A 141,574-nucleotide genomic window follows, 5' to 3' on the forward strand; every position below is an offset into this window, starting at 1 on the left:
ACTAAATAACGGTGCATATTATTATATTTATGTTGATTGCTTGATTTAAACAAACTGTGCATAGCATGTTGAATCTCTGATTGAAAGCATTTGTTGCCGCATTGCATTAATTGTGATATTAGTGTAATTGAATTGTATAACTGTTATGATTCTCATGTTGGTACGGTTTATCGATTGTTGATCTGTCGTTTTGAATAAGTGAGTGGAACCACAGTATGACTTGGATTGATTGTGTGAAGTGAACAGTGTATCATAGTGGAAAGTCTAGCTCGCTACTAGACTTTCATCCAGGACCCTTATGCGCATCTGGAGAATGGCCCTAGTGAACCCAGTACCGGTTGGGTAAGGGAAGTGCAGTGTAATTTTAGGTAGAACTGTGGTTCAGTGGTTCAGTGATTCAGTGAAAGTGTCAGTGATTTCTTTTTGAGAAAAGTAATATTCTGTTGCATATTCGCGGAACATGCCCGTGAAATTTTAAGTGATGAATTGATGAGATTGTATGACTTGAAACCAGAACAATAGAACTGTTAAGCCGGAGGTGATCGATAGTTGATATCTGTACCTCATAACCAGACCTATATATATTATATCTGTGAAACCAAATCTTTCTGGAAATTCGTTGATTGATGTTGATGAGATGTGAATTGAAATCCGTTTGAATCTATTCCCGGTACATGTGCATTTATTATTAATGGTGAATAAATAAATAAATACCCTTTTGCTAGTGTATTTAGTTCTGGTGATGGATTTCTCACAAATCCAGTAGCCCTTTAAATTCCGCACTGAGAAAACGGATGACAGGTTTTCTCACCCCCTCCCCTCGGGGAATTTTTCCCTTTGAACTGATATGTGCAGGTAAACGCGAGTGAAGTGGGACTCGGGCTCGACTCGTGAGTATAGGCCGAGCTAATAGGTTATGCCAAACCCTTTTTATGCCATTTTGAATGTGTAGTTGAACCCGTAGTCGGTTATTTTGATGTATAGGTTATTATCGAACCGTATTATGTTATAAAATCCTAACGGTATGTTTTAAATGGTTGTTATGATTTAAATGTTGAAATTGCATGTTAAACGTCATTAAAATTTCTAGTGAATGGGGAATAATTGTTTAGTTATACGGGGATTTGATCGGGTTTGAAAACGGGGTGAAATTTCACGAAAATGGGCAAAGGGATGAAAAACAGTACCCTTATTGCGGGCCGCAATAACCCTATTGCGGGCCGCAATGAGAGTAGACAGAGAAAAATTTGCAGCTTAAAAAGCCAACCAGGTCATTGCGGGCCGCAATGAATGGAGGCAGAGGCTCCCTTCAGAGGCTGGGAAATTTGGAAATTGTTGCGGGCCGCAATAAATTCATTGCGGGCCGCAATGAATGGAGTCAGAGGCAGTTTGCAGAGGCTGGAAATTTTGGGAAGGGTTGCGGGCCGCAACAGCCCTATTGCGGGCCGCAATGGGTTCCCAAAAATACTATTTTGGATATAACTTAGCCAAATTAAATCGGTTTTGAACCAAACTTATTTTAAATCAAATCATATGATAATTTGACTAATCTGGGCCGTCGGTTAAATGATTTTTATGCCATTTGACTTCTTTGAAATCAAATTTTCCGGGCTCTATTGAGCGGTGCTTCGTAACCTCAGACAACGCTCGCAGGGGGCTGCCGCCCCCCTGCCACCCCCCGCATACTAATAGAATCAGGCCCACCCACATAAACATATATCAAGATATATATATATATCTGCATGAACAAAACCGCATTTTAAAACGAAACTGCGCGACCCCCTGTCCCGGGGTGTGACACCACCCGATTAAATGAGAGGCCATGGACGGTGACAAATTAAGGTCTTCGAAAGAATTAAAAATGTAATTGATATATATATATATATATATATATATATATATATATATATAATACATATATTAACGGTAGTATTTTGGTCAACGTAAATGACAAATTTTGATGGAGATGTCTCGAATAAACAAAAGTTTTTTTGCATCTGCCATTCAATTTAATTACAATTTAACCTTTATTCTTTAAGTGGTCATTGCCAATCATTTAATAAAGAAAGAATATGTGAGGGCAATATCAAGCATATATAATTAATATTTTTTTTTGGCGATATTCAGGTCAACATAATTCCCAAATTTTCACATAAGTGCTTTATTTTATTTTATTTTATTTTATTCAGAAATTTAGCTATATTCTTGTGAGTTGTGGCTTAAAGCTAACGAAGACTTAAATTGATTAATTATTTATAATAAGATACTAATTATATAATATTAATATATTAATAATAACTGTAATATATTATATATTATTATAAAATTTATTTAATATATTAATAATATAAAATATTAATTATATATTAATAATAAAATACTAATTATATAATTATAAATTAATAGTAATTATTAATAAAAAGATAGTAATTATATAATCTTATTAAAATAATTATTTAATATATTAACAATATAAATATTAATTACAAAATTATAGATTAATAATAATTATTAATAATAAGATACTGATTATATAATATTAATATATTAATAACAACTATAATATATTATAATATTATTATCATAATGATTTACTATATTAACAATATTAACTATTAATTATATAATTATAAATTAATAATAATTATTAATAATAAGATACTAATTATATAATATTAATATATTAATAAAAACTAGAATATATTATAATAATTATTTAATATATTAACAATATACCATAATAATCATGAATAAGAAAATACTAATTATAAAATATTAATATATTATAATATTATTATAATAATTATTTAATATATTAACAATATAGGATATTAATTATATAATTATATATTAATAATAATTAATAATAAGATAATAATTATGTACTATTAATATCTTAATAATAACTATATAATATTATGATATTATTTTAATAATTATTTAATATATTAACAATATAACATATTAATTATATAGTTATATATCGTTAATAAGATACTAATTACATAATATTAATATATTAATAATAACTATAATATATTACAATATTATATAATAATTATTTAATAAATTAACAGTTTAACATAATAATTATATAATTATTTATTAATAATAATTTTATTATAATAATTATTTATTATATTAACAATATAAGATGTTAATTATATAATTATATACTAATAATAATTGTTAATAATAATATACTAGTTATATACAAATAAAATATTATTATAATCATTCAAGTTAGATCACGATGTGGAATAAAATTAAATCACCGTGTGAGGTGGTTTAATTTAGGCCGGTCTAAAGATCGACTTATGTCATCTTAATCCAACTCAATTAATACTCGTTTGATAGAATAATGAGGTCTAAACTCCTTATTTCACTCTTTAAGTCACAACCAAACATAATGAAAAAGAATGCATCATGCCTCTATTATGGGCTTTATATATATGATCTCTAAGATTGAAAGCAAATGATCCAGACGGCCCAAAATTAAAAAGCTCCAAGGTCGTCAAAGGTAGGTTTATTCTGAGTCTTTATGTAAATTTTTTTTTTTTTTTTTTTTTTTTTAACTCAAGCCTGCTGTCATGGTTTCATTAATTTTGGTTTAGAAACCATAGAAGAGGAAAAGGATGTGGATTAGTGGATGGAAATACAGATGTGGTAAGAAGATAGATTCTTTTTATATAGAAATACAGAGATCTAGACTTTTAAATTTTGGTTAATGTTAGACTCTCCATTTGACTGTTTAATTAACTTTCGAAATAACGACTTTCCACTCAAAAAGTATTGTTCTTAATTTACCATTAGATTAAATATTGGTTCCACTATTTATGTAATATTTTATTTTGTTATACTCTTAGTTTTGGTCATTTAAGACCAATCCGCAAAGATTTTTCATTTAGATTTTGAACCTGAGGCAAATATATTATTTGATATCCGGAGATTATTAATTAGTGGTTATAGAGTCTTTCATAGTTTTCTCTCCTGAGACGTGCTGCTATTGCCTTTTTTTTTTAAATAATAATAATAATAATAATAATAATAAAAAGATAAAATAGGGATTCTTCTAGATCGATAGATCAACGCCAAGTCTTAATTAGATTCTTTTTTTTGTTTCACGGAATTAAATGATTGCTAACAAAGTTTGACTGAGCATCTCTGCCAACCTAGCTAAAAAGTTCGCTTTTCATTGCTTCACAAAAAGATTCCTCTTATGACATTGACAAGGGGCACTAATACTGCATATTGAAGCTAGGTTTTATATAATTAATAAATTAAGCTGGTTTTATTAATAGATACACATGTGACTAATTAAAAAGGTATTCATGACGTGATTGATTGTTCAATGCATGCTTGCTAAATGCCTATGAGCTACCTTCACAAGTCACAACCCAGCTAGCTAGCTAGCTACCGGTAGAATAATTTGACTTGCACAAAGAATGGAATTAATGACACACTTTCAAGATAGTTAGGCCATGCCCTGTGGCCTGTGTAAGTGTAATCATATGAGAGAATGAGAGATGGTACATGCTAAAAAGCTACTTAATTACAATATGGTCTCTGTAAGCAACGAATATTTTCCTTTTAAACATTTTTCATTTGGCTTTGTATTGAGATCTTGAAAGAATTAAAACTTTTGAAAGGAGATTCTTTAACATGTGCACCTCAAAAGAGCTTTAGAAATTGAAGCCTAAACCAAAAAAGTGAAATCGCCTTTAACATATATGCATGCTGCATGCTTGGGGAAAGTCTTCGTTTCAGACCTTATAAATTATTAAGACCCACAATCAATTAATTTGTCTATTGATCTCTTCTAGAATTTTGTGCATATATTAATTAGTTAGTAATATTCTTGCAGAAGAAGTTAGATGTTCACCACCTTTAATCTTTAATCTTTATGCATGCATGCTCTAGCTAGCTAGCTAGCTAGCTAGGCTGTTCAAACTTCAAACTCGGCCAGTTCAACAGTTCAAATGCATCGATCCACAACTTGCACTTAATTTATTATATATCTTGAGTCAAGCTATTCCTTAAAATGCGCAATTAGATAGTTAAAATGCACTTATTCTTCTATGGGTATGTTTGATTTGTTATTGACAGTGCATGTATCAATAATATTATGCCAACCTGACATTAAGCTCGTTAGAATAACACAAATTAAATAAGCAAATTAAGTTTCACAAAATGAATTAGTAATTAATTTCATACTGATTTAAAAGATGTACATTATGAATTTGTTTGAAGATCCAAATGCATCCTAAATTTTTTTTTCTTAATTTCGTTTGTCGGGTTGTTGGTGTATTCATTAGTTTGTTCTTTTCATGAGATTTGAATTTGACACGTGCCTAAACCCTATTAAGTAATGAGCAATCAAAAGATCCGTAGCTAGCTAGCTACTCTATTTGAGTATGCAAGAATAATTGTACGTCAAAAAGTGAAAAGAAAGAGTGTATATATTTTTATTTTAATTATATGCATGCGGTTGAGACTTGAGAGAGAGAGGGAGAGAGATCTTTGAATTGAATTCTTAGGCGCATGCAATGCATTGATGCATGTTAGGTTGTACTTGCTAAGTTGTGCCAAAGAGCAAAGACCAAGTCCTGCATAAAAAGCTGACTATTTATTTATTTATTGTTCAAAGTTCAAAGTTGAAACCAGCTTTTTAGGTCCAGACTCCAGATGGCAGATTGGCAGATACTAATGAGGGCCAAATTAATTCCTGCATGTGAATTATGTGCTATACAAATATACAATACAATTAATTCAAATTTAGGATTAATTGCCAATCCATCATCCATCATCCATCATCCATCATCCATTGCCTTTTCTTTAGCAGTCTTAATTTGATGAAACTAAACAAAATAAATGAGAACAAATATTGGATTATAAATTTTCGCAGATCAAAATTATACGAGCAAACAGCACAACCGAACAACCACCAGATCATTAAATGGGGGCCTAAAAGGGCCTAATTTGTCTTCCCGGGCCGAAAGAAAGTAGCGCTGGAGAAAAACTGCACAAATCCAACAACAGGGATCCATCAGAGATATTTTAGTTTCAATTTTTTAAACTTCAAAACAAGAGCTTTAACTTTATTGTGACACAATGATTTGTATGGAAATACACAAATGAAAAATTACAAAATTCAATACATGCCTTTGTTGAACTTTTATCCCGAAATAAAATTTCAACAAAGTATATTTTCCATATAAACCGCCTTGATATTTCACATGACATCTATTCTCTCTCTCTCTCTCAAAAAAAAAAAAAAAAAAAAAGACATCTCTTATGAGTACGCACACTGCCATAAGGTGTTCTACTGTTAACTTCCTACAAAATGAATGCACACTTTATTTTAAGAATATTGAGTCAAAACTATCGCACATAAAATTTCACCAAACCACAATCATCCAACAAAATGAGTGCAAAGCAAACACAAAAATGTTCTCCTTTTTCTTTCTTCACAGGGCACAAAATGTACAGAAACACATCTCATCGCTATACAAGGGATGATTTCATATATATACTCGTTTCTAAATAAAAACTTATGTACACGAGAAAACAAAACAAAACAAAACAAAACTTTTTGTAGCTAAGCAAAAAACACAAGGAAACCACAGTCCGCTACGAAAAAAAAGTCCCAGGATTGTGGTTACCTAAAAGTCCAGAGTTCGCCCCTCTCACGATTTCGCAACCTCTGCGAAGGTTTAAAAAAAAACAAAAAAAAAGGAGCCAAAACAATTCACTTAGAAGTAGGAGTCAAGATAACTGTGCTGATGTCTTCTCTTGAACTCTATCAAACTACCATAGGTTCGGTCAGCTATCCCAACAAAGAGAGACTCGCAGTCAGGGCTGAATGACATCCCCGAAATCTCCCCGAAAAGATCCATCTCCTGAGCAGTTGAATATTCAGCTTTCGTGTCATACACATGCACATAATCTGCTGCCTCAGCCATGGCCATGAAATTCCCATCAGAAGAAAATTTGATGCCTCGAATAGCACCCATGTTGCCTTTCAACACTGCTAGGGATTCTGATGGGTACCTGACATCCCATAAACGGCAAGTGGTGTCTTGATTTCCAGTGGCCAGGATGTGTCCAGCCGGATGCCATGCACAGGAGAAAGAGTAGTCTAAATGCCCTTTGAGAGTTGAAACCACCTAAAGATTAAATAATTGCATTCAATAATGATATCAGTCAGTAGTAAAAAACTTTGAATGATCTGTATTGGTATACAAGTGTACCACAATGCATGGTAAATATATATACCTTTCCTGATTGGGGATCAGCTGTCAAACAATCAGGGCTGTCTCCGAGCACAGCTAGTAGCTTTCCATCAGGACTAACAGATGTACTCTGATAACAAAACACAAACAACAACACACAACACACATGTTAAAATTAAACAAATAAACACAGATACAAAATACAGCTAAGCACTATCAGACAAGTATACCCACATTAACAGACCAGGGGAAGGGAAAGCGGTTGAGAAGGGAGAACTTGTCAGTATCCAAAACTCGCACGAAGGAGTCGTTGTTACCACAAATCACACGACCAGCCCCGCTGAAAAAAAAAAAAAATCTAAACTTTCAGAGTGTTGTTTTGTGAATTTCTGTACCGCAACTTTTATTTGAAATGCCAAGGGACCTTAAACTCTAGAATAGATGACTAAGTCTAAGTGTAATAGTTGAGTTGCATACCTTGGAGACCGAGCAATATCAACAGAGTTGGTAATAGCATTGTCATCCTCAGTAAGTTTTGTACAAAATATGGCCCCTGGTTCGTTAAGATACTGCCAATAAAAAAAATTCAAAAAATAAGTGTAGATTGTTAGAATAAGAATCAAATCAAATACAGGTTACATATGCCCCTTTCTTTCAACTTCATAAAGATTACTCCCAATGAAAATTTTATAATTTACATATGCTTCTTTCAGCCATATGACTAAATACCTCCATTTTAATCTAAGCACTGAACAAACAGGACTATAGATCTGACAATGTTTTCATTACATTTTAAGCATTACGCTAAACTGAGATTCATAAATGAATAAAGAAAAGGAATTTCAGAGGGCAATTTATAAACGCTTTCAATCCCAATGATCCTAATTTGACGAACTGCAAGGCTTCATCAAACAGTTGACAGGTTGATTGGAATATCTCCTTGATTGAACGCACAAAAATAGGAAACATACATGCTATTTTTCTCTGGTACAGGCCAGACATGCAGACATTAATAAGTTTTGCATGATAGGTAACCACAGATTCCATGAAACATACCTTACAAATAAGTTCACCACGAAAACCACCAGCAGCCAAAAAATCATCTTTCACAGCCATGGCGCATATTTGTACCCGGTTAAGATTACATGCCCCACTTGACTTCTACAAATAAAAAAAAGAAGGGATCTTTTAAACAAGGTCAGTTTCATGTGTGCTCTCTATTAGCTACACAAAAGCATAAAAAAAATCCTTTATAACCTAACCACTACTAGGGTTTTCTCATTATGGATGCAATAAAAGGAGAGTAAACTTCCGCCTTCTACAAAAAAATTTAGGAAAGCGATGATGTTATGCGTGCATCAATGGTACACATGAAAACAATTGGAAAAATATGCAATATGAAATCTTAGAACATTGCAAATCAAGATGGTTTTATTTCCCTAACAGTTAAAAAATAATAAAGCCAATACATCATTTGAGTTTCAGTTTCACCAAAAATGTTCCCAGGTCAATTCCTAAAAAAAAGGCTTAGTTGATCATCATTTCCAAACAGAAACAAATGAGATGCACTGCACCAAGATTTTTTTATCTTTTTTTTATATTTTTTATTTTTTTATCTTTTGGGAAAAAGATATTCAAGGTTACACAGGTCCCTTGCCATAGTTTTGACAATGTACCAGAAGTACCTGAGTGGGGACAACTGGTCCGGAGACATTCAGCAATTCATGGCATTCTTTGAGAAGAGGTGACCAGTGCATGATTGAGTAGTTGCACACCATGTACACATCATGCTTTGATGTGGCCCACAGAAGGTTTCTCAGCTGTTAAACAATGTGCAATTATGATATCAGTCAACAGTGTTTCAACATTTTGCATATATTTTGAACTTCCAATTTAGAGATAAACTTCAAATGCAATTGCTATGCTCATTTTGGATTATATTGCATGAATTATGTTAACAGAGAATATAAAAATAATTAAATATACAAAAATACAAGGCACATATTTCCTTTCCACTATGGTAAATAAAACATACTGCAGGATGCACATATTAAACTTTGTCATGTAAAACCTTCAGATTAGTATGAAAAACACCAATCAAATAAGTAATGCCCAATATACAATATAAGTACAACCACATACAAGGGAAAAAGCATATACAATGAGCAACTTTTATGTCCATCCCTGAGAATCCTCGAAATATCATGTGAAATCTTGGTCCCTTTAAACATAGACATCATTTTTATTTTTCCCAACAAAATTTCCCAAATTGCACCTCCATAGTCCTCTCTACACTGAACAACAACTGTTTTAAAGATAAATTTCACATATTTCATTGTATGCCTGATATTATGAGGTTTTAGGGTAGAAATGATTGTGGAAGCAAAAGCATCTCCATGATATGTAGTTATGAAATCCCAGCGTGTGAGATATTAAACACAAACAAACAGACACATAAACACATGAACAGTCCTTAAAACATCCTATCATGCCATCTCCAAAAGGTGTCTCTATTAACTGCACCACCGCCTAGTTCAGAGGTAATCTGATAATGCCCATGTTTCCAGAGAGAACATGTGAATATGTGATATTACAGCATTATCCTACTAATAAGATAAGTAGGATATAATAAGCAAATATAATACATGTTATGAGGCTTCAAATTAGAGAACAACATAGAACTTTCTATTTTGTCTGTATGATAGACAAGGTAACTAAAATCAGCAAACATTAATTTATCTTTGTATAGAACTTGTGGAAAAGAACTCGAGGAAATCAAAATTTCATTTCTTTTTCGGGTAAGTACCATCAAAATTAGGCCACAAAATTGTTCACAAGTTGGCAATTAGTTCAACCCATCCCACCATTACAATTGTTGACAGATATCTGCAAACATAAGAACATAATGATGGAAAATGCATAATCTACTATAACATAATTGAGGTTTCACCCCCTTTTCACTTATAGAGGATAAATTAATATAAAGTTACACCTCCTTCCACTGAGAGAGCAAGAGTAGTTGTCATCTTCGTAGAATGTCCCAAGTTAAATTAAAACCAAACTACTTAGTTTAAGTATGAGCAAGAGTAGTTAGGTCATTTTGCAGTTCAACTGTCTTCTGTGTACTGAAAATAGTCTTGTGAGTACATACAACAGGTTAGAATTTTGGACTTCCACTTTTCAAGTATTGAGGGGTCATTTAAGCCGATTCATTTCAGGATAGCTAGATACATTGCTAACAAAGATAATAATACCATTTATGGATGTTTTGTCAGGTCAACTTTTTTTTTTTTTTGGGTTGTCATTTTGAACAACAAGATTAAGAACATGCATGCAAAAATAAATTACTTAACCCAAAAAGAAGAAGAGAGATATCTAGATAATTACATAAGAAATTGCACCGGTATGAAATTCATGACCTTAGAAGTATAGTCTAGCTGTAACATCCAGCCCCACAGAACATACTGATGGACTAAATGTATTACAAGATCCACAAGGTTGTCAAACAAAACCAAATTTCTCCCTATTTATATAAAACAAAGAACAGCTTAACCTTCTAAGAAATATTATATTACATAACACCGGTGACCACTGTTTAAAATTTATTCTCAGAATGTCAATAATACAAATACTGAATAAGGAGACTCCAATTGAAGGTACATATCTGCATACGAATAGTGCATAGGGGGACTCCTTAATTGAAAACATATATGCATACGAAAAGGAAAAAACATAGATTGAATAAACAAAAATACCTTTAAAGGACTTTGAATAAATGTTGTATTACTACTACAAACTTATATGATGAGAAAACAATCTAACAAAAAAGAATATATGTTCACACCTGAAAATGCACAATAGTAGTCTTGGCCAACCGTGTATTGAACTGAAAATCATAGAATGTATTTTGCCTTTGTACTTTCTTCAATTCCTACAGAACACAGTACAACTTAGCACAGAAGCCAATGCCATGCAGATCAGGTCCACTAATGGGTTGGTACCAACCAGACCTTGAAATTTTTCTTCTTGATTGGTACTGGTAAGGTTCAATACCCAAGTCAGTGACAATTTTTTTGTGTATCATACTGGTAAGGTTCAATATCATACATTCTTTCTTCAGATTTACTTGAAAATTTAAACCGATAATGTACTCACTTAGAGGAATAGGCGTACCATTTCTCATACTTGCAACTGATACAATCAACTTCTTTAAATGCGCAGCTAATGAACAACCAGTTAACAATAATTTATAGAAATAAGAGGAGGGTTCAAATGCACCCAAATTTTTGTGCACCCAAATGCACCCTATCCTTTTTCTTCGTTTTTAAAGTCCGAATAGTCAGTCAATCCGAACCGTTAGATGTGATCTATATATTAAGATGTGCTTGGAGACCAAATTTTACATTTTTTGAAATTTTTTTACTATTTATTAAGCCACTTTGAAAATCACTGATTTTACATTTTCTGAACCATTGGATCAGCGATTTTCAAAGTGGCTTAATAAATAGTAAAAAAATTCCAAAAAATGTGAAATTTGGTCTCCAAGCACATCTTAATATATAGATCGCATCTAACGGTTCGGATTGACTATTCGGACTTTAACAACGAAGAAAAAGGATAAGGTGCATTTGGGTGCACAAAAATTTGGGTGCATTTGAACCCTCCTCTAGAAATAATCACATCCTACAAATTTTCATACTTGTCTCTCGAGTGCCATACCTAGCTTATTTAAGTCAGATGGCGACAAGCATGAGGTTGTAAAAGGAAAAAAACCAGGCTGTCTAGCGAGATTATATCCATGGGGAATTTCATAAAATTGTTGCCTCAGTCTATCCTAAGGTTCTAGAGAGGCACTAAGGTTCATGAATATTGGAGCTCAGCCGATGATAATGGAGCTCCTAAATTTGGAAGGCTTGGTGTGGTTTGAGGGATTTCAACATGCCCTGAGGTTCAAAAGGCTATTCATAAATATAGGTACTTTCATATAACCACGAAACCACGTAATCAAGTTGCTTCCTTTGCTTTTATATCAATTGATAAAAAATTGGCAGATTTACAAGCAGAATTTTAGCAACATTTCGAGACTTTGTGTAAGAACATCTTCAAAAACAGGACATGCATACAACCAAGTTATTTTTACAAGGTTACCTTTTTCAGGTTGTCACGTGGTATCGAGAGAGACTCAAAGTTCTGGTACCGGTTAAGCCTTGTGGTACGGAAGTCATCCCTTCTACGGTTCAATCTTTTCCATGGTATCCCTTGCATGTCTTTCCCATTTCTGTACTCTGTGGCTGATGTATCATTTTGTTGCCTATCCTGAAAAGTATAATGGCATCTTTTAATACATGTTTTTCAACTGAACTTTCAGGCCCAATCTCAGTTGCAAACTGGGTTTAATTGAGGTTTGGAAAATGGATTCAGGCTAAACTTGGAAATGGTAGATCTGACAAGACATGACTATACCAACAGGTAGGATTCTGACGAGAGCCAATCAATGGAGAACTTTTTTGAATAAAGATAAGATGTAAATAATAGAAAAGGGTAGACATACTGGGTTGTGAAAATAATCTACTATCTCTGCATGAAGGTCCTCATGGAGATGATCATGCATGTCGAAACCAAAACCATCATCCGCCAAGTTATCAAAATCAAACATTCCATTGAGGTCATCCTCCAAATACTCCAAGTCATTTAAATACGCCGCTGCCATCTCAATCGTTTACTTACTGGAGTATATAAAGCATAAAGTGAGAAATAATAAATAGACAAGAATTCTCTATAATAATTTTGCCTAATTTGCTCTCTCACCTTAATTGTAGGTTGTAGGTTGTAGCTACAAAAATTAAATTAAATTAAATTAAATTAAATTAATTTGTCTGAATTATGTAAAACTTATTTAAAACGGGGGGATTTGAGGAGCAGGAACAATGAAATTAGGATAAGTAAGGGTGATTTTGAAGAATTAGACGTCATTGTATGCATGCATGCATGCATGTATGTATGTATGTTGTTAAGCAAAATACATCTACGGTGAAAAAGGTCGAGGATTATGGAGACCTTGTGAAAACAGAGAGCAAACAGTGTAAATAGATGGTAAATGATCTTACCTGAGGCTGAGGCTGAGGCTGAGGCTGAGAAGGAGATATTATTTGGATTCTATTTGAGAGAATTCAAGAGGTGAGGAGAAGACAATCGATAGATTGAATGGAGGGTGGTAGAAGAAAAGAAGAAGAAGAAGTTGGACCCAAAAGCAAAAAGGACAAAAAGCTAACCCTAGCTTTATAACAAGTAGAAGTAGACAAAATATAAAAATAGATACATAGGTCGGGAAAGAGTACCTTAGTGGGGTGGGACCCACTCTTATGCTGTTGCAGTGTGGCCTTCTGGGTTCTGGCCATTCTTCGTCGGTTCGTTGTTAGATATTATTCTCGCGAAGAAAAGCAAAACACTGAATCCGTCCGATCTGATCAAATCAGAGTTGTATTTTAGTAGATGTTGATAGATTAATTATGATCCGTGCCGTGCGTTTTGGATCGGACGGAACGGATGAATCTGAAAATGAGAATGCAGGTCGTTGTGGCGACAGTAACAGCAGCTCAATTCTTCGTCGGCATTAAATTTTTGATGGGACCGACGAGATCGATATTCATTATTCATTATTCACTATTCAGTTTCAGTATTATTTGGTTGGTGAATGTGAATGGTCTACTCAAATAGAGATTATACGTGCCGACGAGATCGATATTCATTATTCACTATTCAGTTTCAGTATTATTTGACATGTGACCATCGCTTGCTACGTGCTAGTCGTTAACAATTCCACCAGACTACGTGGAGACTCACCTACATTAAAACTGCCACGTACTACTTAACGGCGTCAATTTTATCTATATTTTATTTTTATTTATTTATTTATTTTCTTGTTAGATAAAAACGAAAGGATTAGTTCGGCATTAATGACTGTCACCGCCCCCGCAGTCCTGCTAGTGCTGGTCTCTGGAATATTGAATTTGAATGATATATATTATATTGATATGTAATGTGGGCCATTTATTTGGGCCGCTAATCAAAAGTGTTTTGCTTATAACGGGCCTAATGGCGAGCTAAAATAAAAATAAAATAAAATAAACTTGAGCGAATAAAGACGAACGGTACAAGTAAAATAAGAGTTTTTCAAGGGTTTTCAAGCAGCAAAACCCCACTTAATTACCGTTATAACAAATAATATAAAATAAAATATGCAAATTAAGGCCATCAAACAAATTAAGACCAAAATAGATACAGATGAAAACATTTCATTTTTATATATATCAACCGAATCCATCTCGATCTGATAATACAATACAGATAGGCAGATAGCAAATTAATTAATGTTTTCAAAATTTATAAAATATTTCTAGTTCATCCAAATTAAGCTCGCAACCATGCATCTAGCTATTAAACTATATATATATCCAATTACAAAATTAAATGCAAAGCGATGGCAAATATTCCTGCAGAAACGGCAAAGGCGGAGACCGGAATCAGCGTCACGGCGATAGAGTACACTGCAGGTGGAGATTGGGACCCTGATGATTCCGGAACTGGATATATAATAACAAAAATATATATAACAAATTAAAACAACAGCATCCAATGATTAATTTATTAGATTGGAAGTTTAAGGTACATATATATATATATATATATGTAACACCAGATTCAAGAAAATTTTAAAAATCATTAATGATGGCCAAATTTGTAAACTAAATTTATGAATATTATGAATGAAATTGTGTCGGTTAATTAGTGACAAATCTAGCTGTGAGATATCACCACCTTTTCAAATTACCAAACCTTAAATTAATATACATACTTTTAGTATCCTATAGCTAGCTAGCTTCATAATTAATTAGAAACCCATCCCATGTGATCAGACATCAATTAATTAATAAATAGTTCTATCATTTTTCTAGCTATATACAGAACATTGCAATAAATTGGAACACATCAAACATTCAATTACCTGAACCTAATTATATATTATACGTACCATGCATGTTTTGACTTTTTTTTTGTATGTCAATTAATGCCTTCTGTTAAATTTTCTGTTGAACGGTGCACCAGTCTCAAGAGCCAATTTTGAATTATTCTATGGCATTTATGATGTGTTCCATCGAATTCTGTTTAAGTTTAATTTCCCATTTAATTCGATCGATCGGGATATATATGACAAAGAAATTAATTCCAATGCAACGCTTCCACCCATTACCCAGGTTAATAAATGTACCCACTACCCAATATATATATATATATATATATAATATTTAATTAGGGGTAGGTATGGGCAAAATTAAACTTTGAAAGAACATACAGTTCCTTAATTAATTTCCCTGTTATTTCATGCGCAGATAATTAAACTAATAATTTATAAATACTAACAAATTAATATATATAAATCAATAAATTGAATGATAGTGTAGAGTTACATACCTGGAGCAATAGCAGGAGCAACAGAAACTGCATGCATGCATATATGCAGGGAAACCAAATTAAATACCATGCATCAAACCAATTAATTAAGATGAAATTAGATTAATTAATCTTGTCGATCTTTATGAAACAAATAAATAAAATAGAAACATATATACATGTAGTGTTGCAGTTGGTAGAACTAGGTGTGGTTACCCCACAAGCAGATGGCATAGACACAGCCCTGGACATATTCAATTTGATCCCATAATCTTGACTATTACCAAGTGCATCACACAAACACCTCTCGTTTTCTCTTACAACCTTTTTCAAACCAGTACAACAGCTTGCAGTTGGCTTTGTCGAATTGCTGCCTTGTTCAACAAAGTCAATGCAATCGGCCATATCAGCTAGGTATGTGCTACAGTCACCTTGTACCGGTGCTGGTGCAGGCAGTGCAGGTGCAGGTGCAGGTGCAGGTGCAGGCGCAGGTGCAGGTGCATGTGCGCTAGTAGTATTGGAGATGAGAGAGAGGAAGAGGATAGAGAGGACAAGTACTGGTGCTGCTGTAGGTTTCGACGCCATGGATATATATGCTGTCGAGAGGGAGAGAGGGAAGACTGCGTTGGTTTGTTAGGAGGCTTAATTTGCCGCTTTGGGGTTTCCATTCTACAATCTATATATTCTATATATTATGTAGAGTATGTGGGCCAGAAATTTAGATCTATACACATATGTGGTGTGGGCCATTATGGGCCATAGCATGACCTCATTTGACAGCATTAAATGAGAGCCAGGTCAGCATTATTACTTGGGGACGGGGGATAATCCCCTTAATTGAATTAATAGTAATATTTGGAGAGAAGAGAAGCGCAAGCAAAAGTCTCTGATTCAGAGCTTGCCGCATTAATTAATTAATTAATTTCTCCTTCAAATACTGACCAACAAATTAACATACCAATATTCCCAAAGGAACCATAAATTATTTTTCTTCCAAAAATAAGAGGTTTCCCGTTTCCAGATTGTCAAAAATTCTTTCATTTGGTTCATTGGAAATATCTCTTTCAAATCTTTAAGGACATGGATTTTTTAGACATGAGTCAATTGTATCCAAAGAAATTATTGCACATTTAATATCATTTTTAAAAAAAAAAAATCAATATATAGACAGTAATCCACATTTTAAAAAGTATACTAAATATTGAAATAAGTTATATATATTTCACAAAAAAATTATTGGTAACAATTGGAAAACAAAAGGTCAATAATGATTCCATATAATATAACAAAATTAATACATTATCTATCCAAATGGGCTTACTAATAGAAAGGACATATACCAGCGTCATTCAAAACAAAAAATAACAAACCACAAAGGAAAATTGTCAATATTTTAAGCTATTTATTGTCATCTTTCATAAATCATAAAAAAAATAGTAAAAAAATTCCACAAATAGTAAAAATTGGTATTCTACGAGATTATTATATAACCAATTTATTGAGTTACCTAAATCGAAGTTTGAAGTTTATATAATATGTTTTTGAGGTCGTAGTATGAATGTCCTTATGCTATCCATAGCACTGAAGCCTTACTCTTTATTAATATGATAGATAATGCAAACTTAAAATCAAATCATCATCAGTCAATAATAATATTAACTGTAAAAAGTACCTTATGTTTTATTAAACATCACAAAATAGTAGAGGGTTCAAATGCCTCCATTTTTTGTACCTCCATCATGCCTTCATTTTTAAAAACTTGAATAACTCAAAATGTAAATCTTAAAATTCAAAATAAACCATTGGATATGAACTACATCATTTTATCTATGCATGTGTAAAAAATTATGATATTTCAACTTTGTTTTGGTTGTCATCTTGGGCTTCTAAAAATGCATACTAATGTAGATAATTTTTAACTTATTGATTCACATAAAAACAAAATCAAAATATGATAATTTTTTATGAGTGCATAGAGAAAATAACATAAATCACATCTAACTGTTTTATTTTGACGTTTAAGTTTTAAACTTTGAGTTATTTAAGTTTTTAAAAATGAAAGCATGATGGAGGCACAAAAAATAAAGACATTTGAACCCTCCTCAAAATAGTAATACATTTAAAGTTAAAAAATTCTCTACTAAGACGTTATTTCAAGTTAAGTTTAGGTCTATCAACATTAATTCGCCAAGGAAAAAAAATACTCGAGGCGCTCATCTTTATGTTGCTTTATAATTTCATCCTATTGATTTTATAAATAGTCGAGTAAAATATTTTGTGTGTGTATCTTTATTATGATGCTTCCATTTTTTTTTCTTTTCTAGTAACAACTTTTTTTAAACTTATATTTTAAAATAAAACCGTTAAATATGATCTACATTATTTTCTCTACATTAACATAAAAATTCATGATTTTTTAGTTTTAATTTTATACGAATCAATAAGTTGAAAAATTAATGTTGAGAATTTATTAATATCAATGTATTTTTGTAAGCTCTTGATACCAATCAAAATGTTACAATTTTTTATATGTGCGTATAGAAAATGATATAGATAGAATCTAACAGTTTTATTTTGATATTTGAATTTGAAATTTGAAGTTATCAACCTCATCTATCCAAAGTTCATAATAGCATCCAGTGAAGTGACACCTATTCCATTTATTTTACATAGAATAAATTTAGACATATTATAGAGTACATGTACAGCAGATCTAAATTAATTAGTTTAGAGGAATCTTAACATTTTTGGTATTTATTCTAAAAATTGGTGGATAATGTATGTAGAAATTGTTAAATATTAAAGTACCAACTCATAGAAACTCGATCGGTATAAATTAAGTTTTGTGGGGAACAGTCGGGGATATGTAATTATCAGGGTATGAGTGTATGACATATTATATTTAGATGTGTCTCTAACTCTCTATAGTCTATATATATATCAACCACATTATTAAATTAATGGTATGCTGCAACTGGAGAAAGAGACATTAAATAGAAATGTTGAGAAATATTAACAATCCGACCTTAGCTCAGTTGGTAGAGCGGAGGACTGTAGTGTGTTCAGATATCCTTAGGTCGCTGGTTCGAATCCGGCAGGTCGGAACTTCTTTTTTTTGTAAGCTTTTTTTCTATTAGTGTTCAATATGACAATAACAAATAGTCAGCAAATTTTTTTTTATTTTTTATTTTTTATTTTTATTTTTTATCACGAACGGCACAACTTTATTCAATTTTATCCAATAATAAAGAACTTAAACCGAAATCTTCAGAGATACTTGAAATCACCTTTTTATAGTAAAATTTAGATTTAAAAAAAAAAAAAAAACATCTACTACAGTTTGACAAATTAAAATACGTTAATTTGTTGTGGAATAACTAAAGTAACTATTAATTGTAGTATCTATGCATGGTTCAAATACAATCTAGTCTCTAGTCTCTAGTCTCTAGTCTCTATTCAACAACAACAACAACAACAAATTAACCGCATGCAACAACACTATATATAATAAGTATATAAAATTAAAACATCCATCCATCCATCCATCCATCCTACTATTAATTAATTCCCATTTCTTCAAAAACAGAGAAAATTAAGAAAGAGCTCCTGTTCCTAATTAATTAATTCCATGGCGTCCTCCTCTCTCTATCCAATGCTCCTTTCTCTCTTACTCCTCTCTCTCTCCAACACCCTTCTTTGTTCGGTTCATCGTAATCCCAAACTCCCACAGGCACCGTCTCCGGCACTGGTAGTGGCAACACCAGCACCAGCACCTGTAGAGGCACAGGCACAGGCACCAGCACCAGCACCAGCACCAGCACCAGCAGAGTCACCAACCATGGATATTTGTTCTGATCTAAATGCTTCAGGTATGTTTGCTTGCATGGATTACTTGACAGGTAGTCATGCAAAACCAAGCCCAAGCTGTTGCAGTGATTTGAGAGAGATAGCCAAACAAGATGTTGCCTGTTTGTGTTCTGTACTAACTACTAAATGGGGTGGTAGTGTTACTGCTGATGATGGGTCGCCAATGAATACATCAAAGGTTTTGTCTTTGCCTTATACTTGCACCTTCCCCCTACCTTCTTCCACCAAGTGCACAGGTATATATATATATGTTATAACTTGTTCTTTTTCTTTCAAACCATTAATTATTTTCTTAGCCTTAATTAATTTGCAATTCAAATTTCAGAGTTTTACTTTTGGAGGTTCTTTAACTTTAATTAATTCATTCATTCATTAATTGAATTTCAATTGTATTAATTGCAGCCCTTCTTGGTCCTCCTACTGTTGCAGCTGGTAAGCCATGCATGTACTCTACAGTCTACACTGTCTCTCAATTTATTTCATATATATTTTAGGCTTCTTAATTATATTGGTAACAAATATATATATATATATATATAGAGTTAGGCTGGGGTGCTATGGATAGCATAGTGGCCTCTATGCTACGGCTCAATATTCGAGTTTTCAAAATTCAAACGGTCGATCCGAACCGTTCATCTTATTCTCCATATTAATATCTGATTGGAGACCAAATTTTACATTTTTCTGAATTTTTTTACTATTTATTAAGTATTTTACAAAATTGTTGATCCAACGGTGGCTGCACAAAACAGTAAAACCGTTGGATTAGCGATTTTCAAAGTGGCTTAATAAATAGTAAAAAAATTCAGAAAATTATAAAATTTGGTCTCCAAGCAGATATTAATATGGAGAATAAGATGAACGGTTCGGATCGACGGTTTGGATTTTGAAAACTCGAATATTGAGCCGTAGCATAGAGGCCACTATGCTATCCATAGCACTCCAGCCTAACTCTATATATGTATATATATATATATATATATATATATATATATATATATAGTTAGCATCACATGTTTAATTTGTAGAGGCTAGCTAGCTCTTAAATTAATGTGTACCATTAATTTTATTATAGAAAATTTTATAATATGTCAAATTAAAAGAAACAAATTAAATCAACAAGACTTTAATAATTATTTCCTTAATTTTGTTGTTTCAGTTCCAGGACCATCTGCTTCCCAGCAGGGAACATCTGATATTTCATCTCCTCCGGAATCTCTCGCTGTGGCATTTCCTGTTACCATCTTCACCATTGCAGCAGGAATTGTTGTCTCAGCGCTTTCGTTATTTGCATAATTAGAGGGATAAATGTATAAATCTCAAATTTGGGACTATGGTGATGGTGTACATGCTTTCAATTTTTTTTATTTCTTTTATTGCTAAAAGTTGCCTTGTACATCAAGAGTTCACATTTCAATGCAAGATTCATAAAGGAAAATAATTCATTCGTGTTCATGAGTCATTTTTAAATTCATAATGCGTATGGCTTTCTGCTACAATTTAATGAAATGCGGATTAATTATTTAACAATACAATGAATATTAAAGAGTATCTTTACAAATTAAGCTCCCTCCAAATTTAAACTTTCTGTCAGATTTTATAAACAGCTCTTTTATTTATCACCGAATTTTTTTTTTTTTTTTGATCTTATATAAGAAAACATCATTTTCTATCATACTACAATGTGGAGGAGATGATATACCAATGTGCTATTGTTGCGGGCGTAGACACAAATGAGTTCTGTAATTAATCAGTATTTTTCTTGTAGTGCATGCTTTCATTACACTTGTAAAAGGAAAAAAGGAAAAAAAAGGAAAAAAAGGAAAAAAAAAAAAGAAAAAAAAAGAAGGGAAGTGAGTGTTGCGTCCAGAGGCGGATTCACATGGGACTGAGGACGCAACTGCCACCCTCCTCCTGAATTTTGAGTTTTAATAGAGATTTATCGGCCCCGAGTTCCGACTGACTTTACCTCCCCTCCTCTCTTAAAATTTTTTTTGCCCCCCTCTGAATATATGATTTATAATTCAAGTTAAAATTAAAATAAATTTCTTAAATTATGATACAGCATTAAAAATACAAGTTAAAGCCTTTTTTTTTTATCGAGTATCCAATTATTTAATTTAAATCCGATTTTTTTTTTTTTTTTTGTTCCCCGACAAAAATTCTAAATTCACAAAATTCTAAATTCAACCCTGGCTGCGTCCATCAAATTTTCAATGAAAATTATGTTTATTAGATTGCCAGTTTATAACTCAAGAGATCCTTTTAATTCATTTGACTTGAGTGGTTAATTTTATGTTGATTAATTAAGAAAAGAAGAGACATTTGTAACCATGAATATTAAAGGAGAGCCAAAAGACGACACAATTTTGTTCTATCAAAAAAGAAGAAGAAGAAGAAGATTTTAACTAATATATAGCTAGCTTGCATGTATATTCTTTGTTCTCACTGCTCTCTCTTTCTCTTTATTTTTCTCAAAACTTTATGCCGAGGAAACATACGTTGAGTTGCCTCGCTGAAACATGCATGTACACGCACAGAGTTTCATGGTTCTTCATTGATCCCGTTTCTTGTCAGGCATGCCTTTACGGCATCGCCAACTGTCAAGAAGATATTATCATGACCTATATGCTCAGTAAAATCGGCTAATCTGAGCTTGTCAATCACCACAGGGCCTGGGTTAGCAAGAATAAGCTGCAAAGTTCAAAGTTTAGAGAATTAGCTATATATCTCACAAGAATACATTTAATTAGTTTAATGCTTTTGACTTTTACTGATACATTAATTATGTTATAGACATGAGTAGAACTAGCCACTAGGGTGTTCTTAAGTTCACCAAGAGAAAGAGAAGAGACTTGGTGAACTTAACAACACCCTAGTTCTACTCCATAGAATCTGATGTTGCAAAACTGATTTCTTTTTCAATAGTGTTCTTGAGTAGTATCTAACTAGTGGCTAATCTTTGAATAAAAATACTAGTTCAACTCACTTGAATACCACGTGTTTTAAGAGTCTTGAGCAATTCCTCAAAAGCATCAATACCGCTTGTGTCAATGTCTGTGACGGCTGAAATGTAGAAATCAATAAATAATTAGCTTCCTGATTCCTTTTAAGGATGATATTAGAAAGTTTAAGTTTGAGAATTCAGGCCAAATCTTACGTGACATCTCAATGATCAAGAAATTAAACTTTGGTTGATTTTTTTCTTCAAGCTTCTCTTCTTCATCTCTTACCCACCTCAGAATTCTAACAAAATTAGGTCCAAAATATCAGAATGAACTTCTCCATAAAATATATCAATGAAATCACTGAAAAATTACAAATTTAGATAGTGCCTAAAGGAGTGGCATCATCTTCATTGCCATCATATATAATTCATGATTGGGGACTAATTAATTAATTAAATACATCAGTCTGCCAGTAGTTGACATGCCGCAATTAAAGGTTTGTGTAAAAATAAGCCAACTGAGTTTAATATATGCACATAAATTACCTCTCTTTGACATAGTTGGAGTTGGAGAAATAGATAGCTGAATCGACTCTCACAGTTAAAACTCCTGAAATTTTAGTTGCTTCCGGATATTGCTCAATGTTCCTGTACACATCTGTACCAGGTAGATTGCCTAATAGAGCTGTCCTTGGCCTTGTTACTTGAATCAGTATCTTAGCTAGTGATATTGCAACCTATAAAAAATTCTAAATATAATTAGTTCCAATTAAAAACATAATAAGACTATGGTTATATAGTCAAATTAAACAAAACAATGAAGGATGAAGATGAAAAATGTATTCATGCTCCTGTTGTTTTTTCCAGAAAAATTGTAGATTTATGCTTGTTATTCAAAATAATTCTAAAATTATGCTTCTTCCTAAAATTTTCTCATCCTACCATTATTTTCTGGCACTGCTCCTGTCCTCATTTCTAACAACACTTGTATTTATTTTAGATTCTTATTCATAGTCCTGTAATCAATCCAGTAGCATAGTTTTGTAATGTATATGAAATCTGAGTCATATAGTCATACCGCAATGAGTAAGCCAATCTCAACCGAAGCAAATACAACTCCGAAAAAGGCCCCCATGCATGCAATAAAATCCAACTTGTCAACTTTCCATATGAGGAATGCAGCTTTGTAGTCGATTAGACCGATTACTGCAGAGATGATGATGGATGCAAGGATGGCATTTGGTGTGTACTTGAAGAGAGGAGTAATCAGTAGCAGGGTTAGAAGCACTACTATAGACATAATTATGTTGGAGACCGCTGTTTTGCATCCCGCCATGTAATTTACTGCTGATCTAGAGAAAGATCCTGCAATCAGCCAATAAAAGTTGTTCTTTTAATTCATGAAATAAAGCAAAGTCACCTGTGATTACATTTTTCTTTAAAACTGAAACCCTGGCATATCAGCATTCAAGAATCAGTTGAAAGTCTTTTTAACTTTCTGTAATTGGTGAAAGCCCTTTTTCAAAAAGAAATTCACCAGAGTCCCTTCAAGTATATAATAAGTTTGATATAATTCATCACACCTGTGGCGACATAGCATGAGGTCATGGAGCCAATGATGTTCATTGTTCCCAAGGCGACCATCTCTTTGTTTCCATCTAATTGATAATCTTTCATGCCAGCAAAAGTTCTTCCAATTGCTATAGCTTCCTACAAATGCACATAACTAGTCAGTTTAAATTACCCAAGGAAGATTGAGGAACAACTCATTAACATTTTTGCAACATATTTCTTGGTTGAGAGTCTGCATGAAAGACATTTCTAATCTGATAGGAAACAGATGATACTATGAATTCCTCAATAGGTAACAATTAAGAATTTCAATAAAATTGGTTTTCTTACTGTCAAGCCTATCATGCCAGCAACAACCCCAATTCGCATTCCTTTTAAAGCATACGAGCCAGTGAAGTAGATTTGGTTCACAGATGCTGGATTGACCCCCTTCTTTATATTATTTACCTAAAATTTAGATGAAGATACAAATTACAAACGGCACTTTGTAGAAACCATACCAGTTAAGGTAACATTCCAAACTAATTATTTTTCTTTATATATTTAGTTTTACCAATCCTAATCAACAGTATAAATTTTCATATTTTTTCTTTAACTCAAGGAGACTTACAATCTGAACGCCATGCTCATCTGCATGAGTTATATACACAAAAAAGGTCGATATGATAACAGAAATTAGGGGTGCAATCGCTGGGACCCAGAACAATTTTCTTGACTTCTTCCCCTGTAAGTTATTAAAAATTAAAGTTAATCAGAAAATATGTCCAATATAAAAGCATATAAAAGCACCGATTACAAAGAGAAATGATCATAATGCCTTAAAAAGCATAGGATGAAAACCAAAAAGTTGGTATTCCTCAACTTGAACCAGGCTGGACATTTCTCACTTTTCAGGGTTAAAAATACCGATTTGAGAGTTTTTAGGGGCCCTAATAAAAATTTTCTAACAAAATTTCTTTTATCATGAAAGAACATAATATTTACTTACTACGTATCTGGCAGCTAAAAGGAACACCAGGAAAGATGCTCCTATTAGTATTGTTTGCCAATTCCACTGAAAGAAAAAAATAAAATAAAATAAAGACAGTGTATAAATTATGTGGTCTAAATTTGTCCAGACTTCATGTATGATATCAGAAACCGCACAGCTTGCATACCATTTTTAAAATGCCATTTGTTTATCTTGTCATAAATTGTTGCTTACTTTTTTAATCATTTTGTGAGATCAAGAGATTAAGTTTGTTAATTGTTTGGAGTGGTACCTCACTTAAATTTATTTTCCTCTTCCCACTATGACCATTTAAAAATTCAGGATAGTTTGTGTCATTTTTTATTCAATTGACCGATTTTGGTCTAGCAAGAAAAATCCAAAGTTCAAGTAGGCATCTGCCAATTAAACCAATATATAGCATACCCCATGCTCAGCTGAGTTCCACACCGACTTCATGACAGATATGATGTCACTCTTTTTGGTGAACTTTTTTATTCCAAGAAAGCCCTTGAGTTGCTGTAGTGCAATGGTTATTGCTGCTCCAGCCATGAACCCAACAATAGCAGCATGCGAGAGAAAATCTATCAAAAATCCCAACCTGGATGTTTATAGCACAAAGAAGGGTTAAGATCTGTTAAGTGTTTTGCCCGTCATGGCCAAAATCGTTGCATGTAGCTGATATGAAAAGCAACAGATAAGAAAATTTGCATTTCTTTTTTGTCACATTTGGGATTACTGGGGTATTTAAAAGAAGTACGAAAACACAGGATCTTTTTATGCACTTGTTAGTTTAAAAAATATTAGTGATTTTGGTATGCAGTACAGAATCTTTTGCAAATTCAGAAAAGGACAAGAAGAAACAAAGGGAACCACTATTCTAAAAACTCATATCACCAACCGATGAATTAATATAAAAAAAAAAGGTTGTGCTAGCAACATTTAAATTGAAAATGATATATATATTATGAATTGCATATTTCATTGTTAAATTTCCAAGGAACTATTCTTAGAGCAATTTCATAACTGGACATGATACCTGAGAAACCCGAGGGCTGCTTGAGTAAGACCAGCAAAAAAAGTAGCAGTGAAGGCAAGACGCTGGTACTCTTCTTTGTTCTTTGTCGGGTCAATTTCTTCTTGAAGAAGTGTCCCAAGAAGCAGAGAAACAACCGCAACTGGTCCAATTGCAATATCTTTGGAGCTACCCATTACAGCATAGATCAGAGGAGGAACAAAGCTGGAATCTGTAAATTCAAAATTCCTGATTTATCATCTACACAAGTTTTCAATCTCCAATTATATCTGCACTTAATGAAATAGAGAGCTTACATAGGCCATATTGCGGATCCAAGTTAGCTAGCTTTGAATAGCCAATATCCTAGCAAACATATGGAATTAATATTATGTTAGAACAAATTGATGAGATTAATTAAAGCCGAAAATAAAACGAACAAAACACCTTTTTTTTTTCTTCATTTCGTACTGATAAACTGTACCTGGGGAATACATAGGCTTGCAATGGTTAACCCAGCAATTAAATCTCCTTTAAATTTTCTCAAATCGTAATGCCTTGACCAATCAAGAATTGGGAAGAAAAATTGGAGGCCAAGCAATAGCTTCTTAGACAGTGGTTTGTCCTTGTAGGGGCGCAAGGGATCATCAGCAAAGAATGTTTCATTGAATCTTTCATTGAATTCACCAATAAAATTCCTTCTGGGTGGAAATCCAACTTTGTATTTTGTTTGGCCATTTTCAATTTGGTCCATCAGTTGCTCTCCTCTGTTTTCAAATTCGTCAGTAACTGAGTGACCCATTCAATGCTGCTAATCAGTTTCCGAGTTAGTAACCTGCAAAATTAGCATGCATTGGTTAAACCCTGCCTATCAACAAAATAATAAATTCAAATTCGGGCATGGCTATTTTGTTATTTGATTGCAGTAGTGGTACCTAGGTTTAGAAGTTTAGTGAAGTGTTGGGGGTGCATTTGGAGGGAAAGAATGTGCACTTATATATATAGGGAGTCTAGATTCAAGCATAGTAGGCTGGTCAATATTATTATGACAGAGGCATCTATCTATGTATTGTATGTGGATGTGAAATAGAATGATATTCAATGAATGATAGTTGAGTAACCAAATTTGGTGTACTAAATTGTAACTCCTTTTCTATCTTTTAACTATTTCCAAAGTCAACCTAAGAATGAAACATTTGGAGATTACAATTACTTGAAGAGTTCACTGTTGGAGATAACAATTGGACTTCCTTAGTCAAAAAGAGTTCACTCTTTTTCTTTACCACCATACAAAAATTTCTTCACTTTCCCAAGTCAAAGAATTAGGTAGGGAGTTGAAAGTGTACATGATTTTCCTTGATTAAGTTTGTAATTGTTTTTTTAAGATGTGTATTTGCAGCTTATTCAATTTTTTCTTACCAAAAGAATGTAAAAGGAAATAATAACAGAAAAAGTTAACATATGTCTTCTCTGTTGGGGTGTGCCAGAAAGTTTGCTAAGGTAGAGAGAAAGAAAAAAAAAAACCAACAGGTTTTTGGTAGTTGGTACCAAAGGCTGGTACACATAAAGAAAATGCAAATGGTCCTAAATTGAAACACTGAATTAATGTAGAGGAAAATAGAGAGGATGAAAAAAGCTTTGAGACTCATATTCGACTGGTGACCCATACCAACAATGTAGCAGTGGCAGAAAGGGAAAAATCAACAAAACTATTTTTTTTTTTTGTTATTCATTTATTTATATTTATATTATTTTTTTAAGTTACTCCGCATTTCCATTTAATTTCCAGCATGCTGCTGGTACGGTACAACCGTAGAGGGGCTGTCTTGATGTTGTCAGTGCACAAACTATCAGTACAAGCATCAAGTGCTTCATTCTAATTCCTTAATTTATACCCTCCATGCATCCAAACACAACATTGAAACTTTTGAAATTCCGTAACAATTTTAGTAGGAATCCTAAGCCACCCCCAACTGGCACAAAGAATTAACAAGGAAAGAAGAAAAAGGCGAGACCATATAAATTCATCTTCACGCATGCATCAGTACATTCGTCATCAAAACTACTTTGAAGATTAAAATATAAACCAAATTATTTTACCTCTCCATCAAACATTCGGCAATAAGAAAAAGTAATTAAGAAGAACCAGTCAACGAGACGAGACGCATTGTTTAGTTTTCTTTCAAAAAGAAAAATAAATCAACAGGTACAAATTAAACAAAAATATATTCCAATAAAAAAGAATCAAAGATCGGCACAAAGCAAAAGAAACATAAATAAAATAGAATTAAGGATTAGAAAGTAAAAAGAAAAAGAAAAAAGAGTCGTTGAAAGTATAGTAACCTATTTTAATTAGAGAGAAGTCAAAGAAGCTCAACGCAGGAAAATCCTGAGCCACCAATCATGATTCATCTGACCCCACATTGCTGTCTGCCACGGCCACCTCCAAAGAAAAAAAATCCCAAAAAGGGGAAAAGGAAACTGTCTAATTTCTCTTTTTTGTTGTTGATTGATTGATGTTGCAAGGAATTTAGAGTGACAGAAAAGTAGGCAGAATCTGTAGAAGACATAAGCATATATATGATTAATTTATTTTAAGAGGGAAGGAAGGAAGGAAGGAAGGATAAAGGATGGTTGAAATTTAATGTTCGATCTGTATTTTTCTACGCCAAGTGTCCATACTCCATACTCGATGGATGGTTGTGAGCAATGCACGAATAACTCAGTTTTGTTGGGTTAGATTCCCAATAATATTCTCAAACAGGTCCAGGTTCAATGAACCTACCCTCAGATTAGCAAATCCAAATTTAATCAACCTATATATATATATATATATATATATATCCTGAGATTACCAAACCCAAATTTTACTCCTACACAAGCACTTATACTCTCTCGCATACAATCATTCATCATGCATGCATATATGGAAGACGACAGTCAACACACACACACACACACACATTATTAATATCCAAAGTTAATTAAAAATTAATAATTATACTCATGTTTTATGGATATTGTTAAAAATACTTAAATCGCCCATTTAATGACCGGTTCACAATTTTTTTTCCAACCGACCATTAAATAGCCAGTCCTCAATTTTTTTTAGACACTATAAAGAGCAAGATGCTAAAATCTAAGATTAAAAGTTCAAAAAAAATTTCTAATATTTGTTAGATTACTTCTTTTGAAGTATAATTAGCATAATTATACTAAAATACGCTAAATTACTTAAAATTATGTTAAGTTATGCTAAAATATGGTAAATTACACTAAATTACACTAAAAGAAACAATATCTTCACCGAGAAGGCGAAAAACGACGACGAAACTTCAAATGGCTATAAAACAGCGCTCGAGTATCCGATTTCAGCAAATGACAACTTTTCGGAAAACTTATGAAAAGATGCATGCACCGGTGACTATTTTGCCCTTTTTTGATATTCAGAATTGCCAAAAAACAAAGGAAAGAGTCTCAAAACTTGAGTTGAAGTTTCCAAGTAAGATTTTCACTTATATTTTTCGATCCAAGTAGCTCAATAAATTGGTTATATAATGAACTTGTAGAATACCAATTTTTACTATTTTTTATGATTTATGAAAGATGATACAAAATCGGCCTAATTTAGCGTAATCTAGCGTATTTCAGTATAATTAGCGTAATTTAGTGTAATTTAGCATCATTTAGCGTAATTTAACATAATTGCAAGTAATTTAGCATATTTTAGCGTAATTTAGTGTAGTTTAACATAATTTTAAATAATTTAGCATATTTTTGTATAATTATGCTAATTATACATCAAAAGAAGTAATCTAACAAATATTAAAAAAAAATGAATTTTTAATCTTAGATTTTAGCATCTTGCTCTTCATTGAGGACCGGCTATTTAATGGTCGGTTGAGGAAAAATTGAACCGGTCATTAAATGACTGGTTTGGGCATTTTTTTAAAATACCTAGAAAACATGAACATTATTATTAATTTTTAATTAATGTTGGATATTAATAAAAATGTCGGTGCGTGCGTTATAACTCTTAGTTCATTTAATTATAATCTCAATTTTGTTTCATTTAGAAGACAATATTAATGAAAAAAATGACATACCCATATATATACGTTCGGACAATAAAACATATATATATGTATGTGAGTATGTCTCATGAGAAAACGTACATGCACCTAGAATGCACTATGAAACCCTTAGACACTTGGCAAGTACTACCTTTGCATGCATGTTAAGCATATATGCATGAACCAACACCAACAGTACTTGGCAACTCTTTTCAATTTCACTAATTAATGCCTCGTTCAATTTGTATCCCAATTAAGCAGTGTTATCAGAATCGGACCGGACCGGCGGTTCAACCGGAAAAAACCGGAACCGGTCACATATCCGGTCTAGTTCAGTTAATAGATCGTTAATGTTATTGAACCGGCCAAAACCGGTTTAACCGACCGAGTTTTATTAAAAACCGTTGAACCATATCAACAAAAAATATTGGTTTAAAACATATTCTTTCTTCGCAAGTGAGATATGTGTTGCGAACTTGCGATCGGCCATGGTAAGAGAGGAAGGATACTTTATTTATAGGTGATAACGACTAGGGGTTGTAGTCGGAGCCGAGGACAGCAAAGGCACATAACACTATATCCTCACAAGAACCTCACCGCTTATAGATCTAAGTTCATCGGTGATCGTCTTGACGTGAGTGTTAGGTTGTGCTGCTCATCGATCCTTTCTTCACTATTTGAAAGTCACAACTTGAATTCGAGAACCCTAGACTAAGATTTGTTAAGAACATGTGACTCACAAGGTGGGTCGTAGTGTACGACACAACTTGACTGAGCACAAATGGCGAGTGAGAAGAGAGGAGCCAATCACGTATGAGTTGGTATTAACAGTGCCAGTGGTTACCATCTGAATTATTAGCCTCAGCGCGAAGACGAACCATCGAGAAAGTGAGAAGACCATGACCTCGTAAAAATTGGAACTATTTGGGATTTCTATATGAAAATTGAGTTCAAATTATAATTTGAGAGGGGAAGTGGTGACAATCCGGGTAGGAATACAATTGAATGTTTGAATCGAAGTTCGATCAAAGGATCTGAGGTGTTCATTTGAATTTGGAGAGCTTTTGGGGCTGAATTCGAGGATGCCTCATTAATTTTTTTGTTATTGATGAAGAATCTGACTCGCCATTTCAAAAAAAAAAAAAGATAAAGAATCTGACTCGAGATCAGATTTGTTTTATAGGCACGAATTTGGCTGATTTTTTAGATTAAAGCAAAGTTTTTGAATTATGCTAATTCTTTTTTTTCCTGAGATTTTATCGGATCAGAAATTATGTTCTTAAATCAGAGGCTGAAAAATAGAATTAGAGATAGCCTTGTCTTACAGCTGATATCAGATGAATTTGAAACAAAGATAATAGTGAATAGGGAAATTTTTTTATTTGCCACTCCAAAACTTAGAAATTAGTTATTTGCCACCTCAAAATTTGAAATTATTTATTTGCCACCCCAAAGTTGTTAAATTAAGTTAATTGCCACCATTATACTCTAAATTCAGATTTTGTATTTAAATTATTCTGAAAAATCAACAAATTATAATATAGACCAAAATACCCCTGCTAGCAGATTATGTGAAATACTTAGCTCTGTCAGTTCCTAAACCTAAGCACGGAGCTTAGCAGATTTATCAGATTAGCGACTCTCTCCTCCGCACGGCACCAGGGGCGCCTCTCCCCTCCGCCCGCCTCTCTCCACCGCCCGTCTCTCGGGCTTCCTCTCCTTCCTTCACTTCGTCTCCTCGGGCTTCCTCTCCCTCACTCGGTAAGTCTCCCTCAACATGAACCGGTAATATAGTTAATTTCTGATTGAGACTTGTACCCGTGCTCTTAAACCACTCAATCGTAAAACCTTACTATGAATGTTTCTGTACCAACCAACATGAACCGGTACAGTGTACCACATTAAATAAAGATAGATGAAATTGAAATTCTAGTTTTATATGCCTCTAACTTGAATTGAAATTCTAGTTTTGGTTTCATCTGTACCAACAATCAAATTACTACTTGGCTCTATCATTACTATTTTGATCAAATAGAAAACTGGTATATAAGCCCCATTTTTTTTCTATTAAAATCGAGTACTGAATTGCATTTTTTTTTGTACTATGTACATGAATTGCCTTGATTTAGCAAAATTAAAAGAGATAGGATTACAAGCCTCCAGCCCACAAAACTGAATTATTTTTGTACATTTGAAATGCAGGTTTCTCCACCAATATTGATGCTTTAGGGTCTGATCGGAACACTGAGGGTGTTGGAGTTCAATTGATTTCAATTCAATAGAATTCAATAGACATGATTTCTAATTGAACTTTGTTGATCCGAATAAAAATAGTGAAGAATTGAATTCTTTTCTATTTATTGATTGAAATGTACACATAACAAAAAAAAAATGATTTCATTTGAATAAAAATGACTTTTGTACCCTTTAAATAATATACATCAAAAGATTAAAATGACAAAGTGATACAAACTACTAAGCACCAATAAATACATCTACTAATTCAATATCAGTAAATACAAAACAATATGACGCAAGTTGTGTCTAGATTACATGGTTTAATAACATGAAACGAAAAATTATGAGAAAATAAAATTAGAAAACAGTACAAGGGAAGGGGTATGGGAAAAAAGAACAGAAATGAAAAAGAAAATTAGAATGTTCAATCGGTGGCAGTATTTGAAGAATTTAATGCACACTACCAGGTTCAATACCAGCGCCCACTGGTACCTGGTTAATTTGCAAACCAGCCCTCCATTTCTGCCATAATTTCCTTTGTCATTAGTAGTTCTGATTTTTCCAAACCAGTGCTTGAAGACTTGAGTGCCCGCCACCTGCTCCAATACTAGCGCCTAATGGTACCTGTGTAATTTGCAAACCGACACTTCAATTTTTCAATAGTTTTCCTTATTATCAGTTGTGCTGATTTTTGCCAAATTGAAATAAATGAAGTACTCTAGTACTTAACAAGTACTCAATGCCAAACTGAAATAAATAAAAATAATGTCATCAAAAGTACTTGAGTATGCATGCTATTATCCAACATTAATGCATAATACCAGTAACCAGCATCCATACATAGCATACATATTTCATTAACATTAAAATACAATACTCAAAAGTATTTAAGGAGTTTATTACTATTTAATTAAGTATATGCCATCTATATATGAACAAAATATGATATCACTACCCAAAACAAGTATTATCCTTCTACTAAGAATAATATTCCTAGTCATCTCACACATGCTAGCTAATGACTTGCAGAAATATAATCTCGCCACAAGAATTGTCCAGACACAGTAAAAACTTGTAGATCCGTAATGTTAAAAGTCACCATAACAAAATTATATTTGATCAAATTTATATTAAGGTCAATCATACCTCGCAGGAGTCATACTGCAAATATTAAGTATTGGTACCTTTTTTATTCTTATTCAAGGCATACTTGGATTTTAGTCTTCTGGGTATTGAAAGTTCTGACGATACCAGTAGTTCCAATTTTATGTTTTTCAATTGCTTACCAAGTCAATCGACAATCTCACTTTTTTAGTTTGATTTTTTGTGAACTAGAATATTACCTCAAAATTCTCTGGTCTTGACCAGCTTCCAGTTACCTAACAATTTCACCTTCTCTTCGAGGCCAGAGGCTATGGTTGAGTGTTACGTGGCGTCATGATAGATCCCTGTCTCCAACATCTCCTTGCGAAGCACTTTTGCATTCTCATCGGTGAACGCTCTAAACCTTCGCCTGCGACCGGCAGATCCATCGGTGCTGCATTCTGAGATGTGACAGAGGCGTCAATGTGATCAGGCTAGTAGTGCGGTTCTCGGATCTGCCATGAGAGGCTGCTGGAGCGCTGATTCGGAGAGAGGCGTGAGCAATGAGAAGAGGGTAGAGACTAGATTTGAGAGAGAGAGAGAGAGTGGGGGTATCGTTGGAAATAAATTACCGTCATTTTTTTACCAAATGAACTCTCGCCAAATCTCTATGTTTTTCACGAGAATTAATCGGAGGAAAATTTTCTCGCCAAATCGCATTAAAAGAAATCATCTCTTGTCGCTTCCGCTGATCCGATCAGATAATTTCAGAAAGCTTCAATTCCATTTCTCGTTTTGAATGGGAATTGATGGTTCCGATCAGACCCTTAGGAACGGGTTTGGAGGTGTGAATAAGATGGACAAGTCATGGATTCCTAGTGGGTAATAATTCAACAAAATAGGAGTTTTTTTTTATTTTAATTTATCTAGAACTAGAAGTATAATAATTCGTTTTAATTTTCTAGGTCAGAGCTAGATGTGCGGTTTTTTTGAGTAACCAATCAAGATCTCTCTATTTGAATAACAAGCAAGGCTTCTGAGTATAAGAGGAGGAAACTGGTAAGAGCATTGCAGGTACTACTGATCTTCACCGAGGGCATGCAAATTAATCAAGTTTTTCTTCCACTGTATCAATACTTGTCCAATTGATTGGCATACAAACGAGCTACACCACTCACTGGTAACAAATCAAGAGCACAGAGATGACATAGGGGCGTCATTTGCACTTGCTGATAAGAGGAGGAGTTGTCAGGAGCACAAGGAGAAGTTTACAAATGGATCCTCCAACTTTTTGCATTTTACAATTTATAAGGGACGGATAGTTTTAGGTGTATTTGTTTTTTTTTAAATTAGGTCACTTTATGCCTTTTAAGTAGTTTTCTATCTTATTTCTTTTAGAATATTTCTTATATGACAATGTAATATGTTTAGACCTTTTTGAATTAATATAATATGCCTACGGGTTTATACTGGAAAAAAAAGCAGAGATTCCAATACTTACATTATAAGCTTTTATTTGATGTTCGTGTTTCTCGTAACATTCTGTGAGGCTCAATTAGGTACATAAAAATACAGCTAGCTTTAATAGTTTGTATTAAGAACAAGATAAAACCGATAAATGTTTGTATGCGCTATAAATTTATTTGATTAACAAATGTTTATGTGATTTGATTATAATCAAAACTTGATACCAATTAGAGCTCAGGCTTGTACAAACAACAAATCAACTATTATTCAATCTTGATTTTGTTAGGGTATATACCAGTTGGTACAGTTATGCCACTATTCAAGTAAAGCTAAATCAAATTGTAAACTAAGGCTTTACAAACAACAAAATATTCTCAATTTACAAAGTTGGTACAGTTTAATAATACTAAATTTGCAAAGATTGATACAATGGATTGCAGTTAAGTTCAAATAAAATTACAATATGTCCCCAACCCCTCATAAGCACCTAACAAAACAAATTCAAAAAAATTCAACAAAATAGCTAAAATTAAAACACTACTTGCATAACATTACAATTCAAACAACAGTCATCACAAACTTCCACAAGTGGTCGATGGTGATGCATGGTGGAAAGCGGGTGGAAGATGGCTCGACGGAAGGGATAGCCGCACAGTCACCACCACATCAGGCTGAAAAGGAGAGCAAATTTCATATTCAATTCTTAGTAGTTAGTTGATTAATTAACAATCAAACTTAAACTTCAAGGTTAACAGGAAAAGCAATGATATAGCTAACAAGAATTTCAAATAAGTAATAGCAAGTTAGCAACCCATGTTAATATACGCAACTAGCTATTGCCAGTTTGCCACCCTGCTCCCACTGCCACACCTACAGTCCATTTTAATGAGTTGTTGGTTATTTTTTTTTCTGAATTTTATAATTACGTATCTAGTAATTTCTCATATCCATGTATAAACTCAACTACAAAAAATTAACAAATTCAGAACAAACAGTATACCACAGGGATATCGAGTTTACGATTTAGTGTCAAAATAAATTGATAGATAAAAGTAGGAATTTTGTTTCCATGTACTGGTACGGACTGTACCAAGCACCATAAAACTGGTATCACGTCAATACTAATCACCATTCAAGCATACACCCATATTCTAATCGATTCGATTGATTCAAGCATTAACAGAAAAAAAAATTGCAAAGCTGGTACAACAATACCAGCACACACAGGGAGGGGTTTATCTAAACAAAATTCAAGGATTTCTCGCAACCACAGAATAGTCAGAATCAAGCAGCTTATTCAATTAAAAAATCAACAAACCAAATCACAGTTCAAAAGAAGGGTGAAGCCTTGGTGCCATCACAAAGACAAGGAAAAACAAAAGGGTTTAGGCGAATTTACCAGAAAAGCCTTCGTGCCATCACCGCATGCTCCGCTGTACGGGAGAGAACCGACGGAGGCGACACCATGCAGGAGGTAGGTAAGAGCGAGAGAGAGAGGTCTCTGTCGCCTGTGCGAGAGGTTTGACGGAAGGGAAGGGGATCGCCTGTGCGAGAGGATTGACAGAGACCACTTATTGCTACTTCTGATCGAAGAAGAAGAAGCAGTAGTTGGAAGGGGATCGCTGGTTTTCCCAATCGAAGAAGCAGCAGTTGGAAGGGTCTGATCGAAGAAGAAGAGAGGCGAAGGTTATTAGATCTGTCAATTGAAGAATTGAGGGGTAATATTGGAAATACTAAAATACGTTTTTTTATACACTATTTTTAAGAATAATTTAAATCAAAAATCTGAATTTGGTGTATAGTTGTGGCAATTAACTTAATTTAATAACTTTGGAGTGGCAAAAAATTAATTTTAAGTTTTGAGATGGCAAATAACTAATTTTCAAGTTTTAGAGTGGCAAATAAAATTTTTTTCCTGGTGAATATGATCAACAATATCTCAAAATCAGCATTCTTCTCATCCTATGTATCCACACACATAAATCTGTCAAAAATCATATAGTCCATCTCTAAACAACCATATAACTACCTTGATTAAGTCAAATGATACTAAACACAAAGGTATCTATCTTCAAAAGTGTACACAAAATAATATAATCCTAGATATCTCCAAATAAATTGGAGCTGTCTAGTTTTTGTGCTGGGGTTTGAAGTTATAATTATTCTAAAAAAATCAACGGTTCAACCAGTTGACCCACTAGTCCGACCAGTAAACCGTTGACCCGAAAATTTAGTGGGTCGATGTCCGGTTCAGTTCTGATAACATTGCAATTAAGTGATTAACAGATGGCGTCCTCAATACTCTTCAGCCTAGCTATCATTTAATATATTACAACTTAATTACAAGCGAAGTGTGTATTCGCGCGAGTAAAATTTGGGTATTGGCCTTCCGTTACGGACTGGTTCGGATTCTGATCGGACGGCCCGGATCCAAACTGAAAATTTGGGTTACTTTTGAGAGTTGTTTCTCTTTTATTTTTCTTTTTTACATTTTTGTACCAAAAGACCAAAGAATACATACGAACGGGCCATTTCAGCCCATTTGGCAAAAAAAATATATATATTCTCTCTCTCTCTCTCTCTTGCGAGGAAGAGCGACGATTGCGACGATGGGGGAGAAAAAGCGGCACGACCAAGACGGCGGCGCTGGTGGCGAAGTGGGGCCCGCTACAGGGTCGAAGGCGGAACCCATGACAGCGGCCCAATTCCTCTCCTGGAAGCAACGCAAGGTATCAATGCATTCACTCATAATTGAATCTGTAAATGAGTAAATTCCGAATTTCATTTCCTCAGCTAATAAGTAATAGCTATACTATTTCAATTGCACTTATAATAAACTAAATATGTATTGAATCATAATTTAACAATACGGAGTTCATTAGTTCATGCAAAGGGAATTATCGTCGATTTATTGGTTGTTACTTGTTAGATGGGTAACTTGGCTTTCAATTTGGGCTTTATGAACCTTTTGAGATAACAGAAATCAGGGCTTAATTTAATTGCATCAGTTAATTTATAAGGTAGGGCTCTAGCCTCTAGCCCTTCAACTTGTAATTTTATTAAAATAATAGATTAACAACAGCTCAATGATTATTGGCCCAGAGCAAGCAGCTAAAATTGTAATTCCTATCTCCCTTTTATTTTGATTACAAGGTTTTTATCTTTGGAATGCACCAGTAATTATGTTAAAACAAAGCAAATCAGGATCATAATCTGTAATAAGCTCCTTATTTGTCTGAGATGCATTTAATTTTTGGTTCATGCCTCAATAACTATTACTGAGCCTCTCTCTTACTTGAAGCTTTGGCTGAAATGCAACCAAATTTCAGAGTCGATATATGGTAAATAGTACTAGCAATATGATGTTACGGTAAATGCCACTGTCAGTTCCTCAGTTGGTACTAAAGGTTTACCACTTGATACCTTGGTGAATTTTTCTGAGTTGTTGTACCTTTTTATTTTCTTATTAGATGTATCCATTTGTGTTTCGCTTACTTTTTAATGTATAGTTTGAATTTCATGACTTCATTGAAGATCTAAGTACTATTTAAAGTAGGGTTACTATGCAGCATCAGAATTACCTAAGCTGCTATGAACTTTACCTATTGGATTAGAGAAGAATATTTAAATATATGGCTAGCACTGTTTGTTAGTGCTGAGATTAAAGCATGCAATCCTGTAAGTAGTTATGAAATGGTGTTTTATTGTAGTAAGCCCATTTTGTTTTGGTTAGAAATCATGTTCAGGTTTTTGCAAATGAAACAAAATGTTTTCTCATACTTGTTGATAGCACTGGCATATATATTTGTATCTGTTGCTTTTTCACCATCATAGTTTTAGATATTTGCTTACCGAAATTTTACTTCTGTCAAATATGTGATAATTCTTCCCTAACTTTTCTGCTTTTCTGAAGACAAACTAAAAGGGTATGGTTTTGGCTATTGGGTTTGAATTTGTATGAAGTGGGTAATAAGAGAATTATGTGAGTCATTTTTTAAAAGTTAAGTGCTGTCACATTTTTACAGTTGGGAACAGTTAACCAAAGGGTGTTTAATTTACAAAAGTACCAATTACTAGAATTGTTGTCAGTACAATTATATGTATTAGGTGCAGCTTGAAAAAGAAAATGCAGTGTAAGTTTTGCTTCAGCTACTCATGTTGTATTGCTCTTTAGTTCATAAAAGATGGGTTTATATCATTTCATGGTTTTTGTTGACAATTAATTACTTCTTCTTGTTTTCTCTACCCTCTTAAATAAAAAATTAAAAGAATGAGGACGAAGCTGCGAGAAAAGCCGAGGAGGAGCGAAAACGTGCAGAAGATATAGCCACAGGAGCAGTGCAAATGAATGGTCGTGAGCTATTTCTTCACGAGCCTTGGGTCTTTGATAACGAGCTCTACTAAATTTGTTTTAATTGTTTGGTGTTGTCACTTGTGTTTACCAATAAGTTAAGCTATATGTAATTAGTGGATGATCTTCTTTGAACTTTCTTTTGAATCTAAATTTTGGAATGAGCCTATTAATTGCTAAGGATATCCAAAGTGGTAGTTCATGGAGATTACTCTTCCTTTCTTCTAAATTCATAGGTGCATTTCTTATATTTTTAGATTTTTGCACGATTGTAGTAAAAAATTCTAAAAGAACACAAAAGATATAAATAAAAGGTATACTAAAACTAATGAATTTATTTGATTTGCATGTGTTTATCTTAAATTGTGAAAGCAGCACTTTTCTAATGGGTAATTATGTACCATATATGATACAAATGTAACCGGATATCAAGAAACCGATGTCCAAACTTTACTTTCTCATATTATATATTTATATTACAGGAAAATCCGATATACAACAGGATGCACACACTAAAAAAAGCATAGATGAAACCAACCCAATTCCTGTTTCTTTTCACATAGCCCAGAGAAAAGGACAGCAAACAAATGAGGTCCTTCCTTTCAAAACCATATATCAGTATATCATGCAAACACCAAATACCAAATATCCAAGCAACCAAAGTTTCACATAACAGAGCAGGAGTTAGGATTTTCATCGTTGAACATATCTGTGAACTGATCTTCTTGCCTAGAAGAACCTTGTACATCCTCAACTTTTCTCACATAACCAGGTGGGGCCTTCTTGTCATAGGCTCCTGCTACATATGGTTTGTTAACCAAATTGTACGGCACGTATGGCCATATCTCTGCCTTCTTCCCCGTGGACTGAGCCTTTTTCAACACTTTGTTTGCCTCTACATAGCCCACAACTGTGACTCTTTGCTGCTTCATGTTTATTACCACTGATTGAACCCCTGGATAAGAGAGCTCATGTTAGTTTGAGGTAAGATTCTGCTATTTCAGCTGGTAAACCAAAAATTCTGGCATTTGATTATTTGATAAACTCGAAAATATAAGGACCAACAAATTGATTCAATATTGTGCCCGAAACCCTTCATATTATAGTAGTGTTTGTAGAAGAGAACCCAATGCTGGAGGATTTGGAGTGAGCATTCAACAGCAGAAAAACTCAAGAAAAAAAAAAAAAAAAAAAAGAATAGAAAAATTTAGTAAATTTGGTCCTTGTTGAAATAGTCGAGAGGGATACTGTGCTACTAATGATATATAGCTAGGTACAAAAGAATGTTAAATATATATATATAAAAAAAATATGTAATTATATATAGTACGATAGAAAGATATATATATATATATTATGGGGGCATTTAATATTTAAATTTTGAAGGTGATAGAGAAGGAACCTTTGAGAGAAGAGAGGGCTTTTTTGACCTTCATCTCACATCCCTCGCAATCCATCCTGATCTTCAATTCGACCGTCTGAAGCTGTTTCTTCTTCTTTTTGTGTCCATGACCTCCTCCAAGCTTCTCTGACAAATATTCCAAGGTCCCTCCTAGTCCCATTATTAATTCCCCTCTGATGAAGAGAAAAGATATAGGATCTCTTGGTAATATATATGGTTAATTAGTGGTTGGAAATTTGAATAAGAATCTAGCTAGTTTATGGAAAATGACTAGAGAACTTTTGCTTGAGATGGGCCTATATATATATAAAAGATCCAACCAGTAATTGATGTGACAGGGAGAGTAATGGATTGAAATGTTGTTAATTAATTAAGAATGAAGGTTAATTAATGAGATCATGTTGTTTGTATATATATATATATATATATATGCTTGGTGGGTGTAAGCTAGGCAACAAATGAGATATTGAGAAGGCCGGAAAAGATGTTCAAGCAAACGCTAAAAGTCAGCAGATGCATTCAATGCACAAATTCATTAATTAATGACATGAAAGGGTTTATGTTGCCGACTAATCCTCTCGTGTTGTCAAACTTTTTGAAAACTTGGTAGTAGTTACCAAGGTTCGTGAGGGAGAATCGAACTCTCGATCTTTAGGTATAACAACTCTAAGACATTTTTCTAGCAAACTTAGAAGAAGAATTTAACCCTTTTTCATGAAACCCAACTCCTAATTAATAAGAGGGAGAGTGAGAATAGGTAATTAAGTCGGGTTTTGAATTAGATGACATGTAATTTACAATTAGCAAGATGGATATGAAAAACGATTGAAATATAGGGACAAAAGATATAACTTCACAATTTTGATAATATTTTTGAAATTAAGTTAAAAAAATTACCTACTTGTAATTCATTTTAAGAAATGAGAATATACACCTCACTTGCCAGTTACAACTGTAAAACGATTAACCTGATCATAAAAACAAAAATAAAAATATGAGATATGAAAAAAGAAGAGTTATTGAAACCCTCCTCATATTACATTTATCCAATCGTCAGACAGGACCCACATGAAGCAATGCATGTAATATGCCTCCATGTCTCTCCGCAAACCAATGCAATCCTAAGCAACAGTTAACAAGTGATATTTTCATTAAAAAAATGTTGCAAGTTGGAGTGCATATGGAGAAATTAGCAATTAAAAAAAAAAGGGGTTTGATAGGAGACGGACATGTTGTGATGAATTATGATATAAAATAGATTTCGGCTAAAAACAAAAAATTGCATCTAATATATTGAAAGATAATGGATGACAATAGGTAAATATTTGAGATAAAAAGAGAATCTAATTGGAAGACTTTTAATAGTTGGGGTGAAAAGCTGGGTTTATTAAAAATTTCAAAGGATGCAAGCTATATATATATAGAGTACGGCTAACGCGCTTCCTCTAACATATGGGCCGAAATGCTTCCGGTGGAAATTTAAAATTTCAAAATCCAAAAAGTCGATCTGAACCGTTCATCTCCTTCTCCATATTAATATCTGCTTGGAGACCAAATTTTACATTTTTCTGAAATTTTTTACTATTTATTAAGCCACTTTGAAAATTGCTGATCCAACGGTGGCTTACCAAACAGTAAAAATCAGAAGCTACCGTTGGATCAGCGATTTTCAAAGTGGCTTAATAAATAGTAAAAAATTTCAGAAAAATGTAAAATTTGGTCTCCAAGCAGATATTAATATGGAGAAGGAGATGAACGGTTCAGATCGACTTTTTGGATTTTGAAATTTCAAATTTCCACCGGAAGCATTTCGGCCCATATGCTAGAGGAAGCGCGTTAGCCGTACTCTATATATATATATATATTTAAATGAAAATTGTCGTTAAAAGTATTGTGGCAAATTAAATCATCAGCAACTGAAGCTTAGGCAACAGCAGCAATTAATCACTTAAAAGACGACCCCTTTTCTTTTCTTTTCTTTTATTTTCTTTTCTTTTTGTTGATGATGAATTAAAAATTGACACCTCACGACAAGAAGCATAGGCGCCACACAAGTGTAACCTGAATATTGGTGTGGCTGCTTTAATTAATGCACACCGATTCATTCACTGATTGATTCATTGATTGCATTGGTTTATTAATTAATTAATTGATTGATCAATAATATTAATATATATCTCTTTCATAGATATTAATTACTGAGCTACCCGTACGTACTTAACTTGGACAAATTAATTAAATTGGTTTTCATTTTATTTAATTTATTTTACTTGTAATTAATAAGCAACAATTGTGAACATTTTTCATTCATTTTATATATGTATTATGACATTCGTCCTAGTATTGTAAGAATAATTAAAATTGTTTTTTTTAAATAAACATAATTAATGTATGGATCCATTCAGCTGTTAGACTAATTAATTATAGTAGCTAGAGAATTGTTGGATGTCAAAATTGACACCATACCAAACTTGAGAACAACAACAAGTGAACGCTTAAGAAAAGGAAATACCTAGTTTTGAGGCTTTCATATATAGTTCTATATTTCCTTTTCCTGTTGCTTAATTTTAAGGGAATTGCATAATTAATTAATTGCATAATTAATTAATATCAAAGTAAGCCGACAGACAATAATCAAAATCAGGTCATTAATTTAAACCTTTCTGGACCACAAATTGCGCAATTATTCATGGCTATATATCTTGAGACAGATACAAGCAACCTATTAATTATTCTAAGACTCACTCTCAAGTACAATAGTACTCTTCCCAACCCAAGTATCAATCAAAGTGCTAACTAATTAAAGATTCATAATTCAGACAAATTTATATTTAAAAAATAAACATATTTCTGCCACCTATTACTTCTATGTTTATATATACAATTTAGTATGAAGATTTATCTCTTAATTGACTCAAATCAATTATATATAGTACATATCATTTTAGATGAAAGTATCTAATCAAATTTTCATCCTCTTCATTTCAGGTTCACTTAGAGTATGTTTGGTTGCTACTTACTACTTAAAATTCAGGAGGATTAAATTTTCATCCTCTCCATTTTTAACTGTTCTTGTTTGGTTAAAACTTGTTATATAAATCATGGCTTGGATTTATTCTAGTTTTAAGATGTCCAAATTTGCAAGACAGCCCTTAGAATTTACAAAATTTGCAGGACAGCCCTCATAATTTGCATAATTTATAGAATAAATCCCTGATATTGCTATCAGTATACTAGTACACCAGCTAGAACTGGTACCGACCGGTACCAGTATCCAGAGATGTACAGAGAGCCTCAGAATACTGCTCAAGCACACTGCACACCAGAATAGGAAACCACCACGGTACTGACTGGTACCAGTAAAGTTTAAAACCCTGACCTCACACCTGAGAAGTTCAATGGACTATGTGAGAAACAAAAATCTCTTGGTCAAGAGACCTGACAATCAAAGCAGATGGCATCCACCATCTCTCTTAACCATTCTCATGCTTCAATATCGAATAATGTGTATCTGATGATAGCGTCTGCCCAGTATTTCTCACTGACACCTGACAAGCTTCGGATCATCAGCACAATAAAATAATGGGCCCCAGTTGGGGCTGGGGTAAACTGATCCTATTGCCTCTATATATCTTGTTCTCTAAATCATCAGTATCACCCTGGTATATCACCATCTGACCGTCATTTGGGTCCCACACCCTAATTAAGAGAGATAGCATTCATGTCATCTGGCAGCTAGTCTGCTGCAGCCTCTTAGTCTTTGATCCTCTTATCCATATGACTAAAAGTGCATTCATACTTAATTTGACAAACCTTGCAAAACTTGTGCCAATCAATCCACACATCTTTATCTTACTCTTGGCCTTTTTCTAATGAAATTAAAAAGTGAAGAAATCACAATAAAATAACCAACTGATAAAAAAATATAATTGGAAAAGATGAAAAAAAAAAGCAGTAAATATAAAAAGGGAAAGCACTGTAAAACTAGTAAAGCAAATAGGCAGTAGAAATACCTCTGGTTGCATTTCAATTCGATGATTTTGTACATTTTTCTTTTATTTTGTCTGCCTCTATGGTCCCATTCTCTTGTTGGTATCGCGCCTAGCTAGTGAAGTAGCTAGTGAAGTAGTGACCCAATTCAAAGCCCAAAGGGTGTCAGTGTCAGTGTCAGTGTCGCCTTCGCTTCAGTAGTTAATTATTTTTAATAATTGAATTTGCAGTTTTTTTGGAAGATAGACGACATCGAGCTCGTGTTACTGCACTAAATCTGATGTAAGTATTTTTTTTTTATTAAACATGTATATTTATCAATCGTATTAGTGTTAAAAAATTGTTCAAAATTGTAATTGATATAAGGGTTGTTGTGTTACACCAACTTCGTATCTTTGATCATTATTGTTTTTACATTATGTCTGATAAGTATTTATCATTGGATGAGGAGATTATTAATTTAATGGTCCCCAATTGTGCGGGAACAATCTAAAAAGAAAAAAAAATTTGTGTGGGGATTGATAGGCATAAATTATATGCACATTTGATCTGATTTTTATCACGAAATAACATCAAATATCTTGTATTTTGAATATAAAAAGAATATAATACACCTAGAATCAAGTTATTGCATTTGTTTGGTTTTAACTTGCAGAAAATGAAGAAAACCAAAGAAAAATGTCCAATGCGGACGAAGGGATTGTGATACGGCCGTACTGAGTACTTAGATGGATTTCTGGATATGCGCCAATTTGAAAAAAGTATAATGAGCTATGCATCAAAATTCGTGCAGACGCACGGATATCAATGCAGTCGCACTCTGGTTGCACTGTAGCAGAACGCAGAACTGGATCCTAAACTTAAAATAGCCATAATTTTTGACTCGTAACTCCGTTTTGAACATATGACCACTTTTCGGAAAGCTAGCAAAAATATCTACAACTTGAGAGGCATAGTGCGAACACCCTTTGGGCACAGACAGTCTAAAAAAGTGTTTTTTCTATTTTTAGAACTGCTGGTCACGTTTTAAGGGCTAAAATTAGACATTCCAGTCTGAAAAACATTGTAAAGATAGCACCCACTAATCCCACATTATAGTCTCTAAATTAGGCATGATTTTATGCTATAAATGTTATATTCTAAAATTTTAAAACTGAATTAAATTGCTAAATCGATCATTACGCTTAAATAAAACTTTTAATTAAAATTAATGAGCGATCAGATTTTATCTGACCGATTAAAATAAATCTAAAATTTTAAAATATAAATGAATTATAAAATTATGTACATTAAAAATTAGAGATTTAAAAATAAAAGGATTCGTGTAAAGAAATAAATAAATGAAGTTCTAATTTGGAGAATAAATACACGAATTTTTCGTACAAATAAAAGTTACGAATTATGTTAATTAATTAAGTATGGAGATTTGAATAGATAATTATACACATATATAAATAGATATTTAATTGAAATCAAATTTCGCGGATTAAAAAAAATTGAATTATAAAACACATGAAAATATTCGTACGATATTATAAAAATATTACAAAACCTCGATTCGAATTTATAAAGAAATTGTAGTTGTAAATCACACGATCAAGTTATATGTATTTCTAAAATGCTTGAACCCTTTGATCTGATCCCTCAGCACGAATCTTAAAGCTAGGGTTTTAAAACCCCAGCCTCCATTTCCTCTCCCTGTCTCTCTCTTTGGTCCCTGCGCACCGACCCTACTCTCTCTTCTCCTTCGTTCGCTAATGGAGACGAGAGGGAGAGAGACCCCCTCCTTGGTCGCCCCGTCCCTTCAGTTGTCAGAAAGTGGGTGAGGCGAGATGGCCTCGCCCACCTGCTCGGTACGGTGCTGTAGCGTGTGGTTTTACTTCCTTTTCGGGTATATAAGCACCTCTGTCTCTCTCTCTTGGGCTTGGCTCTAAAATTACACTCATGTGCTGAGAAATTGAAGGATTTGTGTTTTGAAAGTTATCATTTTAATGAAAATTTATGTGTTGTTTATGATTTTATTACGAATGTTATTATTCATGTTCCTTGATATTTATATGTTATATCTTTGGAAGTGTTCAAGAAGATGCTCTTGGTCTTGAACCATAGAACTCCTAAGATGAGAAGCATCTAAATAACTAAATAAGTTCACAATCGTGGTAATTAAGGAGGAACATTAATTACCGAGGAAGATTGTCATGTCAATTAAAGTACATTGAAGTTCTATAAATGTTGATAAAGGTTTATCATTTAATGACATGAATATATAAAGAGTGTATTTTATATATTGAACGTGACCTAAATGAATGAAACATTATATGGATTGTGTTTTGTGTCATTAATGTTTCTATTGTGTCTTTAGAATATTAGATATGAGATGTGTATGTTTTTCACATGAGAAACATATAATGTGATTGTTATTTAAATACTATCTTACGATAGGAATAAAATAGTAGTTCGTTGTGTACAACTTGTGCGGGAGAAATCTATATGTTAATATTATCATTGTCCCTCAATTTGAGTTATGATATTACTGGGCCCCTTGGTAAAGTGGAATTATATTGCATGCAATATAACTGATGTAGTTATAATTATAATTCACTTGAGAGACCAAGAAAACAAATATAATGCGAAAATGACACGATCCTATTTTGCATATTATTCATAATATCATGTGACAAGGATAGACACGAAATTAGTGGATTGAGTAAATGATTACTATGTCATTTGGATAACTATAATGTAATGATAGAACCTCTTATAGTCAATAATATAAAGTTTTATATTATTGCCAAGATGACATAGATCCTCTATACGGTCACACCAACTGAAGAAAAACAACGAGTATTTTACATTTTATAATAATGTATAAGATAAAATACATGAGATGAAATGCTAAAATAAAATGTCATAATATGACATGCTTAAATCATAAATAAATTTATGAAATTGTGCAAATATTATTTGGTATAATGTTTGAATGCATTATAAGAATATTAGAGACATTGTATAAGAGAATAATATGACTAATATTATTTATTCATAAATTAATTTATTGAACCAACCATAAGATGAGATTAAAGAGAGCATGAGATGGCTAAACAAGGCTAGTAGCATTTGTGTAATTGATTCAAACCTTACACAAAGGGTTGCCCTAACCCTTGCCTATTTAAGGGAGCTCATTTGGGAGAAAAATAAGCTAATTTTCTGCCTCTAATCCTAGCCAAAATCAGCCCCTTTGAGCAGCCACGTTTTTCCTTTCTCCTTAGCCGAAACTTTGAAGGGAGACTCTCATCTCTTATTGCTAGGTGGTTGGATCTAAGCTCTAAACTTCACATCCATCTATCTAAGAGGTGTGCTAGTTTGTTGTTTAGGTTCAAGGTGAACCAAGAGGTGGAGAGGCGCTTCAATCGAAGAGGTGGTTTCCAAGAGATCTAGAAGGGAAATCGACTTCCCTCTAATCAAGAGATTTGACAATCTCTTTAGGTAAAAGATCTCTCTTTTCTCTTGCAATAGAATAGATGAAAGGTATTTGTTCTATTTAGTGCACATGAGGTGTTTGTTTAAATGTCTAATAGAAAATCTTGCTTGCTATTGTCATAAAATCGAGGTCCTTTGTGTATTGAGCCTTTTGGTGATTGGAAAATTTTAATTTCTCACCATATGGGCATACACATGAAATCCCATCAGAAATCCCTCTCTTTCCCCTCTTTTATGTTGTTTTGCTTTGCTTGTTGTTCCGGTTGGCTTGTTGATCTGCTGCTTGGCTGGTGCTGTTCTGGTGCTTGGCTGGTGTTGTTCGGGTGTGTGATGCCCTTTTTCCCTCCCCCTCCCATGCTAGCTCTAATCGGGTAATTTTTCGAGTCCCTTGTTCAATTGGTCGGATTTCTACCTTGAGGGATTTGTAGTTAATTATACCTTTTGCTCGGGTTGTTGATTTTCCCGACAATTGGTGCTGACTTGAGGCTTGTGCCGCGCTCGTTTGTGCCTTGCCTGTTCTGTGCTGGTCCTTGCCTTCCTCTGTCATTGTCTGATGTGTGTGTTGTGGTGCTTGTATGCTTGTGTGTTTTGTTGGGCTTTGTTTATTGTTCTGTTGTTGTTGGTTGTGGCCTTGGCTGTTCTATTTTGCTGGTCTGATTATGTGGCCTGGTATGTTCTGTTTTGCTGGTTTGTTGTTGTGGCTGTTTGGCTTGGTTGCTGTGTTGCTGTGCTGACTTGCGAAGTGCTGGTACCACTCCTAATATACTACTAGTACTGTACTGATTTTGTGTGTATACCAGTCTTTGAACTGACAGGGACCATTTCGCGAATTTTGGAAAGTTTAGGGGTTGTTATGCGAATTACCCCTAAATGGTGTAAATAATTTAAGTGAAGGGGGCCAAAGTGTAATTGGGGAAATTTACATGTAAGGCCGGCCATATGTATATATTTGTTGTGAATGGACTTGAATTGGAAATTGATAAGTCAAATGGGCCAAAAGGTATAAAGGAATTGATGGATTTAAATGACGGCTTTTAAAAATTTAAGTTTTGATAATGTTACGTTATGAAATTTTTACAATTAAATTCGAATGATTTAAAAGAAAGAATCGATAAATCATGTTAATAAAATGGAAGTTTAAACCTTAATTAAGATTCCCCTAAATAAGTAAGTTAATTGTGAATTGAAACCGCGTCGAAATTTCGAGATTTCGGAATTTTATAGCCCCAGTGCGGATTAGGTTGACCGCAGTGCGGGTGGAAGCCATCCGCAGTGGCTCAGGCTTTTTCTGGATTTTTGCCAAAAAAATGACTAAGTAGTGAGTGCGGGTGAGGGATCCGCAGTGCGGATGAGTTTAGCCGCACTCATGAATTTCTGTATTGCACTGAATTTTCCTGAAATCGGCTAAGTAGTGAGTGCGGATGAGGGTGAACCGCAGTGCGGATCAGGTTCATCCGCAGTAGGCTCGGACTTTTCCTGGATTCGGCTGACAACCGACTAAGTCTCGAGTGCGGATTAGGTAACCCGCAGTGCGGATTGGCTAATCCGCATTCAGGGTAATTTTAACCCTAAAACCCAAATTAAACCTTCTCTCTCTCTCTCTTCCACCATTCCCCATTTCTAAGTGAAATTCGTCCAAGAGAGAAGGAAAAGATCCCGTGAGTTTCCGTTTCGTTCAGACTCCCGATTGTTGCGAGAAATCGAGTTTGGAACCGAGAAAGCAGCCGAGGATCTCTCAGAACCCTTCTATTTGGTATTTCTTTCTCTCCTTTTTACTTTCGAAACCTCGAATTTTCTCGATTTCTCGGATTCTCGTTTTAAACCCGAGATTTGTGCTCGAATTGCTCGAGGACTAGTTCCTCTACACTTCTTACTAGTTGTTTGTCATTCTTTTTCCCGATTTTTTTCCGATTTATGAAATCTGATTTCTAGGGTTTCGTGCCAAAATTGAAAGTTGGCATAATCGTGATTTGATTTGCTTAACCCGACCAATTAGACTTGTAATCGGTAGGGTTGCCTCCTGATCGTGAATTTTTAGAACAATTAACGGCTGATTTGAGATTTTGACCAAATTAGGGTTAACCAAACGGTGAATCGAATTGATCCGAGAACCAAAGTAGTGAAACGGTGATTGATGGTTACCAAAGTGAAATAGTATAAGGCTAGAGGGCCTAGATGAGATTTTGTGTGGTTTTAGAGGATTTTGGTAAGAAATAATGAACCGAACGAATTGATACCAAAAACATAGGAATTGATTAGAGAAGGTATAAGCCCTAGAAGTAACTCGAATAAACCTCTCGATCCTGAACCAATGTTAAACCAAGTATACGCATAATATAGGTGTAGGCTCGGTCGAGCAAGAACTTGCGAGACAATACGAGACGTCCGATCCTTAAAATTAAGCGGTACGCTCGGCATACTAAGGTGCGGGATTCTTGGACTTGTTGATACTTTATTTTCAGGAATTAAACTGTTTATTCGTTTGTCATGTTGAATGATTAATTGTTGCATACTTTGGAATTCATACTGCATATTGATTCTTGCATAAATGAGAATGATTGAATTGTTTTAGTTAAGGTTGATTTGCATGTTGGTACGGTTATTAATTGTTTAGTTCTATGAATTGTGCTTGTTGTGAATGAATCTGCCAGGCCGACCTGTTTAGGTGGCTGGATAAGGTAACGGTGACCTATCCGTTGACCTGTGTTTATGAATTTGCCAGGCCGACCTGTTTAGGTGGCTGGATAAGGTGACGCTGCTGACTTATGCGTTGACCTGTGAGAATTTGCCAGACCGACCTGTTTAGGTGGCTGGATAAGGTGACGCTGCTGACTTATGCGTTGACCTGTTAGAATTTGCCAGACCGACCTGTTTAGGTGGCTGGATAAGGTGACGCTGCTGACTTATGCGTTGACCTGTTATGATTTTGCGAGACTGACCTATATGTGTGGCTTTGATAAATATATTTGTTGAGATTAAGCAAAGTTGACCTGTATAGGTAACTTTGATTTCCGTGTGTTGCATTGTGTCGAGTTGACCTGTATTGGTGACTTGTAACCGGACCATTAGGAAATGGTTAAGCCAAACAGCAATTTCAGATGGGTGTCTGATAAAGGGTCCAGCGGTTGGCCATCTGTAGGCGTCTGTAACCCTACAGATGTGGGTTTGATAACGGTTCAGCTCGAGAGAACATCTGTAATTGCTACAAGCCCAATTGAACTGAGTTAGGAATCGAGTTAAGCCAAAATATATGTTGTGTTTGAAATCCATATTGTAAATTCCGTAAACTGTGTTTCAGGTTGATTAACTGTTGTCGAGTAGTGGCATTCTGTTATTTATGTTTCTTATATAACTGTTGCATTGTTATTGTTTGGGTTTCATCTTTGAATATAGAGTTTGATTGCAAGTCCAATAATTCAAACTGTGGCAAATTCGCACTGAGAATTTATTCTCACCCCCACCTTCCCCGTTATGTTACAGGTACTGGTGCGACGGAGTCCGGAGAGGCACGAGAGTAGTAGGCCTTAGTAGCTTACCAGTATATGACCCTAGATATCTTTTGTTGTATAGATTTAGGGTAGGCCTCGTGGTTGGTATCCGGATGAGATACTTTTGTTGTATTATATGCTGACCAGACTGTGTACTCTGATATATATATATTAGAAACTTGTTTGAATTGCTTGTTGTTTGGTTTGAAATGTGAGTAGCCTTGTAAGCATACACGGCGTTGTATGCTTACGGCGGGGGACTGTTACGACCCGTGGCCGCGGGGTGTGACAGCTCTCTTTGGTGGTATCAGAGCTCAAGGTTTAAACCCTAACCGGACTGATAGGATACGTGAGTGGGGTACGTTATACTTGGGGTCGCACGGCTAACGACTCGTTCGTTCTATGAGATAAGTATATGCAAATCTAATGACTATTTTCTTCTTATTTAAGAACTATGGAAGGACGCCGAGGTAGGGGACGACCTAGAACTAGGAACCCACTGAACGAACCGATCGTTCATGCGAGCGAGGCCGGATCTGCAGGGCCTGAGGTCCAGAGAGTTGATCTTGGACCTGTAGGTGCGCAGAACCGGGATCGAGATTTAGACGAGAGGTTGATCGCGGCTTACGAGAGAGGTCGCCAAGCAGAAAGACGTGAGGTGGCACCGGAGGCTCCCCGAGGAGGTCCGGAAGATTTTAGGAGGTTGTACGACTCCTTCATGCGCCTTAATCCACCTCGGTTTAATGGCACTGGTGAGTATGCTGCTGCTGAAGAATGGCTCGCGAGCGTGAGTGCGAAGCTAGTTCTATGTAGAGCACCAGAACAAGATATGGTGGAGCTGGCAGAGCAACAGTTGGAAGAGGGTGCTAGGTTCTGGTGGGATGGAGCCCGACGTAGCTATGTCGGGGAGGAGGCCAAGATTCCGTGGGAGTGGTTTGAATTGCAGTTCACTCGACGGTTTCTGAGTAACATCCAGCGAGAGGCGCTGCGGAGGAAGTTCCTAGACTTAAAGCAGAGTGGGCGAGCAGTGGCGGAGTATAACAACGAGTTCCTTGCCTTGTCCAGGTACGCGATTGATATACAGACTGATGTGGTGAGATACCATAGGCAGTACCTGGATGGACTGGATGGGGGGATATCGATGATTGTAGATACCCCTATGGCTACTGAGTTGCAGGCCATGATGGATCACGCTGAGCAAGTGGAGTTGCACAGCAAGAGAAGGAGGTCGGAGATGACAGAGAGGAATGTCAAGCAGAGGGAGGGCCAAAACCGACAATTTAGGTCAAGGGGAGGACCGTCGACAGTTAGACCACCCCTGAGACAGTTCATGGCACCTAGACCCCCTCCGAGGCAGATAGCAGCACCGGTACTCCGGCCGGGTTTTGTTTCTGTGTGGTGCCGTTCATGCAACCAGGCACACTCTGAGAGCGATTGCAGACGCCACAACCAAGCGTGTTACACCTGCGGCAGCATGGAGCATTGGGCAAGAGAGTGCCCGAATGCGGCACTAGGGTTCCAGAGGAGCGGCGGTGGCAGAGGGCCCATGGGACGTGGATCTGGTAGACCACCATTCCGTGGTCGAGGTGCTTCCCAAACCAGCGGAGGCAGGATTGGAGGTCGAGTGGCTGCCCACGCACTCGGCATAGCAGATGTTGCATATGACGCAACGAGGGCTCTGGAGGAAGGTGAAGGCTCGCAACCATCTGATTCTCGAGCTGATGTGATGACAGGTATACTTTCTATCTCGGATGAGAGTGCCTATTGTTTGATAGATACTGGGTGTAGCCATTCCATTGTATCGAAGGCTTGGGTAGAAAAGTATAACTGGTCAACTGAAACCAATAACCAAGTCCTGAGTGTCCAAACCCCTTTCGGTTCGACTGACCGAAAAATAACCATATGCCGAAACCGAAAAGTCAGAGTTGATGGAAGGGATCTCGAGATAGACCTATTGGTTATGGAGATCACGGGTTACGACGTTCTATTGGGGATGGATTGGTTAACAAGACATGCCGCAACGATCGACTGTCCGCACCGCAGGATTTGTTTTGTGACCGCAAAAGGTGGTATGTCGTGCATGCTGAACTGTAGGAAGGTTGGAGGGTTGATACCGTGCATCTCGGCTGTGGAAGTTAGGCACCTGATCGATTCAGGGTGCACTGCATATCTGGCAGCAATAGTGTACACTGATACGGAAGTTCCTGAGATGAATACGATTCCAGTGGTGTCGGAGTTCGTGGATGTGTTTCCGGAAGAAATAGTCGGATTACCACCGGAACGAGAAGTGGAGTTTGGCATAGAAGTGGTACCAGGTACGACACCAATTTCAAAGAGTCCGTATCGTATGGCTCCTGCAGAATTGAAGGAACTCAAGGCCCAATTAGAAGAGATGCTGGAAAGCGGGTTTATTAGACCGAGCACATCTCCATGGGGTGCTCCGGTGCTGTTTGTGAAGAAGAAGGATGGTACCTTGCGGTTATGTATCGACTACCGTGAATTGAACAAGGTGACCGTCAAGAATAGATACCCGTTACCCCGAATCGATGACTTGTTTGATCAGCTGCAAGGATCTTCGATCTACTCCAAGATAGACTTGAGAACGGGGTACCACCAGCTGAGAATACGTCCGACTGATGTGGAAAAGACAGCCTTCCGAACGCGCTATGGGCATTACGAATATATGGTGATGCCGTTCGGGCTAACGAACGCTCCGGCTGCATTTATGGACATGATGCAGCGAGTGTTTCACGACCTATTGGATTTAACTGTGGTGGTGTTCATCGATGACATCCTGATATATTCAAGGTCACGTGAGGAGCATGAGGTACATCTGCGGATAGTGTTACAGAGATTGATGGATCATCAACTATTCACAAAGTTTTCGAAGTGTGAGTTCTGGCTTGAGAAAGTGGCCTTCCTTGGGCACGTGATATCAGGTGAAGGGTTGGCCGTGGATTCAGAAAAGATTCGGGCGGTGACCGATTGGAAGAGGCCAGAAACAGTTACGGAGATTCGCAGTTTTCTGGGGCTAGCCGGATATTATAGAAGGTTCGTACTTGGATTCTCACAGTTAGCTGCTCCCCTTACGAAGCTTTTGCATAAAGGTGTGAAGTTCGAGTGGGGTGCCACTCAAGATCAAAGTTTTGAGGAGTTGAAGAGTCGGTTGGTAACTGCACCGGTTCTTGCCATGCCCATCACCGACGAGGAGTATACCGTCTACACCGACGCATCCGGATCTGGTTTGGGATGTGTATTGATGCAGAAGGACCATGTTATAGCATATGCTTCTCGGCAGTTACGATCACACGAACAGAATTATCCGACCCATGATTTGGAGCTAGCTGCAGTGATCTTCGCTTTAAAAATTTGGCGGCATTACCTGTATGGAGTGAAGTGCCGTATCTTCACGGATCACCAAAGTTTGAAGTATATCTTCACTCAAAGGGAGTTAAATTTGAGGCAGAGGAGATGGTTGGAACTGATGAAGGACTACGATCTGGATATCCAGTATCATGCCGGAAAGGCAAACGTGGTAGCAGATGCGCTAAGCCGGAAGAGTCAGATCAATCTGGCATCGATTATCACCAGCGAGACACACATTCTCGAAGAAATGAGAAGAATGAATCTGCACGTGGGTGCATCCCGTGAGTTTGCATTGGAAACCTCATCTCGATTGATTGGAGCGAGCAATAGTGCAGGTACAGCTACAGTTGCCTCGATTATCTTGGCCGCGGTCGAGGTTCGACCAGAGTTACACGAACAGATTCGAGCAGCACAACAAAGGGACCCAAAGTGCCAGAAGTTCCGACAACATTTCGAGTCAAATGCAGACTCGCCATTTCAACTCCACGAAGATGGTATTCTGCGATTCCATAACCGCATATGCGTTCCGAATGACTCAGAACTGAAGAATCTGATTCTGTCAGAAGCACATGACTCGGGGTATACCATTCACCCTGGTGAAGTCAAGATGTATCAAGATCTAAAGCGATATTTCTGGTGGCCAAAGATGAAAAGGAACGTACAAGGCTATGTTGAGAAATGTCAGATCTGTCAGCAAGTCAAAGCGGATAGACGAAAGAGGGCGGGACTGCTAAGACCTTTGGAGATACCCATGCGGAAATTCGAGTCTATCACTATGGACTTCGTGACTGGATTTCCGAGAACCGTTGGACGATATGATGCCATATGGGTGATAGTGGATCGGCTGACGAAGATTGCACACTTCATTCCACTCCGGATCGAGACATCCGGAAGAGAGTTGGCTGACCTGTTCTTGCAATACCAATTTAAATACCATGGATGTTCACGGCACATTGTCTCTGACCGAGACACTCGATTTACGTCTCACTTTTGGGGAAGCTTTCAAGAAGCCATGGGCACGAAACTGAGATTCAGTACAGCCCATCATCCGCAAACCGACGGTCAATCCGAACGAACAATCCAAACATTGGAGGACATGCTTCGATCCTGTGCTTTAAGTTTCCGAGAATCTTGGATCAACCACTTGTACTTGGTAGAGTTTGCGTACAACAATAGCTACCATTCAAGTATCGGAATGTCACCACAAGAGGCACTTACAGGACAGCAGTGTCGCACACCGCTGTGGTGGGGACCCGCAGGTACGTATTCACCTACCGGGCCTCAGATGTTAGAAGAGATTGCTGAAACGACGAAAGTCGTTTTGAGTCGGCTTAAGTCGGCCCAGGAGCGACAAAAGAAATATGCGGATGTGCATAGAAGACCGTTGGAGTTTCAAGAAGGGGATCATGTGTGGCTTCGAGTTTCACCCGTCAGGGGTGTACACCGATTTGGCGTATCAGGCAAGTTAAGCCCTAGATACATTGGACCGTTTCAGATTTTGAGGCAAATGGGACCGGTGGCATATGAGCTTGCATTGCCACCAGCATTGGACCGGGTTCATCCGGTGTTTCATGTGTCACAATTGCGCCGATACGTACGAGATCCATCTCATTGCATTGATCACTCGGACCTGCATGTCCAAGGTGACTTGTCCTATCAAGAAGAGCCAATGCAGATATTGGACCGAAAAGAACAGCAACTTCGGAGCAAAACGATTAAGCTTGTCCTGGTCAAATGGGGACGCCATTCGACTAAGGAAGCAACGTGGGAACATGAGGAAACCATTCGTGAGAAGTACCCGGAACTATTCAACGACCAAGGTACGCAATTTAGTTCAGAGGACTGAACTCTATTTTAAGGGGGGGAGAAATGTTACGTTATGAAATTTTTACAATTAAATTCGAATGATTTAAAAGAAAGAATCGATAAATCATGTTAATAAAATGGAAGTTTAAACCTTAATTAAGATTCCCCTAAATAAGTAAGTTAATTGTGAATTGAAACCGCGTCGAAATTTCGAGATTTCGGAATTTTATAGCCCCAGTGCGGATTAGGTTGACCGCAGTGCGGGTGGAAGCCATCCGCAGTGGCTCAGGCTTTTTCTGGATTTTTGCCAAAAAAATGACTAAGTAGTGAGTGCGGGTGAGGGATCCGCAGTGCGGATGAGTTTAGCCGCACTCATGAATTTCTGTATTGCACTGAATTTTCCTGAAATCGGCTAAGTAGTGAGTGCGGGTGAGGGATCCGCAGTGCGGATGAGTTTAGCCGCACTCATGAATTTCTGTATTGCACTGAATTTTCCTGAAATCGGCTAAGTAGTGAGTGCGGATGAGGGTGAACCGCAGTGCGGATCAGGTTCATCCGCAGTAGGCTCGGACTTTTCCTGGATTCGGCTGACAACCGACTAAGTCTCGAGTGCGGATTAGGTAACCCGCAGTGCGGATTGGCTAATCCGCATTCAGGGTAATTTTAACCCTAAAACCCAAATTAAACCTTCTCTCTCTCTCTCTTCCACCATTCCCCATTTCTAAGTGAAATTCGTCCAAGAGAGAAGGAAAAGATCCCGTGAGTTTCCGTTTCGTTCAGACTCCCGATTGTTGCGAGAAATCGAGTTTGGAACCGAGAAAGCAGCCGAGGATCTCTCAGAACCCTTCTATTTGGTATTTCTTTCTCTCCTTTTTACTTTCGAAACCTCGAATTTTCTCGATTTCTCGGATTCTCGTTTTAAACCCGAGATTTGTGCTCGAATTGCTCGAGGACTAGTTCCTCTACACTTCTTACTAGTTGTTTGTCATTCTTTTTCCCGATTTTTTTCCGATTTATGAAATCTGATTTCTAGGGTTTCGTGCCAAAATTGAAAGTTGGCATAATCGTGATTTGATTTGCTTAACCCGACCAATTAGACTTGTAATCGGTAGGGTTGCCTCCTGATCGTGAATTTTTAGAACAATTAACGGCTGATTTGAGATTTTGACCAAATTAGGGTTAACCAAACGGTGAATCGAATTGATCCGAGAACCAAAGTAGTGAAACGGTGATTGATGGTTACCAAAGTGAAATAGTATAAGGCTAGAGGGCCTAGATGAGATTTTGTGTGGTTTTAGAGGATTTTGGTAAGAAATAATGAACCGAACGAATTGATACCAAAAACATAGGAATTGATTAGAGAAGGTATAAGCCCTAGAAGTAACTCGAATAAACCTCTCGATCCTGAACCAATGTTAAACCAAGTATACGCATAATATAGGTGTAGGCTCGGTCGAGCAAGAACTTGCGAGACAATACGAGACGTCCGATCCTTAAAATTAAGCGGTACGCTCGGCATACTAAGGTGCGGGATTCTTGGACTTGTTGATACTTTATTTTCAGGAATTAAACTGTTTATTCGTTTGTCATGTTGAATGATTAATTGTTGCATACTTTGGAATTCATACTGCATATTGATTCTTGCATAAATGAGAATGATTGAATTGTTTTAGTTAAGGTTGATTTGCATGTTGGTACGGTTATTAATTGTTTAGTTCTATGAATTGTGCTTGTTGTGAATGAATCTGCCAGGCCGACCTGTTTAGGTGGCTGGATAAGGTAACGGTGACCTATCCGTTGACCTGTGTTTATGAATTTGCCAGGCCGACCTGTTTAGGTGGCTGGATAAGGTGACGCTGCTGACTTATGCGTTGACCTGTGAGAATTTGCCAGACCGACCTGTTTAGGTGGCTGGATAAGGTGACGCTGCTGACTTATGCGTTGACCTGTTAGAATTTGCCAGACCGACCTGTTTAGGTGGCTGGATAAGGTGACGCTGCTGACTTATGCGTTGACCTGTTATGATTTTGCGAGACTGACCTATATGTGTGGCTTTGATAAATATATTTGTTGAGATTAAGCAAAGTTGACCTGTATAGGTAACTTTGATTTCCGTGTGTTGCATTGTGTCGAGTTGACCTGTATTGGTGACTTGTAACCGGACCATTAGGAAATGGTTAAGCCAAACAGCAATTTCAGATGGGTGTCTGATAAAGGGTCCAGCGGTTGGCCATCTGTAGGCGTCTGTAACCCTACAGATGTGGGTTTGATAACGGTTCAGCTCGAGAGAACATCTGTAATTGCTACAAGCCCAATTGAACTGAGTTAGGAATCGAGTTAAGCCAAAATATATGTTGTGTTTGAAATCCATATTGTAAATTCCGTAAACTGTGTTTCAGGTTGATTAACTGTTGTCGAGTAGTGGCATTCTGTTATTTATGTTTCTTATATAACTGTTGCATTGTTATTGTTTGGGTTTCATCTTTGAATATAGAGTTTGATTGCAAGTCCAATAATTCAAACTGTGGCAAATTCGCACTGAGAATTTATTCTCACCCCCACCTTCCCCGTTATGTTACAGGTACTGGTGCGACGGAGTCCGGAGAGGCACGAGAGTAGTAGGCCTTAGTAGCTTACCAGTATATGACCCTAGATATCTTTTGTTGTATAGATTTAGGGTAGGCCTCGTGGTTGGTATCCGGATGAGATACTTTTGTTGTATTATATGCTGACCAGACTGTGTACTCTGATATATATATATTAGAAACTTGTTTGAATTGCTTGTTGTTTGGTTTGAAATGTGAGTAGCCTTGTAAGCATACACGGCGTTGTATGCTTATGGCGGGGGACTGTTACGACCCGTGGCCGCGGGGTGTGACAGATAATGTAACCGAATAAAACCGGATGCTTATGTAAACTTAAATTAAATCGGGAAATAATTATACAGTCCAGGGTCTTGATTCCTCGATGATAGCTCATAACATAATTTGAGCATATACTAAAATAACTCAATTGGACACCTGTATGATCCCGAAACAAATCCTAACTAAAAGCCCCAACACATAATAAAATAAATAACAAGTTTTAAAATTTACAACATTTAAACATTTTTGAACTTATATGAAAATTAATAAATGACAATTAATTAGTAATGAAAAATATTTATTTTTGACTTAGATTTGAAACGACAAATAAACGATAGACTTAGAATATTAATAAAATAACGAATTCGGCGACTTAGTTAGAAATAATTAAAATACGTCATTTAGTTAAAGATTTCGTTTTAAAATTTTATAATCGTATTACGCATCTAAAATATAAAACAACTAAACTATATTAAACTAAATACAAAATTAGAAATAAATGTACAAATGACATGTTTTGTTAAAATATTAGGATTTGAAATTTCAAGTTATAAATTAGCTTTCTAAACCAAATTTTGAACGTATAAATTAATTACATTTCATTAAATTGAGTCAAAGTAGATAATAAATTAGGTTATATTAAGTAGGACACGTTTAAAATCACCGTAATTCATCAGTAATTATTTTACGAATAATTTATCTTCAAATTAAATTATTAAGACTATGAAACTAATAAAAAAACAAATAAAAAACAAACTACTCAGACATTATCAAAAAACAAATAAAACAAGTGATAAAAGAAATAGCCATGACAAAACCCGAAAAACAAAGAAGATCTCTGAAGAACTTGCGTTTTTCCCTTCTCAACTTTGTCTCCAAGTTAGCCGTCAAGCCTAAACCCTAGAAAATGCCGAATGAATCCCTCTCCAGGAGGAAATCTCGTTTTATAACCTTTTTGACTGACTTTCCTTCAATTCGCCTCTATTTCCAAATCTATTTTATTTTCGGAAAAGGCTTACGCGACCCGCGTCGGATGTGAAGCGTCCCACGTTCCTGTGTCTCTCAAGCGGTAATCAGGCGCTCGCGTCTGTGGTCGCGTTAGGGTTTGATGCGGTTCGCTTTGGTTGTGATGCGGGGCGCGTTGAGAGCTTCAGAATTTGACAACTTCCCTGATTTTGCATGTTTTCTACAAAATGAAAATAAAAGCATAGTAGTACCACATTCTATAGATCTTCAATGTAAAAGACACAATTTGGTGTTTTAAAACACAGGTTTTGGTACAAAATTTAGTCGGTTTTATAGATCAAATAACAAGACATCAAGGAGTTGTCAGGAGCTATCCCTGATGGCCACACGGTTTGATTAGGTTTACGAGTTAGTCGACTTTTGATTAGGTTTACAAGTCCCGTATTTCTTGTGTTATATATACGAGCTCGATAGATCATGTATCCTCTTCTGTAGTTGATGTTATTTTGGATCCGAGATGGATTGAACTTTAAGATGTGTATGTGTATGTTTATTTATTTGCTATGTGACTGATGCTTGATACTTATATTATTATGCTTTCGCTGCTTTTGTTTATTATGTTTATGATTAGCCTTGCATGCTTAACGATTAATCAAGCATGAGGCGAGGTTGATCACGTCTTAATCTAGAATTCCTGGTTTGGGGTGTGACAATAAAAGAGGGGGTTATTTCTCATTCAAGGCAACACACACTTAGCGTAAAATTCTGTAGCCAAAGACGCTTTTCAAGGAGGGAGAAGAAGAAGATCCGAGCAAGAAGTCGGCAAGATTAAGGGTTTTGATCCAAGAAAGGGTGTAATCATTTATTTTTTTCATTTCTTCTTATTTTTGTCAATTTTTGTAATGGATCTCTCCAAGAGAGGATAGATCTCTCTCTAGGAGTTTAGATCAATGCATGAACTTGTTTAATTTTATCTTATTTGGTTTTTATTTTTGTTATGATTGTTTTATGGGTTTAGGTCAGACAATTTTTGTTATGATTGTTAATTTATGAGATTTATCATTTGTGTTGATTACATAGTACTTGAAATCGATGTAGTCCCGCTTTGGATTCGAAAGAACCAAAGTAGTTAGGATGAGAGGAGAGTACCAAATTATGAACACAAATACCCTAGGTTTGGATTAGGATCTAACCAATGTATAATCTAAGCCGGAACTACAGAAATTAAGGTTAGGGACTTGATGAAAGACGTAATTGTGAAATCAAACCCTAATTAGGACATCTCAAATTGAATCAGATATTGGTATGAAGGACTTAATCGTGAAGTACCGATTTTCGAGGAGATGAGAGACTAACAAGAGCTTATAGTCAAGGTAGTTAGGATGAAGGACGTAACTGTGAAGTTCGAATTACTTAGACACGTTATTAATTCACGAAAGTGACCCTTAATGACATATTAGGTTAGAAACCTCATCAAATCATACATGAACTTAAACAAATACCGAATAGATGGAATTATCAAGGGATTGTAGACCGAATGCCCCTAGATCTTCTCAACTTGAAAGCAAACCATTCTTTCATTTCTTTGTTTTATTTTCATTTATTGTTTTAAACTCCTTCCTTCGGGTATTGAACCCAAAATTAGGATTGATATAACAAACTCCCCAATTTATTTTATTTGCACTTTACTATCTTTCATTTTCTGAAATTTATTATTAAAGTTTAGGCTAAGTATCTAAACATACTCCATGTGATTCAACACCCTAAGTACTACATTGATAGGTTGTGCGCTTGCATCCGACCTTTCTTTGAGTATTAAAGGTAATAAAGTTAAAGGCATAAAGAGTATAAATCAAGCACAATTCCATAACTCTAAAATACTCATCAGGGATAACTGTGAAGGGATTGTTTATTTAATGGTCCCCAGTTGTGCAGGGACGATTAAAAAAAAAAATTGTGCAGAGACAATTGATGGATTTATTTATTTTTTTCATAAATAGATATCATTGCATAGGGATTAATACTTTGCAAATTTAAGATAAATACTTTGATGCTTCAAGTTAAATAATAATAGTTTACGAAACGCTTATTAATGACTGAGCGGTTCCCCCATGATTTTTTTGACATTTTGTGCGGAGTTTTTTGTGAGGATAAAGCTGCAGGGATTGTTATCATGATTCTTTTTTTCAAAAAAAATCTTCCATCATTTGTTTGCTTTTATGAGTCTTCTAGAAAGTTCAATTTTATGTGTCACTTTCTATTCTTTTATTGCACAATATATTTTTTACAAAAACTATTAAAGTATGCCAATGCATCATCTCATAGATTTCATCGACAAAATATTTAATATACAAATCCGTAACATAATTCAGTTAGCAATAATATAAATATTTTTAGTACAAAATTGAAAATAAAATGTAGCATATCTTTCACTAATAACATTACTGATATGTGTTAATATATATTTTAAGAAAATGACACGTACGAGTCAATTTGGATTTAAATGATTCATTTTTTTTGTTAAAAGTTGTATAATTTATTTATCGAATTAAATATAATTAATATGAATCATATTACACAATCTAATATGCGGTTTTCTTTATTTGAAAAAATGATACTAAATATTACTCATCTTCATTTCTGTCACGTAACTATTAATCAGATTGTATTTGTTCTCAATTAATCCCAATTTAGTGCATCAATATAATATAATATTATTATTTCAAAAGCAGACCCGGTAACAAACTACCAGTTCGCAATTTCGCACAAACCTGTCGCGAATTTGGGATACATAGCTGCTATCAATGCAGCACCACAAAATGGAACACGGCAATCAGACGGTTTCGATCGCATTCAAATTGACCCCGACTTCATATTTTGTAAATTACATTCGTTCGATGAAAATGTTACGGTTGGATTAGGCCAGTTGTACGAGGGTTCTATCCCACAAGTAACAGCGGATATCGGCCAATTTTGTCCTCTTATGTCGTCCATTTATGGAATTCATATCCTCTGCATTAACGTACTGTTTGAGTATAGATACTATCGGTTTGTTAATATATTAGCACGAATCGTAAAGGATACGTGCATTACATCCGGCGGCTGTGTTGGCATGGATTCTGATCGAACGGTCATAAGTTAAAACTCAAACGGTGCGTTAATGCAGAGGATTCGGAATCCGATTTAGTTAATGAGAAACCCTAGCCTTTGGGCCGATGCCTTCCATCGCCAAGCAAAATAACCCCATTCTCTTTCTCCTCCTCTCTCTCGCGCTTTCCTTATCTCCCTCAGGCGAAAATTGAGCCCTCCTAACGGTACTCTCTCTCTCTCTCTCTCTCTTTCTTTCATTCTCTTGTAGTCTCTTTCTTTACGCTGTAATACCGCTTCTACTGCTTGTTCGCTAACTGAAACTATTCGTTATGAGAAATTTCTTCTTTGTTATGGTCGATTGTCTCAAATCGTACAATTTCGCGTTTGGAATTGTGCAATCTGGTAAGAGATGAGAAATGGGGCTCGAAGATAGGGATTCAAGAGGAGGATTGAAAGATTAGGGTTTTAGAAGGGATAATCATTGAGAGATTGAGAGGATTAGTGCTTTCGTATGCTATTTGATACTCTTCCATTTCTTTTGCAAATAAGCACAGAAATCTCTCCATATTTGAAAAAACTGAAAATTTGACTGCATCTTAAAATTACCAATTGATCATGCAGCTTTTACAGCTTTTCTTGTGCATATAAAACAGGAAAGACATGCCTTCACCATATCCTGTTTTAAACAACAAACCAATTGACCAATGGAAGGTCACCGAACTAAAGGAGGAACTCAAGAAAAGGAGGCTTCCATTAAGAGGCTTGAAAGATGAGTTGGTGAGGCGCCTTGATGAAGCCTTGCGTGAAGAGATGAACTCCCCACCTGAAAGTGAAAAAGAGAACGAAGAGGAGGAACAGGTGGAAACCCCTCCGATCCATAGTGAGAATAGAGAAATTGTTGAACTAGAAGAGGACCCACCAGTTCAACAAGAAGGAGAAGTAAATGAACCCCCTCCAGTTCAACAAGAAGTAGAAGTAAACGAAACCCCTCTAGTTCAACAAGAAGACGAAGAAATAAAAGAAGCCCCACCAGTTCAGCAAGAAGGAGAAGTAAATGAACCCCCTCCAGTTCAACAAGAAGTAGAAGTAAACGAAACCCCTCTAGTTCAACAAGAAGACGATGAAATAAAAGAAGCCCCTCCAGTTCAACAAGAACTAGAAGTAAAAGAAGCTCCTCCAGTCCAACAAGATCAAATAGAAAGTTTGGAGGAGGCACCAGCACCAGTGCTGTTAAACAAAGAAAATACTGAATCAATCCCTGAAGAGGAATTAGAAAATCCCATAGATTCTCCTAAAACAAACAAGGCTGAGAACAGTGATACTAAAATGGAGGAGAGAGAAAACATTGAAACTATAGTGGAACCGAAAACTGACGGAGCGGGAGTGGAGCCCGTTTGTGCTTCCATCCCGCTTGGTGAAATTCCTGAGATAGATTTGAAAGGTGCCGAGGAGGTGAAGCCTGGTCAGGCCGAGCTCGTCGAACAGGTACCAAAGGTGGGGCCCGATACAGGGTCCCAAGTAAAGTGTGAGTCAATTTCTAGTAACGAGTCTTTTAAGTGCATTAATGTAGAAAACAAATTAAAAGATAACTTGAATGCTGATAATTTTGATTTAGAAAAACAAGTAGAGGTTAAGCAGGACATACAAGATGACAAGAACAAAGAGCCGGTCAAAAACCAGGCCGACACTTCCTCTTTGGAGGGAGAAAATTATGAAACCCCTAGTAATAACATAAACAGCATTATGGATACTGACGGTGGGTCCCCTGAGAAACTGAACTTAGACAGGAGCTCAGGTGATGAGTCAATGGAAGAAGATTTGACCGAGAGCAGTAAGCCTCTGGTTGAGTCAGTTGGTGGTGGGTCCCAAGATATGGTGAAAGAAGAGGTGAATTCTGAAAATGCACCTGCTGATACTGATAAGATGGACATTTCTGCTGCTGTAGAGGCTGTGGCGGCTCCATCTGAGAAGAGAAAGCTGGAAGGTTCATTTCTTTGCTTGTGTTTAGTTATACGGTACAGAAACTGTAAAAGAAAAATATGTGTGTGATACACAAAATAATGAACAGCAATATTTACTTTTAGATAAAGAGCAGTGTGTTATTCTATTGTGTACAAAGTTGGTACCAATACTGTAATGTGATATCCTGAAAGTTTCTCTTTTTGATTTTCTTTAACTAAATTTAAGAAACGAAATCTAAATGAAGCTGAATATGCAGCCCAAGAGGTGGCACAGAACCCCAGTGAGAACTTTAAAAGACAACGCCGGTGGAACACAGAACCCCTGAAAGTGCCAGATTTGCCAAACCTGAGCAGCTCTAGCACTCCCAAGGACCTGGCTCCACCTGTCCTACCGAAATCTACATTCAATCGATCCGACTCTAATGTCAGCATTGGTTCTCCCAAGGAGCGCATAGGTAATCCTTAGCTACTCTGCTCATTATGTTTCTTTATGTTTTGAACTGTTATTAAAATCCTGAAGGCAAGAGTACGCATGGACCATTTCCTTTTTTTTCCTTTGTGAAATCTCTAAATGTCACACATCATAGAAAAGAATAATAACAGCCCTCCGTCCCAACTTCTGAAGTACTCGGGCCTCCTCCATGTATGGAGACAAATGCCAAGGTTACTTTGGGCATCTTTTGAAGGAAATATATGTGGTTAAAGGTTGAGAACATTGCTGAGGATTAGATGTGTTGCAAATTTTGGCTGATTTTTAGTTGGTACAAATGATTAAAGCTGTGAAAATTTTGTAGTTCCAGTGTCACAGAAGCCTGCCACAAATTCTCTAAGAATTGACAAGTTTCTGCGCCCTTTCACTCTGAAAGCTGTACAAGGACTGCTAGGCAAAACTGGCTCTGTTTCCAGTTTCTGGATGGACCATATCAAGACCCACTGCTATGTCACGGTATGTTTTCCTATACAAGAAATTGGCATGTGCCATCTATATAAAGCTTTCTCGTTCGTAATTATGTCTGTTCTGTTTTGATGATCAAGTTCCAACTATGGTTGTTAATATAATAGACTTAAGTTGATACTTGTCTGCACTCACTGGCACTGTTCTATTTATTTGGTCAGTAGTTGCAATCCAAATAATATTGATAATATTATTAATATTTTGTAATGGAAACAAAAATTGTAAACATAGTTTCATGTACTGGCTAATCGAGGGTAATCTTCTCTATATTACCCTGTATTTTCTTGTGTTCCAGTATTCATCTGTTGAAGAAGCCATTGCCACCCGTAATGCGATCTACAATCTTCAGTGGCCACCGAACGGCGGCAACCAGTTGATTGCTGAGTTTGTGGACCCACAAGAGGTTAAGCAGCGCTTTGAGGCCCCGCCTCAATCTCCTGCAGTGGCGGCCCCACCTACTATCAGCCCTAAACCCAACCTCTCTACCACCCCAAAAGCCTCACCTGTAGGCCAGTCCGCTGCACAACAAGCCCCTTTCTCTCGTCAGAACTCAACACCCCGCAATCAGCAACAACAGGTGCAACTGCCACCACCACCTCCACTCCCATCCCCAGGCTCAGGAAATACAAAGCCAGTTAGAGAGAGGCTTCCACCACCACCTCCGCTGAAGAAGACTGATCCCCAGCCGGCGGTGGTGACCCTAGATGACCTGTTCAGGAAGACCAAGGCTATGCCCAGGATCTATTATCTGCCTCTCTCAGAGGAGACTGTCGCTGCAAAGCTTGCTGCTCGGGCCAAGGCTGCCAAAGAATGAATTGCTCTTGCTTATTTTGGGGTTATCTGGTACCCTCTCTCTCTCTCTCTCTCTCTCTCTCTCTGTGCTTATCAGGTTGGTGTACTTTCCTTCACAAAGTTAGATTTAAGGAGTGTTGTATGGTTAGTAGGACCTGATTGATATGGTGCTCTACTTGAGGGATGGATTGTACTGAACCTGTCCCGAATCATTAGCAGTTCAGTACCCGCCTCTGTTTCTTTTTCCTTTTTGTTTATCCTTTGTTAATTCTGTTTGTCTATGTTTAATTGAAGGTTTCCATAGTCATGCGAACATATATATCGCTGATAATTCACAAACACCGACCGATTGCAACAGGTTCCCTGCCGGTGCTTCTGGATTATATATAATTTTTTTTTTTTTTTTTTTTTTTTTTCAGGTCATACTAGGAAAATCTCCAGATGGTAGCTTTTGCCTGTTGTGTGGTAAAAGATGTTTTCGGGAGTTAGATTTAATATATTTGTAATGTTGGAGACTAATCGTGGTGCACCGTACTGGTTTAGGACAGGATAGAATAGTATTGAGAATTGAGTTTAATTTCTAGTTTTCTTTTGTATCTTTGGATGGAGACAAGTAGGAGATTGCTGTTCTCTTAAAGATGCATTGGATTTGACTTGAGTTCCATGTGATAATTTATGGGTTTATGGGTGAACTCTACATGTATTTTTGTATCTTCATAAACTGAAAATTGAGCATGCAAGATTTGACTTTCTCCGGGTCAAGCAAGCAGAGTAATCCAGTTTAAACAGCACGTGTTAAACCAAATCAACTCATTTGGTGATTTGCCTGAGCCAATTTTTGGGCAGGCATAAATGTTAAGCTCTAGTTTTTAGTGCAATATAAGTATTATCTTTATTTCTAACTCTGCTCGTATTCTGATTCTTGTGAAAGTTAAATCAAATTGCAAGAGGTAAACAGGTTATAAATTTACACAGCTGGATATTTTTTCTGGAATTGAACAATTAATATCAAGAGAGAGAAACATAATTATTATGTCCTCAGTTGTTTGAGGGTGCAATTAGGAAATCCAGATTGCTCTTTGTACTCTGGCACGAATCTCAAAACAGACTCCCTATATCTACAATAGGTCCGAGTTTCTTTTGGTATGGTTGTGATTAAATCGAAACTGTTCTTTCCTAAATTTATACGGATCCCATATTATTGGGGTGAATTCCTCTTCTAAAGCTGGGTTTCTCAGATTTTCTTTTTTTTTTCTCAAGCTGGGTAAGCTTGGTAAATATTAGCTGCAAAAGAAATTCAATGTCATCCTTATTTTGACTCAAGAGAGAAGGTCTTTTCTGAGTGGTGACGAGCTTAATACCTAGCTTCTAAACTTTTAAACTTTTTCTACTCTTCCTTTGTTTCGCTCTACAAGAAGTGGAGCATATATGACAGCTAACACTCTCTGCAGTGCAAATTGACTTCTGATGCCCTTGAAGAGTATGGTTGGTGATTGTGGTTACCGACAGTCACATGATTAGTATGAAAGGTGTGTAAGTTTTTATTGTACTGGTGCACAGTGTTCACTCAATGAAACCGAAAAATTCATACCGAGTAGCTGGTGCAGTATACTGTTTTAATTAAATGCTCAAGTTCATTGTGTGCTCAGAAATTTCGGCTAATAAGATAAATTGCAGTATGTTGGTATGTTGCAATTGCTCGTCGTACTCTGAATAAGCATTCTAGTATGCTATGAACATTGCATGTGCTGAGACAGTATGCTGCTCACACTTTTTGTTTATTCTCTGTATATTTATTGTTGTGCCTATAATTAAAGCTCATCACATACATAATTTGTATGATTGTTGCATGTGCCAATACTTGGTCTGTTTCGTCCAATAGTCGAATGAAAATTAAATAGTTTTGTAACATTGTTTCTTATTTCCAAAACAATGTTGTGATGTAGAAACGCTGACTTGTCCCATGACTTCATAGATTTCAAATAGAAACCGATTACAGCTAAAACAAATAAAAATGTGCTTGTTGAATAATGCAGTATTGTAGTTGGACTCCGAGCACATGATATGGGCCGTATAATTGATAATTACTGCAGAAATGTAAGCTGTTAAAATGACTCCTTGTTAGTAAGATCGAAATTTAAATTATTCCCATGCAGTTGAATTTAAATTGTAGTGCACATAAATATTTATATTGTTATCTCAGGACTTGAAACGTCTAAATAAATTGTTGGATGTTATCAAATCTCATTATGTCCATTTGCATGATTATACGCCCAACGTGTAAAACTAAAAAGTTCATTTGAACCCACCTCCCTCCTATCATTTTTTTTTACTTAAAAAAAGGTTCTCTGTACAAAAAGACAACATTGTTTTTCTTTTTTTCCTCTTTTTTTTTTTCATTTTTAGTAACTCGGAAGTGGTTAATCTAATATTCTGTAATTTACACGCACAATGCTACTCATCATTTCTTAGTTTTAGCAGTTGCATCAATAAACATAGCACGCGTCCAGTGCTCAATATCTTCAACTTGGGACGGTGGTGGGGGATACTTGGGGTGCTCTATTATATCCCATTCCTCCACTATGCTGCTCTCAGTCTTTCCATACTGTGTCATCTCTGGCGAATAAAGAAAGCTTGCAGCAGAGTTGGTGAGGTTCTCTCTATAATTTCGCTGTTTCAATTATTAGTACCATTATCAGAAACAGCCATTTCCAATATGATATTATACAGTTTTGTTGGCTTAACCCAATTTTACTATCAAACTCCTATTTGACTTATCCCCCAAGTTCCACAATGAAGCCCTCATTTGAGTTAATCACACCCGCAGTTGTGCATCAAAGCCCCCCATTCTAAAACAAAGGCCTTAATTAAAGCTTAACCAGTTTCTCATTTTAACCAAATCATCTCAATATTATTACTCAATTGGCAAAATTAAACACCAAAGAAGCTACGAGAAAATATGTTTTGGTCAATGTGCAGTGAAGCAGTACAAGTACCACACTACCAAGTAGCAGAGCTGACAGAAATGAGTATGACACTATAAATTATGATGCTCAGGTTACCATAGTGTGTGAGCTATCTAATAAGCCAGTAATAGATGAGATGCCAGAATTCACATTCCATACTGATCGATTCATCTGATGACCTTCTTTGTCAGATCTGTTTACGAGGGTAATTCAAAATGACATTTTGAATAAAGAAATTCAATCTTCATTAGGAATAAAAAATCAAAGAGATAAAAACACAATTTAGAATACATTAAAGTGTAAGAAAAGGTTAAAACAACATGGTAACTCTTTTATAATTACTTGAGCAATTAATTGAGGTTTATACATTAACCATCAAATATCAATGGTATCAACTTCGGCCAGTAATCCAGTGCAAAGCATGTTACACTGGATCAGTTAGTCCATTAGAGAATTAATCTCAAATTTAATTCGACTAACAGGTTCATGAAATTATGGGTGCTCACAAATTTAATTAAGGGTTAATTTTTAGCTATCAGGAACTTAAAAAGGCTTATTTAGGGAAGTCTGTAATATACCTATTTATAGAATACATGGCTTACTAGATAAGTTGAACTATATCGACCGAGCTAACTTGCTCCAGTAAAAACCACATTTTCCAACAAGTTGAGAAATGCACACAACTTGCTTCAGGCCTTGATGTATGCTGTTCATCCTTTTTTAGAATCCTTAAAAATTTCTAAAGCATGACCAAGTATTACATACCTCAACCAAGGCGTCCTTCTGGAAATAACTGAGCGAATCTCCCTTGAAGAGGAGAGAGTCCCTAACAACCTTGCAAAGGCCTCAAAAGTGGAAGCTTCTGGAGGCACCTCCAAACCCAACGAGTTGTAACAATAACTGGTAATGCATGCCACACTTTTTTTCAATAAAGAAATCCCTTTTTGCAAATCCTTGTGGGACTCGATGGAGTGGAGAGAAGCGGAAGAATAGCTGAAGCTGCCATTTCTATCATTATCCAGTAAGAAGTGTCTTTTTTCTGACTCAACAGATGAAACACCAAAATTGCTTGAACTTGAGGTGGAGCTCCTTTCAGCTGCCGACCAAGAGTTGTCGCCGACAGATGAGCAGAAGTTCTTTCGCGGGATGAAGAGCTGATACTCTTTGCTGTTGTTTGCACAAAAAGTAAAGGGATAACCTCAATGTTTCAAGCTATTTCTCTTTTATCAGTTGAGTCCTGAAGTTGTATTACTACTCTTTTGTTCCTTTCTATAAAGCTCGTAAGTAGCGATGAAACGTTACATTTGGATTTTCATCAAAACAATTATTCATGTTTATTTTTCTTGCAAATCTCTTACATTGCACTCCAATGGATATTCAGATACTAAGTATGTATCGGTTGCTTATAATGTTTCATGAAATTTTAAGATGCACTTTTTAAATGAAATGGAAAGAAGAAGAAAACACAAACTACTCATTTTGAGTACCAAACTGGCCAACTATAGTTATGTGCTGTATACGGTACCTGGTTAAAATAGTACTGATATATTCACGGTCAAATTTAAGTTTATTTAGAAGAGAAGCAGTTGGGATACCTCTGAGAAGAGGGTCGGGCATTCCAGTATGAGTCCCTTTGCCATACGCGTGAACAGGAACCCTAAAGTAATAACAAGTAAATCAACAAAATAAAAAAATAAAAACATCAATAAAATCAAGCCAGAAATATGGAAGGTAAAATATAAGCAACTCTTTTTAATATGCAAATGCATGTTAAGGTGAGAAATACTGCCAAACAGTAAAAACCAGTAATCCAGTATTTACCCAAACAATTTGGCACAAATTTGTTACTCAACTATCGTAACCGACTTTTTTTTCACAAAAAGAAGAAGAAAAAGAAAAGAAGAAACTATACACTTCGGGAGTTCAGAGTGCCAACCAAACAGAACAGGTCACACTTAAAAGATAAAGCAGCTCACCGCAAAGCCTGAATTATGAAGAGCGGGAGCAGCCAAGGCAGGGATTGCGAGATTTAAAAGTTGCACGATATACCTGTTGCAGATCCCAAGAGAAGAGAAGAGAAATGGAAAAAATAGGATCTTAATTTCAACATTGACACATGATAGCAAAGATGCTGCCGAGATAATAGCATCCAAGTAAATGAACAACTTCAAATTCAATATAACCAACATGTGGTACATCTTAAATAATTCTTTTTGTTACATGTTTTTTTTCTACCTTGATGTTTATACCTTTGGTCCATATGCATACTGTTGAATTGAGGCTCTTTTTTTCACAATTTGTTATTAGGTTTAAATTGAAAATGAATTGGGGCTTCTTGGAAAAATGGCCAATCTTATATTATGTAAACTTAATTTGCAAATTAGATATGAACATATGCTATGAATCATAAAATAGCAAAAGATAACAAGTTAGGAGAGCAATATAAAATATCAACACGATCCTTATTAGGAAGAAAGAAGCCTAACCCTAAAGAGGCTGCAAGCTCTTCAGAGGGAACTGAATGGGGATCAAGGCCCCTAGGAAGCCGAGCATAGCAAATTTGATCATACAGCCCATTATATCCATCCTTACCCTCTCCATCTGAATTAACCTATAATTTGGATATATATAGAAGAAAAATATGTTACCAGATCGCCATCTGTAAATTTGATTCTCGTTTTACTGAAATTTTATAAGAACAATGAGAAATGGTTCATATTATGTATCATGTGGACATATTTCTACTGTGTTAATGCTATGTCGCATTATATATATCATCCCTTCTTTTTCTGTTGCTCAGTTTGATGTTTAGATGCACAACTGAGCAATTACTATAGCTAAATTGGGTAGAAATTGGAGGTCAATTATTTGACTCATGGTAATAAAAGGCAGAAGTGGGTTTAATTGATGCTCCATTGCACTATTGAGATTAACAAAGAATTGATCACGAGCCAATTAAAAAATTAACATTAGAAAGAGACCAGTGATACATATAAAGAAGAGTAAGGTTGCACTTACACGGCGCATTGGAAATAATTTACATATTTGTTTTATGACAACAGACTGTTTTTGAAGTCGCTCAGAGGTGATCGCCATCTGAAATAATTTAAGACAATAAGCAGCAACACTTTACTAGAAGAAAGTTCATGTAGGAACCACTGCCAGGTATCTTATAACTATCACAAACCAAACATATGCTTCATGATGGTATTCTATTCATAATATAAGGCAAAATAAAATTGATATTAAGGTGACAAGTCTTAAGAAATATTTGGCAATACAAGCATACACCTCTAAATAATGTACCAGAACAGAAATATATTGGATCACAAGTATGGGGTCACAATATATAAGTTATCTATTGATGAAGTTAGGTCAAAAATGTACTTTGTTAAACCGACTCAAGCATGCATAATTTAGTCAGAATGATCAAACTTACAAGTCCTAGACCTTGAGTATGAATGAGATTTGGATAGAATGTCTCCGAGAATTCGACCTTACTTTTCTCCAGCTAAAATAATATTTTGAAACAAGTTCATTAGCTTCCAGATTAAACTGCTAAATCAAAATATCATTGCACAGTCCATGGATGCCTGAGGCAAATTTTGTTACATTTAGCCTTCAAATGCCTAAAATGAGCGCAAAATTAGGTAAGTTTGAGTTAAATTGAGGTCTAGTGCACAATTGAGACTTGATGCGTACTACTCGAGACAAGTTTACAAATCAGAGCCAGTACTATATTCCACTTTAGTACTGTACTGGTTTAACTGCTCTATAAAGTTATACATAAAAGTTCTAAGTACCGTTGCACGGGCTCCATCCAAACCTTCATACTTAAGTTTCAGATTGCTTGATAGTTCTTTAACCTTAGATTTATCTGAAAAAAAGATATATTTTGAAATCAGAATACAAACACATAAAAAAGAAAACTAAAAACTAAAATACAAATACCATAAGGTGAGAGCATGACCATGTGAAAGCTGTTTCTCCAAATTTCTCAAGTGATCTCTCATTTTTTTTATTTTCTCCGCTTTAGCTACTCTCCAATTTTGTTGATCATCAGCCTTCTTCTATTAAAAGAGATAAAAGGATAAAAAGTTAAGAAGGCCAGAATTACCAATATCCAAAGTCTGAACTTCAATTGATGGATTTGAAACCCAAACCCTAGTTGCTTCATGACTACTTAAAAGTCTTAATGCAAAATAATTAATCGTTACTTTTCCAAATTTGCTTAAATTCTCATCCTAATTAAAAATAGAGTTGAAATCAAGCGGGAAAAAAAACTAACCCTAGACTCGAGCTTGTCGGTTAATTTGGAATAGCGGGAATCCCTGGAATTCTTGAGCGCCTTCATCCGTGTATAATAGTCGTTCAATCTGCACAGCACAGAAAGATGAAACAAAAATAAGAGAAAGAAGGGAATTTAACGTTGTTGGGGGGAGAGAGAGAGAGAGAGAGAGAATGATAAAAAGGCACCTGAAATTGACGCATGGGGGACAGATTGATGCGAGATTAGAATTGTCGCAAATGGTACAGCTTGAATTGTTGCTCTGGACGTTTCTTCTCGACATATTCTTCTATAAATCGAAACTAATCTGATTCTGATGTTACGTCGTTGGGACTTGGGAGAGGAGAGCTGGAGAGGTGCGCGCGCGAGAGAGAGAATGAGAGAATGAGAGAGAGGCAATACGAAGGAAGGAAGAAGGGTCCCCACCACATTGGTGAGAAATTGAGAATACTTCTTTTGGAATTCACGTCACTGAGGTAACAGAAATTTTGAGTTTAGATCCGGACCGTCCGATCTGCTTCAGCCCGATATTAATGTGCGTTTACCTCCGAACGGATTGGTCCGGATTCTAATTCAAATATTATATTACCACAGACGATAATAATACAAAAGGTTATAAATCGGATGGATGCTCGATTGCAAAAACTTTAATACGAAGAAAACTAAATTCTCAGAATCTTTTTTTTTTTTAATAATAAGGACCGGAGGGTCAGGATCTTTATATTTTCAAACAGATAATAAATACACAAAATTAAAAAAAGTATCTGACTCTGATAATCCGGCCTTTATTTATTTTGGAACTAAATATTTAAAAAAAAATATTAGTTTTGAGAGATTTGATAGAAAAATAAGGTTGAATTTTCAGAATATGATCATCCTTTATATATTCGTCGTTTTTATCCGTAAATGAAAATATAAAAAAAAATTGCATTGTAGAGTACCATCAAACCGAAATGAAATCTGTCCCTATTCTCAAAGAATAGAGATAGTGCTTTCCTCATAGAATTGCGGTAGTGATAGTGTTGGTGTCCTAGAGTAAATGGTTTGACTTTATAGTTTGGATTCATATGATGACTAAAGCAATTCAGTTTGTTCCTAGAGTGTGACACCATTTAGTTCACCTGCTGAAACTAAAGCGGTATCCTCTAAACATCAATAATCCAAGCAATTATCAAGGGACACTAGTTGCAAAAGGTTAGCATGGGAATTCGAGCAATGGACCGGTTTCCAATCTAATGTCCTGTGGATGCATATAAATTTTTATATGGCATCGGGTGTGACCAATGCGTTCATCAGATGGATCCTTTGTTTTTGTGTCATTAATGGTTCGCATGGTGTCGGATCTTAAGCCTGAGATTTTCAGTGTCTTTATACTCGAGAAATATGTGCTTGTAGTTGGCACCTACTGCTCTCTGTAAAAGGGGCTATAGCGGTGTCTTCTCGGTAGGTATAGACTCGTGGAATAAAGCTCGTGAAGTCAAGAAGGAAATATCCCTCATGCACATCAGGTAGAGTGTGTATGAGTGATGATATCTATTAGGCTCCTTGATGGAATCGAATTATACAACATGCATTGTGATACTGGCTAATCAGAGGTATATGGTGATTCTGAGATCAAGAAACAGATACGATGAGCGTTCAGGAGTGACACAATCCTATCCTAGCCTTATTATTAAGATATCATTTGGTATTGGATACGACACGGGCAATGTTATGCATTGTCTATCTTGGATCAATAATATTGTCCGGTTACATGTCGTCTGTACATTTGGGTAGTCAGGCGTGTTGCTAAATGCTAACCTTGATCAATGAGATCAAAAGCTCATTGCCAACATGATACAGATCCAAGCTGCAAGGGCTCTAGTCGTTTCATCATACAAGCTGATGATGTCATTGATGCACAACTACCTATTGCACATCATATCACAGGAATACTTATGCATACTGGCTGATGTATAAAGTATTGAATACCATTACATACATTAAGAAGTAATGAGAGGTTTGATTAAATCTATGGTACAAGAGTTTGTACACTGGAAGATTTAATCAGATGAGGAATTAGTTAAATCATGTTTGTGTTGGGGTTTCGGGGTGCTATAACCAAAACCCGTTTAGGCTTAAGCTGCGGAAAGAACGTAAAACAAAAATTTTTACTTCTAACTCAAGCCGTGAATTAAAAGGGATATGCCGGAAAGACCAAAGCAGAGTTCCTTCTGAAGTCTTTCATTGCAAGGACCCTTTTAATCCTTTTACAGATCTACTCCATGATTGATTTCTAAAACTTTAATCTACTTACAAATTAAATAGATTAATATAACATATTTATACCTTGTTTCCAAATCACAGTTGGAATGCAGACCGAGCGAGTAGAGCCTCACCAGGGAAGGAATCGACTCGGAGTATCGCACGTGTGATACCTCTATCGGTTATCCACCAGGACTAACCGGAGAGCGGTTTATTTCTTCTACCAGAAATACCATAAACCGCGGAATTCTGCAAAAACACTATTCACGGGAATAAGACGAAAACCCGTAAACACGAATTTTCGGTTGCTCAGTTTCATCAATATGCAAAACTGACATACCGCGAAATTCGGTAAAACACTATTCATCAATCCCGTAAATATTCTCCACAACAACCCGCAAGATTATACGTCAACTACGTATAACTTTCTTTTCTCAACCGAAACACTATTTGGGAGAGAAACCGAGAAAGAGAGAAAATACCGATTCGTTTCTGCACGAAAAGATACATGTGAATGTGCATATATATATTTTTCTTGCGGTTTGTTGTTTCGGTAATTTATACAACGTGTCCTGCACATTTATAAATTAACCGGTTAACTTTTATACAACGTGTCACACACGTTTATAAATTAACCAATGTTTTTGCTTGTTATTTTTACATAACATTTATAATTTAATTATAACACGTATAATTAATTATAACCATCTTACTATTGATCATAACCAATTTATAATCAATCACAATAAGATTCTCCGATTAACTCCTATATGGTGTGACCCAATAGGATCTGTGTTATGTTGGTAAATAGAGTTAAAACTGTTTTAACTTCTATAATCATGGGTGGCATCTGGCAACACATCATGACCATCCAATTACACAGATGATGCTGTACTGTACAATATCACGATCCAGTAAACAATTTACTTGTGTTTGTTCTTCTGTCTCATAGCTATCAGATCAGTTTCAAGGTAGATGTGTGTCATCATTGCTAACTGAATCTTTTCTTGATCTTGAGCAGATTATCAAATATAATTACTCTTGTAATTATACCGCTAGCAGATAATCTAACTCTACCAAGGGGCCCAGTGATGCTATAGCTCGTATAGAGATACGAGGGACAAATAGTATTCTTGGTAAACTATCACTTCCTCAGCTAAGCTATACATATGGAAAAGCTACCGTTATGACTGCTTTTTACGGACAGCGGTGGATAACAATCACATATACATATTTCTCAGTGGGAACGATAAATACCTCGTACTGTAGAACGTGACACTGAATGAAAACATAAATGACACGAACACAATTCTATTTAATGTTTCATTCGGGGTCTATCAAATACCATGTTTCTAGAACATGTATCTATGTGATTAAAATGACATCTCGTGTCAGGTGGTTTGTAAAACTTAACCATCTTTTAATCCACATACTAACCTTATCGCGTTAATTAGTGTTCCTGCTAATTACCTTGGTCAGTGACCTTTTAAGAGTATATATTATCTATATTATGGAGTTTCACAATTTCAGTCATGAACTCGAAATGATCCATAAATTCAATAATACTCAAGGCAACAAAATGATATTAATCATCCAATTCATGAACAAAGCTTTATGATAATTTATCGTATTATTGACTTCTAGATTATTACAAACTAACAGTTTGTACACCTGCTGATACAAAGGCTTGATTCAACTGAATGGGGATATATGTTTAACTGGAGTAAACATATAATGGGGATTACCAATTATACTATTTAGTGCAATTAGATTATACTATGAGATAGAGAATTGAGAGACGAGTGTGTGGATATGTGGTATGCGAAATTTGGACTTACGGTTCAAAAGTTATGACTATTTTAGTGAAGAGATGAGAAGTTTGACCTGATCAAACTCAAGAGCATATGGTCAAAACATGGTTGACCAGATCTGATGATGTAAGCGTTGATCTGGTCAACAAGATGAGACGGAGAGGTTGGTTGCTTGTTGCCTAAGCTAAGTCTTGATATCATTTGGATACACCTTTGGTCCATTGGAACAAGGGCATGAGCAATTATCAAATAAGCCTTGATTATCAACTTATATGCTAGATATTTACAAGGGTATTTGTGTAATTGGTGAGGTCTATTTAAAGACCTCATCCCTCCACCCAAACAAACTTTTTGATCCAAAATCAAATCATTTGACAAGCAATCTCTCTCTCTCTCTACTCTCACATCACTCTCCTTCTCTCTCTTCCTTTGGCCGACGCACGATGCGCTCCGCCACCCGTCGCTGTTGGTCTGCCACCCCGAGCTCTGCCTCGGGTCCGCGCATCTCCACCTAGCCGAGCTTGGGTCGGCTTGCTCCCGCCGCCTCATCCAAGGCCGATCGGCCTTGTGCCGATCAAGGCCCGCGGGTCCGCCTCCTCTCCTCAGCCGATCCACCTAGTACCAAATCCGACCGTCGCTTCCTCCGCTGAGCTCCTCCTAAGGCCGACCGAACCTCCTCCTTTGATTCCGATCGGTTTTGTGATCCGATTGAACTCTAATTTATTTATTGAATTAGGATAAATTGACTTGAACCATAATTTACTTGAATCAGGATTTAGGGTTTACTTGAATTAAATTAGGATAAGTTATGTCTTGATTGTTATATCCCGTAATTTTAAAACATGATTAATTATACTAATTTAAAATTTTCACTCAAATAAATTTTTATTAATTATACTAACGATCATTTAGAAATTTTTATTACCAATTTAAAAATATAAACACTTGATAATATTCGTACGACATTATAAAAATATTACGAAACCTCGATACGAATTTATAAAAGAAATGGATGTTAAATCGATCAAGTGAGATGTTTCATAAAAATAATAAAGTTAGTAAAATAAAAATTAATCAAATGGTAACTTAAATTTTAGAAAATAATCGCAGCTGTAACCTTCAAGATTTCATATTAAAATTGACTAACTATTGATTTGTGCTTGATTAAAAGTTATTCTTTTGTTAAACAATTTCAAAGCCAAACCGTATTATTTTCTGACAAATCTCAACAATTAAAATATCAGCAACACAAATCTCAAAGCTTGGTTTGAATTCATGGACAGGCTTTGGAATCAAAGTTTATATTTCTGTTCGGATCCGCACCATATCCCTATCTCTCTTATTTCCTTCTTGGAACAAATCGCCTCAAATCAAAAGGGCTCCATTTCGTCGGATCTGCACCTCTCCTTCTCTCTCGCTGACAGTGGCCCTGTGCTCTCTCCATTTCTTCTTTCCTGGAGAAGGATGTCTGATTTTGATTTCCCCCGCTCTCTCTCTCTCTCTTCCGCTGTCCCGTCAGGAGTCAGAACGGTGAAAGTCACCGCTGTCTTTCCGTTGTCAGCCGGCCGTACTGCTTATTGCGTGTTGGGTTAGTAGCACCTCTTGATTCTTTCTGGATTTTCCCGGCCGACCATTAAATTGATCAAGGCTGGTACACCCTTGAATTGTTGTTGTGACGTTTGTGCTTTCTATCTTGACTCAGTACCGGCCTTTTTATGAATTGGGTACATGTTGTGCCTTGCCTGTTTTGGGGTGCTGCTCCTTGTTTCTCCCTCTGTCTCTGTCTGGTGCTTTTTTTTTTTGGAAATAAGGCATAGAGCCCGTTTCATATAGAAACCAAGTTAACTTACAGCCTATATATTCGTCCAAATCAAAGTGCCCAAAATAAAAAAGTGTCTGGTCCAAATCAAGTTAACTTACAGCCTATATATTTGTCTGGTGCTTGTTGCCTTGCTTTGCTTCTCTTGTTCTGTTTTGCTGGTTTGCTTGTGGCCTGGTCTGTTCTGTTTTGCTGGTCTGGTTGGCTTGCTTTCCTGTGTGTGCTTGGGTGCCTTGTTGTGGTGTTGCAATACTGGTATAGTGTTGATCTGTTTTTACATGTACTTGAACTGACAGGGACCAATTTGTGATTTATAGAAAATTTGGGGATGATTGTGTAAAATGTAGGCCCTTGTTGGATTTGTTAAAAACTAGGGGCTTGGCCCTTTTTAATTTTATTGGGCTTGGCCCTTTTGGTTGGTTGGTTCGACTGAAAAATGAGTATAAATGGGCTTGGGGTGAATTGTGAATTTTTAATTAAAGTCTTAAACCTTTACTAACTTATGGGCTTTTAATTAAATTGAGTTAGAATAAAATAATTGATAAGTCAAATGGGCCGAAAGGTATAAGGGAATTGACGGATTAAAAGACGGCTTTTAAAATTTAGGTTTTGATAATGTAATTGAATAAAATCGGATGCTTATGTAAACTTAAATTAAATCAGTAAATGATTATACCGTCCAGGGTCTTGATGTCTCGATGATACCTCATAACATAATTTAAGCAGATACCTCATAACATACTTTAAGAAGATACAAAATAACCCGATTGAACACGATATGATCTCGAAAATCAAAATAAAACACCTAACACATTTAAATAAAATAAAAATTTAATAAAAAAAGTTTAAAAAATGTTATAACATTTAAGTATTTTTGAAACATAAATAAAAAATATTTATTTTTGAACTTAAATTCGAAACGACGAGTAAACGGTAAATTATATTAGTTATAAAATAATGAATTGCGCGACTTAGAATTAAATAATTAGAAGGCATGCAAATTAGTAAAGGATTTCGTTTTTAAAATTTTATAACCAAATTACGTATCTAAATTACAAAATAACTAAAATATATTAAACTAAATATTAGTTTAATAATAATTATACAATTTATATATTTTATTTAAATATTAGCATTAGGGATTTTTAATAATAAATTAACGTTCGAAACCGCATTTCGATCGATTAAAGTAATTATAGTTAATTTAAAATAAATCAAATAGATAGATAATTAGAATGTATTAATTAAGTATAACACTTTTAAAATTGCCGTAACTCACGAATAATTATTTTGTGAATATTTCGACATTAGAAATTTTACAAGCAATTTATCTTCAAATTAAAATATTAAAAATACCAAATTAATTTAGAATAAAATTAGATTAATTTAAATCCAAGTGAATGATCAATATCTGACAAAATTAATATTAAAGATTAATGCTAAGCTCGATGGCATCTGATTAACTGGTCCAGTTAGACTGACTGAATCGGTAAATTTTATAAACCAAAATAATTGAGAAATTAATTTAAACATATTAATTGGGGCGAGGGTTAGTTTAATTTCGCATAGATTTTAATTAGTTGTAATTACGTAATTTCATATCAGCAGATTCCGTACGAGTCTGATCTGTGGACTGATCCGGCTGACACGCAGTTCGGAGCATACGCGGATCGCGCTGATTTCGTTGAGGGTTAGTCACCGCGTCTTTAGCCATTCAGGTGTGGGATATCTGAATTATTCTTTTCGTGGGTGTACTCTTACAAGTCGATCCATCTGACCTGGCATCCGCACTTTATTTTAAAGTAATTGCATTAAAACTGTAGAGCATGTTTATCCTTTCTGTATTGTAGGTAGAATTGCATAAACCCTGAAAAACCTGAATTTACTGTATTTTTATAGTAGAGTAATTAAATAATATTATATATATCTTATTAGAATATTAGGTTATTAGTTGTCTTCTTCTCATAGAAGACAATATATTATTATTTTACGTGCATACGCATGCATTGGTGAGAGCTGAGCAGGGTCGAGTGACTTCGTTCCGTCTTGTGTCACTTGGTATGGGACAACCCGACAGGCACTGAGTCGATCGTCACTTGATTCTCGGATGGCCTTAGGATTTATATTATATGTACTAGTTGGAACTATATATTTTCCGTTTCATTTTATATTTTTACGTGCACCGATTCGAGTCCGGATGTACGAACGATTCGGGAGTTTTCCCACCATATTAGGAGCTACATGCCTATGACGGGTTACCCTATCGGTGGTTCGAGGCCCCGATAGCATTGTTTCAGGGCTGCACAGTTGGACTGGCAGCCTTGATATTACACTACATGGTTCGAGGCTATGGCGTCGTGTGAGACAGTTCAAGTTCGTGGCACGTTTAATGCACCAATTCAAGGCTGGCACTATTTTTTCGTGAATCCGGCCAGATGAATGGAGTTCTCTCCTGCTCATGAGGGATGAGATTGACTTATTTTACGACTTGCATTGTATGATTTATTCTATTTTATATATTTGGTTGATGAATCGTTTAGGCGAGATGATACACCGGATTATGATATAACCATCGGCTTGTGTGCTATAACTTGTGGGCAATGCTCTATGTCATTAGGCAACGTGTATCATTGCACCTATGATCACAATCCTTGGATTATATTATTCGGATCTTTTGATCTTATTGGCACAGTACGGGGTGATTTACTTAATTCGTATTATTATTATTATTATTATTTATTTATTTTTTTTTATTATTATTATTATTATTACTTTTACTTTTACTTTTACTATTTTTGAGGCACACAGTGGTAGGAGTACTGGATTCCGACTTGATTTCTATCTGATATATTATTTTGACAATGGATTTATTTTGCATGTTGGCATAATAGATTAACCGCATCATGGCATCAATTAATAGTATTGTAAATTCTATTAGATATTGATATAGATTCATACTTGTGCATATTTTAAATTATATTCATAACTGAACGCGATTTATAAATAAAAATACTTTGACTGTAGAGGATCTCTGAGGGGATAATTCTAGGTCACATATTGGGTGTAACACTATGTAAACTACGTATATGAAATTAATGACTGAAAGTAATATACGTATATGTAACACTATGTAAACTAACTTGCCCTAGTACCATACTGACCCACTACTTTTGTACCACTATTTTGTAATCTTAACTACTATCTAATGGGAAATCAATGGAAATCAGTTTCTACAACTTAGTAGTCTTATTTTTCCCATTTTTCCCCTTTTTTTCAACTGAACAACTTACCTGTCACAACATATTGCAGTCTAACATTTACATATCATACATCGGACTACTATTTACATTGTCAACTCACTATTTTTTTGCTACTCCGGTAAACACCCTGCTGTTAGTTGTGTCTGCCATTTCTCCAATGGCTGACTCAAGAAAACCGGGACATATCTACTTCTACTTAATTCTTCCACTTATTTATTGTAATTAATTATTGTCATGGTAATACACCCCCAACAATTGAACTGCATCCGTACAATTTTCCCAATTATTGCAATGAAGAACTGCATGCAGTCGTTAATAGAGTAATATAATGTTGGCCACTGATAACTTTTATCCTCATTCCTTTGTAACTGTAGCATATTTGTCAATTGAAGGAGACATACTCAAGTACCAGATTCAAAATGTAAATAGTACATCTCATAAACAATCCATATATTGATTATGTCGTCCTTAGATGAAGTCACAGTGTACAACAATGTCTTCCAATAAATTTGTGACCTTCCATGCGAAGTGAAATAAATCTACACAGCTAAGAAGTTCTCTGTAATTCTATATTATTGAAATTAAAAACTTGATCATAAATTCAAAGAACAACACTATAAATATTTAAAAGATTACTCTAACTAATAGTAGAACATATAAAGGAATACACCGCTCGGAAAGAATACCTTTCCAAAAAAAGAACGTAACATATTTAATAATCCAACACAACAGTCTGGATAAATGCACTCTAGATAAATGTCTAATCTGAATACATACATATAATATCCATATTCCAAAAATGTCTAATCTGCTTTAAGATACATGCACTCTAGATAAATCTCTACTTTTAATATAACTTAAATGGAGAAATATGAAGAAATTTTAATGGGTATGTATTCAATTTTGTCAACCCCATAAAAGAATCTGATGGCCAGAAACAAGCCGAATATTTTATTAATAGGAAAATAAACAAATAAATAAATATCGATAACGGAGAAGGAAATGATGTAAAGTTGAGAAACAAGCCGAATATTTTCTAAAATTCATAGACTATCACGATCAGAGAAGCACAAAATATCTTCTAATATATCTTTGTAAGGCTCTCATTTTCCCTGTCTCTCTGACCGTGATAGTCTATAAAGACCTCTAACTGTGGTAGTCCATGAAGCCTAGAACTTTTTTTTCGCAATTTAATTAAAAAGTAATTAGAACAAATTAATTAGACTGTGATTGTTTATAACGTACTCTGAATATTATAAATTATCACGTTTTTTTCGTAGATATTGATTTTTCGTCATTTCCTTCTCCATATATTTATTTATTTTTCTATTAATAAAAAAATCGGCAGAAACAGCACCACAGTCGACAGACCACACTCCACACTCCACAATAATAAGAGATTCCCAACCAAATAAAAATAAAATAAAATAAAACTCGCGGTAAGTAAAAATAACTGGAGGAGTAGTTGCCACGTGTCGGTCTCTCGACTCGTCTCCTTTGATTCAGTCCCGTCACGGAATCTCTCTTCTCCTCTCTCTCTCTCTCTCTTCTCTCCTCCGTTTGCCTCCCGTGACTATGAGCAATATCAGAACCATTTGCGCCTCCTTTATCAATCACCGAGGAGGTGGAGGTGGTGGTGGAGGTGGAGGTGGCCATGGCCGCCTGGGCCTGGGATTGGGGCTAGGTTTTGGGCCGTTCAATGGAATCCCTAGTTTGAAGATGCACTCGCCTCCTTGCTCCTTTGCTTCGTTTGAGACTACCACCTCTTATTCTTCCTCATTTGTGATCCATGAATTGCCCAGGATGTCAGGCTTCTACAGATCCACTCACAGAAGAACTCTTAGTACTAGGGTTTCAAATTGGAATTCTCAGAAATCTCCATACGAAACGCTTGGTAAGTGGTAACCTTTCCCATCCCATCTAGATACTCTACCTTTTACTTCATTCAACTCTGAACGCCTTATGTATGATTGTGGATGGTACCATACTACCATAGGGTACTGGGTATATGCTATTACTTACTTTTCATGCAAAATAGTTTATGCTTTAGTTAGTTCAAGTCAATCTCTATATGACAGCTTTATTCTTCAGAAAGAAAAACAAGTATGATTGTGGTACTATCTGGTATATACCACTTTACCAGCTGGCACCATGAAATCCAGCAATGTCAACCTCAAGTTTTATAAAAAAATATTATTTCATTTTTGCTAAAGTTTTCTTTTCTTTTAATAATTTGTCTTCTTTATGTTGTGAATGAAAGAACTGGAGAGGGATGCTGATGAGGAGAAAATAAAAACAGCTTATAGAAGATTGGCCAAATTCTACCACCCTGATGGTACTCATTTTTCTCTTAATTTTCTTTTTCTCATTTTTTCCTTTTGAATATTGATTTTCTTCTTTTGTAGGTCACTATCTGCATACTTTTTAAATATCATTCTAATATGTTACAGTCACTTGCAGAATTTTCAATTAAGCCCCAATTCAACCAATTATGTCTCCTGCAGTCACTAGTGCAATTGAGCATCCGGGTTGCCCAATTATTGCTTAATCAATTAATGATTTGAAATTAAGCCTCATTATCCTTACTTTTGCTTTATCAAGTTGAGGAAAATAAACAGAGAGAAGGAAAAAAGGTCGCAAATCCAGTTGGCTCAAATACTGGCTTCTGCATTCTGGTTCCATATATTATAAAAAATGTGCACACATGTGGCACCTTAAGCCCTGTATAAGATCATACTTGCAAGTAAATTCAAACTTTATATTATTACCTCACCAATATCCCAGCCTCTCTCCTTTCATCTTGATTTTTCAGATCAAAACTTTAACTAAGAAGGAAATATGTTCCTTTGCAGTTAATTGTTTTTGAAATGACACTTGCAGTATATGATGGAAGAGGGACGCTAGAGGAAGGAGAGACGGCAGAGACTCGATTTATCAAAATCCAAGCAGCATATGAGCTGCTTATAGACCAGGAAAAGAGACGACAGTATGACTTGAACCATCGTGTCAATCCCATGAAGGTATTCAGTTTAAAATTGTATGATCCCCTGTAATGTTTGGGAAAAGTACAGCTTGATATTACTGGTTTTGTTACTTTTGATCTTTTTTTAGCTCTAAATTTGTTTTTTTCCTGTAGAATTTTTCATTTAGTTTTATAATAGAGGTGGAGGCAAAAGTTCAATTTAGGACTAAATAAGCTTAGTTGAATTATTGATGGTTTCTTGATGATTAAGTAGGTGGTTTTGGTAATTGGTTGTTTAACGGTTTGGTTCTTGGTAAAATGTTTCAGGCATCACAGGCATGGATGGAATGGCTGATGAAAAAGAGAAAAGCTTTTGACCAACGAGGTGACATGGCAATAAGTGCGTGGGCTGAACAGCAGCAGCTTGTGATGACTCTACGTTTACGCCACCTTACCCGTTCTAAGGTTACCATCTGTAGTGACAATTTTTTATTTTTCTTGTGGCATGCTGAAGAATAACTTTTTCCTGTAGAAACTTAAGTTTTCTATAAATTAGTCATAGGTATAGAATGCAAATATGAACTTTGTAGGCATATAAATTATTACTGGAATTGAAAATTTATTTAACAAAGTATGCATTAAAGATTTAAAGTACATAAACACAAGACTTGGAAAGCTTTGGGCATGATTTGGAATTAGGTCCTCTGTTTGAAAAAACTGGGTTCTCATAGATTAATCTTAGTCAGGTTATTCCTTTTGCCGGCTCACTAGGAAAAGCTAATAGTTACGTCATTTTATTTAATATAAGCAGCTGATGACAAGGACTTATTTGGATTCTTTTGAGGAGTTCTTGGACTAAACTGGTTCAAATGTCAGCTTAAATTGCTTTTCTGTAAAATCGAGCCACCTTTTCTCCTTAAATTTAGCACACGGATGAAAATTACCAATAAAACGTTCCATAAATGATCTGATGACCTGAATTCTTGCAAGATAAATTGCTTTAATATTATGAATGCCGGCCGATATCTTATTCTTTCTTCTAGCATGGGCTGAATTGACCCTTGATTAAGACTTCATTATTCATAAATGTTCAGTGTGCAACCAAGTATGCTATTATCCTTTGTTAGACAAACTATAATCATTTTCTTCTTTTTTGACATCTATTATAATAACAAATTTATTGCATACAAATAATAAAATATGAGAAAAATGGTTAAAAAAATGGCAGGTAGACCCAGAGGAAGAGAGAAAGCTCCTGGCGAAAGAGAAGGCCGCATACAAGGAGTTCTTCAACACAACATTAAAGAGGCACACTCTCGTTCTGCGAAAAAGAGACATCATGCGAAGAAAAGCCGAGGAAGAAAAGAAAAAGATTCTCGGCCATCTCTTGGCACTTGAAGGCCTCGAGCTCGATACAGATGATGAAGATGAATCTAAATGAACCAGTTTAGGTTAGATCATAGCATTTAGGGGAAATTACGTAAGAGTCCCATAAATTTATATTTTGCACTTGACCCCCAGTGACTTCAAATTCTACAACCTTCTGAATAATGCAACTTATTTGCTTTGTAATTAAAGTTTGAAATGCAACCTCTTTGATTCCACCGAAAGAAATCTTAAATTGTTTGAAAATATTCCAATATTGGGTGGTCAATCGCAATAGATAAAAGTCTTGGGGGCCTAGTCCAGAAGTATAGGTGTGTGGTAGCTTTATTGTAAGTATTTTGTAACCCTTGTATTGTATGTAATTATGTATTTGTTCAGTTTAATTGGCAACAATATGAAGATGGAAAATCAATCATGTATCTAAGCTTTAGGTATAGGATATTTTTCCAGCTATGTTCAATGAATTGGTTGGAAAGGGAAAAAGGAAATTATTTTATTATTCTTTTTATCAGCTCGGTTCTTCTTTTTCCAGTTCGTAAATATATTCGCTGACAAAAGAACATGTGGAAAATTCATGGATGGATCTTAACATCTATATGATTCCATTTAGAGATATGTAGGTGGTGAAAATTCTGGTAACTCTTTAACAGTTGTGCAATCATGCCAAATTTGATATTAGATGACTACATCCACTATAGTAGCCTTTATGTTATTAATGGATAAATGAAATTTATTGTGCTGGTTCTGACAGCAGCAACGCCTGCCAGGTATGGGTGCAACAAGTGGTGCTTATCATCATAGCTGTTGAGACACGCTGGGTCCCAGATTGTCAGACTATTCATTCGGTTTGGGTCCCTTAAATAGGGAATTTATCAGGTTTTGGATAGTTTGTTTTACTATCGGCTGAAAACACACTGACTTGGTCTTATTTTTAGATCTTAAGGCCCCATTTTTTATTGATAAGTTTCATTGAGACCCAATCTTTTTTTCTTTTTCTTTTTTTGGTTTTATTGTTGGTTAATTGTAAAAGAGGGGTAAAAGTTCGATCTGCCAAAATTCGACTAAAGTGGATGAATCTGTGTTTGAAATTTTTAATGGAGCTAATTGTTCTCATCCGAATTTGATCCAAGATTGATCAGAAATTGAGATAATTCGACTGAGATGGTCCCCATTAAACCTCACTTAAACTTGAACAATTGAACATGCTCAATGTAACGTTTAAGCGTGTAATACAATGCCATTATTAAGCACAAAAGAAGCCAAGAAAGTAAAGAACGAAACCAGAAAAATGAAGCTGTAAATATGGTACTTGGAACCAACAAAAGAGCAGCTTCATGTTGAAAACGTTATTTATACGTATAACATAAAATATTCAGTTGCTTGTACAATTAATTATTTACCAGAAAACCAGTCTGATGGTTTATTTCATTTTTCTATTTGAAAGATTGTACGATTCCATATTTTCATTTTGTAAGCATTACCAGAAAACACTAGCATGTGATTTAATAGTGGAGAAGGCGCTCCTGCCAAGGCTGTGTCAGACTGCTGCTGCAACGATCTTTTCTCCAGACAAAGTTGTATAATTACTTTGTATGTATATATAAAATTGTATAAAACCTTTATATTTGGTAAGATTAATGAGATACAGAGGTCTGATTGGTGCATAGTTGCATAGCACTGTTAGGATGGTATGTATGTGTGTAGCTAGAAACATAAACGATCGATACACTGATTGATAACAGCAAAGTTGCTAGCTACGAGTTGACCCTAACTGATGTGCAACCCCACAAAACAAAAACAAAAACAAAAACAAATATTCTTCTAGGAAGGAGACATTTATTTTCATTAGATTTAGTACTGTTACTCCTATTACAGTGTGACATTTGACATACATTGATCTTAATTTTAATTATCAAGTGACATATATGCAAGGAAAAATAACATTTTTTTGCCCTTTATACTTGCAAATCTGTGTGTGTATGTGTTTTTTCTGCAAACATTACATAGATAAAAGTCAATTCAAGAAAAAAGGTGAGGTGCTATGATTCCTTGGCAGACATTTCTGAGCGGGTACACACGGAATATTATATAGCAAGGAATAAATTACCCAAATGCCCAGTAGTCTATTTATTGCTCGGCAGTTGACACTTGACAACCTCTGAACACTTTTTAGAACTAACCAGGTTACCAGACCAATAGATCAGATCTCATTCCACAAGTATAGTTTCTGAGGGGCATTTCAATTAATTCCAGGGAGAAAACTTTCACCTTGACCCACAACCAAAAACAAATAAATAAAAATATTGGTTTGAAACTTTTTTAAACTCCGAAATGACCTCATCAAGCAATAGCACTTTCATGGTTTTCCTATTAAAAAAACTGAAGAGATGAATTTAGTGCAAAACAAGTCATTTTCCCAAACAAATATAACACAGACGGTGCTAGAAAAAGAAGATTAATCTCTATTTAAACTATGAACTGGCAAACAAAATCAATCAAATCAATGGATTAAATTATCTTTACACTAAGAATAAAAAAAAAATTAAAAAAAAGAGGAAAGAAAGGCCCGAAGAAACCCACAAAAAATATCGGGCAAACGAACACAGTTAAAAAAATGTACAAAATAAAAAAATGAACCCCCCCAATCAAATTGTTATAGCACAAAGTTCATCAACGACCGTCTTAATATCAGGCCTCTCATTAACCGGGCTTATACACCTAAGCGATATCTGCAACAACTCATCCATAACCCGTGAGTTTTCCTCCAAACCCGTTATATCCCGATCAAAGCAGTCAGGCCCGCGGCCTTCTCTACTACACAGTTGTACCCAATCTGTGAGGTCAACTGCACCTACTTGACCCGATATAATTTCACCCGCACTCTTACGAGTTAACATTTCCATAACAACAACGCCAAAGGAGTATACATCAGCTTTAAAAGAGGGAACGGATTTGGGCACATCTGCTAGTTCAGGTGCCCGATACCCGACTGCACCCAATTGAAGGATCTGCTCAGTGGTGCCAACTTGTGTCATGAGGCGATGCAGTCCGAAATCTGTTAGCTTAGCAGTGAGATCAGGACCTGTTAGGAGCACATTAGTAGGCTTTATGTTGCCGTGCGGGAGGTTCTTCTCTTGGTGTAGGTAGAGGAGAGCATGTGCCAGGTCTATGGAGATTTTTAGTCGCTGGCACACTGACAAGCGAGAGTACCGCCTTGGAGTAGATTCTGATACAAAAGAGGGAGGGACATTTTTTAGATCCCTAGGGAGGGTGTGATTAACATGATATTTTCTGTAACCTTTGGAATAGAAATAATGGAACTTTCATGAATGCCGACCAAAAATGTCAAAGTATCTCATACTATTACCATTTTAAATCACAGGAATATTCATCTACACCCTGTGCTCCAAAATTCTTCGAAAAAGAAACCCTAACTTGTGAAGAAAAGATGACTATGTCAATTATTTCTATGTGCACTCTTCTTGGGCATATTTTTCATGACAACATAACATGAATTTGGGTCAGGTCTCAGAAAAGGCCAACAAACAAAAATATGTGCAATATTTAACAAGACAAACAGAAAATAATCACAAAGAATAGTGCACCTAGAGAATCAAAAGAAAATAAAAGAAATTACCGTATAGATATAGAGACAAGCTATCTCCCATCAAATAATCAGAAATGATAAACCTCTCCTGTTCTTTGGGCCCCCAGTAGAACCCTCGCCATGACACCAGATTTGGGTGCCTCACTGACCCAACCCGCTTCGCCTCTTTTGTGAAATCCTTCTTGCTCTTCACTAACCCAACTCGCAACCACTTCACAATCAACATGTGCCCGTTATCAAGAGTTGCTTTGTATGTCGTACCATGGCTACTCCTTCCCAAGACCTCTGCCGGGGCCCGTGACAGCTCCTCGGCAGTGAATATTACAGAACTATCCAAGAAAGTCAGATCTCCTACCAACCTGTCAGTTAGGTCCACTTGTTGCTCCGCTTCATCAGGGTTCACATTTTGGTTCGGCTTTTGAACCTGGGCTGAGTTTGGACTAGAGAGCTCCACCATGTCAGGAATTGACCGTTGTAAGCCCGTTTCTTTTGGGGTCGAGTTTGGATCTGCTGCATAACCGAATTCAACCGAGTCCGCTAGAAGCTCCTTTTGAGCTGACATGGACCTAGAATGCGACATCAAGAGACGGTCATTTGAGAAGCTTATGGGAGCAGGGGCAGAACCGTCACTTCGTGAGCTGAAGATGCTTCTCCCGAATTTTAGATCTCTCGACTTGAAGCTGTTCCTTCCGCACAATTCTTGAGACCTGATCATGTATAACGCAATTCCCGCAAAAATTAGAAGAATTAGAGACCCAACACAGCCGATGATCAATGCAACCCGTACTGCAGATTTCATGTGCCGGTTTGTTGACCCGGGACCGATCAAGGAGTTATTGCCATTTCCTGTGGGGACGCCATCAGGGAAGACCAACCTAGGGTTTCCTGGGTAGAAAGAAGACGAAGGAAACCTTTCTAGAGTTCTCGGGACAGTACCTGACAGGTCATTGGATGACACATTAAAATATGTCAGACCCTTTTGTTCCAAGTCAGGTATTGGCCCAGTAAAGTGGTTGCCTGACAGGTCAAGAAATTCCAACGCAGTTAGCTTTGCCAACTCAGGTGGTAATACTCCAGATAAGCTATTTCGGTGAAGGTTTAAAATTCTGAGTCCTTGAATGTTACCAATATCAGAAGGAATATTTGCAGTTAAGACATTATTGGAGAGGTCCAATATCTCGAGGTGCGAGGTGGAGGTTAGGACCAGTGACTCAGTACTATGTGAGCCTTGTATCGGTATCGGTATCGACCCATTGAACCCATTACTTGATAGGTTCAAACTAGTTAGGGTTAGCGATGCAAAAAGACCCGGTAAAATAGGGCCTGTTAGTGTGTTCAAACTTAGATCGAGCACCGATAGTTTTGGGTATGTGCCCAAAACTGAAGGAAGCAAACCCGTTAAGGAGGTGTTGCGTAATTTTAGGCTTATTAAGTTTTTGAAATTAGACAAGCTTTCGGGGTATGGCCCAGATAGAGCATTTGAGCTTAAGTCGATGTTCTCAACATTTTGCCCCCAATTCTGAAGCACAGTTAGATCAACAGTTAGCCGGTTGTTGCTTAGGTCAAGAGATGTACATGAACTAATGGATGCGGGCAAGGGACCCGACAAGGAGTTAGAGGAGAGGTTTAAAATCTTCAATGTTGTGGAGTTTATATTTGGCAATGACCCTGAAATGAAAATGAAATTAGATACCGCCAATCAGACAATGCACTCAAAACTTTATTTGGACCAATTTTACAAAAAAAGGTGAACATAAGAGAAAATGAAAACCAATGACAAAGTGTCAAGAGATGTACTCAAAACTTTAGCTTTGATCCACCTTTTGCACTAACCCAAGTGCTTTTTTTTATTTTCTAAATTGAACATATCATGTTTTGTTATTTATTTGTCAATACTAGCCCTGGAGCTACTAATTACATTGCGCCGGCAAATTAAATATATGTCGTATACTTAATCTCAATCCTTAGGAGCACATGCAGAATCCAAATTCACCAAAAAAAATTAACAAAAATAAAAAGGAAACAAAATGAATTACCAGTAAACCCATTTCTGCTAAGATCAATCTCGATCAGATGAAATGTGCTCTGAAAAATCTCCTGGGGCAGTAATCCGAAAAAACCATTGGAGCATAATCTGAGCACCTTCAAATTAAACCAACTTGCAAGAGACGGAAGCTCTCCAGTCAATGCATTGTACCCCAGATCCAGTACCTCTAAATTCTTAAACATCCCCACGGATTCCTTTGAAAAAAACCCACCTTGAATCTTGTTATAACTCAAATTCAAGTACTTTACGGTATTTCCCAAACTAATGAGATTATTCGGGTCTACTGAAATTGCCCCGGTGAAAGAATTCTCACTCAAATCAACGTGCTCAATATTCCTCAGTTGTGATAGCAATTCCGCAATGTCACCCCAAATGCCATTTGATCTCAAATCCAAAACCCTCAGATTTTGCAATTTGGAGAAATTAGCAGGGTATCCTTGCGAGAAGTTGTTTCCTGACAAATTGAGGTGCACTAACCCAGACAAATCATTGATTCGGTCTGGTACAGGTCCGTAGAACTGATTTCCAGATAAGTCGATGAAGGAGAGAGAAGTCATGGATCCAAGACCGGGCACTAACCGACCCGTAAATGCATTTCCAGCAAGAGAGAAGGTTTGGATGTAATGGAGACCGATCAAAGGCGCAAACTTTAACTCACCAGAGAGATTGAGATAGGAGAGATTGAGACCTATAACAGCACCTGAGGCGGGTTCACAGGTGATACCGAGCCATGTGGAGGGGCAGGATTGGATGGTGTTAGCTGGTGGGGCCCAGGAAGAGAGAACGCTACCAGTGGGGTCCACAATGGCCTTCTTGAACTCGAGTAAGGATTGAATGTCGTCGGAGAAGGAGGAAGGGAGGAGAGAAAGGAAGAGGAAGAGGAAGAAGAGGAAATGGAGGGGCGGTTGTTGATCCATTGGGGGCTGAGAGTAGGGTTTTGAGTTGGGTTGGGTTCAAGGAGAAGGGATTGGCATTGGAGAAGAGAGAAGAGAGAAGAGAGAAAACCAAACCCTAGCAATGGAGATTTGGAGAGAAGAGGGGAGGAGAGAGAGAGAGAGAAGGAGAAAGTTATAATTTAGAAAGGAAAGGCTCTACAATTACAACTAATACAGGGTGTAAAGGACAGAGTAGAGAGACAATTCTTATTTATTATTTCTTATTGTTACAAGTTATAACTTATACATACCTACCTACACACACATTTACACACAGCATGTGTCACAGCAGATTTACGGAGAGAAACAGAATAAAAAAAGATGGTGTATGGCTGTATCCGTGTGCCAATATGGCAACATTCATGCACCCGTTTCGGACTTTGCGAATGGTACAGTTTTATTTTGCTGTACCTACAAATGGAAATCAATTTCTAACCGTATCAGACCTAATGCCTACTTGCCAAAACAGAACAAAACATTTATTACCATATCATCAACAATTTTTTTTTATTTACAAATAAAAGCAGCTCTACCGTAACAAAGGATGAAGAGTTTAGGTTTAAGGTTACCAATAAGAGTTAAATAACACATAAATCGTAGGTTAATGTAACTATAAGCCGTTCTTCAAATAATGAATTTGTGTTTCATCATGTATATGTGCAAGAAGCAGGGGTTGTAGATTAGCGTGTAAAATGTGAAGTGGGGGAAGTTGGGTAGAAAAAGAAAAAGTAAAGAAAGCAAGGTTAGAACTTACAACTTACAACTTAGAATAGAAGATGATAAAAGTTTTTTAAAAAAAGAAGGAAGAAAACAAAGTCCAGTCACGTCCTTCACAGAACACAATTACGGCAAAAGAAGAGAAGAGAAGAGAAGATAAGACCTTGTAGTCTTCTTTCTACACCGTCTCTGCTCTGTGCTGCCTTTCGTGTGTCCATATGTTTTATTTTTAAATATAATAATGCATGCAATATTTTTCTAATACTAGAGAATCTGAAGATATATTAAATCAGGAAATAGTCCCCGGTGGCTTAGAAGTAATTAAACCTAAACATATAAAATATTTTATCGATGCATCATAATCTTGATCTAATTTCGATTCCAGAGACGAGATGAGCATTTTAAGAGCAAATTCAACTCAATTTGAAATATACACCGAAAAATATATATTTGCATAAGAATTAATCTTATCCCGTTTGAAATTTACGCAATAAAACAGCTCTTAGGCTGTACACAAAAAATATTATGTTCATAGTATTTTCACTTATTCAACATATGTTGATTTATAAATTATTGACGATTGGAAGAGTAGACATGACATGCCGCACAGGAGACTACAAAAAGAAACACAACAGCGCCCTACCCTTTCTTTATTCAGTTATGATGTGTCATTCATTCTACACTCAATTTCATCCATCTCACGAATAAATTAATATCTTCAATGAATTTTGACAAAAAAAAATGAGACAACCTGTATCTGCTGTATGAGTATAATAACTCCGGACGATTATTAGCATATATTTTTATTATAGGAAGATGTTCAAAACATAATTCTGCCTGATCTAAATAATAATTTAATAACTAATGTGGATCCTGATATATATAATATTCTATAAATAAAATAAGTAAGAACTACCACTCTAGCAGTGTCTTATTATTATTATGTTATTCATATCCGTCAAAATTGTGTTGCTTTATCTCACCATAGTAGGGGTGAGTAAATTGCTCATAACTCGTGAGCCGCTCATAACTCGTTCACTAAATGCTCACTTGAACTCGCTCATTTATCCGCTCACTTAAACTCGCTCATTTATTAAATGAGCGAGCATGAGCATGCCCCAACTCGCTCATAACTCGCTCATTTAAAATTTGCCACATCTAATCCCACCGCCACATTCAATCCCAAATATTCATAGTTTATACATTTATTTATTTATTTTTTTAAACAGACGCCTCAAAACAGTGTGCTGTTGTTAGTTTATGTTTTTGGATTTATGTTGGAGTTTTATTAGTGCTGCTTTAGTTTTTGTTGATTGTTGTTTGTTGATGCACTTGTTAGTTTATGTTGTTATTATTCTATTTTTGTAATACCGTTGATTTTTTTGTTATTATTCTATTTAATTGAATTATGACAATTTATTAAATTTTAGTACTCATAACTCGTGAGCTGCTCATAACTCGCTCATTTAAAACTCGCTCATTTCCGACTCGCTCATTTATTCGCTCGCTTGAACTCGCTCATTTATTAAATGAGCGAGCACGAGCATACCCTAACTCGCTCATGCTCGCTCATTACTCACCCCTACACCATAGTATGTATTTACACTATAAACACTCCTAATAAAATAAATTGCAAACATGCATATTAACCTTAGAAATAACATGAACTGAATTCTCTCAGTTTGATGTACATCTGTTTCTATATATATGAAATTCCCCTATAATTTAAGAAAATTTTATATTTTAAAATTAACATACACTAACGAATATCGGTACTGGATTTTTGTCTTAGGGAAAATCTCTCTCTCATCTACGCACTCAAGTTTTGAGATTTTCAAAGGCGATCATACAGACTCTTTTTTCTTGATTTTTCTTGATTTTATAATATATTTTTATAAAATAATTTAAATTAATAATAAATAACATTCTTTAGATAACATATATGTTTTTTTTTTATCTTTTAGATATATTTTTATAAAAATCTCATATTAATTACAAATAACATTCCTTAAATGATATAAAAATAAAAAGAATTAAGACATGATCAATCAATTATCAATTAATTTAATGTTCCTTAAATGACCCATCAATTATTAGAAAGATGATACAATTTGCTTGTAGCAAGTATGTGTTTAAATAAATTTAGACTTGTACACGTAAAAAATATCAAGAAGTTGCATAAAATAAAATAAAAAGACAGACTATTTGATTATGAATTAATATTTAATCTAAAATTTCATGTTTGAAATCACAATTGTTGAGAGATGAGAACATCTACCTACTTAATATAATATTAATATTAAGAGAATCGTTATAATTTATGATTTATGTCAATTAATACACAATTGTACGTCGAAAGGAAAGAGACAAGTATATATTAATAAAACATTAAAAGAAAGCATATATAATTAACAAGAGGAATGATTATTGGCTGACAATTGGGTGAAATAGCATTTTTTGACTTTTTGTGCATGAACGACGCTAGTACGCTACCTTCGCATTATGATATATATATATTCTGACCTCAATAACAATGATTGAAAAATAATTAATGCTTCCGGACGCAAACATAAGACATATATATATATGATATAATTAACTATAAGTCTATAACCAAGATGAGAATTGAGAGGAGACAGCTAGCTTTTCAATTTCATTTCGTTTGATGCTCGAAATTTAATTATTTAATTCTCATTGCACAACATACCTATTACCTAATGAAGGGGTTTGGTGAACTGAAGAACACCCTGACCCTAGTTCTACTCTATATCATTTATCATATATTTATCATATATTCATATATGCCAATGCCAATGCCATGTGCAAGGAAATTAAGATGCCACATCACAATTAAAAGATCAGAGAGGAACAGGAGTGCAGCTCTACCTCTATGGCTCTATCCTCTTCCTCTACTGCCAAATTTAAAAAAAAGTCATGATTTCTATTCTACCCATGGGCCATGGCCAATTGGCCATGTGGTGCATGTGATATTATATATGCTATATGAAGCTAGCTAGCTATCTATCTAGTACACCAGTACTCTTTCTTACTACTGTTACTGTCAGTTATTGAATAAAGTCACTTAATTTCACATTCAACTGTCTTTTGCTTCCTCTATTTTATTAAACAAAAAAAATCAGCAAATATATGACAAGTGTGCTCTAGCCTCTAAATCAGGGGCGGACTTAGGGGAAGATAACTTTTTAATTAGCAATGCAATGCAATGTAATGCAATGCAATGCAATAATTGAATTCATTAGTAGAACGTAACAGCCCATGTGGAGCTCATGTCTTTTCCTGAGACTCTCAGAGAAAAACACAAAGTTACGCATTCATTCATTATATACGTGCAAAATTACTCCTGTTGTTGGCACTTGGCACACACAAACATATATACATATATAGCTTACTGTTTCATCTTAATTGTTTTTTGTTTTATTCCAGTTAACTTTTCATTGGCTTTTGCGGTTGTGCACTGCCACTGACAATGCAGTAAGCTATGTATGCCATGCAGTAAAAATAAGGAAGGTTTAATCTTGAGTAATAAAAATAAGGAAAAGGTGGCCGGAATGCTGATAGGCACTTAAACCGATGTCAGCTAATAATTGAGATGGTGTCTCATTGTCATTTGTCAATCAAGCAGCATCAATTAATTCGGAGAAGGCAAGTAAATCATAATTCATAATAATATATGTGAGGAGAGGAGAGGAGAGGAGATGAGGAGATCCAAGTATCCAACAGATCAACAATATCTAAATCTATTTAATGTTAAGAACGTGAAACAATCATACAGCTACAGCTACAGCGGTGCCATGCATTTTCCAACAGAACAGTTATATTATATATAGTATGGACTATGGAGTATGGACACAATTCAAGCTAATATGCAATTAATTATAGTCCCTGCATTAATTAATTGTGTTAATATTTGCTAAGCTTGGAGTCAACACGACAGCTGTTGGATTCTATAATATCAAACTCAATATATATATATATATCTATGTCATTGTCAGGTGACCGACTCAAATTCTTGCTACATACAACTCATTGAGACTGTGTTATGCTACTGCATCTGTATTTTTTTATTTATCATGCAAACAAAATATAACAAAAAACCTAAAAGGTAAGATGGATCTCTCTTCATAAGTTATGTTTCAATTACTCTATTATCTTCAATATATAGAAACGGGAAACCTATAAAATATATTTCCACAAAATGCAAGACACACATGCATCCAGATCTACTCCTGATTTCCATATTTCAATCAAAAAAAAAAAAAAAATCAAGTACTTCTCATTAGTAACCCCACAGCTGAAGCATGAATATACATTGTGCCCCACTTCTTCCATAAAGATGCTTCAACATGTAATCAGCTATAGCCTATTGATACATTTTCTATAAAACAAAAGACAAAAAGGTACTGACCACTCGAGACTATTGAGCTCACAATCACTCAGCCTATACATTCTTTCTTACTTGATAAGTAAATAAAGGACTACTTTCTACATAAACTAACCGATAAAATTAGCTCGATGTATAAAACAAGAATACACACACTAATAGTAATAGCTCAATATATAAAACATGCTAAAGGAATCTAACTTGACCACTAACCTTCAAAAAAAAGGAAATAACTTAGTTTTGGTTATCAAGGGCGATTTTAAGCTTGCTGAGATGGACCTGAAGGCTCTTGACTGAAGCCAGCATATGACTGACGACCACGGCATTTGCGTCGACCACGTCCTAATTCTTCTTCTGGATTGGGCCACCCGGTTTTGAACAACAGTAAGGAACAAAAAGGAATGACACACATATTGAATACCATGGATGGAGTCGACATGACAAAAGAAAAATATTTCCCAAAAAACTAATTTGAAGTGTAAGCCTAAACTAACTAGTTTCCATTCAGGGTATGCACCTTCTCTGTAAATCATCTTCTCGGCTTATGGGTGCAAATTTAGTTTAGACTTTGCTTTTGATTGGATATACCTCGGGGATCTTCATGCCATTCTTGTTTCTCTGCATTAATGAGTGGCCCTCGGGATTTCGGAGTGGGTGGTCATCACCCAACTCCCCATAAAAGTAAAAGAAAAGGAGGCAATGTACAATCCCATATATTGACCACTTGAACACACAAATTTAAGGGGCTAAATTTGACAAATCAAGTAAAGGGTTATATTTGTCATCTTCCCCATAAGACAAGAAAGTGCATATTACGTATACAAATTTCTACCAGCTAAACTAAACAATAACAATAACACACAACTAATAAATATACAAAGATTGGAAGGAAAAATAAAAAAAAATTAACCCTGGTCTTTGTAAGGGGTCCAGATGAGCTTGCTGACATCAACCTCAAGCCCACCTCGGCCAGCAGCTTTGAGATGCCTGTCGAGTATTTTGGGATCTGCACAAATTACATGCTGCCCCTTCCTGTACTGGATTAGGTCCAGGGCCTGTAGCGTCGACAAAATATCATCTGTTTTTATCGCTGTCATGTCACTCAACTCCTACATACACAAACAAATTTATTTTACATTTTCAGAGTGATTTTCAGTACTTGGGCCTTTGTTATTAATGCATGAAATGCGGAATTATATCTTATATAAATAGGTTTTTAACTCATAGATATATATACCTTTATAGAGATGTTGCCTTTCTGCTTTTTCAGGATTTCCAAAAGAACTCGTGTCCAGTAACCTCGATAGCTCAGCAGACCCAGATCTGAAAGCGGCCGCTCAGGTGTCCCCACCTTTCCTTCTTTCTTTGACAGTTCATATGCTGATAACACATAGACACACACAACCACCAACAACAATAAGTACTTTGTAGGAAAAAAAAATAGTATTTTAATGCGTTAGCTGAATAGTGCAACTAAGGATTGCAATATTGGCAAACAGGGAATTTTTAGAATCCGTTATCCTACTCACTGGTACGTACAAATAGGGATACAATGCATACAAAAGAGACAGCAGCACGTACATCCAAAATGGTGCGTACAGATGATTAATTTAAAAAAAAAAAAAAAGGGGGAGTGAAGCTTACAGAAGGCAATGAGAAACTTCCCGTATCCTTTTCTCTGATATGGAGGAAGTGTCAAAATACAAGCCAGATTATACGACTCCTCTGAATGTTTTTCCTGCAGCAATTTTATTTTTAAAGAAGCTTAAAGAATGATCTAAAATTTAAAGTCGGTACTCAAATAATTCACAACTGCAACAAAGCTCAATTTTTGCATTTTTTTTAATTGAGTTTAATAAGATTAGGATCAATTAACACTAAATTATTCAAGTCAACCTTGATTAAACACAATTCTACTAAGCTAAAATACAAATTCAGCTCCCCTACCAAAATGCAAATTCTTGCACAGTTCTACTAAGCTAGAATTAAATATTAGAAATGGGAATGCTAATGTAAGATGTTAATACCTTGGAGAAGTAACCAACCATGTGGCACCCTCTATCGTCACACTCACAAAGAACATAAAATAAGAAAAGATCGACATCGTAGTAGAGGGTTTTGTGGTCAAGAAATAGCTTTGCCAAGTAGCAAAGATTCTGTCCATACACCTTGTTTTTCTTCCCATCTACCTGTCACATTAAACAACTAAAGAATTAGATATCTACAAAAGTGAACTAAATAAAAAAATAAAATAAAAAATAACTAGAGAGCTCTCCCTACAGGACATGCAGAAAGACATTAAAGATAGCTGGCGCAGGTGAGAGCTGGAAGCTAAGAGTTTGCTACCAGATGATAAGAACAATTTTTGTTCTAAAGAATGAATCAAGAATTGGCTCATTCAGCAAATTCATTGAATGATTACTGCTCCAGACTCTTTAACTGGCATGGTATTAGACATGTATTCTACCAGTTTCCCAAATATAGACCCCTGCAAGCCACAATTGAGATTTGACTCTCTTAACCAAATCAGCCAGAATTTATCAACATCTGGATCACTAAAAATAAGGAAAGGTAACAAAACCAGATAAATAAACAAAATGACAAGAAAAATGGCTCAATCCAGTAGCCAAAAAGATACTATTGCTGCACTGGTCAGGGCATTCATGTTTTACAAAAGTGAAATATAGCATTGTGATGCTTTTGTTTTACAAAAGGACAATAGAGAAAGCTTGCCTCAAACATAGAGAGCGTGCCACATCGGTATATCTCATCGCCTGGTGGATGCTTGAGGTCACATTTCCTCTGCAGGATGGAAAAATAAATAAATCTTCTTAAGAACCCACAACTTAATAAAATTAAATTAGGTTACGTATTGAATGACCCAAATGTTTGTTTAACGAGCTAATGCAAAAGTTGCAACACCGTTGATATGTTTGATGAAACATACCGTATACCAGACAAAATTAACAGAAAATTGACATTGTCAAATTACCTCAAACACTTGAACATAAAAAAATTCAAAGAGGTATAAAAGTTAAAAGTAGAAACCATGTGGCGCTGGAGTTGCTCCTTGCGCTTCATGAAGCTGAGGCAAAACTCGCAGAAGAAAAGCTTGGGAGTGTCATTGTACTCTGAAGGGAAAGGGGAGAAGTACCAGGTATCTATCTCGTACCGCCCCAGCTCTATTTTAGCTATGTTCTTCACTTTTGTAAATTCCTCATGCTCCCGCAAGCTCGCTGCATCAAGTTCCTCATGACCAGCCTGAAATTCAAGTCACATTTAGAGGCCTCATCACCATATCTTACTTTCCAAATGAAAGCACATCGATTGTTTACATCCTAACAAACAATAAACACCTGCCTTTGCCTCCTAGAGAAAAATAGAACACTGAAAACAATGCGAAACAATAGAAGTAAAAGCATACCTCAACGTGTGTCTCGTCAATCTTCCTCTTCTGGTGGCGCGTCATTTTCAAGCTTGTTGCCTGATAAAATTGAGAATGAGTTCATACAAGATCATTTAGATAATATATAAAATTGAGAATAAGTTCATACAAAATTGTGATACTGATAATTGCTATTATTTCTAAAAGTTCATACAAGATTCTTGACTAGTTGTATGCTTTTATTGAGGTTTTATATATAGATCATAGTATAATTAAGGCATATATATCCAAAGAAACACTCAAATGGGAACATATATTTCAATATGTGCATGCTGAAATTTTGGACAGTTTCGGTCAGGTACTTGTTGAACCCAATTTATATTTTGCTGCTGTGTTCTTATCTTGTGATATTAACGCTACTTGAAGGAGATTTAAGATCTCAATTGAGGCTGAAACATCAAAACATGGTATATTTATAATGGAAGCATCCATAACAGAAACAGAAAAAGAAATGAAAAGAAGAAAAAAGCGTACCTTGTCATCAACTTTTTCATCCAATTCAGTCTCCATGGTATCGAGATCAAGTTGTTCGAGTTTAACCCATTCATCAAGTCTTCTATTGACTGTACCACAAAGAACCAATCTTAGTTGGCAATATAACTTGAAACAAGCATCACATTTCTAAACACAACCAGTAGGATCAGTAGCCAACACTGAATATATATCAGTAAAATATCATTCAGGTTTTGCACAGAACGAAAATTCTGATAAACACTAACAAGAAAAAAAAAATTGGTAATACAGCTCATGTTTTAAGAGTTATTAGGTCATATTTTGGTACTTGTTACATCAGAACTCTCATTTAAACCTCTACCAATAAATAAAAAAAAAAAAGGTCATAGTAAATAGCCAAAAAAATCAAGTTGAAGGGAAAGCAGTCAGTATCAAAATAGTTATGAATGCAATCAATCATCCAGCTATGTGTAAAATGAGGCTAAATTGAGTTAGATTATCACAAAACAGAATCTAACTGCAGAATATAAGCATGAAAGCAACCAGTAATAGCATTCTACCAATAATTGACACAAGATCCAATTTGACCTAGTTTTCCGTCTTTTGTGCACTTTAGGGAAATAAAGATCCTCGATCAAGAACATAGTGACTCAAATCCAAATTGATGAAGGCCTAATTGTTCCATAAATATGAATTGGAACCAAACTCGTGCTTAAATTCCTCAAAATAATGAATAAATGAAAGCATTGTGGTCCGTAACCCTAGAACAAGAATCGAACAAAAAAAAAACAACAACAACACTTACACTCGGTATAGTGAACATAATACTCGTAATCACCAGCGCCACCATAAGGAATCTTTCGCCTCTCGATAACCTTGACGGGATGCATCTTCTGGTCACGCCAGCGACACATGACCTTGGTGCCGACCTCAAGAGGAAAAGCCGATGAGCCAGACGTCTTTCCTCGCCGCGTCATCATCATTATGTCGCTGCCGCCGTTCATCGCCTGAGCATCGCCGTTGGACTCCGCTTTTAAACCCTCCATCGACCCCATTGTGGAGAGGAGATAGATAGTACGGGTTGGGCTTCCCGAATCCGTTTTCTAGGGATACCTATTGGGCCAAGGCTTTAACGGGCCGATTAAATGGGCTGGAATATTTAGATTCGAATTAATAGCCGACACTCAAAAAATTTTATTTGATGAGACGTCTGAACAATTTCCGAGAGAAAAACTGAAAAAAATTATTTGGTTTTGACTATAATTGTTTGTCATCATTGTTTATTTATTTATTTATCTTTTTGAGGAAAATCATTGTTTATTTCTTGTTTAAATCTTCTTATATTAAGTATCTGTTACCAGATGGTATGCGTACTTTTGAAATTAATTAAAAGGCATTCCTTAGACTGAGACATCTTTTTATAAATCCTCATGGGTCGTTTTATGGCCATATAAAGTAATACTAGTAATCGTGCCCGTGCACAGCAACGAGAGCAAATTATATAGTAGAAAACATTAAGCTCCTTAATAAGGAGAGGAGAGATAATTTAAATCAAATTTGTAGAGAAAAATACTTAAATACTATATTTATCTACAAAATAACACGTGAACTCTAGTGTAGTGGTAAAAATTTTGACACTAACAATCCCGCCTTCAGCGCGCACTGGGATCATATGCGGCGCGACCAATGCATACTTAAGTGTTCACGTGTTTAGGGTTTAGGGATCATATGCGGCGCGACCAATGCATACTTAAGTGTTGAAGCTCATAATTTGAAAAATTCATTTATGTGCGATCTGAAAATTCAACGGCTAAGCATCATTTCGAAAAAAAAAAAAAAGTAAATCAGGACCCTTGCAGGATCTAAACATTAAGCTCCTTAATAAGGAGGAGAGAGATATATATACATGCACTACACACACCCTCAGGGAATGCTCATTGTATAATACTTACTGGCTCCATTAATAAGCTTGAAAAAAACTATATATAACCTGCTGTTGTGAATACGTTGAATTAATATTAATATTAGCTCAAAATTAATTGTGAATCAAATATAATTACACATATACAAAACATTCTGATTCCGGTACTACAAAGAATAATAAATTAAATAAGAATTATTAAAGCAAAAATCAGATCTAAATGGTCGTCCAAGTCACTTCTTAACCAAACCCCTGTCTCTAACCAGTGCCTCCGCTGCTTTTCGGCCTGACAAAAGGGCCCCGTCAAAGGTAGCCCAGCTCCAATGGTCCCCACAAACATACAGCCCTTCATCAATCCTCGAGTTCCTTCCAATCGGATTCGTTGGTGGAGTCTGATCCGGCTGTGCGAACCCAATCCGATATGTCCTCAAATGCCTCCATGAGCCAGTCACCTCTGATCCAAACCAGCCTGTCAATTCCTGTACAACCTCAGCTGTCAGATCTTCATCTGATCTGTCCTGGTATAACCCGATCAAAGACACTGAAACCAACACCTTTCCTTTAGGCGCATAAGAAGGTGCCACATTGGTCACAAAGAACATGTTGTTCACAATGCCTTTACCCGACCCGTTAAGTATGAGAATTGGTTCAGCTATGGGCACCCGGTCAGCCGAGAAATATAAGCAAACGGTACTTCGAGTCGGGGTTTTCAAGCTATCTACACCGGATTCAATATTGGATTCAAATGCTTGAGGGAGGAGCTTCTTTGCCTCTGGTTGCTCCACGGCTACAATTATACCAGAATCGGTTGTTATGGCCTCACCAGAGGCTAGTGTGACAGTGCCACGGCTAATAGAGGCAACACGAGAGTTTGTGCGAAGGGATGAAGCGGGTAGACGGGCCACTAGTTGTTGTGCCATAGAACCAATTCCTCCAGCAGGTAATGCATTGTCTCCCAATGCTAAGCACTTGAACACTAGCTGGAATAGCCGTGATGAAGTCGACAAGTTCATGTCGAAAAATATTCCCGCAAAAAAAGGTCGAAGAAATTTTTCAATAATTGAGTCAGAGAAGCCAGTTGATTTCAAATAATCATATATTGTCAGTTCATCAGAAGAAAGAATTGCTTCATCCGAAAGAGTAGCAGCACGGAGTCGAGTAAGCCCAATAAGCAATTTATCAGGCAGGGACCCGATCGGATTGAAAAGTGATGGGAGGGAATCTAACGGGCGACGAAACGGGTCAGCTATACGGTGAAACCTCTCTGATTCATACACCAATGCACCGGGATAGAATTGTTGGAGATGGAGTTGGGGGAAGTTTAATAGGCGGCGGCACTCGGGGAAGGAAGAGAGGAAAATATGGAATCCACGATCGAGTAGGAACCCATCGTGCATGTCAGTCTGAGCCCGGCCACCAAAGGAGTCGGAAGCTTCAAGGAGGAGGAAAGGGAGAGAAAGAGAGGAGAGGTGTGTGGCAGCAGCGAGACCAGCCAGGCCACCACCTACTATGATTGCGGAGCCCGGTGCACGGCTAGTGGCAGGTGTTAGTATGGGGGAGGTGGAAGAAAGAGCATGGGTCTTTTGGAGGAGTGAGAGAGGGGGCTGAACCTGAAAGAGAGAGTGCATTTTTAAAGAAGCAGACTATACAAAAGTTGGAGAGATTGTGGTGTGCATGGAGATGGAGCTGAGCTTATCTGTGGCTTGATTTTTGGATTATTGGGATAACTGGGCATTTAACGGGCCGTAACTTAACTGGGCCTATATATTAATTTCTTTCACTTGTTTTCCATGTTTTCTGGCAAGGTGAAACGGACCCAATTCAAATTTTGATTTACTCCAGGGTCCAGGCAATCCAATTCCAAGAAGCACTGCGTTGCGTTGCGTTGGTCAATCTAATATTTCTAAAATACCTTGGTTTACATGCCTGAACATATTGGTTCATTTCATGGTGCATGAACAAACATTTCATTTCTTTTACTGTATATCATATATATACTATGCTTATTATAACTTTCACCTCATTTCATGGTGCACGAACAAACATATATTTCACCTCACTTGGGAATCAGAACGGACAATTAATGCTGTGAAGAATCGATGTAAGAAAAGGGCCAAGGATGAGAACAATGTGCCATATATATGTTCCCATTCCCATAGATAGTGATAGATATTTAATTATAAGAGAGAAATTAATATATATCGGCTGGGATTGATGTGTCTTCTCTGCCTGCTAAGAAGATGAGGTAACCAAGACGTGTATTCATGCATGTTTGTGTTCATTTTCTTATTGTACTTCCAATATAGACACAAATTGAACATGGCAGTACGTACATTTTGGTATTTCATGTGCAGAAAAATAAATCTTATAAGTTTATGAACTTGCTCAGATTCAGGCGAGAGAATCAGAACAACCGATATGTTTTTAATTCCTCAAGCGACTGTCAAGTGCTCCCTTCCTTTCTCTCTCTCTCCTCTGCTAGGCACTCTGGGACTTCTGTTACTGAAGTTTGATTATTTAAACAAGGGATTTTTCTCAGGTTTTCTGACACGGTCATGTGTATCAGATAATATCCTTACAAACAATATCCTCACTAAATCAATGTGGCTAGCAACCGGACATCCCAAACAATATCCTCACTAAATTAATGATTTGGCAGATTCATTTGCTTCTCCTATTCAGAAGTTTTCAGCATTTCAATCTCTTGCGGATGCCATTTCAAGTCCCAAATTTTCCGAGAGTGTAAGATCTTTGTTTTTCTTTCTTACTAAATTTCTCTGATAGTTACCAAATTTACCCGGTACTCAAATTAGCTTATAATTACACTTTGGAGACCAAATGGCAAACTTGGCATAAAAAAAAGTATAGAAACAATAATTAATTGTCGAACTATTTGTTGAACACAACTTACACATGGAATTTCTCAGGAAAGAAAACTCCTCTTGACTGTATTTGGGATGTCTACTGGCTGCTCTAAAGATTTGTGTTGTGAAAGGGCTCTATTTTGATAGCCTGTGAATGGACGGCTTATTCAATCACAGAACAGGGGTTATTTTAGGCAATGTATCAGATAGAGAAAGAAGGGGCATTTTCCTATAGCAATATAAGAAATTGTTTTGAGAATTTATGCTTGTATGAAGTATGAACATGATCAAATTTCTTTATTATTAAATTTGGTGCTCGTCTGATTAAATTTGTTACTTTTCGTCTTTTTTGAGGCTATGTATTTTCTGTTGGAAATTTTACTTATTGTGATGTATGTTTTTCATGTATTTTTGTTATGCTTATAAAATATATTAATATATGCTTTTAGTTGTGATATACTTGTTGTGATGTGTGCTTATAACTTTCGGACCTGGCTCAGAACCAGTTTTAAATTAGGGTTCTCGAACCTGGCTTAATTGCCTTAAAAAAATGCAAAAATTGAGTCTCAATTACCCTCAATTAGTAATTTGGTACAATAAATCATAGAATAATATACAAGAGGAGGTTGGCTATTATATCTCCATAAGTATATGCTCTTTGCAAGTCATTTTTGTGTTTTTAATGTTCAAATGATCGATCTGAAGCACTCAACATGTTCTTCATACTAGAATGCGCTTGGAGATCAAATTTTATATTTTTTGGAATTTTTTTTTTCAAAAGTAAAATTTGATCACCAAATACATATTAATATATATAAAACATGTTGAGCGCTTCAGACCAATAATTTAGACATTGAAAACACAAAAATGACTTATAAGCATATGCTATCATACAGTGGCGTAGCCAGGATTTGAGCCAGGGGTGGGCAGAATAATCCAACAATAGATACAAAAATAAATTCAACGATTTATACAATGATCTGATAAGTCCAACAATTCACCAAGAAATATGAAAATTTCCAAAAAATTCAACAATTCAAGAATTCATCTATTGATCTAATAACTTTAACAATCCAACAATAAGTACGAAATTTTCAAGCCAATGACATTGAAGCGAGCAATCCTCTACGATTCTTCATCTTCTGAAATCTTTGCATTATTTTCTCATTATCCACATGGGCAAACACATCCTTTTCAATATAAATAATCAAACAATCATTCATCCATTGATCTCCCATTGTATTCCTTAAGCGACCTTTCACCACATTCATTGCCGAAAATATCCTCTCAACACTTGCGGTAGCCACCGGCAATATTAAAGCTAATTTCACTAATTTGTAAACCAAGGGATAAGCAGTGTGTTTATTCTTTTCCACCATTTTTTGAGAAAGTTCAACTAAGCTCTTTACCTACAAAAATTTGGGTATAAACAGAAATTTCTACTCAATTTTATCCAATTTGAGTAGAATGAAAACATATTTGTACTCAATTTTATCCAACTCACTAGTTGCAACTGATTTTATCAATTTATAAACATAAATTAAATAGAGTTAGGTTTCAAACCGTCAATCTGTCGCTGGAGCAGGGTTTGCCTCCGTGAATCAGCGAGCAGGGTTGAATGCTTCGCTCTGAATCGCCTCCGTGCTTCGCTCTGAATAGCCTCCGTAAACCCTTTGCTTTGAATCGCCGCTGCAGCTCTGCTTCTTTCTTTTGAATCAGCGAAGGGTTGAACATGTCGCGCCTCTGCTTCTTTCTTTGAACGGGCCACGCCAAGGAATTAATTGGGCTTCTTGCACTTGATTGGCTGATTGCAATTATTCTATTCCTAAATTAAAGGTAGGAATTAATTGGGCCACGCCAAGGGTTGTGGGCTGCAGAGGCCAGAGGGAGGCAACAAATAATTTAGAGGTAGGCAAAGGCTGAAAATACTATATCCGGTCCAAAAAAATTCAATTTCCAGGGGTAGGCAACTGCCCACCCCTGCAAAGAGCTGGCTCCGCTACTGCTATCATATGTTTATGGAAGTAGAGTAGCCAACCTCCAAGTAATAGTGTAAAAGAGACGGTACAATAAATCATTAAACAATATACAAATAAGCTCCAAAAATAAGAGACTCGTGTAGTCATGTATGCCAAGAAACTATGAAGAAAGGTCTCCAACTCTCCATCAGACAGAGGCTGGAAAGTTCAAAAGAAAATGATGTATATATATATATATGGAGTTTAATTAATCATTAATTTGCACTGTTAATTTTGATACTGATTGACTATTTTCCGTCTAAGCATCCGTTAATTGGGATTGGTCATAGTAATAAACTAATAATAATATTAATATACGGTATGAAAAACGAGAAAAAGGTTGTATGACTATGATAGGTCTTCCAAGAAGCTAACTTGAATTAAGAAAAATAACTATCAATTTATATTTGACACACGTATTTGCTTGATTATAAAAATAAATAAATTTGCTTTCAAAGTGATGTTATACCTAATACCACCCCCGGCCCTTCGTTTTTTATTTTATTTTATTTTATACGCAGTCAATTAATTCCTTTATATTATCTCCAAACTCTGACCTCCTGATATTTGGTTATTTTATAATTGGAGAAGCAACAAACAAATGAATCCAGTTCGTAAATTGATTAGATTAGATGAGAAATAACAAATTAAGACGGATTCCTTGCCACTGTAAAAACCGTGAGCGTCTCAATCCCTCCGTCCCCACCTCTTCCACGCTCTTCACGCTTCAATTCAATTCATACCGTTGCGAGTTGCGACGCGTCTCATTTTTTATGTGGCTTCTAATTTCTGTAGGGGTGCAAACGGGTCGGATATTATCCGTCCGAATTCGGATCCGTATCCGAATTTTTGCGGATTCGGATATTCGGATATTCGGATACGGATAGTTGCGGATTCGGATACGGATACGGGTTGAGTTTCGGAATCGGATACGGATAATTATCCGTATCCGGATATTTTAATTTTTCGGATATCCGTTTTTTTTTTTGGTTCTTATCCGTTTTCTCTTATAATTTCATTAATTATGGAGACACAGAGATCAGAGGAAAATAGCAAACGCATCCCCCCAAAAGTCAGAATGTGCGTATTCACCATGAGCACATGTATTTCCTGCACCAAATCGTGACAGCCTTCTTTAGTAGATTTTCTTTCATTTATTTTTTGTTTCTTTAAAAGTTTAAGAGAAAATCTTTTGTGTTCATTTATCGTGTTGGTATATTTTAATTAAAATTATGGTTATGTTGGTGAATTTTAGTTAACTAGATATATATTTTGTAATAGCGTAACAAGTTAATTAGACATATATTTTGAATTAGAAATCCGAATTATATCCGTATCTGTATTCGTATCCGAAAATATCCAATTCGTATCTGTATCCGATTAATATCCGATCCGTATCCGTATCCGAAAAAAAATACAGATACGGATATGGATTGAGCACTATCCGATCCGTATCTGATCCGTTTGCACCCCTAAATTTCTGGCTCTTGTCACTCAATAGGGCACCAGAGGCGGCGGTTCATACCTAATCATACCATGAACCACGTCTACAAAAATATTTTTATCAAAAGGTATTATCAGTAATTCATAACGATAGCACCATAAAGCATTTGCAATTACCACTGGCTTTGTTTTAAAAAAAGAAAAAGAAAAAAAGAATATACTATACGCATACTCCGTATGGACCGGGTGCATCTACGTATTTATTGTTTCTATGAGGTGCTGCCTGTGAGTTGACGTAGGGAAAGATCTCATGCGAATCGGCGCGCGAATCTTCTCCTCTCATAGATCCATCTCATCCGTCGGATTGGCGCTTAAGAGAAAGCCAGAACTAGTTTTCTACTTTTCCTTTTTCCTTGTCGATCTCCCTCCCCAAATTAATTGTGTTAAAAAATTATCCTTTTTTCCCTGCGGGAAACCCTAGCTTGGCTTGGCTTGGCTTTCCTCTCATCGCCGCCTACATACCCATAAATTCCTTCGTTCTGTCCTCAACCTCCTCTTACTGTAAGTTCTTTTTTCAACTTTCTGCTCCTCTCAAATATGAGCTTAATTCGAATTTTCTCATTTTCTTTTGTTTGAATGGTGAATACTGAATACCAATTACGATTAATTTCATTCTCTGAAGAATGAATTCAATCACTTCAGTTTCCTTGCTCCAATTTCATCTTATTTTATTAAAAACATTTGACAGATCATTTCCTTTATCGTGGGTTTCCCTACTGGTGGACATAAGCTGGAATTAATCTTAATTACCAGTTGAATCTTACAAGCACCACATGTGGAGACGTCGGGAGGGGAATCCTGCAAAGATTCCACCTTTCAAACTGTAAATGGCAGAGGAGGGAAAGAGAATGAACCCCTTTTCCTCTGGATTAGCTGTTTTACTTTCAGGTGACAACTCAAGAGGAGCAAATTCTCAGAAATCGCATCTCATCTCTTACCAGGATGACATAAGCCACCATTCTGTCGAGAGAACCATTGAACATATCCTCGACCTTCCTCACAAGTCAATCCAGAGCCCTTCTCACACCATAGACATCAATTTCATTCGCTCAATACTAAAGAACCAAGAAAAAAAGTTTCAATTTGACCAACAACTTAACGACTCCCCTAGAAAGAGGGTCCTGATAGACAAAACAAGCATATGCGGCCAGTTCAAGACAATCAGAGAACCTTTGTTCCTAGAGAGTGTTGCAGCCTTTAGCAGTGCACGTGCCGATGCATGTGTGTGCAGAGGAAAATGGATGTACGAGGCAGTTCTGGAAACATGTGGGGTCCAACAACTGGGGTGGGCCACACTCTCCTGCCCCTTCACAGACCATAAGGGAGTGGGAGATGCTGATGACTCGTATGCCTTTGACGGAAAACGTGTAAAAAAATGGAATAAGGAACCAAAGAGCTATGGGCAGCCGTGGGCCATAGGTGATGTCATTGGCTGTTGCATTGACCTTGACAAAGGAGAAATCTCATTTTACAGAAATGGATTGTCCCTCGGCATAGCCTTTGATGGCATAAGGGTATCTGGCCAAGGTAATGGGTATGGGTATTATCCTTCAGTTTCGCTCTCAGATGGGGAAAGGTGTTATTTGAATTTTGGGTCACACCCATTTGTGTACCCAGTTGAAGGGTTCAACCCAGTTCAAGACCCGCCTTCTTCTAGAAGGTTTGCAGGGTACCTCCTGCAGTCCCTGGTACGGTTGCTGGAGGCTGAGGCACTGGAGAGGTCTGACTCGGCCTATTTTCACAAGCTGAGGCGGGTCAAGCGTTTTGCTCCTCTTAAGGATCAATTTGACCCAGTATCTCGTGCCATCTTCTCTGAGTTCTTTGATCTAATTGGGAACACTGAAGAACAAGATGGTAATTCAGACTTGGAATATATTACATGGGGCCCACTCACTTCATTTTTAATGGAAGTTTTCAGGTCACGAGAGCCGCATGATCTAGTGACCCTTGACCGGGTATTGGATTTGTTTCTGCAGTACCCGAAATCTGGCATGTTGTTTCAGGAGGTGTTCTTCGCACTTTCATGCAGTTGCAAGGTGGCTCCTCTGGTTCTGACAGAGTGCCCATACACAGGGTCATACCCATACCTGGCACTGGCATTCCAACTGCTGAGGAGGCGAGAGATGTTGGTGCTGTGGTGGCAGAGTCAGGATTTTACAGTTTCGTTCGAGGGGTTCCTTTCAGGGAAGGTGCCAAACAAGCTGGATCTGAAGGAGCTGATGCCAACAGTTTGGTGGCCTGCACTGTTAGAGGATAGTGGCACTCGCAGAACCATGGCATTGACTGTTCGGACGCTTTCGGAGGCAATATCTAAGGTAGGTTTTATTTTTTACTTGTGTATTTTTTTATTTTTATTTTCTGGTAGCAATTGTTGTGGAGTTCATTATTGTGGCTATACTAGCATATGTTGTTGGCACCTTTCTGATGATAGGATTTCTGGTTTAAGCTTGCTCAAGTTTAGTTTTTGTTTTTGGTTCTCCTTTAGGTTCACCATTCTCATATCTTAAATGAGACATAATTGACAATTCGAGATGTCTGTACCAAGCTAATTGCAGTACCTGTCAATATGTTTTTCCTCTTTTGTAAATTCTCGATATTTGAATTACTGGCCATAAAGAACGTCAATCAGTTAGATGTATTGAGGGCTCATGACTTGTACTGTTATGTCTTCATGTAGGACAGGCAGTGAATATTTTTTTATTTTTTGCTAACTCTATATCAAACTTCTGTTCAATAAATTAAAGTCTCATTTGAAGTCACATGAATATGCAGATTGAGGAGATGCATCGCCAACTGTGCAGCTTGGTGATACGGTTCACGCCTCCAGGAATGCCCTTGGAATCTTATCCTGGCTCTGTTTTTAGGTCATTTATGCAAAATCTGATAGTGCGGGCCCGGGACATGGAGCACCGAACAGCCTCTGGTGAACACCCTTTCAGCACTGTTCTCCTCTCATTGTACACTGTCATCCTCCACCTTCTTTCAGAGGGGTCAGGATCTCCATCTGATGAGAAATTAGGGTTTCTTCACCGAGGTGGGAGCCGCCACTTCCCACAAACTCTTTTCTTTCGAACTGACTTGTACTTTAGCAGTTTACCGCGAATTGGTGGTTCAGTAAACCAGCTTTTGAAATCTCACAAGTTTTCTGGTAAGGAGTTGAGTGAGATAGAGTGGGAGGAGGGTTTCATGGAAAGTGAGGATTTTAGGGTGACACATTCCTCGGCAAATAAGCCTTGTTGTTGCTCACCCTCTGAGGATGATTGGGCACAGACATCCCGAGAGAGCTTGCGGTATGTGGGTGGTACTACAAGTGGTGCAAGTTCGAAGGCTGCTTGTAAGGTCATATCAGATCGGCCACAGAGCATTGTGGCCGCTGAGTGCAGTACTAGGGGTTTGAGTGATGAAACAGAGGATGATAAGCCTAGCTCGAGTGATGCTTCTGGAGGTGGGTTTGCGTACCAATCATTGAATGATCTGGGATGTGGTACAGTCACGAACCAGACGTTCTCTGAGGGCTCATCAGAGGCACTAAGAGAGGAGGAACTGCTTGATGTCATGCTATTGCTTTATCATATGGTCGTTGCGCCTAGCTTTAGAAAGGCAAGTTAGTTTACTAATTGATCAATATCTCTTTATTACCACAAGTACAATAGTTGTATCAGTAGTAATCATGTAGGCATGTCATGTATTACAGTTGGATTCTAATCCGCAATTTATATTTGCACTGATTTAATATCTTTAGTGTTTTGTATTTCTATCTGATATTACATAATGATAATTTAGTTTTTGACATCATTTTAATTGTTTGAGAAGTTTATTACAACTTCTTTTTGTATTACTTTATGATTTATATAATTGCTTTTTTCTTACCTGTAGGCATTCTACTACATATCGCAACAGACACAGTCAGTTTTGTTGCTGGATGATACTGACAAGCAGATTAGAGAGAAGTCATGTGCTGAGCAAGTAAAACGCCTGAAAGAAGCCCGGAGTGTTTACCATGAAGAATTAGTTGATTCTGTTCGGCATTGCTCCTGGTAACAAATTTTTTTTTTGTTTTTAGTTGCAATCACCGTTTTTGTTTTCTTGTATTCTTGCATCTCACTGTCTATAGTTCTGTTGCGACTCCAGAAAAGCCACTTGTCTTCATTATATTCATATGTTTTTGCTAAATCTTCTTTCATACCTTACGTGAACATCTAATTTCTGATTCAAAATTTCAACTGTAACTTCTAAAGATACATTAGTTTAAAGTTGGACCTGCAATCATAAATTGGATACGCAAGGAACATTCTAGGCTTTGATTTTTTTTTTTAAATGCAGATTTTATTTTTTGAATTCAAAATCATAGGACCATATCAATTATCAAATTATTCATGCATTATTACTTGGATCCAAAAAAAGTTTAGAACAATTTTGGGAACAGGGCATTTTAATTCAATTTTAACTGCCTGGGGTAATGCAGGTACAGAATATCTCTATTTTCAAGGTGGAAGATGAGAGGAATGTACGCAGCATGCATGTGGGTTGTTGATTTGTTGCTAGTTTTGAGCGATTTGGATTCTGTTTTCCTCTATGTTCCCGAATACTATGTTGAAACACTGGTATGATGGATTATTCTTTTCTTTTTTCTGTTTCAAACTTTCATACGATTGTATTGCAAAAATGGTAATTACTGCAATAATATTTAAATCTTATTGCAGGTTGATTCTTTCCATGCATTACGCAGAAGTGAACCTCCCTTTGTTTCCTCTGCAGTATTTCTCAAGCAAGGGCTCTCATCCTTTGTAAGTTTTAATACAATTGTAGTCTTTTCCTTTTGCGATGCAAACTTTTTATTGTGATGACTTTCCCTTTCTTAGTTTTCTTGAGGCTGTATCTTTATCCCCTATGAAAAGCATTTTGTTGCTGTACCTTTAGTAGTTTGATAAGGAGGCTTTAAAGATTTTTGGTTATTGATATAAACTGTAAGCTGCATCCTTTAAAGGTTCGTTTAATTTTAGGTTCGGTAGGTGTCACGAAAGATATCAGTAAAAAAATGCTGGAATATCTAAGAACTCAAACAGTAAATTAAATATTAGAAGTATAATTTTAAGAGAACTTATTTGTTTCAGAAGATACATTAGATAAAAAATGCACATTAGACTAAGAATAAGAAAACGATTTGTGAATTGTGATACTTTGTTGTTACATAATTCAGCTGTAAAAATCATCTCTTGTAATTATGCACATTGTCCATTGGCAGGTAACTTTCTGCGTGAAGCACTTCAATGACTCACGAATACTGAGTGCAGACGTAAAGGATTTACTCCTGCAGTCGATATCAGTTCTAGTACAGTACAGGGACTTCCTAGTTGTGTTTGAGAACAACCGAGAGGCAGTTGAGAGGATGCCACGGAGTCTACTTTCAGCCTTTGACAACCGCTCCTGGATCCCTGTCACAAACATTCTCTCCCGCCTTTGCAAAGGATGTGGCTTCACTTCTTCTAGAAGCACAGACTCTGTCTCTTCTGTTCTTTTCCAGGTTGGTTGGTATGATGGAATATATGCAGTATATACTTATTACCGAGTTATGCTACTTTAGTGCACCGTGCTTGTTTGTTTGCTAGTTACTAGTTTCTGTTTGGTTTTGTTTATTTGAGTTGTATTATTGCGAGCACGTATTGCTATCCTGCCCTACTATTTAGTATTTTGTACAAATTAGAGTGATATAATGTCGAGGTTATTACCCCTTGTCAAGTGGAAAGATATACATACTGAATTCCACTATTTTTTGGAGTGCCTTTTTTAGGTTCTGCTTCGGGAGACGTGCATTCATGATGAAGAACTCTTTGCATCCTTTCTGAACCGGCTTTTTAACACACTGAGCTGGACGATGACTGAGTTTTCCATGTCAATTCATGAGATGCAAGATAAGCATAATGTCAGTTTTTTTTTTCTTGTTCCATGTCATCAGAATTTACATGCATATAATGTGTCCTTTTAATTTGTTGGATACTGGAAATTCCTTATGTTGCTTGCGCATATAGGGCCAAATCGGCACTATACCGAGCATTCTAGTGGCTTCCTATGAAAAAGAAACCTCATGAAACCTCAATGGGGTCCTAGACTGTTCCAAAATTTCGATCAGGGTATTGCCTAAAAATGTAATTCAGTTGATAAAACTCTTATGAAAAATCATGACATTATTAATCCTTGTATTTTGATATTTCTTATGGATGTAGGCTGCTGACCTTCAGCAGAGGAAATGCAGTGTGATTTTTGATATCTCATGCAGCCTCGCTAGGATTTTGGAGTTTTGTGTAGGAGAGATTCCTCAGGCCTTCCTCTCTGGCCCAGACATGAATCTCAGGCGCCTTATCGAGTTGGTGGTTTTCATCCTAAACCACATTATCTCAGCTGCTGATACTGATTTCTTTGATCTGTAAGTTTTTGCATTCTATAAAAGCTTTTCTACTGCTTGTATGCTGCAGCTGGCCAACTTTTTATGTAGGTGTGAAAAATACCTTTTTGTATTTGAAGATTTATTTTGTATTTGTATTCTTTGGTCTTTGGTCTTTGGTCATCACTTAATTTGGTGTTTTTGAGAGGTTAGGAGATAATTGTTCTCATACCTGGGTAAGATCAAGATTGTTCTAAATCAAACTTGGTAGTAAAGTGCTGAGACTATATATCTCCTTGATTATTAACTTTTTTACTCTGGTGGTTGGCATTCTTTTTGGGATATATTTTTTTTTCACCTTCTATTAACTGGTCTGAGAAATAATATTCTCATGCTTAGGTCATTAAGGAGGCCAGGAGAGAAGATGAACCGAACAATGATTCTAGCGCCTATTCTGGGAATAATGCTGAATATCTTGGGATCAGTAGTTTCAGACTCAGAGTCGAGTCACACCAGTCTGAGCGATGTGATCTCGGTGTTTTGTAGCATGGATTGCCCTGCAACTCTCCATTTTGGCTTCCAATATCTTCTCAACTATAACTGGGTTAGATTGATTAATTTGTTTTTGCAAATTACTATTGATCAGTTCTATTTTAAACATAATCCAATATATAACCTTCTGTAACACTGAACTACTGAAGTACTTCAATTAAGGTTGGATCAGGCAAAACATGTTATCCCTTGTTTTTTTTTTGTCTTCACTAAATTTACTTATCAATATTATTTATCTGCCAGAGTAACATTCTCAGAGGTGATGTTGCCGCGGTGAAACTGGCACAGCTAGAGGAGCTCTCCAGATATTTTAGAAGCATGTCAGAATCTGGTGGAGATGCAGGACACGTAGCAGGTACTGAGGATGGGGATGACAACTGCTGTATTTGCTATAACGGCGAATCAGATGCGCTGTTTGAGCCATGTCATCATCGATCCTGTTTTGGTTGTATATCTCGACACCTCCTAAACAGCCAACGGTGCTTCTTTTGCAATGCCACAGTGACATCTATCACGAGGTTCTAGATAGGAAGAATTTCCTTTTTGGGGCCAATGCACACGATTAATTTTTTTTTTTCTGTGGGTGCAGGAAAGTGATAGAAACTTGTGTGTTAAATGTATAAAGAAATAATTTGTGAAGGCATTTTGGGGACAATTATATAGATATGTAGATATAGGGGTTGTGTAGAAAAGGTGGGAAGATAGTACCACTGTGCGAGGGTCGTCATCCTAGGGGTGAATTTTGTAGGTATCTAGGGAATTTCATTGTACATATGAGATGTCAACAGAAATCAATATTTCTGCCTAGCAATGATAATAAGGGGTAGAAAACACAAAATTAGGCTTTGCTGCACGTATCATTCTTTCCCTTTTTTTTTTTTTTTTTTCTTTTTTCTTTTCACTCTTGCAAAACAACACCTAAAGAGGTAGATATTTTGGCAGGGAGTCATTTCTTCCAGTGTTCTGTTCATTGTGACATCAATTTTGTTACAAGTTACTTGAAGGTACATGTTTGCGTTGATGGCTCTATTACAGTTGTTTTATATCGTCTCAAAATTGCTCTACTAATAATTTATGCCGAGTTTTAAGTATTATATAACGCATAACTGTCAGCTTGATTGATATAAGCCAAAAAATCGAGTTAAAAAATAATCGAAATCATCTCGTATGCAAATGCTAATACAGATTTTATTTGTATAAACGCTGATGTATTCTGTTGAGATTATTTTGAGCATAAATGTCTGTGCGAGTGAATTAATCATTTTTAATATGATCAGAATTAAATGAAAATATCTAATATGCATGCAATCTGCCAAAAAACTTTATTATAGCTGTCATTTGCTTGTAGAATTGATTTATTCTTACGAAATTACTCTAATAATTATTTGTCAAGTAGACAATATTTGAGGTGTAAATGCCACCGAAATTTTTATTAATAGAAAATATAATAAAAAAATATCCAGATTAGGGTACGCTTTTCGTTTTTTTTCAGATATAAGGAAAACGTTTTTAAATATCGCGGCCACTGGCCGTTGTGGCTTATCACGGTCATACTTAATGCCTTATTAATCGTTCTAACTACATTAACCATTCTAATTGAACTAGAGAAAAAACCGGAAAAAAAACCCTGTCCGTTATGGATAGAAACGGCCAGCGGAAAAAAAAAAAAAATCCGAAAATGCTGTCCGTGATGGATAGCAACGGCCAGCGAAAAAACAATAAAAAAAGCTTTTCTTACGGACAGCATCTTCATCCGTACCCGAAAATGTTGCCAAGTACTTGCTCAAGAATGTGAATGATTCTTTCCCCATGCTACAACCAACGAACAATTAGTAAATAAATACAAAAAAATATTAAAAATTACAAAAAGGAAGACAGGGAGAGAGAGAGAGAGGACCTCTTGTTGTCCTTGAGGATGTTAGAGATGGAATGAAAAAGAGCTCGCTGGTCAACCTTGCCAATATTCCATTCGCTCAAAAAGGCATCAATCTTCTTAAAAGAAGGAATGATACCTTCCCTCCTCAGCTTTTTTTATTGTTTTTTCGCTGGCCGTTGTTATCCATCACGGACAGCATTTTCGAAATTTTTTTTTTTTTTTTTCCGCTGGCCGTTTCTATCCATAACGGACAGGGTTTTTTTTCCAGTTTTTTCTCTGGTTCATCTCTGGTTCAATTAGAATGGTTAATGTAGTTAGAACGATTAATAAGGCACTAAGTATGGCCGTGATAAGCCACAACGGCCAGTGGCCGCGATATTTAAAAACGTTTTCCTTATATCTGAAAAAAAACGAAAAGCGTTCCCTAATCTGGATATTTTTTTATTATATTTTCTATTAATAAAAATTTCGGGTAAATGCCAGCTTTAGTGATTTAATTACGTGAAATGACTCCAGAACCAATCGAAACATCTATTAAGAGCTTAACGGTTAGTTTTGATAATTTAATCATTTTAATTACTTTTATCACTTTAATTGGTGATTTAAATCACTTCAATCACATGGTAAAAAAAAACATCCATTATTCCTGCAGCTTCATGTAATTGCTATACTTCAGTTCAGTTAAATGCGCAATAAAAATACTGAAGCATCTATATATAATACTTGAAACCAACTATTCTTTCATCTTTCAACCCTTGCTTGCAAATTAAATTAAAGGGCATTGAAGAATTTCTACATGACTGAGGTATACGGAAGGAAGAGGAATCCGCCCCTCACCTAGAACATGCTCATCAAAATCTCACAAAAATTAGTTACTTGAATTAGTTTGCTATGTCTAAATCTACTAGCGCCAAATAGGCATATACCAGTTTACAACGTATAGATATAGAGAACCAGTCCTTGCCAAATTTATATCTTATGGGCCAAGAAGTTGCAAGCACAAGAGGCAAAAATGCACTAACTAATACAATAAAACCAGCATGACAAACATGTTACATGCACCCAGCACCCAGCACACACACACACACACTAAACAAAAAAAAAACTAACAACCCTACCCCAGACTAAATTCAACCAGTACCAAGTACCAAAGGAGTTGCTCCCACTTGCCATCTCCTGCAATCCATTCAACGTCTCCTTTTCCTGCTCCTGGACCTGGTTAAATCACAACCATGGTAACATATGAGGGACTTCTTTACTCAGAAAAACTGAAATGACAATGAAAAAACACAAAAAATTTAAATAAAAAAAATATATCACTCAAATACAATGAGACTAACTATTTTCGGGCTGTAGAGGCTTCGTCCACCTCCTAAAAGAAAATTTGATTTGCATAGTTAGGTACAGAAAACAGTACAACATATATCCTTTAGAATCATTTTTGTTTATCTTATAGAAGGTCCATCTAGTTGAGTACACATTTAATACTACATCTCTGAACCTTATATATATACTCGGTTAAAGCAAATTCGTACTGTTAATATTTGGTACAGTAATCCTTTAAGTGGACCACAAACTACAAGATAATACTAAAAAGGAACCATCTCTCACCTCTAATAGTTCCCAAACCTCGTCCTTTAAATGTAGATACTCAAAATCCCCATCGTCATAAGCAACCTAGTAAAAGAAATATACGGCAAAAAAATAAATACAAGGTAACACACAGATTGACCAAAAATCTCAGAATATGAAGTGGGGGCATTTAATTTTGTGCCAAACAGTTTCAGATATAAATAAGCAAGAGTTGATCAAAACATCTCTATACATGTGTCAATAAGTATGGAAAGATTTAAAGAAAGCTTTCAGCGGCAAATATTCAGAGGAAGGGCTACATTACCAAGTGCTTCTTCTGAGAACGGTAGTACTTCTGAATTGTACCATTGTAGTACCTGGCAGAGAACATTTTAACAATTTGTTAACACCAAACTTTAGCAAAATCCAACAATTACTTGCAACCCAAAAAAGAAAAATGAATAGCTTCATATTTGAAACTTACAATCTGTCCATAGGCCACCATACTTTAATTCTTTTATGGACCATCTCCTCAGGACACCAGTTCTCTTTTGATCCAGTTGAATGGCCCACAATAGCGGCCTGCTTAAGAAGTGAATTAACAGTCAAGATTTTTAGAAACCATATCCTATTAACCAAAAGACCAATGACGACGAAAAACAATTAAGTGCATTTTCCTTCTTCTTTTTTACCTGATCAACAAAAAAATAAAAATAACAAATGTATATACCTCAACCGGGCTGACTTGAATAAGCAAGGCACTTGCCCCTTTAACTGCCTTCTTAGGGACCGCCTTCCTCTTGTTTAAACCGGCAAGCAGTGTAGCTATCTCCTCAGCCTCCTTTGCCTTGTGAGTTTTTGTAATAATACGTGCAGGGCGCTTGAGCTTCTGCTCAATAGAAGGCAGGTTCCCCTCAATGAACTCTCCATTGCGATCCACAACTGGAGGGGCTGGTGCTTCTCTGTTCAGGCCACCACTCAATGCTTCTTCCGGAATTTCTGTCCCTCTGGACAGGCCAGCACTGCCTGTTTCATCCCGGCATTCCACCTCTAGGCCATGCTCAACTGCATCAGCTGTCTCCTGAGGCCTCTCGTCAGAGACTACTCTCTCAGAAATGTGTCTCTCAGACTGAAGAACAAACATCCAAACAGATAAATACAATGTTTGACAAAGAAACAGTCACATAGATTCAGACAGTAAAAAAAGGAAAAAAAAAAATGAAGCGAGAGACATCATAGATTCAGACAGTAAAAAAAAAGGAAAAACTAAAAATAAAGTTAGAGATGTCAGTATTTGTTGAATAGCAAATAAGCACCTCATTTCCAGATGAGGCATTGGCATCGCACTGTTCCATTGCATCTGATATCTCTTGACAAAGAGAGACAACAAACAAAGAGTACTCGTCTGCTCTGTCACCAACCAGGGCTCGCAGCAGCGGCCTCAATTTGCTTGCACACTTGCGTATTACTCTCTCCGCAAGTGTGAAAGATACAGATAGGTGGACCTACAAATAATTAAAAAAAAAGGAACAAATAAAATTCCCTGCTGATATCAAACACATTCTAAGATCAACAATCTATAGAATTTGATACTGTTGTGATTAATAATTATCAACCGCACTAACAAAATGATCACCATGGATGTTACCAAGACAAACCAGTAATGCTAAAACAAAGAAACTTGTACCATTCTCTCTCTTCGAACGCTCAAGAGGAGGCAAGACACTAGCTTGTCAGAGATCTCTTCAATCTCACTCTCTGTAATAACAACTGTCATTATCTTCTCCATGAAATGGAACACATTCTGGGAGTGCTGCAGACTATTAAAAAGAGAAAGAAAAAAAAAACTGAATTAGATTAAATTGGGGTCCGAAGATTTGGCAACCCCAACAAAGGACTTCCTATTTTTTAAAATATCAACTTCATAACATTTATTTGTTGTATGGATGACGCAATTTATCTGCATATGGCAACCGATGATTTGGAGTCTTAATGGTTGATAACATATAAATTTGAAGATTAACAAAACAAGCTACAGTTACCTTATTCTTCGTAGAAAACATTGGAACATTTCCAATATTAAATCATCCAATCCAAGGTCAAGCATTATGATACATGACCTCACCTCTGCAAGGGACTCAAGAATGGATACCCTTTTTCTGTATGACCTGCTCTTCAGGTCATCAATTCTCTCAAAAGACTCCACCATTCTTTCGAACGCAAACTGAAAAGTGAGAAGCATGATTAGATATGGGGACAGTAATTCATGTATCACGACTCACAAGACAAAAATATTAAACATTGGTTCAATTTGCACTATTTCAACTACATGCTTACTCCTATCCTTGTTATCCTTTTATTAGAAAAGGTGAAATTTTATTTCACAAATTTTATACATGAAACCGCCACAAAAAAAAAAACCCTTTTATCAAATTATACAAATATGCGTGTGTGATTTTCTTGTCCTATGTTTGTAAACACTTTTGTATTTGATGTCTCCTGTATGTCAAATAATATAAAGTAAAAAGGAATACCCTCATGGTGTCATCGGTGTAGGGGTTGTTTGGTGCGGTGATGCGAATGACCTCGCAAATGCACACAAGGACAGACACCCATACATCGGTCATGTTGTGTGATAACATCCTCCTCTCAGTTAATGCAGACATCAGCGGCTGCAATCCTGTCAGCACTTCAGTTGAAGGTGACTGATTCACCTCAGCCAACAATCGCTCCATTTCCTACAAAGGAAAACAAAAGATGGATAAATTTAATTGAGATCAAGTGCATATATGGCAAGCAGCAGCCCACATTAGTATTTAGTAGCGTTAGAAGGCAATTTGAGAAAGAATTTTTAATTTAAGACAATCTCCAGTCCAAGAAAAACTATATTAATACACCAAGGTGAGTGAAGGAGCGCAATTTTTGGTATGGGCATTTTGGGAAAACAATTACGGAAGGAGTGTTTCTCAATTAGCGCCAAATATTAAAAGTAAAATCCTCATGACAAATATGCCTAACAATCATAACCGTTGGGAAGTACATAAAAGAGGGTAGTAAGTGAAAATATTCAAATTTGATGCACTCGCGCCAAGAATTATTTCGCCTATGTTAAAAACATAGAAGAGAGAAGTTAATTCAAATAATTCCATTTTATCAATTGCAACTTGTAATCATTTTTAAGCTTTAACAACTAAAATTCTACTAGACTTGAAAGCAAAAAAAAGAAGAAGGAAAAATAGAGGATTGAAAAGAAGAAAAAAAGTTAGAGAAACAGTTGGGAATTAGGATAGCATGAATTAATCTGAAAAATAGGAATGCCACAGACAATCTATTGAAATCCTATTTCTTCTCCGAGATAGATGAAAATCATTTAAATCCAGGAAATATATAATTGATTGCCCTAGTAGTGAATCTGAAAAATAGAAGACTGGAAGGGAAAAATAAAAATAAAGTTAAAAATTAGGATAACAAGAATTAGTCTGTTTCAAACAGGCATCTCACAAACACAATCTATTGAAACCCTATTCCTTCTCCAAGGCACATCAAAATTCTTTAAATCTAGCAAAATCTAAATGATTGCCCTAGTTGAAAGGCTAGGGAAAACACTAGAAATTTTCAAAAGATTAGGGTTTTAGAAATACAATAAAAAATTAAAATTGAGTCCAAGAACCGATTTTAAGATTGGTTCTGAGATTCTTCTACAGGGAAATAAAAAAGTTACATCATTTATCGAAACTTTCAAGGAAAAAGGGGGGGGGGGGGGGGGGGGGGCCGCAGGTGAGAGTTTGAAAAGGAGAAACTTTACGTCTAGCTGAAGAAGAAGTTCCTCAGCCGGCAATGAAGAATCAAGCTTTCCTCCTATCTCTTGTATTTTTTTGACCAAATATTTATCCTCCATTGCGTCCTCAGATCTGATGAAGAGATGATAAATGAAAAGAGGAGACTTGTGGTTTATACAAGGGACGGTAGGAGGAGAAATTTAGGGTTTTTTTTTTATGTATTAAAGACCTTCCGAAGAAAAAAAAGAGGCTTTATTTGTTTGTCTATATCTCTTTCGGCGTAATTGTCCCCCAATTTTTTCTCTTTAATTTAACAATTAGGCTTAGTTGGCTTTAAATGAGTGGCTGAAACAGCTCCCAAACCTTTTTGAAAACCCTAGAGGGGAGGCTGCCACTGGCCTCCACCTTTCATTTCCGCCATGGGATTCTCTTCCCCTCCCCCCTCCCTTCTTTCAATGTTACTCATTTTGTCTCTTGGTCCTACATTGGCCCACTAGTCCGTCCCTACCTCTCTCATATTCTCCAACTTCCCCAACCTATGTTTTCTTCCTCTTCCCTCTTTCACTTTACCATTGAAGCCAGATCAAGGGTTTAGGTTTCACTCTCTTTCATTAAATCTAGGCTGTACCTCTCCCCATTCCTATTGCAACTCATACCGGGGGGGGGGGGGGGGGGGGGGGGGGGGGGGGGGGATCTGGATTTCCTATAGTAACCCAAATTTTGAGTTTATATCCGAACTGTCCGATCAGAATTTGGGCCAATCTGACCCGAGGTGGAATGCACGGGGCAGATCGCACAATCCGAATCCAAACTCAAAATTTGAGTTACTTTAGGGATCCAAATTCTATGAGGGGAGCAGACAGGGAACACTCCTCTTTCACTTTACCATTGAACCCAGATCACGTAGTGCAGCAGAATATAGGATAAAACAGATTATAGTGGTCTTATTTACTTGTGCTGAATTATATGGTGAAGTGGGTCATTGGAGTCAATGAGTTGTCGGTTCCCAGTGATTTACCACATTAGATTTCCGAAGCCTTTTAAGGGCGCAAAGTGTGCATAAGTTCCATTTCTTTCCCTTTAGTTTTTATCCTCGGATTTGGGTTTACTTATTATTATTTTCCTATGTACAAAACCTTTTTCATTTTCAATATAATGGACACCTAATGGCTAATGTTCCAGCAAATAAAAAAGGTCTAAATACATAAAAAAAATCCAGTTCTAAACGAAATTACATAAAGTAGTTCTCAGCTCTAAACCATACACAAAATAGAATTCATAAAAACAGATGTTAACCTGGTTTGAAGGAACACGGTGAGAGGGCTGTCTAGAGCAAGCTGACACCGCCATATAGTCTGGCTCAACAGCAAAAAAATTAGTATCAATATAGAAATACAAAATAAGAAATGAAAAGTAAAAATGAATAGCACTATCAAGATTTGAATCCTTATATTCGTTCTAAAAATACAAATCAGTACCATTTTTGGGCAAAAATTTGAGTTTCACCAGTCTCAACAGAATCTTATCATGGCGCTGACAGATAAGCTTCAGCTGTCCGATCTGGATTTCCTATAGTAACCCAAATTTTGAGTTTATATCCGAACTGTCCGATCAGAATTTGGGCCAATCTGACCCGAGGTGGAATGCACGGGGCAGATCGCACAATCCGAATCCAAACTCAAAATTTGAGTTACTTTAGGGATCCAAATTCTATGAGGGGAGCAGACAGGGAACACTCCTCTTTCACTTTACCATTGAACCCAGATCACGTAGTGCAGCAGAATATAGGATAAAACAGATTATAGTGGTCTTATTTACTTGTGCTGAATTATATGGTGAAGTGGGTCATTGGAGTCAATGAGTTGTCGGTTCCCAGTGATTTACCACATTAGATTTCCGAAGCCTTTTAAGGGCGCAAAGTGTGCATAAGTTCCATTTCTTTCCCTTTAGTTTTTATCCTCGGATTTGGGTTTACTTATTATTATTTTCCTATGTACAAAACCTTTTTCATTTTCAATATAATGGACACCTAATGGCTAATGTTCCAGCAAATAAAAAAGGTCTAAATACATAAAAAAAATCCAGTTCTAAACGAAATTACATAAAGTAGTTCTCAGCTCTAAACCATACACAAAATAGAATTCATAAAAACAGATGTTAACCTGGATTTCCTATAGTAACCCAAATTTTGAGTTTATATCCGAACTGTCCGATCAGAATTTGGGCCAATCTGACCCGAGGTGGAATGCACGGGGCAGATCGCACAATCCGAATCCAAACTCAAAATTTGAGTTACTTTAGGGATCCAAATTCTATGAGGGGAGCAGACAGGGAACACTCCTCTTTCACTTTACCATTGAACCCAGATCACGTAGTGCAGCAGAATATAGGATAAAACAGATTATAGTGGTCTTATTTACTTGTGCTGAATTATATGGTGAAGTGGGTCATTGGAGTCAATGAGTTGTCGGTTCCCAGTGATTTACCACATTAGATTTCCGAAGCCTTTTAAGGGCGCAAAGTGTGCATAAGTTCCATTTCTTTCCCTTTAGTTTTTATCCTCGGATTTGGGTTTACTTATTATTATTTTCCTATGTACAAAACCTTTTTCATTTTCAATATAATGGACACCTAATGGCTAATGTTCCAGCAAATAAAAAAGGTCTAAATACATAAAAAAAATCCAGTTCTAAACGAAATTACATAAAGTAGTTCTCAGCTCTAAACCATACACAAAATAGAATTCATAAAAACAGATGTTAACCTGGTTTGAAGGAACACGGTGAGAGGGCTGTCTAGAGCAAGCTGACACCGCCATATAGTCTGGCTCAACAGCAAAAAAATTAGTATCAATATAGAAATACAAAATAAGAAATGAAAAGTAAAAATGAATAGCACTATCAAGATTTGAATCCTTATATTCGTTCTAAAAATACAAATCAGTACCATTTTTGGGCAAAAATTTGAGTTTCACCAGTCTCAACAGAATCTTATCATGGCGCTGACAGATAAGCTTCAGCTGTACCGTTGCAAGATGCACGCTCTTCTACAAAATCTCGATTTGAAGTTGTGTAACAGATAACTCGTATTCCCTCATGGAACTAGATGGTGTGGTGTGGGTCATCCTTCCAAGTCTCTATTTAATTAGCAAACTCTCCTTGCTGGTGTGTGGAACTCACAATTTCTGAAGTCTATTTAATAAAGCAATGTTATTACACCAGTCTGTTTTCACTAAATAAAGTAAATTTCTTCTGTAGCAGGTCTAACAAACATGAGCTGAAAAATACCTTGCAAGACATATATTCTTCCTTCCTATGAATAAATGGTGATGATATGTCAGTCTATTTGGGTTGGTCATTAAAAAAAAAAAAGGCAAGTTATTAAATAGTAAAATGAGTTCCAAAAGTAAGAGAACTTCCAGCTGAGATAACCAATATCTACTCTACAATTTACATAGGTTGTACATAAAAACTTTGGTGAAATTTCAACACCCACCAGTCATTCATATAAGCTAATATAATATGTTGAAGGCCCATGCAATATCTCCGAAGCCCAAGTGAGCCCATGAAGTATATTCAAGACTTTTCTAGAGACAAAGCAAGCAAAATATCTAGTAATAATAGATTGTAGAGGCTTCCAGGCGTAGCCAAAAATATCTTAACTCTAGATATTTCCTTAGCCTGCATAGAGCAAGTATATATAGGCTAGTGTAGTAGCCATTAGGCAACAAGCAAAAAAACAAAACAAAAAACTCCTCTTCTAGCTTAAGTGTAATAGTAGTTTGGAAATGTAGGAAATATTTAGTATAGGTGCAGTTGCAAGAGTTGTTTGGAGTTTGTAATAAAATTAGTTTGAATATAGTATCTCTACTCAATAACATTATGGATCAGCATTGAAATAAATTAAAAGACATCGTATTGAAGCAGTTTGGAAAATTAATGGTTCAATTTTATTGGCACATGACCAGTGACCAAACAATTCATGAATTGCACTAAATTTTGTTATGCAATCTCTAAAAATATTGGAGTATATATGTACAATTTTACCTTCTGATTTCATTACTGTATTAACAGTTATCCAGGTTGTTAATATATACCCTTCCCTTCATTATATCACTTTCTGTGAAAAAAAAATGCATGAAATGACAAATAACAACACAACTCTGATTATGATTTCTATGGCCTTAGTGCCCGTTTGAGAATTTAAGATATAGAAAAGAGGCATTCTAACTTGAACTGTTTACTCTATTGTAAAATGTAGCAAATGTTACATGATCTTTTCAACAGTACCAAATAGGTATATTTTCTTTTCCCAAAGTGGAAAATAATTAAAGCACAAAATAATATTTAATCAGTGGAGCAGAAAAATAACACCTTTTAGGCCTGTACCAGTACCACCAAGTGAAAATGACTGTACAGAGTACAGAATAAAACCATTATGATTTACCATTGCAAACAATAATTGAACGGTGAACAAGTAGATACCATACCAGGAAACAAGTAGAGGGGGGACTGTCTGAATTCAGATCCAGTGAAGTTACCTAATCTTTGAGTATTAAATCGGAACCGTCCGATTCAATCTCACTCGAGCGACGGATTCGAATCGGACGGTTCCGATCCAAAACCCAATCTTTGGGTTACTTTAGGGGATCCGGACCCGGTCTGTCTAGGGCCAGGTGGCGCCAGCACTCCACTCCGATGATCTGCTGCGTCGAGAAATTGGCTCCCCTTCGTTCCTCCTGCGCCCTCTCTCTCTCTCTCTCTCTCTCTCTCTCTAACAAACATTGAGGGAAGTCTCGCAAAAGCTGTGTACGCGACACAGTAATGAAGGTACCTATTTCTTCACGTAAGAGGAAAGAGTGAGAGAGGAGGTGAAGAAAGGAAATAATAACAGGCCGAGAATTGCTACAGAAACTTTTTAGTTTAAGAGCATGGACTTGGGCTGCTGGGCCTTCTAAACAGATCTCATTTAGCACTAGCCCAGTATTAGTATTTTATTTAAACAGGAATTTCATTTCATGATTTCTCTGCTTTTGTTTTAGTTTTACATTCATTTTTATGAATGCGTATCCTCCGCATTAACTTAAAAAGAAATCTTTTGAGATATTTAGACGGAGTCAATCCGGTCTCTTTTTATGGTATAGAAGCTCTTTAATATTAGTGCAGATCTAGTATGCACGAATCTTAAAGCATATCGTATGGATAAGATTCCATTTTGAGTTAATGCAAAGGATACAAATTCTCATTTTATATACTACTTTTATTATTATTATTATTATTATGATGAGCATCAGACCAAGATGTTTCAAATTTAATCTCATGTCCAGTTGAAATTATTTATATACCTTGAAAGAAAAATAAATCTCATCGTTTATTGTTTTGTTCTTGAAAGAATATTTATATACCTTTATTTCTTTTATTCTCTCTTTTTCATGTTTTCATCTTATAAATGTAGTCTTTTAAATTTTAATACGGTTCAAGGACAATTAGCAGGCATTGCTTACCACTTGTATAAAATTTCTTGCACTATATGTTGCTTTATTTAATTCTGGTCTTGTTGTGTTTAGTGAATTGTATATAATCGAAATTGAAGAACAGAAACTTGCTGGTACAGCAATGTAAAGAAAAAGCCAAATCTAACCAAACTTTGTTCCAATAGAGAGAAATTAGTTAAAACTAAAAACAAAGCAACACTGATTTCTTAGCAATCATTCAAAATTATTAAAAAAAAAAACATAAACAGCAGGAAATTGGAAACCCCTATTGGTTTGCTGACACCAGCAGCAGGAGATTGCAACCCATTATCAGTTTGCTGACAGAGCACTCCAATCAATCAAGTTCTATTAAGTATGTGAAATGAAGATAGGTGATGATGCGCAGGGCGGCAATGGGGCACCACAGAGGCACTTGTTATGAATGTAGGAATCGGCATTGTGATATACCATGAACCTTCGGTTTGGTATCTCCCCGCATAACTCATTGTAACTTAAATTCAGAAAAGACAATTGTATATCTTGAAGTGATTTCGGCACTTTACCTTTGATCTTATTGTGACTCAGATCCAAATACTCCAAATGATGAGGAAACACAACTCGGGTCAGGTCAAATTCCAGCTGGTTCCACGACAAATCGATCCTGGTCATCGGTTTTGTAATACCGAACAAAAATGAAGCATCACCAGTTAGTCTGTTGTGTGACAAATCAATCGTGTCAATGTCTCCATTTCCAAAATCCTTAGGTATCTCTCCTGTGAGTTTATTGTGCGATAGAAACAGGAAACGAGTAGTCCCATGAAGTAGGCCAGGAGGGATCGTACCGGAGAAGCTGTTTCGACTAAGTTCCAGGAACCGGAGGTTGGGCAGCTTTGTCAAAGACAAAGGTATGGGGCCTGAGAACTTGTTGTCAGAAAGATCGAGTCCAGTGAGATTGGTACGGGAGAGGAAGTCAGGTATGGGGCCATAGAGAGAATTATTGGTTAAGAAAAGTGTGTCGAGTTTGGTGAGTTTAGAAAAGGAAGAGGGAATGGTACCATAGAGACCCGGTGTGTTTTGCAGTTGCATGACTTCCAACTCACTAAGGTCTCCCAATGAATGGGGGATTGTAGTTGATACATTGAGGAAGAAGAAATATATGCCGGTTATACGACCGGTATCAGTCTTAGAGTACAAATTAGACCAGGTGCAACAGTTGGTGGCTGGTAACCATTCCGAGAGCTCAGGCGGATTGCCCAGCTCAGATTTTACATTTAGGAGGGCTCTGCGGTCGGCTGCGTTGCAATCGAGCGAGGAAGAGAGAGTAAGGTGTGAGACGAAAAGGAGGAAGAACAAGTGACAAATAGGCATTTCTTTTCTTTTTTTGGCATAAATTAAGTTGAGGATGGATGAGGGAGGGGCATATTATATATAGGTAGTGGTTGAATAGAATGAAATGATAAACCAATTAATTAATTTTAGTCTCTTAAAGCATGAGCCTCGTTGCAAATGAAATGTTAAGACAAGATGCTTGGACAAGGAAAAACAGGCCAGTACAGTATTTTTATATTATTAATTTTTTTTTTTTTTTATAATTGGTGTATATCTCATCCTTATTATTAAATTGAAGTGGAGTGACCACTGTTTTTTGTTTACCACGTGCTCGATCTCAGTGGTACTGTTAATTCTATTAATTATATAATTATATTTTTGGAGTTGTGCTCACCAAACTCTCTTGATGAGCACATCACACCCTAGCTTTGCTCTACTTATTATCACTAAATATAAAAAATATAATATTTAATCTCATTATTTTAATAAATATAAATTATTAATTAAATTAAATGATAAAATGTCGTATAAATCAATTTTGTAATAAATTACTAATCACAAAACTTAAAAATGTTAAATAAATTATTTTCATCATAAATTACTAATAAAATATATATGAATGTAATATATATCAATCTAATTATAACAGAGGAGAGGAGGATTCAAATGTCTTCACTTTTTGTGTCTCCATCTTGCCTTCATTTTTAAAATGTTAAAACTCAAAATTTAAATCATAAACGTAAAAATAATACCATTAAATGTGATCTATATTTTTTTTCTCTGCATTCTCATAAAAAATTAGCACATTTTGATTTTGTTTTGATGTTAATCAATAAGTTGAAAAATCAACGTTTAGAAATTATCCACATTAGTAAATTTTTACAAGCTCTTGATGAAAATCAAATCAAAGTTAAAATATCATAATTTTTTACACGTACATAAATAAAATGATGTAGATCATATCTAACGGGTTTATTTTGATTTTTAAGTTTTAAATTTTAAGTTATTAAATTTTTTAAAAATGAAGACGTGGTGGAGACACAAAAAAGAGAGACATTTGAACCCTTATTATTATAATAAAATTATATAGTTATATGTATAAATAAAAAAATTATCATATATAATTATATTTATTAATTATTTTATAGAATAATGAGTACAAAATAGTTTATACTCATATTTTTATCTATTAAGTTAACAAAAAGATTCTTACTCATATTCATGTCTGATAAACTGATGAGAAAAAACCATAGCCTTATTAAATACGTACGTATCTAGTAAACAGTTAAAAGGTATTATTGACACGGATCCGTTTACTCAGTTTTTGGATTTTAGATAAGGACTGTTTGATTCAAATTCGCGATAATTTATTCTGAAGTGAAGTGCACATATTCCGAGTGACGGATTTAAATCCCAAGACGATCGATCCCAAATGACGGATTTGAAAATTTGATTACTTTAGGCTATGCTCCGTAAGACAGTACGCAGAGGAAGAGAAGGGAGAATCACTGTGCAGAGGTAGAATTTCACTGGCTGACCGGTGTCACTCACTTGCTTCAAAAAAAAATAAAATAAAAAAGAGAACAGAAGAGAACAACACTGTACGAAGGAAAAACTACACATAATACTGACCCCCACCATCACCCCCCGAATAGGCAGCGGATAGGCATTCCAAGTGACAACTCTTTGCAGCGCTGCTGTGGCGCCTCTCTGAAATCTGAATAGAATACAATTAAGAATTAACACAACTTATCTTTTTCCCTTGAATTCAACAAAGGCACATGACCAAACAGAAACACAGGTCACTCCACTTGAATTCAACAAAGGCGGGATAGGATACCAATTAGAATAAACAATCTTTTTCCCTTGTCCAACCATCTTGTCAGAATAAACAATCACAACGAGCATCATGTTTGAAGAGACTAAAATAAATTAATGGGAGAATTTCATATATACCACTCAAAAACCGTGAAATTATGTATTTATCATTCAAATTTCTATAATTACATATTTACCATTTAAAAATCTAATAACTCACATATTTACTCAATTAATCAAAAAAATAAATGAGATTAATTAAGTTTAAGATTATATAAAATATAGTTAATAGATTATTTAGTCTCTTTTCATTTTCTGTCCCTTCCTCTTTTGCGCATGGATTTATTTCCCTTTGTTTTTACGTTACTTCCCATTTTTACTAAAACTCTCTCCTCGTCTCGCTTCTCCCGCTTAAACTCGAAGAGAAGGACAGCAAACTCGGATGTAAGAATTCCAACTCCAACTTGATCGTTTAAAAAAAAGGTAACCAGTCCAACTTTTCCAACAAAACATCTCGTACTGAATTCAACGCTGATATCGCAACCTGTTATTAAAGTAGTAACTGAGTTTTGTTACTGGCTCGGTTTGGAATATCTGTTTTTAATCTTTTGTATTGGGTATAAAGGAAACTGGTTATAAGGAAAGAAAGAGAGGGTGTTAAGTTAATACTTGATTAATTATAGTTTTCAGAAATTTAAACATAATTAGTCTGAGTTTGGGTTATATTGGATAAATATGTGAGTTATTAGATTTTTAGGTGGTAAATATGAAATTACAAAAATTTGGATGATAAATATGTAATTTCACAGTTTTTGAGTGGTGTATATGAAATTCTCCCTAAATTAATTGGTTCATCATTTCATTTCATTCTATTCAAGCATTCAAAAAAAAAAATGCCTATTTGTCACATGTTGTTCCTCTTTTTCATCTCACACCTCACTATTTCTTCCTCACTCGATTGCAATGCAGCCGACCGCAGAGCCCTCCTAAATGTAAAATCCGAGTTGGGCAATCCACCCGAGCTCTCGGCATGGTTACCAGCCACCAATTGTTGTACCTGGTCTAACGTGTACTGTACTGATACCGGTCGTATATACAACATCTATCTCTTCTCCCTCAATGTATCAACTACAATCCCCAATTCATTGGGAGACCTTAGTGAGCTGCTTACCATCCAATTGCAAACCATACTGGGCATCTATGGTACCATTCCTCCTTCCTTCTCTAAACTCACCAAACTAGAGTTACTGGACTTAACTAATACTTCTGTCTCCGGACCCATACCCGACTTCCTCTCCCGTACCAATCTCAGTGCACTTGATCTTTCTAACAACAAGTTCTCAGGCCCCATACCACTGTCTCTCACAAAGTTGCCCAACCTCCGGTACCTCGATCTTAGTGGAAACAGCCTCTCTGGTACGATCCCTCCTGGTTTACTTCACGGGACTTTCCGTTTCCTATATCTATCCCGCAATAAACTCACAGGAGAGATACCTAAGGATTATGGAAATGGAGACATTGACACAATTGATTTGTCACACAACAGACTAACTAGTGATGCTTCATTTTTGTTCGGTATTACAAAACCGATGACCAAGATCGATTTGTCATGGAACCAGCTGGAATTTGACCTGACCCGAGCTGTGTTTCCTCATCATTTGGATTATTTGGATCTGAGTCACAATAAGATCAAGGGTAAAGTGCCGAAATCGCTTCAAGATACACCGTTACGGTTTCTGAATTTAAGTTACAATGAGTTATGCGGGGAGATACCGAACCGAAGGTTCATGGTATATCACAATGCTGATTCCTACATTCATAACAAGTGCCTCTGTGGTGCCCAATTGCAGCCCTGCACGACATGATCTTTCTTGATTTCACATGCCTAATTAGAGTACTGTCATGCCAGCAAACTAATAATGCATAGTTCTCAACTTCCTGCTGTTTATGTTAGCTTTATTTTTCAATTTTGAGTAATTGTTAAGAAACCAGTGTTGCTTTTCTTTCTTTTGGAACAAAGTTTGGTTAAGAGTCGGCTTTTCCTTTACATCGGTGTGCCAGCAAGTTTCTATTCTTCTATATAGAATTCAGTAAACAATGAATTATATATACTGAATTCAGTAAACACAACAAGAACGTTATTAAATAAAGCAAACATATACTGCAAGAAATTTTATACAAGTGGTAAGCAATGCCTCCAAATTGTCCTTGAAACAAATTAAAAGATTAATTACATGAGATGGATGTGCTTGATGTCATGCTATATATTATCATTTTTTTCCCTGTTCATTTGTATTTTTATGCTGTCAACATTCACCGAACCTATAAAACAACAAAATCTACTGCTAAAAAAAGAAGAACGCCTATACAGTAGCACCCGGAGCCTTAGCAGCAGTAGCAGAAGAGAGCTTGATCGACGCTTGGCAAGGCTCTCACTACGATGCTCACGCTGCTCCTTGAGGTGCTGTGCAAGAAGTTTCTGGTAGTCAGCTGCCTCGAGTTTTGTTTTGGCTATTCTCTTCTTCGTGCCAGCAATTCCTGCACGCTTCCTCTGGAATGTCAGAGGTGTCACCAGCTCTGTATCTTGGGCGCCTTGCTGCACTTCTATCCTGCATTTTTTCATCAAACTTGACCATTAATAAAACCTTTAAAATAAAAATGCAAAACACCATTAACCTTTGATTCTCTGGGAATCAGAAATATATATATGTTGTGCCACCAAACAATTAAACAATACATAAAACTTACCTAAAAAATCCATAAAGGGTACTAAAAAGCACAATGAAAACAATAGTTTGTATAAATAAAAAACTGAAAATGTACCGGTTTTGGTGGTGAAAGTGCAGCGGTAGGTGTTGACGTAATCTTCCTTGCTGAGGTTGAAGCGTTTGCGGATTTGGAGGCCCTCTGGGGTCCCCTCATCCTAGGCTTCTCAACGTCGGTCAAACCCGGTAGATCATTCTCTCCCTTCTTAATTTCCTATGCAGCGCAGCGCTCTCCATTGCGCCTTCTGTACCCACGAAAGCAATGCAAGATGTTCCTGCACAAAAAACAACCGATCGACATGCATGAACCAATTTTAGGCCCCATGTTAAATTAACAAAAGGAAACTATCTGAACAAACACATCTTATCCAATCATGTTAATGTCATTAATTAATTCTTATTTGCAAGTATAATTTAATTTGTCTAGAAACAAAAAATAAATTAAAACAAATCTGGCAATTTAACAAGTAATTGGGAAGGTTGTCGTATATATATTGAACTGCAATTATTGATGTTGAAAGAAAATAGAGAAATTAAAAACATAAATTAATAGGGACTGATGAGAATAAACACCTTCATCCCTTGGCGACCCGAGTTGGTTCAGCAAAACTAACAACCAAGCCCAGGGGCCGAACCCCAGAGTCTGAATCTTTTTCAACTTCTTTTTTATTCACATCTAAACCTATCAAATCTTAATTTAATTTATCACTATGCATATGTCATGTCAATCTATTTTAAGAAGAAGATGCTTCAATTGCTCTCCATCGTTCTTTTTACTTTTTAATTATGTTATTTGTCATCTCAATCTATTTTAAGAAGAAGATGCTTCAATTGCTCTCCATCCTGTTTTTACTTTTTCATTTTCTATTTTCTAAAGAAGAGAGAGTTAAAAGTTAAAACCATTTGAACTCTCCATCCTGTTTATACTTTTAAATTATTGTAGTTCTAGAGACTAGAGATACAGAATATGAAACCATTTCAACTCTCTCTTCTTTTAAATATATATTTTGCACAAAAATAACAAGTATTTTCTTTAAGCCACACAAAATAATTTATACACCTAACCAATCACATTTGAAACAAAATAATCCACCCTTTAATTTGCTAAAAGAGCTTTCTTTGTTCTTATTTTCAAATATACTATCTCTAATACCTCTCGCTGCTTAATTACTTTTACATTATTACATACCATCTTGCAAGACACCAAATCATATTTTATTTACTCAACTACCTTCATACCACAAAAACTTGTCTATTTGCCCAAAAAAATATCAAATCTTGAAATCTACACTCGAGAAATTTCAAAATTTGCCCAAACTGCATTTTTTGATACGGAAATTCAGCCTAAAACTGTAAAATAATTTTGCAGTTTTGGAATTCCAAAACTGCAATTTTTTTTTTGCGGTTTTAGATTTTGGCGCTAAGTTTTTATTTTTATTTTAATTAAATAGAATTTTGTATTATGTTTTAAATAGATATAAATTCATTTGATCTAAAGATTCTGAATTATTTAAAAATAATAATTTTCTATCGATCTAAAAATAGAGATCGTAAAAAAGATTCTAGAAAAAAAATTTAAAATTTAATATACATGCATCACTCATGAAGCACATGGATTTTAACGGTTTGAATTGAGCGCTTGAAGTCGATCCGTTATATTTTTAGAATTATATTCACCATATTCTCTTGATGAGTACATCACACTCTAACTTTGTCCTTATCAAGATTTTAAAATAAAATATTAAGCACAGTACAATCCTAATACGCGTGTATCATTGAACCCGGTTGCGTCTTGCATTTGCCTTTGATGTTTGATCTGATCCGTTCAGTTGACAGGACGAATCAAATGTGATGCGATGAATCACGAATTGACTCCCTGTTCCACGTGACACGTACTCCCTTTTCCTGGAAAAGTATTATCTGCGGAGTTTTTCCGTGCGGAGCTTTTAATCTGATCTGTTCGTTTCGAATCGGACGGACCAAATTAGATCTTATCCGAATTTTAAGAAAATTTAAAATTTAAAGAACTCTTAATTCAGTCCGTCCGATCCAAAACAAACAAATCAGATTAAAAGCTCCGCACACCTCCTCACGGAAAAACTCAGGATAGCGTTCCCCTTTCCCTTACCCTTCCAGCAAACAAACTTTGCTAAACACGTATCCTCTGCATTAACTCAAAAGTAAATCTTTTGAGTTAATACATACTGGCCGTTTGATATTATACAGAACCAATCTGACCGTCTGATTTTAACACGTGGACTCTTTACTATCAGTGCATCTAATGTGCACGAATTTTGAAGTAAATTATACGGTTCAGATACATTAACCCAAAAGATTCCCTTTTGAGTTAATGCAGAGGATACGAATTCCGCTTTGCTTGCATACTTCTTCTCATCCTCTCTCCATATAACACCATTCGTTCCATAAACCCCCCTCTCCTCCCCTCCCCTCCCTCCCCTCCCCATTTCTTACTAAAAATGATCCTCTCCCCTTCTCCGCTCCTCTTCTCCCCCAAGCCCATCGCTTTCTCCATATCTCCATTTCCCCAATCCATCACGTGCAAATGTCTCACTCTCACATCATGCGCCATCACCACCTCAATCTCAGCCCTTCCATCTGCTCATCTCGCTGCCGTCCTTACAGGAGAAGACCTCCCAGAGAACTATGATCAGTGTTTTCCAGTGCGGGATCCAAGCTGTCGGAGGCGGGCCGGTGTTTTGCTCCATCCAACCTCTTTGCGGAGCCCTCACGGCATTGGTGATCTAGGTGACGAGGCTCTCAGATTCCTCGACTGGCTTCATTCCTGTGGCTGTTCTGTCTGGCAGGTTCTACTTTTTCTCTATAATTTTTAGTCCAAAGATTTTCCACTCAGGGATCATGCGTTATTATCTGAAAATGTGATTCAATTAGTAGTACGATCAGTAACCAGATTACAATGAAACTTGGAGTTGATTCCGAGAAAACCAATCTCTGGTTCTGGTCCATCTCATGCCAGTATAAACAGGTCATTGCTCCCAATTATATTCCTCCTGCCCCACTGTTTTTGTAGTTTGATCACTTAATTGATCAAAGCAGGATATATGCTTAGATTTCCCTCTCTTTGTTTTTAGCTGTTTAATTGAAGATGTTATATACCGGAGCTCAGTTTATGCTTACTATCGAGTTATATGCCCAATTAACCCTTGATCTTTAGCATATCTTTCCGGTATTAGCTCATTATTTGACAGAAGTTTACTCTTAATGGTAATGCTGAAATCTTGGTTTGAACTGACAGGCCTAGCTTATTGAGTGCTTCTTTGGGTTGAAACCAGGGTTTGTTGGCTGAATTTTTGATTAGTTTAATTTTCTTGGCCATACTTTTTTTTAACTCGAGGTAAAAACAAATTTTATGTAGGTCCTTCCGCTTGTACCTCCTGGAAGGAAATCTAGAGAGGATGGATCGCCTTATTCTGGCCAGGTGACAAACTTTTGCATATCTTAAAAATATATAATATTCGTAGTTTTAGTTCTTCCCACTCTCTCTTTGTTTATGATTTTTTTTTGTGTTAAATCAAGGATAATGGTAATGGATGGATCCACTTCCCATTCGGTTGTGTTGTTTAATACAAGGTCATCTATCAATCCTGTTTCCATTCTTATACTTGTTCATCTCTATTTGGGTTACAGGATGCAAATTGTGGGAATACACTTCTGATTTCTTTAGAAGAGCTTGTAAAAGACGGTCTTTTGACAGAGGCTGAACTTCCAAATCCAATGTGGCTTCCCAAACTTTTCTTGGTTTAGTTAGTAACACCTTATATTATCTGGTTTTTTGTTCATTCTTCTGTTTATTATAATAATATCAGGGAAGCGGAACTTGTTGAATTTGAGACAGTTGCTAGCATCAAGGATCCTCTAGTAGCTAAGGTAATAACTCCTTGGTACAGCTGTGTATGT

General features: G+C 36.0%; 16 protein-coding genes, 2 long non-coding RNA genes and 1 other non-coding gene across 30 annotated transcripts in view; 7 read left to right on the forward strand and 12 right to left on the reverse strand.

Moving 5' to 3' along the window:
• Positions 1–6,730: 6,730 nt before the first annotated feature.
• On the reverse strand, positions 6,731–12,958 carry LOC144555200 (putative WD repeat-containing protein C2A9.03). Its single transcript, XM_078303440.1, has 9 exons — positions 12,784–12,958; positions 12,381–12,548; positions 11,077–11,163; positions 8,918–9,052; positions 8,289–8,393; positions 7,710–7,801; positions 7,467–7,572; positions 7,276–7,362; positions 6,731–7,166 (listed from the first exon to the last, which is right to left on the reverse strand). Exons 1-9 carry the CDS (start codon positions 12,940–12,942, stop codon positions 6,753–6,755), a joined length of 1,353 nt encoding a protein of 450 aa, XP_078159566.1. The 5' UTR covers positions 12,943–12,958; the 3' UTR covers positions 6,731–6,752.
• Positions 12,959–14,658: 1,700 nt separating this feature from the next.
• LOC144555885 (non-specific lipid transfer protein GPI-anchored 4-like) lies at positions 14,659–16,298 on the reverse strand. The gene is made up of 3 exons (XM_078304321.1): positions 15,863–16,298; positions 15,705–15,731; positions 14,659–14,815 (listed from the first exon to the last, which is right to left on the reverse strand). Exons 1-3 carry the CDS (start codon positions 16,266–16,268, stop codon positions 14,691–14,693), a joined length of 558 nt encoding a protein of 185 aa, XP_078160447.1. The 5' UTR covers positions 16,269–16,298; the 3' UTR covers positions 14,659–14,690.
• Positions 16,299–18,703: 2,405 nt separating this feature from the next.
• On the forward strand, positions 18,704–18,787 carry TRNAY-GUA (transfer RNA tyrosine (anticodon GUA)). The gene is given in 2 exon segments: positions 18,704–18,740; positions 18,752–18,787. It is a non-coding gene; the product is annotated as a tRNA-Tyr (tRNA).
• Positions 18,788–21,870: 3,083 nt separating this feature from the next.
• On the reverse strand, positions 21,871–28,642 carry SULTR1;2 (sulfate transporter 1;2). Of its 7 annotated transcripts, none has more exons than XM_078303927.1 (14): positions 28,416–28,642; positions 26,557–26,907; positions 26,390–26,438; positions 26,097–26,304; positions 25,484–25,658; positions 25,058–25,123; positions 24,680–24,793; positions 24,400–24,516; positions 24,081–24,207; positions 23,576–23,862; positions 23,044–23,234; positions 22,711–22,796; positions 22,540–22,616; positions 21,871–22,244 (listed from the first exon to the last, which is right to left on the reverse strand). In XM_078303927.1, exons 2-14 carry the CDS (start codon positions 26,872–26,874, stop codon positions 22,095–22,097), a joined length of 1,965 nt encoding a protein of 654 aa, XP_078160053.1. In that variant the 5' UTR covers positions 26,875–26,907; positions 28,416–28,642; the 3' UTR covers positions 21,871–22,094. The 7 variants fall into 7 exon arrangements, with proteins under 7 accessions (XP_078160053.1, XP_078160055.1, XP_078160056.1 ...); XM_078303929.1 differs by lacking the exon at positions 28,416–28,642 and adding an exon at positions 28,173–28,208; XM_078303930.1 differs by lacking the exon at positions 28,416–28,642 and adding an exon at positions 27,286–27,306.
• Positions 28,643–32,621: 3,979 nt separating this feature from the next.
• Positions 32,622–33,909, reverse strand: LOC144555773 (uncharacterized). The gene is made up of 2 exons (XR_013512111.1): positions 33,727–33,909; positions 32,622–33,130 (listed from the first exon to the last, which is right to left on the reverse strand). It is a non-coding gene; the product is annotated as an uncharacterized LOC144555773 (long non-coding RNA).
• Positions 33,910–35,267: 1,358 nt separating this feature from the next.
• On the reverse strand, positions 35,268–36,623 carry LOC144556062 (uncharacterized). Its single transcript, XR_013512179.1, has 2 exons — positions 36,333–36,623; positions 35,268–35,604 (listed from the first exon to the last, which is right to left on the reverse strand). It is a non-coding gene; the product is annotated as an uncharacterized LOC144556062 (long non-coding RNA).
• An 855-nt stretch (positions 36,624–37,478) lies between these two features.
• Positions 37,479–39,451, forward strand: LOC144555203 (zinc finger CCCH domain protein). Its single transcript, XM_078303444.1, has 2 exons — positions 37,479–37,662; positions 39,203–39,451. Exons 1-2 carry the CDS (start codon positions 37,543–37,545, stop codon positions 39,335–39,337), a joined length of 255 nt encoding a protein of 84 aa, XP_078159570.1. The 5' UTR covers positions 37,479–37,542; the 3' UTR covers positions 39,338–39,451.
• A 285-nt stretch (positions 39,452–39,736) lies between these two features.
• On the reverse strand, positions 39,737–40,951 carry LOC144555202 (heavy metal-associated isoprenylated plant protein 23-like). Its single transcript, XM_078303443.1, has 2 exons — positions 40,687–40,951; positions 39,737–40,239 (listed from the first exon to the last, which is right to left on the reverse strand). The coding sequence occupies exons 1-2, from the start codon at positions 40,844–40,846 to the stop codon at positions 39,950–39,952; spliced, it is 450 nt and encodes a 149-aa protein (XP_078159569.1). The 5' UTR covers positions 40,847–40,951; the 3' UTR covers positions 39,737–39,949.
• A 22,884-nt stretch (positions 40,952–63,835) lies between these two features.
• LOC144555977 (SAP domain-containing protein) lies at positions 63,836–68,113 on the forward strand. Of its 2 annotated transcripts, none has more exons than XM_078304439.1 (6): positions 63,836–63,960; positions 64,390–65,720; positions 65,955–66,152; positions 66,492–66,643; positions 66,948–67,495; positions 67,864–68,113. In XM_078304439.1, exons 2-5 carry the CDS (start codon positions 64,397–64,399, stop codon positions 67,464–67,466), a joined length of 2,193 nt encoding a protein of 730 aa, XP_078160565.1. In that variant the 5' UTR covers positions 63,836–63,960; positions 64,390–64,396; the 3' UTR covers positions 67,467–67,495; positions 67,864–68,113. The 2 variants fall into 2 exon arrangements, with proteins under 2 accessions (XP_078160565.1, XP_078160566.1); XM_078304440.1 differs by having other exon boundaries at positions 64,390–65,221; positions 65,924–66,152.
• A 1,629-nt stretch (positions 68,114–69,742) lies between these two features.
• LOC144555978 (DNA-directed RNA polymerase II protein) lies at positions 69,743–75,099 on the reverse strand. The gene is made up of 12 exons (XM_078304441.1): positions 74,887–75,099; positions 74,699–74,786; positions 74,381–74,480; positions 74,214–74,287; positions 73,850–73,921; positions 73,429–73,506; positions 72,897–73,021; positions 72,387–72,459; positions 72,006–72,067; positions 71,176–71,577; positions 70,507–70,603; positions 69,743–70,115 (listed from the first exon to the last, which is right to left on the reverse strand). The coding sequence occupies exons 1-12, from the start codon at positions 74,979–74,981 to the stop codon at positions 69,906–69,908; spliced, it is 1,476 nt and encodes a 491-aa protein (XP_078160567.1). The 5' UTR covers positions 74,982–75,099; the 3' UTR covers positions 69,743–69,905.
• Positions 75,100–85,256: 10,157 nt separating this feature from the next.
• On the forward strand, positions 85,257–88,691 carry LOC144555212 (Chaperone DnaJ-domain superfamily protein). The gene is made up of 5 exons (XM_078303458.1): positions 85,257–85,726; positions 86,093–86,167; positions 86,713–86,852; positions 87,122–87,259; positions 88,023–88,691. The coding sequence occupies exons 1-5, from the start codon at positions 85,408–85,410 to the stop codon at positions 88,233–88,235; spliced, it is 885 nt and encodes a 294-aa protein (XP_078159584.1). The 5' UTR covers positions 85,257–85,407; the 3' UTR covers positions 88,236–88,691.
• Positions 88,692–90,671: 1,980 nt separating this feature from the next.
• Positions 90,672–94,918, reverse strand: LOC144555213 (Leucine-rich receptor-like protein kinase family protein). Of its 2 annotated transcripts, XM_078303460.1 has the most exons (4): positions 93,824–94,912; positions 91,818–93,455; positions 91,548–91,610; positions 91,280–91,406 (listed from the first exon to the last, which is right to left on the reverse strand). In XM_078303460.1, exons 1-3 carry the CDS (start codon positions 94,749–94,751, stop codon positions 91,573–91,575), a joined length of 2,604 nt encoding a protein of 867 aa, XP_078159586.1. In that variant the 5' UTR covers positions 94,752–94,912; the 3' UTR covers positions 91,280–91,406; positions 91,548–91,572. The 2 variants fall into 2 exon arrangements, with proteins under 2 accessions (XP_078159585.1, XP_078159586.1); XM_078303459.1 differs by lacking the exon at positions 91,548–91,610 and having other exon boundaries at positions 90,672–91,406; positions 93,824–94,918.
• Positions 94,919–100,625: 5,707 nt separating this feature from the next.
• LOC144555451 (putative MYST-like histone acetyltransferase 1) lies at positions 100,626–104,879 on the reverse strand. Its single transcript, XM_078303787.1, has 9 exons — positions 104,592–104,879; positions 103,808–103,896; positions 103,313–103,372; positions 102,937–103,149; positions 102,622–102,690; positions 101,916–102,077; positions 101,533–101,626; positions 101,126–101,268; positions 100,626–100,997 (listed from the first exon to the last, which is right to left on the reverse strand). Exons 1-9 carry the CDS (start codon positions 104,839–104,841, stop codon positions 100,794–100,796), a joined length of 1,284 nt encoding a protein of 427 aa, XP_078159913.1. The 5' UTR covers positions 104,842–104,879; the 3' UTR covers positions 100,626–100,793.
• Positions 104,880–105,803: 924 nt separating this feature from the next.
• Positions 105,804–107,365, reverse strand: LOC144556032 (FAD/NAD(P)-binding oxidoreductase family protein). The gene has a single exon (XM_078304514.1). The coding sequence runs from the start codon at positions 107,333–107,335 to the stop codon at positions 105,941–105,943; it is 1,395 nt and encodes a 464-aa protein (XP_078160640.1). The 5' UTR covers positions 107,336–107,365; the 3' UTR covers positions 105,804–105,940.
• Positions 107,366–112,866: 5,501 nt separating this feature from the next.
• LOC144555388 (E3 ubiquitin-protein ligase RKP) lies at positions 112,867–119,879 on the forward strand. The gene is made up of 10 exons (XM_078303693.1): positions 112,867–114,407; positions 114,865–115,692; positions 115,969–116,129; positions 116,558–116,696; positions 116,796–116,879; positions 117,338–117,616; positions 117,884–118,015; positions 118,317–118,516; positions 118,874–119,078; positions 119,270–119,879. The coding sequence occupies exons 1-10, from the start codon at positions 112,920–112,922 to the stop codon at positions 119,549–119,551; spliced, it is 3,798 nt and encodes a 1,265-aa protein (XP_078159819.1). The 5' UTR covers positions 112,867–112,919; the 3' UTR covers positions 119,552–119,879.
• Positions 119,880–121,745: 1,866 nt separating this feature from the next.
• Positions 121,746–127,826, reverse strand: LOC144555037 (sister chromatid cohesion protein PDS5 homolog C-like). Of its 4 annotated transcripts, none has more exons than XM_078303235.1 (13): positions 127,732–127,825; positions 127,550–127,608; positions 126,280–126,385; positions 125,009–125,212; positions 124,517–124,698; positions 124,162–124,294; positions 123,791–123,979; positions 123,205–123,603; positions 122,959–123,059; positions 122,800–122,851; positions 122,514–122,579; positions 122,243–122,274; positions 121,746–122,117 (listed from the first exon to the last, which is right to left on the reverse strand). In XM_078303235.1, coding segments are annotated over exons 1-13 (1,527 nt in total). In that variant the 5' UTR covers positions 127,735–127,825; the 3' UTR covers positions 121,746–122,116. The 4 variants fall into 4 exon arrangements, with proteins under 4 accessions (XP_078159361.1, XP_078159363.1, XP_078159362.1 ...); XM_078303236.1 differs by having other exon boundaries at positions 121,747–122,117; positions 122,959–123,056; XM_078303237.1 differs by lacking the exon at positions 126,280–126,385.
• A 3,902-nt stretch (positions 127,827–131,728) lies between these two features.
• LOC144555878 (polygalacturonase inhibitor 1-like) lies at positions 131,729–133,255 on the reverse strand. Its single transcript, XM_078304316.1, has one exon. The coding sequence runs from the start codon at positions 133,092–133,094 to the stop codon at positions 132,096–132,098; it is 999 nt and encodes a 332-aa protein (XP_078160442.1). The 5' UTR covers positions 133,095–133,255; the 3' UTR covers positions 131,729–132,095.
• Positions 133,256–135,763: 2,508 nt separating this feature from the next.
• Positions 135,764–136,817, forward strand: LOC144555389 (polygalacturonase inhibitor 1-like). Its single transcript, XM_078303694.1, has one exon. The coding sequence runs from the start codon at positions 135,767–135,769 to the stop codon at positions 136,736–136,738; it is 972 nt and encodes a 323-aa protein (XP_078159820.1). The 5' UTR covers positions 135,764–135,766; the 3' UTR covers positions 136,739–136,817.
• Positions 136,818–140,056: 3,239 nt separating this feature from the next.
• The window catches only part of DPE1 (disproportionating enzyme), an 8,161-nt gene continuing 6,643 nt past the window's right edge, over positions 140,057–141,574 (forward strand). The window contains exons 1-4 of the mRNA XM_078303665.1: positions 140,057–140,463; positions 141,033–141,095; positions 141,305–141,393; positions 141,484–141,544. Of these exons, the coding sequence (XP_078159791.1) occupies positions 140,116–140,463; positions 141,033–141,095; positions 141,305–141,393; positions 141,484–141,544 (561 nt within the window). The 5' untranslated portion in view covers positions 140,057–140,115. The remainder of the gene's footprint in view (positions 140,464–141,032; positions 141,096–141,304; positions 141,394–141,483; positions 141,545–141,574) is intronic.

Source organism: Carex rostrata, chromosome 6 (genome assembly GCF_964058835.1).
Source record: "Carex rostrata chromosome 6, lpCarRost1.2, whole genome shotgun sequence".
NCBI classification, from domain to species: domain Eukaryota; kingdom Viridiplantae; phylum Streptophyta; class Magnoliopsida; order Poales; family Cyperaceae; genus Carex; species Carex rostrata.

Bases quoted from the DNA above. Each gene is read 5' to 3' on its own strand.
- LOC144555203 (XM_078303444.1), top strand. From the start codon at position 37,543: ATGGGGGAGAAAAAGCGGCACGACCAAGACGGCGGCGCTGGTGGCGAA. The intron at 37,663-39,202 runs GTATCAATGCAT...AAAAATTAAAAG, and splicing joins TCTCCTGGAAGCAACGCAAG to AATGAGGACGAAGCTGCGAG.
- LOC144555389 (XM_078303694.1), top strand. From the start codon at position 135,767: ATGCCTATTTGTCACATGTTGTTCCTCTTTTTCATCTCACACCTCACT.
- LOC144555212 (XM_078303458.1), top strand. From the start codon at position 85,408: ATGAGCAATATCAGAACCATTTGCGCCTCCTTTATCAATCACCGAGGA. The intron at 86,168-86,712 runs GTACTCATTTTT...TGACACTTGCAG, and splicing joins CAAATTCTACCACCCTGATG to TATATGATGGAAGAGGGACG. The intron at 86,853-87,121 runs GTATTCAGTTTA...AAAATGTTTCAG, and splicing joins ATCGTGTCAATCCCATGAAG to GCATCACAGGCATGGATGGA.
- LOC144555878 (XM_078304316.1), bottom strand. From the start codon at position 133,094: ATGCCTATTTGTCACTTGTTCTTCCTCCTTTTCGTCTCACACCTTACT.
- LOC144555451 (XM_078303787.1), bottom strand. From the start codon at position 104,841: ATGGGGTCGATGGAGGGTTTAAAAGCGGAGTCCAACGGCGATGCTCAG. The intron at 102,078-102,621 runs GCAAGCTTTCTC...TTAATGTGACAG, and splicing joins GCACGCTCTCTATGTTTGAG to GTAGATGGGAAGAAAAACAA. The intron at 101,269-101,532 runs GTAAGCTTCACT...ATGTGTTATCAG, and splicing joins GAAGTTTCTCATTGCCTTCT to CATATGAACTGTCAAAGAAA.
- LOC144555213 (XM_078303459.1), bottom strand. From the start codon at position 94,751: ATGGATCAACAACCGCCCCTCCATTTCCTCTTCTTCCTCTTCCTCTTC. The intron at 93,456-93,823 runs GTAATTCATTTT...TTTTCATTTCAG, and splicing joins TAGCAGAAATGGGTTTACTG to GGTCATTGCCAAATATAAAC. The intron at 91,407-91,817 runs GTAATTTCTTTT...CTTTTGTATCAG, and splicing joins CTTGTCTCTATATCTATACG to AATCTACTCCAAGGCGGTAC.
- LOC144555885 (XM_078304321.1), bottom strand. From the start codon at position 16,268: ATGGCGTCGAAACCTACAGCAGCACCAGTACTTGTCCTCTCTATCCTC. The intron at 15,732-15,862 runs GTATATATGTTT...GCATGCATGCAG, and splicing joins TACCAACTGCAACACTACAT to TTTCTGTTGCTCCTGCTATT. The intron at 14,816-15,704 runs GTATGTAACTCT...TTATATATCCAG, and splicing joins TGCTCCTGCTATTGCTCCAG to TTCCGGAATCATCAGGGTCC.
- LOC144555200 (XM_078303440.1), bottom strand. From the start codon at position 12,942: ATGGCAGCGGCGTATTTAAATGACTTGGAGTATTTGGAGGATGACCTC. The intron at 9,053-11,076 runs GTGTGAACATAT...ATTGTTTAACAG, and splicing joins CTACTATTGTGCATTTTCAG to CTGAGAAACCTTCTGTGGGC. The intron at 7,167-7,275 runs GTATATATATTT...TTTAATCTTTAG, and splicing joins CTGATCCCCAATCAGGAAAG to GTGGTTTCAACTCTCAAAGG.
- LOC144555202 (XM_078303443.1), bottom strand. From the start codon at position 40,846: ATGGGACTAGGAGGGACCTTGGAATATTTGTCAGAGAAGCTTGGAGGA. The intron at 40,240-40,686 runs GTTCCTTCTCTA...TCTCTTATCCAG, and splicing joins AGCCCTCTCTTCTCTCAAAG to GGGTTCAATCAGTGGTAATA.
- LOC144556032 (XM_078304514.1), bottom strand. From the start codon at position 107,335: ATGCACTCTCTCTTTCAGGTTCAGCCCCCTCTCTCACTCCTCCAAAAG.
- LOC144555978 (XM_078304441.1), bottom strand. From the start codon at position 74,981: ATGTCGAGAAGAAACGTCCAGAGCAACAATTCAAGCTGTACCATTTGC. The intron at 73,507-73,849 runs GTAAGTTTGATC...AAATTATTTCAG, and splicing joins ATACTCAAGGTCTAGGACTT to ATGGCGATCACCTCTGAGCG. The intron at 72,460-72,896 runs GTTAGGCTTCTT...GATCTGCAACAG, and splicing joins GAGCTTGCAGCCTCTTTAGG to GTATATCGTGCAACTTTTAA.
- LOC144555037 (XM_078303235.1), bottom strand. The intron at 124,699-125,008 runs GTATTCCTTTTT...CTCACTTTTCAG, and splicing joins ACACCGATGACACCATGAGG to TTTGCGTTCGAAAGAATGGT. The intron at 123,060-123,204 runs GTATATACATTT...TCACTTCTTAAG, and splicing joins TTCAAGTCAGCCCGGTTGAG to CAGGCCGCTATTGTGGGCCA.
- LOC144555977 (XM_078304439.1), top strand. From the start codon at position 64,397: ATGCCTTCACCATATCCTGTTTTAAACAACAAACCAATTGACCAATGG. The intron at 65,721-65,954 runs GTTCATTTCTTT...CTGAATATGCAG, and splicing joins TGAGAAGAGAAAGCTGGAAG to CCCAAGAGGTGGCACAGAAC. The intron at 66,644-66,947 runs GTATGTTTTCCT...CTTGTGTTCCAG, and splicing joins AGACCCACTGCTATGTCACG to TATTCATCTGTTGAAGAAGC.
- LOC144555388 (XM_078303693.1), top strand. From the start codon at position 112,920: ATGGCAGAGGAGGGAAAGAGAATGAACCCCTTTTCCTCTGGATTAGCT. The intron at 116,697-116,795 runs GTATGATGGATT...ATCTTATTGCAG, and splicing joins AATACTATGTTGAAACACTG to GTTGATTCTTTCCATGCATT. The intron at 117,617-117,883 runs GTTGGTTGGTAT...TGCCTTTTTTAG, and splicing joins TCTCTTCTGTTCTTTTCCAG to GTTCTGCTTCGGGAGACGTG.